At 40.2% G+C, this 144179-nt stretch overlaps 1 protein-coding gene across 1 annotated transcript; it reads left to right on the plus strand.

Annotated features, from left to right (window-relative positions):
- The first annotated feature begins 50999 nt into the window (after nt 1-50999).
- Nucleotides 51000-92750, plus strand: NEIL3 (nei like DNA glycosylase 3). The gene is made up of 10 exons (XM_065899982.1): nt 51000-51155; nt 60398-60525; nt 67834-67968; nt 68280-68493; nt 71263-71337; nt 72918-73084; nt 82868-83037; nt 84478-84895; nt 91005-91179; nt 92568-92750. The coding sequence occupies exons 1-10, from the start codon at nt 51000-51002 to the stop codon at nt 92748-92750; spliced, it is 1821 nt and encodes a 606-aa protein (XP_065756054.1).
- Nucleotides 92751-144179: the final 51429 nt, after the last annotated feature.

Raw genomic sequence — 144179 nt, forward strand, 5'->3', positions numbered from 1 at the left:
CCAGGGAAGCCCGAGAACTTCCTTACTTTTTGACATCAATGCTCCAGGCTCATCTCTTATTTTCCCTACTTCAGCCCTGGAATATACCACTTCTCCAAGGAACCTTGAAAATGGTTAAAGGCTTGTTCTCAAAATCATTTTTTAAAATTTCATAATGCAGGAAATATTATTCCTCCAAAATTTCAGCTGTTGAGTTGTTTGTGCAGCCACTACACAGAACAGCTGCACCATTAAATGGGCATTCGTTTTCAATTATAGTTTCTTAAGGAGGAAAATGCCTTAAAGTTAGTTAAATAGCTAAAAATTAGAGTTCTTCGTTTCCTTCATTTAAATTTTTGAGTACTGTACACTGAACAATTGCACGAAGATTAGATTTATTATGTAATCGCCAACATTCTGCCTCGTATTGCTTAAATTGTGTAAACATTTGTTGGTTCAAAAAGTATTGAATATTCTATCTTAAGTAGCTGACATACTCTGTTAATATGCTAATTTCATTCTCAAAGTCTAACTTAGTCCTCAAATTTATTGTCCTACATATTTAACCGTTTGCAAGTTTATAGTAGTTTTCTTCATGGTATTAATATTTATAGTCATTATTAGTTACTACAGCATTGTGCTTTTGCAATAATAAATAGACACTTTTGTTTCAAAATAGCTTCTCATCACGAAAACAACATAAAGAGAATTTTCTTTCTGAGTACCATCTAGATTATTTACATATATTTGTAAATGCATATTCAGATACAGAAAATCCAAATAACATGTTTTATTTGTATTGCTGATGTTGTAACCATATTTAAATATGAAAGAAACCTTTGAGATCACAGAATTATTGATCATACTCAAGTTCAGGGATGCCAGAAATTATACTGAAGTTGGCTTGCAGCTCTTTAGTCTATTAAGAACCAAGGTTGAAGTTCCACTAAATAGCTGGTTTTGGCCAAGTATCAAAGGCAAACAGAATCTCCATGCAACTCTAATAACTAGGAATAAATCTAACATAAATTATAATAACATGTTGAATAATATTAATAAGGACTCGCATAAATGGAAATAAATCATGCTCATGGTTGAAAAGCCATGATATTATAAAAATATAATTCTCTCCAAATGAATTATTAATTTCAACTCAATTCCAAGCAAAATTCCAGTGGTTTTTTTTTATAGAACTTGACAATCTTACCCCAAATTCACATAGGAGAACAATGAAACAAAAATAAGTTTAAAAAAAAAAATAGGGGGTCTCCAAGGGGTCTCCAAGGACATCTTGAGGAAGAGGAGAGATTTTCTAATTTGAACAATGGTGCCACATGAGTTTGCATGGCTCAGTGGGTCTTGTCCTAACAAATGACAAGCCTTGGTATAAAGGTATAAATTAGACATATGCAATAGAATTCAGAAGACAAAAACAGACGTGTGAATATTTAGAAAATTGATACATGATAGAAAGGGCATTAGAAATAAATGAAAAGTTTGTTTTTCAATAAATGTTACAGTGAGAACAGATTTTATTATACATAATAAAAATAAAATAAGGGCTTCCCTGGTGGCGCAGTGGTTGAGAGTCCGCTTGCAGATGCAGCGGACATAGGTTCGTGCCCCGGTCCGGGAAGATCCCACATGCCGCGGAGCGGCTGGGCCTGTGAGCCATGGCCGCTGAGCCTGCGTGTCTGGAGCCTGTGCTCTGGCAACGGGAGATGCCACAACAGTGAGAGGCCCAAGTACTTGAAAATTAAAAAAAAAATAAGTAAAATAAAATAAAATAAAATAAAATAAGAGATATACTTTACAATCCATTCTAAGTGAATGAAAGATCTACTCTGTAAAATTTTTGAAAGAAAACATAGTAGATATCTTTATATCTACAAGGTAGAGAAAGGCTTCTTAAACATAATTCAAAAGCCTCAAAACATAAAAGAGAAAGTTGATCAATTGGAATACATAAAAATTTTAACTCTTCAACTAGAAACCATAAACAAGTGAAAAGATCGGTTGCCAATTGGGAGAGGCTATTTGCAATTCATGTAATTGACTAAGAATTAGGTATAAGAACATACAAAGAGCTCTTACTAGTTAATAAGAAAATAGGCCAACAACCAAAAAAGTGAGAAAGAAAATGAATAGTTAATCCAATGACAAGCGAATGTCCGATAAAGGTATGGAAATATATTCAAGCTCATTTCTAAGTAGGAAAATGGAAAAAAATAGCAAAATATTATTTCATATCCATCAGATTGACAACATTGAAAGTGCTTGATGGTATTAACCATTGGTAAGGTTGTGGAAAAATAGGGAACTTGTATACACTGCCAAAAGTGTAAAGTGTATACACATTCCCTGGAGGGCAATACGGCACCATCCTGGTAAAGTTGTAGATACACACATTTGAACATTTAAGTAGGTACCCTTCTAGAGAAATCCTAGCATGTGTGGCAAGCAGACATATGGTGTGACATGCATGTTTATAACAGTGAAAGATAGGGCACAGGCCTAACTGCTCATTGAATAAATTGTGATGCACTCCATCAAGAGCAGAATGTACAGGACCTAAAAATGAATCATTCAGGGATATATGTATTAACACGGTGAAAACTCAAAAACCGAATACTGAAGAATAATGGCAAGTTAAATAATGATATTCACAGTCTCAGACTATTTGTATAAAGACTGAAAATATACAAAACATGACATAGTGTGGATGTATAGATCCTTGTGCAGTAATAGTATAAATGCATACACGAAACTGACAGACATTCTAGTGAACAAGATATGAATGGAGGGCAGAGAGACAGTCTGGGAAAGGTAGCCTGCAATCCTTTCTGTGATCTTTCATTTCTTTAAAAAATCTGTATCAAATTGTTAAAGATTTGATAAAGCTTCGTGTTGTTCCTTTGGTGCGATGATTGTAGTGTTTTCATACTTTTCTGTAGGCTTAAAAAAATTTGCTGATAAAAATGGAGGTTTTACCATGTACATTGAATAAAGAATGATAATAGAGCCAAAAGTAACATAATTATCATAGTAAACACAGATACAGGACAAAACACGTAAGTCAAAAAAATAAAATAAAAGAGTAAAATAAAATAAAATTTAAAAGTTACAGCAAGCACTGCACAACTTTCCTCCTGTGTATCTGTAAAGTGCCCCCTTTGAGTAATAAGGAAGTTTGCATGGGAGTGAACGCAGCTGCCTTATAAATCAATCAGCAGAAGAGCAGTTAAAGACAGTCATTTGCACTGTGCGCTCAGGAGATACATTTCCTGTCAAAAATAAAAGCTTCTTGTCCAAAACAAAATAACACGGCCATAATGTGACTACGGGCTGAATGAATCAAACAGCAAGGATCAGAAAGAGATTCCTCTGAACTTTATGAATTACCAGAATTACGTATGAAGATGTAAAGTTATGTTTAGGTAGGAGACATAGACTTTATCTTTTAAGAGTGAAAATTTAAAGTTCAAATTGAGTTACCCTATGAAGAGCACGATACTTTAAATAAATCATCTTTTGACACTTAAATAACTGATCACCATGATTTTAATTTAACAAAGTCATTTATTTCACGGGGAACTGATGATTTTCCCTAGATTTCCAATTGCACTTTCAACCACGTAAGTTCTGACATTAGCTAGCGCCAACATCCCACCTATTTATAAAATTCCCTGTACCCTGTTGCCGTTTAGCACAGTGAATACCCATTTTTAAACAAAATGGTGATACATTATGACAGCCAAAGGGCAGAGCTTTTTACCTGGACAGAGATTCATCATTTTTTAATGTAGCACAGCTTCGTGTTTGCACTGTCATCAAGCACTCTGAAAGGTGCTTGGAGAGATTGATGACCTAAACGATTACTGAAACTTAATAATACCGTCAGCAACTGCAGGTTGATATCGCACACAACGGAAATAGTACATTCTTTCCCGTCCATGCTCATTGTTGGCCAAGTTATATTAATATTTTGACCAGATAAAGTGTTAGAGAAAACTGAAATCTTTTTCTATAATAGTAATTATATGATATTTTGATATGGTTTTAGCAAGTGCCGTACAAAAATAATTCCGTTGCATATATACCCAGAAGTGGGGTTGCTGGATCATATGGTACTCCTATTTTTAATTTTTTGAGGAACCGCAATACTGTTTTCCATAGCAGCTGCACTACTTAACATTCCCACCAAAAGTGTCAAATTGAAATCAGGATCTCATCGCGATATCTGCCTCTCCATGTTTTTTTGTTTTGTGTGTGTGTGTGTTTGCGGTACACGGGCCTCTCACTGTTGCGGCCTCTCCCGTTGCGGAGCACAGGCTCCGGACGCGCAGGCTCAGCGGCCATGGCTCACGGGCCCACCCGCTCCGCGGTATGTGGGACCTTCCCGGACCGGGGCACGAACCCGTGTCCCCTGCATCGGTAGGCGGACTCTCAACCACTGCGCCACCAGGGAAGCCCTGCATCTCCATGTTTATTGCAGCATTATTCACGATAGCCAAGATATGGAAACAACCTAAATATCTATCAACAGATGAATGGATGAAGAAAATATGTATATACATAGAATGGAATATTATTTAGTCTTCAGAAAGCAGGAAAGCCTGCCGCGTGCAACATGTATGAGCCCAGCACGCATGATGCTAAGTGAAATAAGCCAGTCGCAGAAGGACAAAGACTGCATGACTCCAGTTGTATAAAAGGATCTAAAGTAGTCGAGCTCCAGGGAAGCAGAGAGTAGAACGGTGGTTACCAGGAGCCGGGGGAGAGGGGAAACGGGGGGTTACTGTTCTGCAGGTACAAAGTTTCATTTATACAAAATAAATCCTAGAGATCTGCTGTACAACATAGTGCCTATAGGTGACAACACCATACTGTGCTCTTAAAATTTTCTTAAGAGGGTATATTTCATATTAAGTGTTCTTAACAGAATTTCAAAAATTAATCACTTGCAAATCAACTGTAAACATTACGCAACAAAATATAAATGGGTTTATCAAGACAGCCTTTTACTGACTACATAACACATGGGAAGCACCGAATGGAGACTAGAAAGAAAATAACATCATCCTGTTCACAAATGTATTTAATGTCAAAACATATCCCCAAAGAGCCCATCCTACCTTTTATGTACGCCACCTGCAATATATATCTATGAGGTAAATATATCAAAGAAGATGATTTTTTTGGCTACTTTTTTTCCAGAAAATGCTTTACTTCCTATTATTGATTTGAGAGTTTGATGAAAGTGTATTTTGCCTGAAAGTGACTCTACTTGGACCAAAGAAGATTTTTCTATGTATATAATTTACCCAACTTCAATAATTTCACTGAGAAGTATCAGAAATTATGGCATGATCTCTGTGAACAAAGGGTTACAAGGTAAAGATACAGCTTCTGTAATATTACAAAAGTAGCTAAGTTGTCGATTTTAACACCACGGTTGATTCACACTCATTTCATAGCTTACTATTTATATCCTTTTTAGAGCTCTTTGCATGTATATAAAATTCAAGAATACAATTCAATAAAATACAAATCAGGGAGTGAATTTATAATTTAACTTTTGTTGCGAGCATTATCAACAAAGGCAGGCCATTAGAAAGGCTGTTTCTTCGCCAGTGAATTAATGCTAGAAGGACAAGTAGTGTAAACTATTCTGCCGACAGGCCAGTAATGAAAACATAGTTAATGCAGTAAAGCTTGCCAACTACTGATGAGACTCAGGAGAAATTCCTTAACAGATGTTTCCCTGAGCAAATATATACTCGCCTACTCTGATTATGATGGTCTTGAGAATTTGTGCTTTGATTCAACGTTCAGCTACTCTTCAGCAGGCTCATGAAAATATGATTCTTACAAAGAGGATATTCTACATTTTCCTTCCCCAAGAACCAACATATGACATATTTATTGTACTCAGTCCCATGTGGTGAAGTCCAACAGCACTTTTCATAGCACTAGAATTAAAGTGTGTCAGCATTTTATTATGAACTAGAGGAGGCAAAGCCTTTTGGGGGGTCTTGGGGTTTTTTTTTTCCTTTTATAAGCTTCCTTCACACTGGCACCTCTGTGGTTTTACTAATATCTATTTGTGTGTATTGAAGCCCTAATTATTTTAATTATTTCTTGCTAAAAATCTTCCACTTCCTAGGTTTTCAATTGGGTGAGAAATACTAAAATATATACTTAGTAGTTGTGTGACATTGGGCAATTGATTTAATTGGAGCTAAACCTCAAACTCCCTGAGCATTGGGAGGGTAGTAAGAGCACCTACTTCATCAGACAATGTGAGGATCAAATTGGATAATCCACTCCAGAGGCTGAACACCGGTGCACGGCAATGATCCACGTCATCTCCGTCCTTACCTAGAGTGGCTCCGTCCTAGTCGTTACTACAGGTTCCTCACTCTGCACTTGCCTGAAATAAACATCAGGTATCTCACTTTCTACCCAAAGCCAATCTTTTTAAACATTCTAAACTTTCTTTAAAATGCAAATGCAAGCAACAAATTAACCAAGTCAATGGCTGCTGTAAGATTAATAATTATCCTCTAGGTTCCGTGAAGGAGAAAGTCCATGTCTGTTTTATTACCATAGTCCCTATGTGCAGAGGTATGTGCTTCGTAAAATATTAGTCTTTAGAGCTTTTTAAAGTTGTGATCTTATGTCTAGTTACATAAGTACTTAAGTGAAAATAATTCATTTTTGAGGCTGTGGATTCAATTCCTGCTGTGGTTGGAAAGTGAAATAGACAGCCTTGCTCTGGCATTATTTTATTATCACGTGAATGTCGTATTAGAACCAATATTAACTCACACTTTCAACAAGAGGCTTTAAGCTAAAACCAGAAGACATGCCATGGTGTTATCAAAGTGCACTAAGCAAGCTGCCCCGACACAGTGATTGGCAGGGAACCAAAAACCCACAGAAATCCTCGGCAAAGAAGGGTCCAATACACCTCTTTACACCCCCTTGCCATGGCCTGAAAATGTTAATTGCTATTTTATGTCTCTTGTTGATAAACCACAGTTGTCCCCTGCACCCCTAATTTACATTTGCAGAATTTCCAGTACTTCAGGAGCAACTCTTCTCCAACCCCATTTAAAAGAGTAATTGCGGGCTTCCCTGGTGGCGCAGTGGTTGAGAGTCCGCCTGCCGGTGCAGGGGACACGGGTTCGTGCCCCAGTCCGGGAAGATCCCGCATGCCACGGAGCGGCTGGGCGCGTGAGCCATGGCCGCTGAGCCTGCGCGTCCGGAGCCTGTGCTCCGCAACGGGAGAGGCCACAACAGTGAGAGGCCCGCGTACCGCAAAAAAAAAAACACAAAAATACTAGTTACTACATTGTTGGACTTCCCTGGTGGCGCAGTGGTTGAGAATCTGCCTGCTAATGCAGGAGACACGGGTTCGAGCCCTGGTCTGGGAAGATCCCACATGCCACGGAGCAACTAGGCCCATGAGCCACAACTACTGAGCCTGCGCGTCTGGAGCCTGTGCTACACAACAAGAGAGGCCGCGATAGTGAGAAGCCCGCGCACCGCGATGAAGAGTGGCCGCCGCTCGCCGCAACTAGAGAAAGCCCTCGCACAGAAACGAAGACCCAACACAGCCAAAAATAAATAAATAAATAAATGTTAAAAAAAAAAAAGAATAATTGCATCTGTGCATAATTAAAAAGAATAGGCATCTGGCTCATAATATTTCCCACTTATCTTTTGATATTCTGTATTTTTAGGTCATCTGAAAATATGAAGGAACACTCCCCTGTACAATGGTGAGAGCCCAGTGATAATGTGGCTGTATCGAAAATTTCTCAGCAGTAAATTAACCACCAGGACAGCCTCTGACCGTAACAACAGAATCGTGAGTGCACATTCTGGGCTGTATTCATAGGCTTCTTTTCGTTTGCATTCTCAAAGTTGACAGATGGCAGATTCAATAATATATCCTTTTTAAAAAACTGGCCTTAATGCTTTATTATCACAAGCAAAATATTTCCACATGTCCTGATAGGCAAGAACCTTCAAATCTTGTGAAGGATTTCCCTGTTATCAAGAGGTAATTCACCTGCGCCACCTTCCCTTACCAGCTGTGACGTTCTCAGCGGTTAGAATCATTAACCGGCTGCGTTACGCCGTTTCTCTTGCTGTCTGTCCCGTCCCCTTCCAGCTCTCCGCGGTCTTTCCTTGCCTGTAGAGCCTCCTCAGTAATGCCCATCAGCATCACAGGTTCTTTGCTTTCCTCCTTCGGCCTGACGGGCTGCGACTTTGCCGTCTTCCTCCAGGGGGCGCTGCGGGACCGTGAGCCCGCTCTGCTTATTAAGAGCGGAGTTTCTGCCAATCTCCTACCAGCTCAGGTAGAGAACTACTCTTTGTTAGAGCAATAAATAGCACCTGCTTTTAACCAGTGCTATAGGCCACGGTTTTTGCTTCTGATTCCAAAAGACAACTTGTGTATATGAATGAGATACAAACACCCAGCACCCTAAAGGTAGCTATGGTATTTTTCTAAGTGGTGGTTTTGCAAAAAAACATGCACTGTCTGTACAAACTTGTTAGTCTTACCAGTTCCTTATACAGGCCAGAATAGGCATTCTTTTTACTGAATTCTACTAAAATGCTGGCATATTTTTGCCTTTAACTTATTATATTTAAACTCTGAGTTAACTAGTAAACCTGAGTCTGTTTATTATATATTATAGAATTATGTATTGATAATAGTTTATTATATCATTATAATTACATTATAATTGTATACTGCTACATTAGTATTCTTTATAGCAAATATTGTCCAAATATTTTAATACACTAATGTTAACATGCACCTAACCTACAACAAGAACTGTTTAGCCACATTGTAACTTTTATCAACAACACAGTGAAGCACTTAATAATATTTGTCACATATCTTCTATTTCACAGTAACATGTACAGATCTTCTAAATTAGCTTTTTATACATATCACATTTATTTATGTTAAAACCCATCTTCATTCAGAAACAGTTTTAAAGATAGTTCCTGTGTTTAAAAGCATCTTTCACATGGTGTCTGTGCTACAAGTGAACTAGCTGAAATCATGAAGAAAACATCTGTTAAAAGGGATAAATACTCTGTCCAAAATGTGCTATTAATCATTACGACAGGGCTTCCCTGGTGGCGCAGTGGTTAAGAATCTGCCTGCCAGTGCAGGGGACATGGGTTCGAGCCCCGGTCCAGGAAGATCCCACATGCTGCAGACCAACTAAGCCCGTGCACCACAACTACAGAGCCTGTGCTCTGGAGCCCGCGAGCCACAACTACTGAGCCCACGAGCCACAACTACTGTGCCCGCACGCCACAACTACTGAAGCCCGCACGCCTAGAGCCCGTGCTCCGCAACAAGAGAAGCCACTGCAGTGAGAAGCCCACGCACCGCAACGAAGAGTAGCCCCCGCTTGCTGCAACTAGAGAAAGCCCGCGTGCAGCAACAAGGAACCAACACAGCCAAAAATTTTTTTATATAATTAATTAGTTTAAAAAATCATCACGACATTTATTGCTATAAAAGTATAAAAAGCAGACTGATATTTGTAAAACATAAATAGGATCATGTCACATCCCTGCTAAAATCTTAGAGTGACTTCCAATTGGAATAAAAATCGTTAAACAGTCGCCAAAGCCCGACATGATCTCCTTCCCCCTCCCTGCCCTGCTCGCAGCTCCTAAGGTCACATCACCCTTCTCTCAGCTACCTCTTCTGTTTCCTTATAGTGACATTTTTATATGTGTCATCTTCCACATCTGTAGTTGGGGTCAGAATATTGATTTTTGTGATATAATTGAAAATACTTATTTTCAGTAAATTAAAAAATACCATATGAAATAACGTTTAAAACTTTGCACCATATATCTATTAACCCTATCTCTTCCAAAGATCAATCTACATCGTTCAGAGAGATTTGGAGAATGGAGTGAATCTTCTAGACACTCAATCAGAAGTGAAGATGTGGTTTTTCCCTGTGACACCATTGGTATTTGATTGCTGCAAAGCAGTCAGAGGGCTTTGCCTTGGAAAGGTATTCTTAAGGGTCAACTACTCCTACACAAAAGGCCAGATAATAACTGAAACTTGACTCTAATGTATACCCACCTTACTTTATTATATAAAGGAGATTCTTCTCACAACAGAGCTTGGGGAATAAATATTCTTAGGCAAGAATTACAAAGGTTAATGTGTTACCTAGTAAACGTTTGCAAGCATAAGTTAAAATGTAAAATGCAACAAAATAATTTACCACAAAATGAAAACCTTCAAATAAGATATTAGAAAGACACTTTTTAAAGTTTCTTCTCTTAGTCTTTTTTCCCTTTCAATGAATTCTTTTTCAAATAATAAATCCTTGCTTTGAAGAAATAAACAAGTATAAATAAAACAAACACAATAAAAGTTAGCTTATGTCTGTGCACCTCTGCATCAGATAGCTTCACAAGCCAACTGAGCTTTCTCCTGTGGTTTCCGTGTGGTCGATACTTTTCATGCTGTGTATGTGCATTTATCTTTCAGTTGAATCTTCCATAATAAAATGAATCCCCCAGAGCTTCAAAGCCAATTAGCCTACAGTTGTGTTTTTCCTTTTTTCCCCATGAATTTCTACTTCAGTTAAAAATGCAGTTACTGATAAAAGCAACAATATAAAAGATATGTTTACATCCGACCTATATCAACAGATATATTAAGTTAGCCAATCTGTCGTATGGTCAGCACACTCAGATTAGCCCAGCTACCTCTATGAGGAGATAAGACTTCCTTACTGAGGGCTGGACTGGATCTTCCATACCATGTTGTTGAAAGATCGGCTGGGTCTTGCTGTGCCTGAAGTGCAAATATATTCATTGTAATTTGTATTAATTAATTAATTGCAAATATATTAATTGCAATTTATATTAATTGCAATATATTAATTGCAATGAATGTAATTATTGGTTGATTAACTTTAACATACCAAGGCTTTGTTAGAAAAGAAAAATGCATTACCATTAAGTATAAAACGAAACATCAAAATCCCTTTAGCCATGAGCTGGGTGCCATTTACTTTTATGATTTAAGAATATCCAACAAAAGAGGAAAAGAGGTGTCATGCACTTAAGTCCGGGGGAGTTGGAATCATCTGCTCTATGAATTTCACGAGTATGGTTTATACGGACACACTGTGAGCATTGAATCAAGTATCTGCTGCTCACAAGTTTCATTAAAAATAGGTAAATGGCTTTTGACTGTGAGTCCAAGTGTGACGCTTCTCGATGGTGGGCCGTGCTAAGTACTGTGGTTGGCTTGTTCAGCCTAGATCTCCACCCTGTCTCTGACTGAGATTTGGGAAAACTGAAAACGACATTTATCCATGGCAACTAGGCTTCCGGATGCAAATTAGTTTCCTCAGATTGAATGCACTCGAGTGAGATTTGTGAAGTGAAAATGAGTTCGAAAGCATTTCTTGTCCCTTTTGACATTTTCCTAACAAACAAGGTCATGGAAATCTGAAGATTTTCTGCCTTCTTAACTGTCCTTTTTCCTGCTGCTTTTGTTTCGATAGGAGTCACGTCAGAGGCAGTATGGCGTTAGCTTTCTGACCGGATCCTTGGTCCCTGCACCGCGGCCACTCTCGGTTCCAGTGGTTGTCCCAGTGGAATTGGTCCCTTGGGGATCTCTGCCCTTGATTGTGGAAGTCATTTCTGGTGCCTCAACTACAATCTGTCCTTCCAGTCTTCCTTAACGTAAGCCTATCATTCTCTGCGTTTCATCTTTTCCTCCTTAAGATGTTTGGAGCAGATCCTGTTTTTACACTGTGCTAGAAGCAGGAGGAGGGACACGCTCTCTGCGTTTTCAATTCTCAGCCCAAGACCTGGTTAGAAACTTAAGGAACATTTACCATCATCTCTTGCAGCCTCGAAACTGACATAGCCAGAAATCAGACAGTCAGTTCCTCTAATCTGCTAAATCACGACATAAATTGAATGCAAAGCCTTGCCATGGTTTGTATGTCAAAGCTTGAGCGTTTATTAAAAGAAAGTGGAGTCCTGACTGAGGACATTTTGGTGGATTCAAATGGACTTGACCCCTCTGTATCCCCAAAGACCAGTGAAAATACCTCGGCCAACAGTTCTTCCCTCTCTGATGAAACAAGCCTTGACTCATGTGGAGACCCTGTGATACCTTCACCTCTCAAATGGATGACAGTTCCTTTCCCTCAACTCTGCCTCTACTGCACCCTGTAGCTATGACCGAGAGTGAGGTCCCAGCTTGTCCCAACAAGACAAATACAGTCTGACATAGAAAAAGGTACATCACGTATCAAGATGGATCCATGACTCTGCTAATATATATTGGCAGAAAGCTGAGGACTATGTGTAAGAATGGCTCCAAGAGGGCTAGACAAAGGAAAAAGAAATATAACTATTGATCAGGCCAAATATAGCAATATGGGTGTACCTACCAGGGATTATATGCTCACTGTGCCAACATAAACTTCCCAATATGGTATTAAATGTTGGCTTGGTTGGTCAACTGGGATATGGACTCAGTGGGTGGCCTGCACTAAATGAAAGTGAGATGCCTAAAATTTTTAGGATAGGGGCTTCCCTGGTGGCACAGTGGTTGAGAGTCCGCCTGCCGATGCAGGGGACACGGGTTCGTGCCCCGGTCTGGGAAGATCCCACATGCCGCGGAGCGGCTGGGCCCGTGAGCCGTGGCCGCTGAGCCTGCGCGTCCGGAGCCTGTGCTCCACAGCGGGAGAGGCCACAACAGTGAGAGGCCCCTGTACCACAGGAAAAAAAAAAAAATTTAGGATAATATGGAAGAAGGAATTTTAAAACTTAGAAAGATAAGAATGGAATGGATTTATTTGATGTGCTCCTAAATCATTCAATCTATTATGCAAGAATTTCTCTTGAGGGGACTTCAGCATTAGATATCTAGCATTTAGAAATAAATTGGTTATAAACCACTGGGGTAAAAAAATGGGAAACTATGAGTCCACACTAAAATATATTAAATATATATATATATTCACCTTCATATATATGTTTACTTGTATATTTTGGTATAGACTTATATAGAAAATATATACGGTTATATATATGTATATAAGATATGTACTTATACAGAGAAGAAAGAAAGAAAGAAAGAGAGAGAGAGAGAAAGAAAGAAAGGAAAGAGGAGAGGGGCTCTTGCTTTAGAAGAATGCCAAATGTTGATGGGTAAGTGTGAAGGGAATTGTGGAATTACAGTAATATAGTAAATATTGGTACAGGCAAGAATCATCAACTGATGCTAAAATCAGGGGGACAAATTTTGATAAGGAGCAAAATATTTGTATGATCTTAAATTGTCCCTCTAGATTGTTTAGTCACTGCAAGGCAAGGTGAAGAAATCAGACACGTTCACAGGGTGATAAAGATGTAGATTGACATTGTATGCCTCTTGATTTGATACCCTGAGAAGGACATCAAATCACAGTGTCTTTTATGTAGTGTTCTGCCTAGGAATACATAATCTAAATTTAATCATGAGGAAACATCAAACAAACTCAGAACGAGGAACATTCTCTTCTGTTTTTTGAAAGGTAGGGGAGGATTGTATTCTGCACAAATGTTAATAATAGTAATAAATAGGGGCTTCCCTGGTGGCGCAGTGGTTGAGAGCCCGCCTGCCGATGCAGGGGACATGGGTTCGTGCCCCGGTCCGGGAAGATCCCACACGCCGCGGAGCGGCTAGGCCCACGAGCCATGGCCGCTGAGCCTGTGCGTCCGGAGCCTGTGCTCCGCAACGGGAGAGGCCCCAACAGTGAGAGGCCCGCATACCGCAAAAAAAAAAAAAAAAAAAAAAAAAATAGTAATAAATAGTAAAAATAGTGATAAAAGGAAAAGAACGGCTTTAGAAGTGTTCCAAATTAAATGAGTCTCAAAAAAACATGACAACTGAGTGCAATACCTAACCCTAGACTACACTTTTTTTTTGGTTTTTTTGCGGTATGCGGGCCTCTCAGTGTTGCGGCCTCTCCCATTGCGGAGCACAGGCTCCGGACGCGCAGGCTCAGAGGCCATGGCTCACGGGCTTAGCCGCTCCGCGGCATGTGGGATCTTCCCGGACCTGGGCACGAACCCGCGTCCCCTGCATCGGCAGGCGGACTCTCAACCGCTGCGCCACCAGGGAAGCCCTAGACTACACTTTATTACTGGAGGCCAAGCAAATTCAACAGAACATTATTGGGTCAATGGACCAAATTGGAAAATGGATGATAGATAAACAAAAGTATGAAATTTATGTTAAATTTACTGAAGATGATAACTGCACGGTTGTTACCTGAGAATATATCTTTTTGCTTAGGAAATAAGTTTTTAGTGGCAAAAGACCCAGAGGTATGCAACTTACTCCCAAATGTTGAGCAGGAGAGTCCATTGATAAAGCAAATGGAGCAAACTATTAAAAATAAGTGAACCAGGGTCAAGGGCATTTGTTGTTCTTCATATAGGCTTATTTTTGCACCTTTGCTGTAAGTTTGAAATTATTTCCAAATAAAAAATTTTAATATATATTTTTATTAAAAAAAAAAACATACAGCACCTTGGAAGACGTCCCCAGTAGGCCTTATGTAAGGTGGAAAGGCAGCTGTTGATATAGGCTCACTGATTTCCATGAGAAGGATCGGATCCCAGAGAGGAAAAGACTAAGCGGCAGCAATGAACTTCTGGAAACAGGTGCTCATGATTACAAAGAGAGGCAGCAGGGACAGAAAGATACCAGAATCATCTGCCCCATAAGGGTCTTTAGTAGCTTCTGACTTACCGTGGTATCTCTTGGACTAAAATGGCTGGGCAGGTGACTTAGAGTCCAGCTTGGTCTGAGTCAGCTTACAAATCTCAGGTGTCGTAAGCAAAAGCCTGTCTTTGACACCTGAAAAGAGTAGAAGGCCACCTCATCTAATTCCTAGGTGTAAATCACTTCTCAAGACAAACAGCGAGATTAAATAAAGAGTACAACAGATTCCCTTAAGGAAGGACCTGTGCATAGGGCCACTTACCAAGGGACTGGCATGGGAAATTCCCAGGCCTTTCAGGTCTCAGCTTGGACTAATTACTGAACTTGGATAAATACATGGGTTTTTAAGGATCCCAGTATGCTGTACCTCTATCTCCCCTGCCTGAGTTCAGAATCATTTGAGATTTAGACAAAGGAAATTTAACTATATTTTTAATATTAATGAATATATTGGAAAATCTTGTCAGATGTGGTCAAGTAGCTTAAGTAATACACCAGTCCCCCCAGTTCCCCAACCATGGACCTACCCAGACCCTTATGGTGGAACACAATGCAACCTCCACTCTCACACATATGTTATGACACAAGTTGCCTAATTAACAACCTCATTGGAGGCTATTACTTCAGTTGTCAAAGCTTGAGACTAAACCGAATTGACTATTTTGTGACCTGCTTGGCCATTTGACCCTTTATCTACAAGCCACTGAGTGGATAAATTGTAAGGACGTGGCATCTTAATCATTTGAATGGTTCACGAGTTAAAAAAAAAAAAACAAACAAGGTATAGAATTGCTATTAAGGCAAGAAATAAGCCACACTTACCTATGGAAGGTTTCAAATTCTCTTTCATTTTCAGACTAGGGAATACATAAGGAGCTATGAAACATGTCAAAGATATAAAGGGATTACTGATAATGCAAAATTTTTCAACCTAACAGCTGTGCAGAAAATTTTTCTTAATAATGATTGCATTTAATTACATAAAGAGCGGTAAAGTCTCTTTCATTTTATCTCAATAATGAAGCTTTGATTCTGAAGATAATCCTGGCTTTTCTCTGTCAAGGCTAGCATGTGAGCAACAGTGAATTCAATTCCATCTTAACTATCCTGAGAGGATAAAACAAGAATAATTTTTCACATACGTTATAAAGATGAAAACTATTACCATAGGGCATATTTTCTTTAATATGCTTTAAAATGTACATATAGATAAATAGACAGATGTCCAGAAAGAAAAAGAATTAGCCCCTGAGTCATTTCTAGAGTTAACTCGAACACCATTCAGCAAAAATTAAATAATATGAGCATCTTTTAAAAAATAAAAAAACAGTAGTTTGTTACATTTTCTAGTACCCTTGCCTATTTGTGTGAGATTTAGCAGTGACTATGATGGCTTGCATCTTCTCTTACTCTTTGTTTCTGGGAAGATCACTAGTTTTATGAAAATAATTAGGGAACCCAGCTCTGCCACATAAACTAGAATCTTGAGGTTAATTAAAATGGAACGACATTGACCATATGTGGACCACCAGGAAAACCTGATGGGCAGGTATGCAGAATTCTGTCATCTACTGAGAATACAAGTGAAAAAAGATAGCATGGAAAATTAACTGGGGACCTTCATGTTTACACTTTTTATTACAATCTCCCATTGACATTGACAATCTGACACATTACACCGATAGACTTTATAGTTGTATACTACACTGATTTTACATACTGTGTTCACACATTTCCAAAATATTTCTACATATTCCTAATGAGGGATGAACATTTTTCCTACGTGTTTTTAAAAGAGAAATGGATGGAGAAATTTTTAAATAGGCTCCCTGATTTCAGTGAAAATGTCAGATGTCGGTCAGCCTAATTAATTGGCCACCTCTGACAAAAATTCTGTTTCAAGAATTAATCATTTCCAAAAGTCATTCAAAAAGATGGTGGCAATAGCATCATCAAAAAATCAGTTCAGGGTTTCCCTGGTGGTGCAGTGGTTAAGAATCCGCCTGCCAATGCAGGGGACACGTGTTCGATCCCTGGTCCAGGAAGATCCCACATGCCGCAGAGCAACTGGACCCGTGAGCCACAACTACTGAGCCCATGTAGAATTACTGAAGCCCATGTGCCTAGAGCCCATGCTCCGCAATGAGAGAAGCCACTGCAATGAGAAGCCCGCGCACTACAATGAAGAGTAGCCCCTGCTCACAGCAACTAGAGAAAGCCGGCACACAGCAATGAAGACCCAATGCAGCCAAAAATAAATTAATTAAATAAATAAATTAAAAAATAAACCAAAACAGTTCAAATGCCCTACTTCTGTTAGAGGTTAGAATTAGGAGACATGGATTCAGAGCTAGAATCTGTTTCTTCAAAGGAGAGTGACTTGAGCACGTCTCAAACTTTCTGAGCATTGGCTTTTTCAATACGAAACATACAGAAAGCCACACCTGTTGATTTTACGGAGTTTTTATGAGGATAAAATAAGAAATATGAATGCACTTTATACTGTAAAGCACTATGTACATGTTAGAATTTCATTATAGAAATGTACCCCTTTTTTCTTGAGATACAGAAATTTTCTCTCTTTAATTTGTTATGTGAGAGCAGTTTGGTGGGGGGCAAGGAGTTGTCTCTTCACAAACTCAGGAAGTATGGACCCCTGCCAGGTAGTTAAAAGTTCACAAGAATGAACAGGAATAAAATAATGCATAAAATTTCATAGATTAACCAATAATAAAAAGTAATACAAGTCAGAGATGGATGAGAATGTGGAATGTTCATCCAAACTGTTATTTGCGCCAATCATAAAATGACTTGAAAGCTTTCAGAAAATATGCAATCCAACTAAAATGAATGTTAGTATGTAGCAGGCTTTGCAATCGTTAACAAAGCTAATGAAGAGTTAATAGAAGTCTGAAGAGTGTTACCCTCGTGAGCCCTGGGAAGTTGCCTATGTGGCAGCGAAAATGCAACTTACGAAGTTGGAATGTCAAAATAAAGAAACAGGGTAAAATAGCATCAAGATAGCATTGCATTTTTTTTTTAACATCTTTATTGGAGTATGATTGCTTAACAGTGTTGTGTTAGTTTCTGCTGTATAATAAAGTGAACCAGCTATATGCATACGTATATACCCATATCCCCTCCCTCTTGCGTCTCCCTCACACCTCCTCATCCCACCCCTCTAGGTGGTCTCAAAGCACCGAGCTGATCTCCCTGTGCCATGCAGCTGCTTCCCACTAGCTATCTATTTTACGTTTGGTAGTGTATATATGTCCATGCCACTCTCTCACTTCATCCCAGCTTACCCTTCCCCCTCCCCGTGTCCTCATGTCCATTCTCTACGTCTGCGTCTTTATTCCTGTCCTGCCCCTAGGTTCTTCGGAACTATATATTTTTTTAGATTCCATATATATGTGTTAGTATACGGTATTTGTTTTTCTCTTTCTGACTACTTCACTCTGTATGACAGTCTCTAGGTCCACCCACCTCACTACAAATAACTCAGTTTCGTTTCTTTTTATGGCTGAGCAATATTCCATTGTATATATGTGCTGCATCTTCTTTATCCATTCATCTCTCAATGGACACTTAGGTGGCTTCCATGTCCTGGCTAATGTAAATAGGGCTGCAATGAACATTGTGATACATGACTCTTTTTGAATGATGGTTTTCTCAGGATATATGCCCAGTAGTAGGATTGCTGGGTCGTATGGTAGTTCTACTTTTAGTTTTTTAAGGAACCTCCATACTGTTCTCCCTAGTGGCTGTATCCATTTACATTCCCACCAACAGTGCAAGATGGTTCCCTTTTCTCCACACCCTCTCCAGCATTTGTTTGTAGATTTTTTGATGATGGCCATTCTGACTGGTGTGAAGTGATAGTTTTGATTTGCATTTCTCTAATGATTAGTGATGTTGAGCGTTGTTTCATGTGTTTGTTGGCAATCTGAATATCTTCCTTGGAGAAATGTCTATTTAGGTCTTCTGCCCATTTTTGAATTGGGTTTTTCGTTCTTTTGATATGGAGCTGCATGAGCTGCTTGTATATTTTGGAGATTAATCCTTTGTCAGTTGCTTCATTTGCAAATCTTTTCTCCCATTCTGAGGGTTGTCTTTTCGTCTGGTTTAAGGTTTCCTTTGCTGTGCAAAAGCTTTTAAGTTTCATTAGGTCCCATTTGTTTATTTTTGTTTTCATTTCCATTTCTCTAGGAGGTGGGTCAAAAAGGATCTTGCTGTGATATATGTCATAGACTGTTCTGCCTATGTTTTCCTCTAAGAGTTTTAGAGTGTCTGGCCTTACATTTAGGTCTTTAATCCATTTTGATTTTATTTTTGTGTACGGTGTTAGGAAGTGTTCTCATTTCATTCTTTTACATGTAGCTGTCCAGTTTTCCCAGCACCACTTATTGAAGAGGCCTTCTTTTCTCCTTTGTATACTGTTGCCTCCTTTATCAAAGATAAGGTGACCATATGTGCATGGGTTTATCTCTGGGCTTTCTATCCTGTTCCATCGATCTACATTTATGTTTTTGTGTCACTACCATACTCTCTTGATTACTGTAGCTTTGTAGTATAGTCTGAAGTCAGGGAGCTTGATTCCTCCAGCTCCGATTTTCTTTCTCAAGATTGCTTTGGCTATTCGGGGTCTTTTGTGTTTCCATACAAATTGTGAATTTTTTTGTTCTAGTTCTGTGAAAAATGCCATTGGTAGTTTGATAGGGATTTCATTGAATCTGTAGATTGCTTTGGGTAGTATAGTCATTTTCACAATGTTGATTCTTCCAATCCAAGAACGTAATATATCTCTCCATCTGTTTGTATCATCTTTAATTTCTTTCATCACTGTCTTATAGTTTTCTGCATACAGGTCTTTTGTCTCCTTAGGTAGGTTTATTCCTAGGTATTTTATTCTTTTTGTTGCAGTGGTAAATGGGAGTGTTGCCTTAATTTTTCTTTCAGACTTTTCATCATTAATGTATAGGAATGCAAGAGGTTTCTGTGCATTAATTTTGCATCCTGCTACTTTACCAAATTCATTGATTAGCTCTAATAGTTTTCTGGTAGCATCTTTAGGATTTCCTATGTATAGTATCATGTCATCTGCAACAGTGACAGCTTTACTTCTTCTTTTCTGATTTGGATTCCTTTTATTTTTCTTTCTTCTCAGATTGCTGTGGCTAAAACTTCCAAAACGATGTTGAATAATAGTTGTGAAGGTGGGCAACCTTGTCTTGTTCCTGATCTTAGAGGAAATGCTTTCAGTTTTTCACCATTGAGAACGATGTTGGCTGTGGGTTTGTCATATATGGCCTTTATTATGTTGAGCTAGGTTCCCTCTGTGCCCACTTTCTGGAGAGTTTTCATCATAAATGGGTGTTGAATTTTGTCGAAAGCTTTCTCTGCATCTATTGAGATGATCATATGGTTTTTCTCCTTCAATTTGTTAATATGGTGTATCACATTGATTGATTTGTGTATATTGAAGAATCCTTGCATTCCTGGGATAAACCCCCTCTTGACCATGGTGTATGATCCTTTTATTTTAATGTGCTGTTGGATTCTGTTTACTAGTATTTGATGGGGATTTTTGCATCTATGTTCATCAGTGATATTGGCCTATAGTTTTCTTTTTTTGTGACATATTTGTCTGGTTTGGGTATTAGGGTTATGGTGGCCTCACAGAATGAGTTTGGGAGTGTTCCTCCCTCTGCTATATATTGGAGGAGTTTGAGAAGGATGGGTGTTAGCTCTTCTCTAAATGTTTGATAGAATTCACCTGTGAAGCCATCTGGTCCTGGGCTTTTGTTTGTTGGAAGATTTTTAATCACAATTTCAATTTCAGTGCTTGGGATTGGTCTGTTTATGTTTTCTATTTCTTCCTGGTTCAGTGCTTTTCTAAGAAATTGTCCATTTCTTCCAGGTCGTCCATTTTATTGGCATACAGTTGCTTGTAGTAATCTCTCATGATCCTTTGTACTTCTGCAGTGTCAATTGTTACTTGCCCTTTTTCATTTCTAATTCTGTTGATTTGAGTGTTCTCCCTTTTTTTCTTGATGAGTCTGGCTAATGGTTTATCAATTTGGTTTATCTTCTCAAAGAACCAGCTTTTAGCTTTATTGATCATTTCCTTTATTTGTTTTTCATTTATTTCTGATCTGATCTTTCTGATTTCTTTCCTTCTGCTAACTGTGGGGTTTCTTGTTCTTCTTTCTCTAACTGCTTTAGGTGTAAGGTTAGATTGTTTATTTGAGATTTTTGTTGTTTCTTGAGGTAGGATTGTATTTCTATAAACTTTCGTCTTAGAACTCTTTTTGCTGAATCCCATAGGTTTTGGGCCACTGTGTTTTCATTGTCATTTGTTTCTAGGTAATTTTTGATTTCCTTTTTGATTTCTTCAGTGATCTCTTGGTTATTTAGTAGCATATTGTTTAGCCTCCATGTGTTTGTATTTTTTACAGTTTTTTTCCTGTAATTAATATCTAGTCTCATAGTGTTGTGGTTGGAAGAGATACTTGATACGATTTCAATTTTCTTACATTTACCAAGGCTTGATTTGTAACACAAAATATGGTCTATCCTGGAGAATGTTCCATGAGCACTTGAGAAGAACGTGTATTCTGTTGTTTTTGGATGGAATGTCCTATAAATATCAATTAAGTCCATCTTGTTTAACATGTCTTTTAAAGCTTGTGTCTCCTTATTTATTTTCATTTCTGATGATCTGTCCATTGGTGAAAGTGGGGTGTTAACGTCCCCTACTATGATTGTGTTACTGTCAATTTCCCCTTTTATGGCTGTTAACATTTGCCTTATGTATTGAGGTGCTCTATGTTGGGTGCATAAATATTTACAATTGTTATATCTTCTTCTTGGATTGATCCCTTGATCATTATGTAGTGTCCCTCTTTGTCTCTTGTAATAGTCTTTATTTTAAAGTCTATTTTGTCCGATATGAGAATTGCTACTCCAGCTTTCTTTTGATTTCCATTTGCACGGAATATCTCTTTCCATCCCCTCACTTTCAGTCTGTATGCATCCCTAGGTCTGAAATGGGTCTCTTGTAGACAGCATATGTATGGGTGTTGTTTTTGTATCCATTCAGCCAGTCTTTGTGTTTTGGTTGGAGCATTTAATCCATTCACGTTTAAGGTAATTATCGATATGTATGTTCCTATTACCATTTTCTTAATTGTTTTGGGTTTGTTTTTGTAGGTCTTTTCCTTCTCTTGTGTTTCCTACCTAGAGAAGTTCCTTTAGCATTTCTTGTAAAGCTGGTTTGGTGGTGCTGAACTCTCTTAACTTTTGCTTATCTGTAAAGGCTTTAATTTCTCCTTCAAATCTGAATCAGATCCTTGCTGGGTAGAGTAATCTTGGTTGTAGGTTTTTCCCTTTCATCACTTTAAATATGTCCTGCCAGTCCCTTCTGGCTTGCAGTTTCTGCTGAAAGATCAGCTGTTAACCTTATGGGGATTTCCTTGTATGTTATTTGTTGCTTTTCCCTTGCTACTTTCAATATTTTTTCTTTGTATTTAATTTTTAATAGTTTGATTAATATGTGTCTCAGTGTGTTTCTCTTTGAGGTTATTCTTTATGGTACTCTCTGTGCTTCCTGGACTTGATTATTTCCTTTCCCATGTTAAGGAATTTTTTGACTATAATCTCTTCAAATATTTTCTCAGACCCTTTCTTTTTCTCTGGTTCTTCTGGGACCCCTATAATTCGAATGTTGGTGCATTTAATGTTGTCCCAGAGGCCCTGAGACTGTCCTCAGTTCTTTTCATTCTTTTTTTTTAATTCTGCTCCCTGGCAGTTATTTCCACCATTTTATCTTGCAGCTCACTTATCCGTTCTTCTGCCTCAGTTATTCTGTTATTGATTCCTTCTAGAGTATTTTTAATTTCAGTAATTGTGTTGTTCATCACTGTTTGCTTTCTCTTTAGTTCTTCTAGATCCTTGTTACATGTTTCTTGTATTTTCTCCATTCTATTTCTGAGGTATTGGATCATCTTTACTATCATTACTCTGAATTCTTTTTCAGGTAGGTTGACTATTTCGTCTTCATTTATTTGGTCCTGTAAGTTTTTACCTTGCTCCTTCGTCTGTAGAAAATTTTTTTGTCATTTCATTTCTTTTTTTTTTTTGATGGGTTGTGCTGTATTCCTGTCTTACTGGTTGTTTGGCTTGAGGCGCCCAGCACTGGAGTTTGCAGGCAGTTGGATAGAGCTGGGTCTTGGTGCTGAGATGAGGACCTCCTAGAGGCCTCACTCTCTGATTGATATTCCCTGGGATCTGAGGTTCTCTGTTAGTCCAGTGGTTTGGACTCGGAGCTCCCACCACAGGAGCTTGGGCCCGACCTCTGGCCTGGGAACCAACATCCCTCAAGCTTCGTGGCACTGTAGAAAAAAAAAAGGAAGAAAGAAAGAAAAAAAAGGAGCAGTGTAATATCAATAAAAAACAAAATAAAATTAGAAAATTAAAAAATATATTAGGAAAAATAAAACTGTAATTGAAACAACTGCAACAAGGTAAAATAAAACCACAAGAGAAAAAAGAAAAAAAAAGGGTGGGGGTAACAAGCCAAAAGGAGCGATCACTAACAGAGTATAAAGAGTAAAATAAAATTAGAAAAATAAACGATTTATTAGGAAAAATAAAAATATAAAAGAATCAACAACAATGAATCAACAAGGTAAAATAGAACCCCAATCTAAAAGAGGAAAAAAGAAATAAAAAAACCAAAACGTCTTGGCTATGGGGGTGGAGTTTAGGCAGGGGTGGAGTTTAAGCAGGGGTGGGGTTTAGGGTGGGGTGGGACCTAGGTGGGGGGGGTGACGTTTGAACGAGGGGCGGGGCCTAGGCGGGGCAATGTTCAAGCATGGGGAGGGGCCACTGCTTAGGACCTGCTCGAAGGGGAGTGGCAGCATGTGGAAGGAGGGCCTCTGGAGTGTGGAGTTCCGGAGTTTGGAGGTAGGGCCCTGGGTGACGGTGTGTGGGTGGGGTTTAGGCCCAGCGCATTGTAGGGGGTCTCCGAGGGGGTCTCTGAGTGTAGAGGCGGGACCCTGGGTGGGGTGTAGGGGCGGGGCTTGGGCTCTGCAGGGCAGGAGGGAGGCTCCGAGGGCAGAGGATTAGGTCGGAGAGCCCAACAGGCTTCCCCGTGCCTAAGTGGACAGGGAAAGCACTGGCCCGGTTCCCTTCCGTTCCTCTGCGGCCCCACCCCCACCCCCAGGGTCTCCCCTGTCGCCGCTGCACCCCTAACTGTGGGTGGGTCCCGCTGGGTGTAGGAACTCCTCCCCTCCCCCAGCCAACCCCCAGGGGTGCCGGTCCCAGAGGTCAGGCCTTTACTTGTGCTCCCCCTTCCCTCCCTCCCGCTCCTTCAGGACCCGCGCAGCTGGAAGGGGCCTGGTGGGCAGAGGATCAGGCCCGGGATCTCAATAGGCTCCTGGGGGCCCAAGTGGGCAGGGGAAACGTCGCCACGTTCCCTTTTGATCATCCGCCCTCCCAATGGTCCCCCAATTTCCCCCTTCGAGCGTGGGATCCCTTCCCCTCCCCCAGCCGCCCCTCAAGGCGCCAGTCCCTTCCCGCCTCCACTTCTCCTCCCCCCTCACTCCCCCCACGCCCCACGTCCTACCCGGTCGCTGGGGGTTCCTCCCGTCCCCTTAGGTGTCTGCGCTCCCCGAGCGGGGCCTGGTAGGTGCCCTAGTTGTGCGGAGCCGCAAATTCCGCGTCCTCCTGGTCCGCCATCTTGACTCCTAGCATTGCATTTTTATTCATTCTGGAAACGAGCTTTGAGGGAGGAACTTGGGGTTCTTAATGAAATTCAGAAGGCTGAACTTTAGAGCATGGATTTGTAACGTCTTTATTGAGAGGTCAAAGGTGTTTTCCTCCTTAATTCCTAGTTCTGGTATGTTCTAGTTAGGTGTAATCCATGCACTCCATGTTCCTACAGAACATGCACACACATACACCACACACACACTTACTTCTTAATCAGATAGGAAAATTCAATTGATTTCATGGTCGAATTCACTCTGCTCTCCAAGTGGCTACTTCTTATACAAATTTAAGCCCAAATGGTTATGTCCAAGATAAAGCAGTACCAGGTTATATTAATCCCTGTCTATAATCCCTGGTATACTATCGTTTCACTCACGATTCTAAATCATTTGAGAGAGCTCCTCATTCCAAGCAAACTTTTAATAATTCACTCTAGCTCATTAATAGAACAGACTTACAACCTGAATGAATCCGGATATTTTCGCAGCAAATATGAGAACACACAATTAATGGCCTAAATCGAAAAGCCGTGCTGTTTTACCAAATAACAAGGAAACTGGAGGTGGGTGGTGCTGAGGTCAAGGAGCCCAACAGTGACACAGTGTGAGGCCAGCATCACTGTGAATCATTTGATCTTTCATTCATGGTTAGAAGATGACAGCTAAGGATCCGAAACACATCGGCACATAACTATGTCCCAAGAAAGACAGAACAAAGTGGGAGCAAACATGTATAATTCTTTCTCTCTGTTTGCTTCCAAAACAAGAGTAAGATCCTTCCCAGATGTCTCCCTGAACATTTCCCCTTCTGTTTCATCTTCCAGGACTGAGTCACACGTCTACCCCAGACAAATCCCTGGTAGAGACGACTGGGATTGGCCAGACTGGCTTTGACCTACTGCATTTCATCCCGAGAGGTGAGTACACAACAGGAGTTCTGTTAATAAGAGAGGAGGATGACTTTGAATAGGCAATACTAGGGTGTCCCACCCTGGATAACCTTACTCCGCAAATAGGTCTGAGTTCTGGCTAAAGTATGTCTAAAAAATAGGTGTATATTTAAGAATAAAGATTTTAAGCGCGGCAAATGTTCTTCTGTAAAGGGCCAGGTGGTAAATATTTTAGACTTTGTGCGCCGTGTAGTCTGTGTCACATATTCTTCCTTGTTATTTTAAAAACCCTTTAAAAATATAAAAACCTTCTTAGCTTGCAGGACATGTCAAAACAGGCCATGGGCCAGATTGGACCCTAGTGTGCTGACCCCTGGGGCAACACATGGTGTGTATAGTTTAATGATCTTCCAGTCAACAAAGCTTTATTGAATGTGTAACATAATCAGTCATCCGACTAAGTGTTGAGGATACAGCCATGATGTTATAGAAAAGCTCATAATCTGGTAGGATGCTCACAATAAACAAACCCCAAATTTAAGCCCATCCTTCATTTTCCCAAAATGATTATCCTGAAAAGATTTTTTTGCAACTTTAGAGTATAATTTTACAGATAAAAGTAGTCACAACGTTACTTATAAACTTTTAATTAAACTGGGAAAACCATATCGTTTCTAAGGGATTACACATATTTGAACCACGTATGTCTTACATACGAGGAATATAGGAGAGGTGTAGAGCCGATGCAGAGTCACAGAACAGGACACCCCAAAGTCCCCACTTTGGTGTATTGATTACTGGGAGCTGTAGGCACTTGGAAAACAGCAATGCAGGGAGAGGCTTTCCCTGAACCCCCTTATCTGCCTGTAGACAGATCCCCCAAAAGGAACCAGTTGTCATAAACCCCCTGCCTGGAAGTTTCATCAACCAGGGAAGATGGACTCTTGTCACAGGAGAGGAAACTAGAAGTGGACACCACACCTAGACACACTTTGTCACAAACTAGCACACTTCCCATCTGCTCTTCTAAGGGCCCATTCATCTTCCTAAAAATGATTTCCTGTCCCCTAAGAGGGCACAGTTCCCCTCCCTTTTCCCTGTTAAGATGGTATTTAAGCCTGAGTTCTAAGCCCCCCAGGGAGTCACTCATTTTTCCCTGGGCATCTCCCATGTATACACTGAGGTCTGCATGTTAATCAAACACTTGTGTGTTTTATTCTGGTTAATCTGTCTTTTATTACAGGGGTTTCAGCTAAGAACTCAGAATGGTAAAGGAAAATTATTTTCCTTCCCTACATAGCCAAAACTGTATATAAATGTCCTAAAATATTGACGCCATTGCTGGTCCTGGTGCCAAATTCTTATTAATTTCTTGTCTAAAAATAAAGAAATAGACATGCATATACTAAGGCCTAATAGCACAGATTTAGAAAGCAGAGAGTCAGTAATTTTAATCATAGTGTCATCAAAAGAAAAAAATTCGTATGCCAAACATAATAAAACCCAAGAATGGCCACTGCAAGGAAATTTAATCCAATTCTTAATGTAAGAGATTAACATCTTATTACTGAGGTCTCAGTATTTTTAAGGGGATTTCTTAAAAACACTGTGGAAAATAGACATTCTCAAGGAAAAAAGAAAACATTTAATCTGAATCAATCTGACTGGGTCAGACTTGGAAGAGTATTTTAGCCTGATTTGAAAAGTCTTTACCAGCAGCCCTGGGAGTACCTGTTTGTATTTAACCCAGTGTGTCCTCAATCCCTTGAGGCCCTCAGGGGATACTTGGGTCGCTTGTTCTTTTCCTTTGTCATGTTGACTAAGGAAGCACACCAAGCAGCCCTTTTAAGCAAAACAAAACCAAACAGCAAAAAATAATCACCCAGGCATTTCCGAAACAGAGTAAAACTGTTCTTTGGAAAAGTGAAATTGCGTGCGGGAACCGCACTTCTGTCTTTAACTGTAGTCAACAGAATTGTTGCTGTCTTAGAAGTGGTTTATTTGCGATCAGTGAGCTTGCTTTCTACAGAGGCCCCTGGAGAAAGTTTCCATCACCAGCATTTTCTTTCCTCGGACCTGGGAAATTAGAGCCTGCAGATGCCATACTTGCCTAAGTGACACAAAAATGTTCCTAACCTCACGGAACTTCTGGACAGCTTTGGGAAGCAGTATCCCACAGAGCTCCTGGGGAGCGCCCCGGAATGTTTATGGGGACCCTAGTGCTCCGCAGACGCCCATTAAAAGTTTGTGGCAAAGTTTCGCAACCGGCCTTCCTGGTGTTCTCGTGCTGAGGAAGTTTAAGGCTGTTTTATGATTCCAAACACCATAAAAGTGCTAGAGACAAAAGTTTGAAGTGTTCGTAACACAATCTGCTGAAATGTAACGTGACTTGATAGGTCTGGTGTAAAAAGTTGTACAGCTTTAATGATTTGCCAAGAAAAGCAGCCTGGAGTCACTGAAAAGATAATGGCTCCCAAGTCAGAAGGTCAGGTTTAAGGCTCAGTGCTATCACTTATCATCTCTGTGACCCTGATCTAGTCCTCAATCACCCTGCCTTTTCCATTCTTCCCTCATCTGTCTAATGGGGATAATGTCATGAGTGTCAAACGTGACGATTTGGAGAATATTTATTTGAGTCGGGGATTATGTGTCAGGCTCTAAGCTAGTGGCTGGGAACACACAGGACGACAGCCGCAGTCCTGCCTTATGGCGGGAGAAGATCTTGGAACGTGGTAAAGCGATCTGCACAAGTTGGTGACTCTCCTAAGAAGAAAGTTGCAATGTGTTGGAGGAGGATAGCAATGACCAATCCCTTTCCTGGTAATCAATAACGAAAAGCATTACTCAACACTGGGCTGATTAAAAGAAAAACACGTATACACACCAGATTAGAGTTTTCTTTCATCGTACGAGGTCCCTCAGATAAAGCACATTTCTGGGAGGTGAGAGAGCAATTACCTTGGTTCCTCCTGCCAGAGTCAGATGGGTCCTTTCAGTTTGGGCTGCTGACCACATCGGTGTAAAGCCCCAGGTAAGACACTGGTCTTGTGGGCAGTGATTTTTGAATGCGGTTTAAAGAGCCCAATGCTGAATTTCAAGGATGCATCAAGTTAGGCTGCTGATGGGATAGATTAAAAAAAAGAAAAACTCAAGGAAACAGTTTAACAAAACGTAGTATTCCTATACCAAATATGTTTTTTTACATATTTCTATCAAACAATAAAAGGACACTGTTTATCTCCTAAAGCCATGTAGAGCTGAGATATTTTTAAGTCCTGATTTAAATCTTTTTTATTGAAGTATAGTTGATTTATAATGTTGTGTTAATTTCTGCTGTACAGCAAAGTGAGTCAGTTATACACATATATACATTCTTTTTTATATTCTTTTCCATTATGGTTTATTCCAGGATATTGAATATATATAGTTCCCTGTGCTCTACAGTAGGACTTTGTTGTTTATCCATTCTATATGTGATAATTTGCATCTACTAACCCCAAACTCCCACTCCATCCCTCCCCCACCCACCCTTGGCAACCACAAGTCTGTTCTCTATGTCAGTCTGTTTCTGTTTCGTAGGTAGGTTCGTCTGTGCCATATTTTAGATTCCACATGTAAGTGATGTCATATGGGATTTTGTCTTTCTCTTTCTGACTGACTTCACTTAGCATGATAATCTCTAGTTGCATCCGTGTTGCTGCAAATGGCATCATTTCATTCCTTTTTATGGCTGAGTAGTATTCCATTGTATACAAGTACCACATCTTCTTTATCCGTTCATCTGTTGATGGACACCTAGGTTGTTTCCATGTCTTGGCTATTGTGAATAGTGCTGCTGTGACCATAGGGGTGCATGTGTCTTTTTGAATTATAGTTTTGTCCAGCTATGTGCCCAGGAGTAGGATTGCTGGATCTTACGGTAGCTCTATTTTTAGTTTTCTGAGGAACCTCCGTACTGTTCTCCATATTGGCTGCACCAACTTACATTCCCACCAACAGTGCAAGAGGGTTCCCTTTTCTCCACACCCTCTCCAGTGTTTGTTGTTTGTAGACTTTTTGATGATGGCCATTCTGATTGGTGTGGGGTGGCACCTCATAGCTTTGATTTGCATTTCTCTACCTAATTTAAATCTTATAGGTTATTTTTCAAAATATAAATAATACAGAATCTATTATCAAAAGTAAACCTTATGCTTTGAAAAGTATCATAAATTTCAGAATTGAGTTTGATCTTAAATATAACTTTCAGATGGGGAAATAAAAGAAAGAACAGAGAAGTGAGCTTTTTTGCTTAAGTCCCCATAGCTTTTTAATGGCAAACTTGGGACCTGAACATGAATGCATGTTAATCTATGTGTTCTTTCTGTAAAAGGTTACTTTTAGTTTATAAATAAATAATATAATATAAAAAAAGAATATGAAAATAGTGAATGCATGAGATAAATTCCTGAAGAGAACTCACTGTCTTTAGTCCTCGAGGAATAATAATAAAATACTATTTCATTTATGTAATGGTCTTCATTCATCCATTACTTAATTCAATACTTTCTTCTGAATGACTACTCAGTAGTCATCTCTGTTCACACAAAAATAAATAAGACCTGCCGTTTCAGGATCACCCACTGTGGAAGGAGGGTAGGCACATAGTCAGGTCACATAAAAGGTCATATATAAGGACTTTAACACCTTTAAAGGCAGTTTCAAGGTCTGAGGAAGGGCAATACCCATGAAGCTCTCTGCCGGCAGGTACTCTGGAGGAGGAAGAAGTGGGATTAGCTGGGGTGCGACTGCCAGGAACTGGTGAGGGTGGATGAACTGAGCGAGGATGCTGGGAGAAGCTGAACTGGGTAGACTCCAGGATGGCAGCCTTGACTCCCGGGCCTGTACAGTGGGATCAGTGCCTAGCTTGTAAGGTGGTTATAAAGAACAAAACAGAGAGTGTCATGATGGCAGTATTAATAGAGTACTTACTGTAATTCTAACAGTGAAGTCCCTCAACAAGAACGCAGATAGCAGGCGACTGGTGATGGGCAGGTGTCCTCCGCAGCAGGCTCCCCAAGTTTGTTGCATTAGCTTCACTTCCAGAAGAGCAACTCCCGTCCTTGTCCCCGCGCCCCTGCCACCCCTCCCAGTCTTATTTTACATGGTTGAATTATTTGATCCATTTATAGCATTATGGTGGTTTTCCTATTTTACTACTAAAGACTATTTACTAATTGTTTACAGTATTTCAGGCACTCCCTTCATTTAATCCTTACAAATCTAGGAAGGGGGCAAACTCTTATCCTGTCTTAGAGGGTTTGGAGAGGTTAAATAATTTGCCCAAAGTCACAAGGCTCAGTATGTATTGGGAGTCCAACTCCAGAGGCCCTACAGTCTAAGTCAGAGGTTGGCAAACAAAGGCCCACAGGCCAGATCCTGCCCGCTGCCTGTATTTGTTCAGCCCACAAGCTGAGAATGGCTTTTCTACTTTTAAGTGGTTGGAAGTACCACCCTCAACTACTATTATGAAACACTGGATGGTTGGAAATTAGCTTTTAGTGCCGACTGGATAACATTTCTTAATGAATTTGACGTAAAATTACAAGGTAAAAGAGTGCTTATATGCAAAACTTATTCTGCAGTAAAGTCATTTCTATGATGACTAATGCTGTTTGAAACAAAATAAAGCTTCCTTATATACGTCATGTTCTATTAAAAGTTAAAACAAAAAAACAAAATCTCTATTTCCACACAAATTTGCAGAAGTAGATATAGCTTCCAAGTTCAAATTATATAGTTCTAGCAGCATTTTTCAGACCTTAATCCAAATACAAGAAAAAAAGTCCATATTTAAAAATCCGATTAATGGTGCAATGGAGGAGCTTTCATGTAGTCTTCCTTTGGAAATTACTAATATGTAATATAATGGCATGCTAAAATCAAACATCAAGAGAAAAATATAATAGAATTCTATATGCCTTCCAGTCGATTAATATGCTCAATTAAAATCATATGTTCCGGGACTTCCCTGGTGGCGCAGTGGTTAAGAATCCTCCTGCCAGTGCGGGGGACACGGGTTCGAGCCCTGGTCGGGGAAGATCCCACATGCCGCATAGTAACTAAGCCCGTGCGCCACAACTACTGAGCCTGCGCTCTAGAGCCCGCAAGCCACAACTACTGAGCCCACGTGCCGCAACAACTGAAGCCCGCGTGCCTAGAGCCCGTGCTCCGCAACGAGAGGCCACCGCAGTGAGAAGCCCGCGCACCGCAACGAAGAGCAGCCCCTGCTCGCCGTAACTTGAGAAAGCCCGTGTGCGGCAACGAAGACCCAGCGCAGCCAAAGATTTTTTAAAAATTAAAAAATCATACATTCCTCTACTGACATGTGTTTGGTGACACCTGTAAGTGTGAAAAGAGATTTTTGAAGATGGAATACTTAAGATCTCATTTCGGATCAGCATTAACAGATAAATCTGCAGTTGATTCTGACTGTGGTGAAAACTAAGTGTGAACCTCAATTAAGCAAAATGCCATGCCCTCTGAAGAGAATTCCGTTCTTCTCATTAGTAGGCCTGTATTTTTAAAAGCGAACTTGTGTCATTGTATTTTGAAGGTCATCCGTAAAATCTTTGTGCGAATTTGTCTTCTCTTCTGCCGTATAAATTCCTGCACAGTGTCTTCAGTGTTGCCTCATAGCGGGCAAAGCCTAAAGTATTTACCCTCTGACCCTTTGTAGCTAATCTTACTGACCCCTATTCTAATTCCAGCAAACGCTGGCTTCACATCGTTCCCCTTTCAGAGCTGTCGGCTAGCTACCTGTCCCTAGACGGGAATTCCCACTCCTAGCTCACTTGCTTCCGGAAGCTTCAGATCAGAATTGCAGGGGGTACAGAGCTGTTTATGAACTTTCTGTCTCTACTTAAAAACGCTTCACCCTGCTGAGCAACCCCCTCCAGCCCCGCCCCCGACTCGGCCTTACAGATGCCGGCAGGTTGACACGGCCACTCACTGCTGGGTGTCCCCCTGCCAAGGCCTTTCCTTGGACTCCAGAGTTCCCATTCTCCTTCCCTGGCTCTGTCACAAATCTTGTTTTTGAGTGCTTAGTGGTCCTCCAGTCTTCACCAGTCTGTGGAGGCCGGGTTTGAGGTCCCCGGGGAGTGAGGGTCTTGGCCCCCCTAACTATTCTGCTCTCCAAAGGAAGCCCTCCGGCTGGGTGAGTGAACGAATATCGGACTATATTTTATTCAAAGCCTAAGAAACAACTATTCATGAGCAAGGGAGCCGTGAACAACCAGCTCCCAAGGTTTGAGGCGGGGAGGCCTTGGATGGAGGCGTTGTGTAAGGCAAAGAGTATGAAAAGGGTCCACAAAGCTCACTGCAACACCTGTGGGTGAGGCGAGCCGCTGGGAGGCAGCGATGGGCCCCCAGGAGAGTGGAGGGCCCTGAGGCTGTCTCTCGGAGCCACTCCTGCCATGTGTCCGCTCAGGCTAGCTTCAGAGAGTCCTTACCCCTCTGGTCACCTGGTGTCATGACTGGGGGCGCAGCAGGAAGAAAACTGTGGGAGAGGGGAGGGCCAGTAATATGCTGATGAAAGAAACTTACCCTGAGTGCCAAAATAAACGAATCTTCCTACACTTATTTTTTAAGGGAAATATTTATGCACAGATGGTTGTCTAATTGGTAGCCCTTCACAAGGCCACTATTTGACATGTAAAATCCTCGTCTCTAGAGAGACTTTTTTTTTACAAGTTACTAAAAGGGGGCTTAAAGAATCAAAATGTGAGAGGAGTAGGAAATGTAATTGTCACTGAGTGCTTATGTAGTACAATGAAAAGAAGTGACTAGAGCTTCTTATTAATGGAGAAATAGTACAAAAATAGATAAGCTTAAATCATGCAAGAAAATGACAGAAGATAAAAAACTCAACTTTTCTATTGTCAAGGCAAGGATTTCCAAACTTTTAAAAGTAATATAGATTGATTGTCTCCACTTAACTATTTTGACTCCTGAACCATTTTCTCTGCAGCCTTCCGTTAGTGTATGCATCGCATCCATGCTAGCTGATAAATAACAGCATGTGATATAATGCAGTTTCCGACTACATGCGCTATGCATTTTCCATGATCAGAATCAGCTGTAAATGGAGCAGGTCTGCCTTACCCCAGAATATCTTAAGTGCTCAGATTTACACACTTGTAGCCAACCAAAGCCCCTCCTGTGTCCTCTCTTGACTCAAAAGTTTTGCTCACCAGGCTGGGTCCCCAGTGCTACTGTCTTCTGAGCCCAGCTAAGGCTGGCACACCTGGACCCTTGTCTGCCCCAGTGTTTTGATGTGGGCAGGTCGAATGTCAGGCTGCCTTGTTCAGTATCTACTCGGCCGTTTACTGTGGGTAATTCTAATGCTTGCTGGTTTTCTTTCAAATGGGTTAAAAACTGTATCGTGATTCTGTGAGGTAAAATATGCCAAGAACTTGATGTTTAATTTTCATGTATTTTATAGACAGCTGTTGCCGTTTTACTGTTCCTTTACATTTAGTCCCAGGGTTCTTTGTGTTCTTTTCTTGGTTCTTATGCAAGCCTTCTTTCCTTCAATTAGTCTGTTTATTTCAAAACTATATTTAAATCTGCTATTATATTTTATTTTAGTCTTTATCAGAATATATTATATAACTAATCATTTTTTTTTCTAACATGTAATCGTAGGGAAGTACATGGGCCAGAATATTACATTATTAAATAATCGTGCTTGTCAGAGGCAATGCTTGAATATCAAGACAGTATGAGGCTAATGAAAAATGCTTTGAAAAGCTACAAACATGGTGTATCTCAGGTTATCAGATGGGAGATGGGGGTTAAAGGCCAGAGAGCGTGGCATAAGAAACAGGAGAGATTCATGCTACAACTCTGGGCTTTAGTCTCTATTATAAACACTTTTCATTACTGAGAACGATTACAGGAAAGAGCAGCCTCTTTAGAGCAAAATCTGTAGAGAAGGAAATGTGCAAAAAAAGATCTTCAAGATTCCTTTTTAAAGTTATAATACAGTTTAAAATCATTACAGGTGGAATTATTAGAAATAAGGAAAATCATGAAACAGAAGGCACAATCAGGTTCAATAGCAATCATACTCGCAGACGTGCAGGTTCTTACTGAATCGTTAAGTGGGCGGAGCCTCAAGCTCTAACAAGTTGAGACTCTGAGAAAATACGAATGCTGCAGAAAAGCCATCTGCAATTGTAAAATACAGAGGGTAGAGGGAGGATTCTAAAACATACTCAGGAAATAAATGTGCAGTTAGTACCCCTCAGAAATAATGCAAGAGGGGATTGAGGCTGACGTGAATGAGGATGAAAATTACGAAAGCACTCGAACAAAAGCAAGAAAGCACGAATCAAATATAGCATCGCTAAGAACTGCTACTCAATGAAAGAAGGGTTAAGAGCAAGGATAAACTATTAGGAAAACTCTATTAGGAAAACTATCACTACGATGGAGGACTCATAAAGTCAGTAAGCAGAACAAAAATGTAAATATGTACGGAGGAAATAAAGCAAAATAAACAAGGATAGAGTGTAATTTTAGTTCTGCTATGTTAAATGTACATAGTACATAATATACCTTGAAGAAAATAATATGCCTTATTCCTGAATTCCGTTAGACTTCTTAAGTCCCTTCACTTACTTTGTGAAAGCACCTATTCTTCCTCATATGGGGTAACCACTGATGTCAATAAGAGGTGAGGGTCCTTCAGTTTAGGTTAAACCCAATTCACTAATGAGGGTTGGGTTTTGTGACCTCTTGGTGAAATATTATGACACTTCTTAAAGGACAGTGTACTGTAGCTGAAAGATAATTAAATTAGGACCCAGGTTCAAGTTCAGCTTTGATCTTTTACCAGCTAATGTGACTTTGGACAACTCATCTAAACTCTTCTAACAGCTGCTTTGTCTACAAAATGTGTGTACTGATTACACCTTCAGAGAGATAATTCGAGAATGAAATATAAAGCATTTATTTTTAAAAAATTTTTATTGGTGTATAGTTGATTTACAGTGTTGTGTTAGTTTCAGGTGTACAGCAAAGTGATTCAGTTATACGTATACATATATCCGCTCTTTTTTAGATTCTTTTCCCATATAGGCCATTACACAGTATTGAGTAGAGTTCCCTGTGCTCTACAGCAGGTCCTTATTAGTTATCTATTTTATACCTAGTAGTGTGTAAGACTGTCCCCAGGACTGATAAATATTAGCTCTTTTTCCTCCAAATCCCTAAGGTTCTGGCCAACCTTGAAGTCAGCGATGCCATTGCTGAGCTCCGTAAATCAAGAAAATAGTACCTGCTAATAGGCTTGTTGAGAAAATCCATTAATGATGAAGAAACTTAGCTAAAAAGTGGTAGTGTCACTGTCTCATCACATTCCTTCCGGGAATGTCCACAGTATGAAAAGCTTTAACTTTTAGGTAGCTGACAGCAGCGGACAGTATTGCTTGCAGTCTGAGCTGAGCTCAGTGTGAGCACAACATCTAAGGATTCGGAAGCAGAAACAGGACAGTAAACACTTTGCACCCGTGCAGTGCCATGCCCCCCATGGGCACTCAAAAATATAACCCACGGCGATTATGACAATGGTGAGCAATCAGCGTCTAGAGCCATTAGTAAACAGCCGCTGGGCACTCAGGCGGGGAAGGCTGCTGCCTCTGCGGCCTCCGCCAAGTCTGGCTCCACACGCCCGCCGGTTACAGGGCAGGGATTTAAGAAGTGTAGGGCTTCGCAAAGACAGGAAATGGCCTGTTTTGTGACCCAAATAAAATGCTGACAGTCCGTCATGAAACCATTTTTTGCCCCAAACCCTTATCTATATTTTTTCCCCCTTAAAGTTTCTATCTTTGGGCTACTAAATTCTCCCGGGGTGGGGGGGGGTGTGTGGAAATGTTATTTGTATCAGAAAGCTATCACTTAAGGATATAGCCTCAACGTTGCTTTAACTCTCTGAGGTAAGACCACGAAAATCTCTATTTTTCAAATAAGGTGTGGATCAGGAGACAGAAGGAGAAAGGCTAAACAAAGGAATAAATAAATGGAACGAAAAGAATGGAGAAATGCCTCTTCGTTTTTTTCTAACTTTTCTACAGTAGGCATATGGCAGAAACTGCTTGTCACTTACTATGATCTAGTCTCCCCTTCCTCCTTGCTAACAGAACTCCAGTTTTGTTGGAGATGATCATCAAGGTTTCCAGCTTACTATGTAAATAACTTCACTTCTCCCAAATAACTTTGCAGATAGGGAAAGCTATGTTATCTAGTTATAGCCAGTAAGGTATAGGCAGACATGTTTGGGGAAAGGATCCCTTCTCAAGACAAGACAAAGCCTTATGGGAAAGGCTTCTGGATCTTTCCCTTTCTTCCTGCCTGAGATCAGAATGTGATGGCTGGAGGGGCAGCAGCCATTATGCAAACATGAGTGCAAAGGCCACATTACTGAGGAAGGCAGAATAGGAAACAGGAGTTTGAAGCCTTGATGATCTTGCAGGGCTTCAGCTACAGCAGCCTTGGGCCCCTATCTACACAGTGTCTTGTATGTGAGAAAAAGAAGCCCTTTCTGTGTTTAAGCCACTGTTTTTCAGATTTTTTTCTAGCTCAAAGCCAAACATGATGTTATGTAGAGCATGTGTTATTGGTGGAACTGTTTTTAAATACATAACTTTTATGTGGACTGGGAAACCAAAATATTGGTGTGGCTCTTTTTCCCATGGTCTAGAATCAAACAGGCAGTGTCTCTGAGGTATGTGCATGTTTATCAATGTGTACACATGCACACACGTTTGTCTATTTCATATATATACCCACGTACATATGTAAATATAGTTATGTACCCATATATCTGGATGTTTGCTAGGTACTTGCATACATATAGAAACACCTAGGTATATTTACTTGATTTGTTCTCACCATCAAGAGATATTTTTTAATGGATAAGAAAAGAATACAATACTATGAGAAGTACAAATCTGAAATCTTAAATATGAGTGTCAGGAAGTTATAGATCCCCAGGTAATGTATGAGTCATAGGGTTAGGGGGGTTGATACTTTCAGGCCAAAAGTTGACCAAAGGAGTTAGTTCCTCATGTCTTTAACTTCATGCTCTTAATTCCATTATATAAAATAAGTTAAGCCTGTTTTTCAAACCTCTTCAGTTCATGGACATGGACACTTAAAATCGTAGAGTTGGAAGGGACTTGAGAGATCACCTTGTCCAAATCCTCTGATTTTATGGATAATGAAGCTGAGATCCCAAAACACAGGTGATTTGTCTTGTGCTGGGAATATATCAGTAGCTGAGCTAACACCCAAACCCTTTTTCCTGCCTTTCATTCAGGCTCCATGTCAGCAGACACACAAGTCAGTGTGTTTTCCAGACTCAGGACCCCTCTCCTGTAATGCAGGTCCCTGCATGTGTCAGCATCTATTTGGGTCCTTTGTGTCACTTCCATGGGACTTGAGAACAAGGGGAACAGCTACAAGCGCAATGGCACTCATGTTGCTTTGGTGCCTGGGAGTAACAAAGTCCTTTGTCTCCCACCCAAGAGTCTCAAGTCTTCTGAATCTATGAAACAGGAATAGGCTAATTTATTAACCTGTAGGTCAGATAAGATCAGTTGCCGGGCTGGATATAAGCCTCATAGAAAAAGTTGGGGATTAACTCCTTTTCTGTTTTATGTGAAATTATCTGCAGGATTTGCGTTATTTCCTTTTTTTAAGTTTGATAGAATTCACCAATAAAGCCATTTGAGACTCACGTTCTACGTGTGGTTAAGATTCTTTTTTTTTTTTTTTTTAATTTTTACTGGAGTATAGCTGCTTTACAATGTTGTGTTAGTTTCTACTGTACAGCAAAGTGAATCAGCTATATGTATACATATATCCCCTCTTTTTTGGATTTCCTTCCCATTTAGGTCACCCCAGAGCACTGAGTAGAGTTCCCTTTGATTCAACTCCATTATTATGGGGCTACTCAGATTTTCTGTTTTGTTAGCTTTGGTAACTTGCTTTTAAAGGAATTTGTCCACCTCATCTAAATTGTCATATATGTTGGTATATGGTTGTTCAAAATATTCCCTTATTATTCCTTTAATATCTATAATATATGGAAAAAACCAAACTCTCATTTATTTCTGAAAGAAATAGTTTTGGTTTTCTTTTTAACTTTCTTGTCTTTATCAAAAGAAATATTTTATTAACCTTTTCAGAGGACTTACTTTTGGTTTTGTGAATTTCCTCCATTGTTTGTTTTATATTACTTGATCTCCACTCTTATGTTTATTATTTTTGTCCTTTTATATATTTGGGTTCAAATTGCTTGTCTTTTTCTAGATTCTTAAGGTGGAAATTTAGAGTGATCTTAAGTCTTTTTTCTTTCCTAATTTAAGAATTTCCCTTTACTGCTTTAGCAACATCCCACAGCATCCCGTAACATTTCATAGGCTATATTTTCATTATAGTTTTTCTCAAATCAAGTTTTCATTTTCTTTGTGATTTTTTCCCCTTGACTTCTTTGATATTTAGAAGGGAGTTCTTTAATTTCCAAACGTCTAGGCTTATCTAGATGTGTTATTGATTTCTAATTTGAGTCTGTTACTATCAGTTAACATGCTTTAAAAATCAAGCCTTTTAAGTTTATTGAATGTGTTTCTTTCCCAGCATAGAGTTTCTCTTGGAGATTTTACTGTATGCACTTGACAAGGGATGTTAAAAATCTCCATTAGGTTTATCCTATTAGTTCTACCTGTGTTTGCTTTGGGCTTTTTGTTATCCACACGGTTTATCCCTGAAGTTTCAGCCTTCAGCGCCCCCCCACGTGAAGAATGACGCCAGACTTGCTTTTCTTTCTTTTTTTTTTTTACATCTTTATTGGAGTATAATTGCTTTACAATGGTGTGTTAGTTTCTGCTTTATAACAAAGTGAATCAGTTATACATATACATATGTTCCCATATCTCTTCCCTCTTGCGTCTCCCGCCCTCCCACCCTCCCTATCCCACCCCTCCAGGTGGTCCCAAAGCACCGAGCTGATATCCCTGTGCTATGTGGCTGCTTCCCACTAGCTATCTACCTTACGTTTGTTAGTGTATATATGTCCATGCCTCTCTCTCGCTTTGTCACAGCTCACCCTTCCCCCTCCCCATATCCTCAAGTCCGTTCTCCTGTAGGCCTGTGTCTTTATTCCTGTCTTACCCCTAGGTTCTTCATGACATTTTTTTTTTCTTAAATTCCATATATATGTGTTAGCATACGGTATTTGTCTTTCTCTTTCTGACTTACTTCACTCTGTATGACTCTGGCTTTTGACTTCGCATCCGGGCTGGCAGCCTGACGCACCTGGGCAGCCTCTCCACGTGGACGGGTCGTGGGCGGTCATCATAGCTGTCGTTTGCGAGCCTGTGGAGCCATGGGCTCTGGAGCAGCAAGCTCTCGGAGTGTCGTTTTTCCCCGAGAACTTCAGCTCTGTGCACCAGGGCTGTGTTGAACAAAATCGACTTCCACTCAAGCAAAATAAGGACAGGAGGGCACAGTGTACAAAACAGCAGTGGGAACGTCACGGCAGTGCCAGCTCAGAACGGGCACCTGGTCAATGAGCCGCACAGGGGCTCAGCATGCTGTTGCCTACCCGGGAGCCACGCTCCCCTTTGTTTTTACTAAAAGAACCCTTGTTTTCAGCTTTTATTGGCAATGCAGCCAAAAAACACACAAACAAAGAAACCAAAACAAACCGACCCTACCGTTTCTCAGACTCTGTTACAGCAAAGGCTGACGGTATGGCATGGCTTCGTCGGTGAGATTAGCTGGAACCTAACCAGGAATTCCTGTGTAGTTTTGCTCTCCTGACACAGGTGCCAGCCTTCCTCTTCATAGCTTTCTTATTCTTCCTGCTTGGAGTACAGAAGGGGGTCAGAGGTATCTCGCAACCGTGAAGTAATTGTGCGAGTGAAGGAACGGAAAGACAAAATAAATCCAGGATGTTGATGATATTACAAGGCTGCTACACCACCTGGCCTGCCTATGTCCAGGCCTACTGTGTAAGAACAAGAAACCCCTATTTGGTTAAGCTGCCATAATTGTGTTTGTGTTATATGCAGCTGAACTTTAAAAAGATAAAGTATTAAGAGACTGATTACTCTATCAGAAGCCAAATTCAAACTTCTGCCTGAGTTGTACTTTCACAACTTTCTACTCTTCTAGAACAATTTCTTTAAAAAATAAACTTCAAAAATTTCTACGTTATCATGCAAAGAACTCAGTGCAGACTTACACCCATTTGGCATCATTTTGGTAATCAGAAGTCCTCCAAGCAGTGGTTTTCTCTTTGAAATGTCACTCCTTTTTCTAAAATGAAACACTAAGTCCAGGCTATACAGAGGAAGATTGTCGACTGCCCTTCTGTAAAACAATTTGACTTCCTGCACAGTTTGAAAGACATTACAAGGTGAAGTTTGTACAAAATTATTTTCTTATCTGGTATCTCTGCAAATGTGTTTCTGTAACTGCCTTGGCCTTTTCACTCTGAGTTGACGTCAGGCTTAACCCTTTTCTCTTGGGGAGTTTTGAATTCCCAAAGTGCAGTGCGAATCCCTTCCGCATTAGCACTGAACCTCAGAAGCAAATTCCCACATGCGTGTGCTGGGGAATTAATCAACCCGTCCACAATCAAGCTTTCACATGAATATCTACTGATACAAACTTCCACATCTGAGACAGAGAGCAGTTCCAGTCAGCATTTAGGATATGGCTCTGGACGCCCTGCTTGAGAGTTAGCGGAGGAAGAGAATGCATTGTTTCTCAGCTCTGCTAACTTAAATCTGAATATTTTGTGAAGGTGAGTGTGCTTATCCCTGAAAGATTATGAAACTTCTACTTGTGTGTGGACAGGGACACACACACACACACACACACACACACTCGCATTTTCCAGTTGCTTCACGAATGAAAATAGTGGAACAGAAAAAAAACTAGGAGTCAATATATAGCAAGTAAGCAAAAAGTACAGAATTTGAAATATCTAATAGCTTTGGGGCTGATAAACTTTTCAAGTCTTGAGAGATTAATAATGGAAAATAGAGCCTGTTGCGAATTAATCACTAGTCCAAGTGGGGTCCAAGCCAATAATAATTAGATCAGAAATGCCAAAGAATCCTTCTTGAGGTTTAACAGATAAACTTTGAGCCCTGTCTGCATAATATGAACAATGTCAAAATATTGTTCATGTTTTATTAATGGGTTTCAAGACATCTACAAATTACTTAAGACTAAGTTTTTCTGTTGACTTGGGTAACTGATTAAAATTATATATGCTAAATTATATATGCTATCACTTTGGCAAGAAGTGATCTTATATTTGTCTGCTGAACTGGGCCCTTCTGTTCTGCTAGGAATATAAATCTATTTTACTATATTATGCCCATTGTGTTCTCAATAAGACATCAAATACAATAGATTGGACTCAACCATCTCTCGAGATTTTTGTTTGTTCTGTTACAAAGGTAGAGATGGATACACATATAGCTGACAGGTTATCTCCCAGGTAGATAAATGTGACTGAGAAGGCTAGAGCATGCCCAGCTGTCTCAAACAAGCTCACTGTATTTATATCTGACCTTTAGTTAATGATGTAACCTGCTTCTATATGGTCTGTCAAGCTCAGGATTGAGGATTGTTCCTTAAACTGTGCACACCTTTGGTTGCTTCATGCTAGCGAGGTCCATCTGTTGCTGTCATTTCACAGCTATCACAGCTACCTAACTTCACATCAGGCCCCAGTGCAATCCAGCCAAACTTGGAATGTCCACAAAGTATAGATAGCGTGGCATAATGACAGAATGCAAGCATTTCTGTTTTAAACTCCAGGTCTTTTCTCAGAGTCAAGACAATTTCCTGTGCTCTTCTTCTTTGTAGTGGCTCAGTCTCTGCTTGTCTTGTTTGCTGTCACCTCCCTCTCTGTTTTGCTTCCGCTTCTCCAAATGCCTTGCCGTTCCTAAAAGAGCACACAGCCTGCTAAGGTCTTAAGAGTTTTCCAATAACTTATTACATGAAACTGGCAGTCATTTGAAATAACAACAATGAATCTGCAATTAGGAAGATTGCAAACCTCTTACAGTCTTCATCCTTGGTCTAAAATGACCAAGTCCCTGCCTAAGTTGCGACCTGAAAACTGTTAAGATTTCTGTGTTCAGCTTTTACTCCTTTAAGGAGGGCACCTCACTAAACCCTTCCCCACATTCTGACCCAATCAAGGCAAATAATAGTTGCCTTTTTTTTGCCTCAAGTGGCAATGCTGCCTCTTAAAATTATCTTTCAAGTGTACAACGCGATGATTTTTTCTTTCTTTTTTTTAGTTGGAGTATAATTGATTTACAATGTTGTGTTAGTTTCAGGTGTACAGCAAAGTGACTCAGTTATATATATATATATATTCTTTTTCAGATTCTTTTCTCTCATAGTTATTACAAAATATTGAATATAATTTCCTGTGCAATGCCACATTTTTGAAGAAGGATATCCTTGATGTAACTTCTCACTAGAACAAATGTGGTTCCCGCACCAGAAGTCTAATGTTTATAGTAATTACCTTCTGAGACCTGATTCCTTTCTGTCTTTCAGTTTGCTCAATAAAACTTAGTTTATGTTGATGGAGGTATTTTAATTCTTTTCATTAGTAATCTGATAGGAAACACCCTGCAAAAATGGTTGGCAACCAAATGACAGTGCCACGAAGCAAATATACAAAAGTGCTAATGTTCTTAATCTTTTCCAAAATTGCCAAATACTACATATTTCAAAATTCTACTATGAAGCTTTAAAGTTCACTTATCTTATGATGAATTGCATAACATATTTAACTGACTAAATAAGATATCTCTAGAAAATGCCATAGTACATTTTTGGTATCCTTCTTTTCTTAGGTAACTAAATACCTCGGAGTTAGTTGAACTAAGGTCCTTTAGAGGTTAAGTGAAACTTTAAAAGGCAGATAATTTTATCATATAAAAGCTTTTCCAGAGGGAAAAACTGCACAAGTCATTTTATGAACTTAATATCTTGATATTAAATCTATATAAGGACAATACAAACGAAAAAGGAAAATAGTCCACTTCTACACACAGATAAGAAAATACTAAATAAAATATTAGCCAAGTAAACATTGTCTGTTAAGAACAATACAGTGAATTTGTAGGAATTATCTCAGGAATGGTACAATGGCTTACCGATCAAAGCTTTATCAATGTAATTCATCATGACAGTGGACTAAAAAAAAAATTTACCACCTCAGTAGATACAGAAAAAGCATTTCATAAATTTTACACTTATTTAATGAGAAAACAAAAGAAACTAAGAAAACGGGGAGCAAATATGATGTCTTTAACTTAATAAAAGTCTTCATTGAAAAGACTCAGCTAGACAGTGTTTATCGAAGAAATTTTGAACTCAACAAAGCAAGGATATATTTTATCACCACTGCTATTCAGTATAGTACTGAAGGCTCTAACCAACACAATGGGATGAGGAAAATAATTAGCAATGATAAGACTTGGAAAGGAAGACATAAAACTGTCATTATTTGTAAATGATAAGATTATGTAGAAACCCCAACAGAATGAACAAATTAGTGCATCTAATGAAAGAGTTAAGTGAAATTGCCAGATACAAGGTAAACTTTAAAGATTAACAGCGTTTTTCGACACCACTGGTCTCAAAATATTGGTTCCTCTAAAATTTGATAAATGAACTTTAAAAAACGTATCATTCTTATCTTCAAAAAGCAAACCAACTCATTTTATGAGCCCAGTATGATCCCAGTGTTTATTTATAACCTGCAATTATGTACTTTACAAACAACGTAGTGTAGAGATTGACAGCAAGATTGCCTTGGGTTCAAATCTTGGTTCAGTCATTTACACCTGTGTGAACTTAGACAAGTTACATAACCACTCTCTGCCTCATTTTTCTTGCCTATAAAATGAGAAGAAAAAAAATTACCACTTAGGATATTGTGAGGATTAAGTGAATTAATACTTGGAAAGCATTTGAATAGCACAAAGTTGGTGTCTCATAAAAATTAGCTATTATTATTATTATAATTATTATTATAGAACTAATGTATTAATACATTAGGTACTATTTGCCTAAAAATTAAAATGTTAAAATAAAAAATAAGTATTTATGGAAGCGCTAATATTTTCTTCTCTTCCTCAATCGGGTATACTTTACACTGGGGTCCAGCACCTTACATAGTAAAAACCAACTAAAAATATAAGAGAAGATAATATGCCACTCAAAACATCAACCCAAACTATGAAATCCTAGGAATTAGACCAACGAAGAAAACACAACATCTTCACAGAGACATTTATAAGATTTCTAAAGTTAATCAAATGAGACCTTAATAAAAGAAGGCATGTTAACATTGTAAAGCTATTAACGGTTTCCCATTTATCTATAAACTAAATGTATATATATAATCAGTATCTCAGAATTTGCAAGAGAACATGAAACTGATTTTAAATATAATGAAGTTTACACATTCATACAAAAGCTAATATAATTTTGAGAAGGAAGACTAAAAGTGGAAACTCATGAAATATTCAGACACATCATAATATCACAGGACTAAAAATAGTGTTGAATTGGTACCCGAACAGATAGATCAATGAAACAGAATAGGAAGGCCAAACAGACTTATGTACAAAGGATAACTGCATGTAACAATGATGGCATCATAGATAAAGGGCCTAAATGTAAACGTAAATGTTTTGGTCAAATTTCCCGAGGGTAAGTTGCACAAGGAACCGTCCCGAGGTCTCAGTGGCTTCCAACCAGAGTCATTTTATTTCTCCCTCACAAGTTTATGATCAAAGAACTTGCATTCAGTCAGCCAAAGGTAGTCCAGTGGCCTGTCCTGCCAATGCTGTGGTGAAGTCTATTCCTTTATAGGGACACGTGGTAGGAACGGGTTAATAATAGTGATATGAAGAAGTGAGTGGTAATTAGGAATAATAATCTATCATAATAAAACTATAAACAAAGTTAATAGAAAAATGTAGGAAGGTATTTTTATGACATTAAAATACCTTGGACTAGAGAGGGGAAGCATAAATTGTAACGTAAAATACTGATAAATTCGAATAAGTCAAAAGTAAAACTCTCAAGTTTTAGAGAAAGTTAGCTGATGTATGATGGACTGGGAAAGGAAGTTAGCATTATACAGACATTATTTCCTGGACTATAATAAGAACTCGCACATACCAAAAAAAAACTATAGGTTTCAGGAGAGTAGAATTTTTTTCCCTGCCTCAATCACTGTTGTGTCTCCAGTGCTCAGATAAGTGCCTGGCAATGTTGACACCTGCTTACTGTTTATTCTGCATCAAGATTCACTTCCCATCTGTCCTGTTCTCCGAGACAGATACATTAATTTCCTACTGCTGCTCTAAGTAGTTCATGTTTAGCAGCTTACAATAACACAAATTTATTCTCTAACTTTTCTGAAGGGCAAAAGTCCCACAGCAGTCTTACGGGCCTGGAGTCAAGGTGTCAACAGGGCTGCTCCTTTTGGAGGTTGCCTGCGTTCCTTGTTCCCTCCTCCGTCTTCAAAAGCATCATTCATCTCCTTCACTGACTGGGTCTGTCCTCACATTACCTTTTCTGTCTTTGACCCTCGTGCCCCCTCTTATCAGACCCTTGTGATTACACTGGGTGCACTCAGAGAACTCAGGATCATCTCCTCATTTCACAATCCTTAATTTGATCACATCTGTCCAATCCCTTTTGCCATTTAAGGAAACGTGTTCACAAATTCCACGGATTAGGTCATGAACATGTTAGGGTTGGGGGGAGCCTTATTCAGCCTGCCGCACCAGGCTTTCTCAACCTTGGTACTGGTAGCACTTTCTCGACTGGGTAATTAACGATCTGCTGTGGTGGCTTGTCCTGCGCGTTGTTAGATATTTAGTAGCATCCCTGCCCTCGACCCATGAGATGCCAGTAGTACCTCTCCCCCTAGTTGTGACCAAATGTCACCGGTTGAGACCCACTGCTTCACACCATTCTGGGGATCATTTAGTAAAGCTAAGCATGTCCATCTCCTGCATAGAATTCTCTATTTGTTCCCTTATTACTTTCAACAGAATACCCATACTTCTTAGCATACCATTCAGGTTTTCCATCATCTGGCTTTGCTGACTTCTCTCGGCCCCATCTGCCCTCACTCCCTATCCTCTTGTCCTCCAGATATTCTTGTGGTCCCCCCAAATATGAGGTTCTCTCACACCTCCTGGCGTTGTAAAATATGTTTCCCCTTATTTGCCTAAAAATCCCCTTCTCCTATCCTTTATGCAACAAACTTTTATTTATGTCTCCTCAAAATTTAGCGGAGGTGTCGGAAAACCGAGGTCTCCTCCCTGTGTCTGCCGGGGGCACCCTGAGGTTACCTGTCAGCACGCTGGTGTTTATTTCCTCTTCTCGCTGCACTAGTTGGTGAGCTGTTTAGATCTCTGACTTATATCTGTATCCATGGATCTAGCACTCTTCCTGCAACAAATTAGGTGCCCAACAATTGCACTGCTTTTTGAATGAATGAATAAATGGCGGATTTCATGCCTCAACTTGAATACGCTCTCCAGTGCCTGAGACCGATGAAGAATATTGCTCCAAGATATTGACAAAAAAATAACCTGCTTTTCTATTTCAAAATAGAAAATGAATTAATTCTCCTGTCCTCTCTTATGGAGAGAACCCCTCACAAAGAGATTATCTGGGTTTTTTTAATGAGTGTTTAATAACTATTTAGTTATTATTTTCCCCCAAATTAAGTTCATGCGCAGAAACTACCTTTGCTTACTAAATATGCTTAAATTAAGAGATAAATCAGAAAAAAATCCCTTCCATGGAGAATCTGGCAAAACCAAAGCACCCAGTCCTAGGTTTCACATCACTGTGAAAAGGCTAGGTATGTCAGGGTGGTTTCGTGAGTTACCCAGAAGCCCATGGTTGATTCTGCAATATTAGATTTTGACTCTGCAAGCAGAAAACTGTCACCTGGCACTTCCAGCCTTCGTAATGGAACAAAATCCACTGCTTTGCAAAGTCCCAGCGTTTGGTGTATGCTTCAGACAATGAAAGCGTCAAAAATGGGTTCTGCTGCTGTGCATATTCTTCTTGTAATCTAACGTTAAGAGTTTCTCTTGGGCTTCCCTGGTGGCGCAGTGGTTGGGAGTCCGCCTGCCGATGCAGGGGACGCGGGTTCGTGTCCCGGTCCGGGAGGATCCCACATGCCGCAGAGCGGCAAAAAAAAAGAGTTTCTCTTAATGGGTATAAACTGGAGACTCTAGTAAATACCACTGAAAACACCTGCACGTAATGTTCACTAATGACCTCTATTCAGAGCTAAAAGTAAGAGGGTGTTCAGAGAGGATGGATGTTATCTCTCTACCTGTTAAATATATTCAAGTTATTTATGTAAAACACAGAAATTAACGAAATTTCCCCCGTGCTACATTTTTATCATTCCAACTAAAAATCTGCACACAGACCTTGTAAGGAGAAGGGTAAAAACAAAGTTTCATTATCCAGAATATGTTAAAACTAAATATGCTAAAGGAAGGTTTTGAGATTGCCTTTAATCCCCATATAAGACTGACTAAAAGGTGCTTTTCCTCTAAACCACCACTTCATAAGTTGTTCCTAAAAATATTTGATCGAGGGCTAGTGTCATGGAAGTGATGTGGGTGAAAGCATTTGGCTAAGACCTTGGCTTGCCTGGTTGAATCCCAACTCTGTGACCTTGAGCATGTTACCTAACCTCTCCATGCCCCTCTCCGTTCCTTCATTTGTAAAGTGTACCTGGAAGGTTTCTTAGAGGGTATGCATTCAATTAGGACTTAAAAATTGGGAGAATTTCAGTAAACTGGGATGAAGACAAGGATACAAAAAGGTGAGAGTAACAGCATGAGCAAAGAAACAGAAAGTGCAGAGCATGTTCTGGGCAGAGCAAATCGAATTTATCTTAATTCCTTGAATGTGTAGTGTGTGTTTTCAAAGTGCTTTCATATATGTTATGCTATTTGGGAATTAAAACAAAAAAATCATGTGGAGGTTTATAAGAAACGTATATTTTATTTTACATAAGAAAAAAGTGTGTTTTAGAGAAAATGAATGACTTTTATAAAGTCATCAAGTAATAAATAATGCTTAAGAAGAAATAGAGTCTATACCAGGGAAGGTTTGCTTGCAATGGTGAGATGACTGTTTATAAACACTGCAGATGCAGAGTGCATGCGATTTCACTCTTAATTGCATGTAAGGAAGGATAAAAAAGAGAAGTATCCAAAGACTCAGAGTCTCGTCACAGATCAACAAAATCTGGCTTGGCCTTGCAGGGGCACATCAATGACGTCTCTCAGTGTCTTCAGCGTCACTCCCCAGCTCTTACTCAGCTCTCTGGAGAATGGTAAACCTAATTCAAGTTAAAGATTTTACTTGATCCAAATGTGCCCCAGTACACAGCAGCTAAAGAGAGTAAGTTCATGATGAATCAGTCAGATGAATGAAGATTGTGATGGCGTTAAAATATGTTCACAAGGTATTTGGTACTCCTCCCTTCCAGGCATAAAGCTTAATTCCCCTCCTTTACCCGTTGTGGGCTTTACCGAATGACTGGATTCTAATGAACTGAAGGAGTGAAGGTGTGGGTGTGCCACTTCAGAGACTAGGTAGTAAAGGCCATTACAGTACAGCTTCCTCCTTGCCTTCCGGCTTGGATCACACACGGTGGGGATGTCACCTGCCATGTCAGGAAAACAGCCAAGCAAGCCTATGGAGAGACCCATAAAATGAGAAACCAAAGCCTTCTGCCAACAGCTATGCAAGAGAGCCATCTCAGAAGTGGATCTCCCAGCTACAATCAAACCTTTAGATGACTGCAGCCCTGGCCAATGTCTTGGCTGTAATTGCTTGACAAGCACTGAGCCAGCACCACTGAGCCAGACCCCTGCCAACTTTTTGACCTGCAGAAACTTTGAAATAACAAATGGGACAATTTGTTAGATAGCAAAAAATAATGAATAAAAAGGTAAACGTGAATAAGGTGTATGAGAATTGTTTTCCATCAAAGGGCAGAGATTACGACTGAGTCTGGGTTGTAGGGAATAGGATTCTTGATTATTTAGTAACTTGACCTAAAGAGTAAACAACAATTAAACAAGAAGGGCTTCCCTGGTGGTGCAGTGGTTAAGAATCCGTCTGCCCATGCAGAGGAAACGGGTTCGAGCCCTGGTCTGGGAAGATCCCACATGCCTTGGAGCAACTAAGCCCATGGGCCACAACTACTGAGGCTGCGCTCTAGAGCCCGCGAGCCACAACTGCTGAAGCCCATGTGCCTAGAGTCCTTGCTCTGCAACAAGAAAGCCACTGCAGCGAGAAACCTGAACACCTCACTGCAACTAGAGAAAGCCCACATGCAGCAATGAAGACCCAACACAGCCAAAAATAAATAAATTTATTTAAAAAAAAAAATTAAGCAAGGAAGTACAAAGAATTCTGAACCTGATCCAGCGAACTTTTGACCACTAATCTCTCCCTACAGAAAGACTTACTACTTTTCAAATTTTTGAATTCAAGTCTTTAGTAATATATTCTAATTCAAGTCTCTACTACATATATTTTTCTGGTTTAACAACAGCAGTGGTATGCTTATTAAATCACTTATAAATTGACACTGTGTTCTAATGTGCTGTGTTTTAATTTTCAAAAATGATTCGATTTTTTCATTTTTTAAAAAAATTGTATGCAGTCCTTATCTTTATGTATTTACATGCACACATCCTTGTGTAAATTTGAAAAGCTATGCATTGCCCTCTGATTTATATAGAGCCCTGACTTTTACAAAGCAATTTCAAACAGCATTCATCCCAAAATAGAATTGTTGCATGAATTTGGGTAGGGTCTCGCTATATTTTAATATACACACTAAAATATATTTGGCATATAAGGCCACGTTTTCTAAGACATGCTAAACCTATAAGAGAAAAAGCAAAAGCTGCTTGCTCTAAAACCCTCCCCTGACTCCCTCTGCGCCCACCCACGTCCAAAGAGGGCAAGCAAAGGCCTGCCAGGCAACCTCGGATTTTAGGACAGAATAAGAGGATAAGGTACAAAATGTGGGTGTACAGAGCAGCTCAGAGACAAAGGCAAAACCTCACAGCAAAGAACAAGTTGGAGCTTCTGAGGTTCCAACTGCCTCCGCTTTTACGACTCAGCCCCGGTGGGTGGCAGATGGGCTCAGCCAGCGCTCACGTTTCGTTCCCTGAAACCCCGCGTCCGGGCCCGGGGCGCTGAGCCACTGCGCCTGCGCCCGGGAGCCCTGCCCGCGGACGGGGGCGGGGCTTCCGGGGCGGGGCCGGGCGCGCGGGAGATTTGAATCTCCTCGGGGCCGAGGTACGTGCTCGCGCAGACGTGAGGTTGCGCGGCAGTTTTCTCAGCGGGGCCTGCAGCATAGTGGGACACAGGGCGGCCCGGGAAATGGTGGAAGGACCGGGCTGTACTCTCAATGGAGAGAAGATTCGGGTGCGAGTGCGCCCGGGCCAGGCGGTGACGGACATGCGGGGCCGAGCGCTGCAGAGCCCAGGGGGGCCCGGCTCGCCGCCCTCGGCCTCTGGGGCTGCGGGCTCCTCACAGGTAAGCCGCTCCTATGTCTTGCGAGGGGACAAGCAAGGCGACGTGGAATAAAAACCCCATCGGGTTTCCAGGGTCCAAAGAGTCATCTCTTTGTTCTGGCTCAGGCTCCCTGGGGCCCGGCGTTTCCGAAAGCTGACCTTGACGTCACCGGAGGGAGAAGGCCGTGCTATTGCGCCTGCGCAGTTGAGAGCAGCTGGGCCGGGGGCTGCTGGGCTAAGGCTGCCGTGGAGGGGCCCGGGCGGGGAGTGATGGAAGATGTTTTATTCCAGGTCGCTTAACCTCTTTACAGCCCAGCGAAAGGTGGTTCCTTCTGTGTAGAGCTGCATTTTCTGCTGTTAATGTTATCAGATCTCCGCAACCCCTGACGCGTTTTTTTCTTCACATTTTTAAGACAATAAGCTTTGTAGGATAAAATTCTAGCTTCTCGCTTGCCTAATATTCTGCAATTGAAAATGTATCACAACTAATATATAATTCTGAAATTTCACATAAAAGATTTAGCACCAACCTTCCCACTCAACTTAATATTGCCGTCTAATGAAGGGGCAGTGAAACCCATTTTGGTTCCCTTAAGTGGATTTATTGCTTTTTAAAGGAAATTGTAGCACAGCTTCTTGCCACTCAGGCATGCATTCCAGATGGTGTGGTATTCATTTGGTAAGAATTTAGAACTTAGAACTAAATTAGAATTTAGAATTTAGAACTAAAAATATTCTGATTAAGGCATCATGCCTTAAAAAGCCTTTTAGATGTACGGATGATTGTATTTCATGGATGCATGCAGTATTGCGCTGTACTTCAATTTCTCCTGCAAAGCTTCATCATAGCCTTTGGTCCTGGAAGAAAAAGTTGCCTGCTATGAAATTAGCATCTGCTTACAACTTGAAAGAAATGAGGTTCTAAGTCTGAGAGAATAAATTTTCAAACTTGGAAAAAGAGTTAGTTTTGCATCTCCTTCCAGTTGCCAGTGTATTTTATTTATTTTTGACTTTATATGTCACTTAGTACTCTGCACCTATTCTTTTATTGTAGCGTTTCTCTCAAAATCATTTCAGGGTACCACAGAGATGGATCTTGAGCGGTCTCTTAAGAATATTAATGTTTAGAAAAATCATTCAACAAAATTTTGAATACTCAAGGAACCAGGGGGGAACAAAAACTAACAGCATCTTGTGGAGTCTATTCTTTAGTTGGGAAGATACACAGACATTCATTAAGTAAGAACAGAAAGAAACATAAATTGATAACTTCTCTAAAGAAGAGATACACGGTTCCATAAGAACTTACAGGAAGTTCAGGGAAAGCTTTGCTGAGAAAGTAACAGTTAAGCTGAGGTATGAAGGGTGAGGCAACCTGAACTGAAGGTTGGCAGGCAGAATGCTTCAGGCAGAAGAACAGCAAAGGAAGAGAGCTGTGCATACACGAGGGATCGAAAGAAACCTGGTGTGGCTGGAAAAGAGAGGATGAGATAGAAGGAAGGTGGTTTGAAATAAGACAGGATTGGGATTGGTGAGTCGGAGTCAGATGCTGGGGATCTTTGTAGACCTGGGTAGGGACTCTTCATTTTAGGAATAATGGGGCTCTTTGAAAGGTGATAAGATCCATTGACACTTTGAAAAGATCACTCTGCCTTGCAAAGGTGAGAAGAGTGGAGGAAAGGCAGGGTAGATGCAGCTTCCTCAGTTACACGAGGACTGTAGGAATCCCGGGAGGCCTGCCTGGACCTTGGAGGAGGGTGCTGGGGGCAGAGATGAAGAGAAGGGAACAGAGTCGCTATTTCGGAAGTAAAGGCAGTAGGGCTTGGTAACTATGGCATGACACGTTACAGATATCGTCATTGACGTCATTCAACAATAATATATTTTGTATTAGGTCTTAAACTTGCTCCCGAGGATACAAAGATGAGTTAGATAAACTTCCTTCTGTGAGAATCCCACTTAATGTTTTAACTAGACATCACCTCGTTGGTATTTAGGCCCAAACAGCACGAACATTCCCTTTAGTTTGTGATTCTCTTTAGTAGCAAGGCATAAAGTGCTTTTGAAGAACGGTTGCATTTCATTTCTTTACAAGAAATAATAACCCAGTGATAAAGGATTAACCTGATACTACAGAGGAGGAACGTGAAGCTCAGAGTGAGTTTAAATGTTTAAGTTGCCCCAGATCACGTGACTAGGAAGGGGTGAACCAGGGTTTGACCTCCCTGCTTTCAGACTCCAAAGCCTACACTCCTAAGCGTAGATCCCCTCAGTTATAAACAGTTCAGTAGGAAAATGGCTGCTTCATTGTCAGGAGCACCATGTTGCTCAGCATATAGTGGTGATCACTTGTTAACCCGCGAAGTGAGACCTTAGGTTTTTGTCTGTGTCTGCCACCATTTCTAGTCTTGTTCTGTTTGGCTGATTCTCTTACCTAATCTGATCATCCTAATGGCGACCATTCCCATGTTCACAGTGCAGCCTGATAATGTAACGCACATGCTTAGTCAACGTTTGGGCAATTAATATCACTTGGCAGCATTGCTAAATGAGCTATATACCCCTTAAGTAAAAAGCCTTGAACATAAAGCTGTTATGCTTAATATCTTGACATAAAGAGGTATTAAAAGTTAGAAAAGGTCTTTATGATTGGGATCTCAGGAACCTGGCTCTGTGGGAACTGGCTTTGAAAATCAATATGGAATGAATAACCCCTTTGTGGTTATTGGGAACATTCTAAATATTTTGCCATGGCTTCACTTTCTGGGCCTTTGATCTAAAAAGATAATAATCTTTATCAACATGAAGGGTTCTTTGCATTTTAGAGGGTTGTTCGATCCATAGTAAACTGCGTCAGAACATGGTAGGTTGTCACAGATCTCTGGCGTGATCATTACTGTAACAGGAAATGATCCCGTGTTTTCTGGGCCTTTATGCCAGAGTTAAAGCTATTTAAAGGCGTCTGCTACTGGCTTGAAGTCATTAGTCTTCACAAGGCAGCAGTTGAAAAATAACTGCATACAATCTTCTTTATATTGCAGTAAACAGGAAAAATACAAAGGAGAGTTAAAGAAATACTAATTATCTATTTAAAATAAATGATTTAAACTCCAGATAATCACTTTACCAAAAAAAAAACACCTCCGTAGCTACCGCCATAATGAACCAGTTACTGTGGCATATAGCCTTCCTCTTTGCTGCAGTTTGACAAGTCCACAGAGAACACGTTTTAAGGCATGTCTTCCGGTGACAAGCGATCCTCATTGAGGAGAAGAAAGGCTACAGCCATAGAAGGTCCCGGCATTCGCTAGTCCTGCACGCGCTGTATCATTTCTCTGAGTTTTGATCCACTGTCTTGTCAGCATAAAATTATGCAACTCTGTAAGCACATTGCATAAAACTCTGTTGGAGCTTTGGAACCTTATGGTACAAAGCAACAGTGGAATGTAAATGAACATGTCTGGTTAATGAGCTATGAAGAGTTAATCCTCCGATTTTAATTGTTGGGTGGATACAGTATTGTAGTGAAATTGGTATGTAATCTGCGCAAGTTTTCGATCTCCTTTCACAAAACAGGACAGGAAACAGTTTACTTGTGTTCATTTCATTTGAAACATGATCCTCTGGCTACTCCTTCACTCCTTAAGGTTCGATACATGTAGCTAGCTCTTCCTACCCTTCTTTTTTTTTTTTTTGTGGTACGCGGGCCTCTCCCTGTTGTGGCCTCTCCCGTTGCGGAGCAGGCTCCGGACGCGCAGGCTCAGCGCCTATGGCTCACGGGCCCAGCCGTCCGCGGCATGTGGGATCTTCCCAGACCGGGGCACGAACCCGTGTCCCCTGCATCGGCAGGCGGACTCTCAACCACTGCACCACCAGGGAAGCCCTCTTCCTACCCTTCTTGATCTGCCCTTCACTGTGCCTGGAGCAGAGTAGGCGTCTCATAAACATTTGAATGGATGGAGAAGAGCAAAGTTCTGAATAGTGCAAAAGTAGTTTTGATGAAGGATTTAAAAATAAATGCAGTTCAGAATCTTTCTTTATGAGTATGTGTTTTGTTATGTATGTTAAATGGAAATTCCTATTACAAGAAAATCTTGAAGCCACATAGTAAACGTTTTCCTCCCTCCTTTCCCTTCTTCATAGTGGGGGGAAAGAATCATAGCTCATTTTTATTGCCAGTGTGTAAAGGAAGGAGCTAATCCACAGAGATTCGTTTTCCAGCCAAATGAAGCTTATTTGTTTACATCCAAAAAGGGGTTTTAAAATTGCATTATAGTACTTACTTACCTTCTTCAGTGGATACTGATAATGGTTTCACCTTAATGACTCAGGATCATTATCAGCATTCAGCATTATATAGAGTCATGGAACAAGGGTCAACAGAGAACAGGTAACATACGGATGAGGAAACTCAGGGAGATGACTTTCCATGGCCACTGGAGCTTTCACCAAACAACGAAGTATTGGGGGTGATGTAGAGAAAAGGACATATGATTATCTTGATTTTGAATTCCAGCTCCTTTGTTACTTCCTCAGCTGGAGGTGCTTATAACTTACATCTTTGCTTATTTGGTCAGGATTAGATTAGAGGACATATAAAACTCTTAGCTTAGTGCCTAGCGATGTAAAGTAAACGTCCTGGTAATTGTTTGTTCCTTTTTCTCCCACATCAGGGCTTTCTCACCAGACCTATTTATCAGAGGCATGATCTATTGCCTTATGAAGGTGTGTAATCTTTTGGTGCCCTCATATTGTGTATAAAGCATTTAGCCTCTGAGTAAGCGCTTACAGCCTCTCCTCTTACAAAATTGTAGAATATATTTTGATGAAAGGACCTAAAGATCTCTATTTGGGGGCTTAGAGACCATTTTAAAACTAGGTTCTTTGATGGTCTAAATTGGTAGAGAAGTGACTTCTGATTACTGGAAGTTTCGTTGTATTAGGAAAGTAAAGCATGTGGGAGACAAAAAGGAGGACAGACTATGAATTTTAATATGGTATTATTTTCTTCCTCTCTGGGGAAAATATGTAACCGCACTAGAGCTGAAACATTTATCTATGGAAAAGTCTTATTCTGTTCTGAAAAGTTCATCTTCCTTGTTCACCCATGGATAGGCAGGATAAATGGTAATCAGCACAATAAATCATGTGCTGTCTCTGAAGATATGTGTTGTTTTGACGATTTCATATTAAGCTACTTGAAAATGGGAACGTGAACCCTTCTCAATCATACTTAAAATTGTGGCAAAGGAGATTTTCCTCTCTATTTCAGGGAAAAAAAAAGAAGGATGAAATGTTCAAATAATACTGTAATAGGATTATAAGGGCCCAAATGAGAAAGCCACGTATATATTGGGCCATTGTGTATGGTTACAGCAAAAATAATAGGCTTGTGGAAATTAATTTTTGAATTTGTCTGGACAGCTGAAGCTTATACAAAGAGGTGATAACCCCAGATTCCACAGTAGGGCAAGTGAATATCTTGTAAATCTTTGGTTTATTGCAGAAGCCTTTCCCAGTTTGTACACAGGCGCTCTCAAAATAAATGGGACAAACCATCACAGGTACACCAGAATTTCCCCTAAATGGAGTTTTTAAAAAACAGTTAAAAATATATGCAGGTGCTTGAGATGGGCGATTATAAGTTGAATTTTTTATTTTGCCCTGAGTATATTATCTAAAGCTGATTATTTTAGAAATGACAGTGTACTGGGAATCAGGGGATTTGGTCAGGTGCTCACGTGATAGACCACTGGATAAAAAGATCTTTTTGTATCACCTCAAAACCCAAATAAGGTATTGGAATAGATGTTTTCAAAGCAGCCATTTAAATGCTAAGTAAGCATCTTAAATAAAAACCGGGACAGGCTGGGACTGGCTGCTGAAAATACATTAATCTCTTCCTAAACCTTCCCATAAAGTTCTTTTTACTTTATGGGAAACTCTGGTAAATATAGTATTTTACATCCATCTAGCTTTTGGTAGTCATGAGAATTTGGTCCTCCTATATTTAAGCCTCACTCCATTGAAGATAATTAGAAAATAAGAGACTAGGGTGTTAATAATTTTCAAAGGAGATAAAACAGGTGGTAGAGTAGAAGTTTTTGCCAAGAAACCTTGGGAAAGGTAAAGCAAGATGGGGATGATGGGTGGGGAAGACAGCAAGCCTGTGTTTTAAAGCCACACTCAGTTTTAAGAGGGGAAGAAGGAGGGATCTGATTAATCCCACAGATGTTTCCTGAATTCCAGGCATTGTGTGAGGCTCCCAGGGATATTAAACACCAGAGTTACTTTTCCCCAGGAGCTTATGGACAAATAAGGGAGAAACACAAGTCACAGACAGATCTTCATTTAGTTTGTTAAGTCCCATCATAGTGGTTGGTGAAAACACTGTGCTGGGTTTGGCACTTTGAAAACCTCAAGATGATTCCTCTTTCCAGTGGGGAAATTCCAGTATCAGAGAGAGGGACACACAATACATGTGAGCAAGGAAGAGGTTATACTAACATGTCATTTTAAACCCAAGCACCTCATCAAGTATTAAATAACGAATTCTGGGACTTCCCTGGTGGTCCAGTGAATTGGCACTAGAGTTCATCCAAGAAAGAGAAGAGGAATTAGAGGCAGATGTTCTGAGGACATGGTGACATGTGTCCATAGTTCCTGATGCTAGAATCTCCCATGGGTTTTTTGGGGGTTTTTTTGTTTGTTTGTTTTTTGGTTCGTGCAGAACTGCAAGGCTGTCACTATTAATTACTCCCGTGCATTCGTTCATTGGTCGCTCTAAGTCTGTGATTGATTCCGCAGTTCTTATTTTGCAAAGGAGAGATGTAAAGCCAGTTCTCTGAACTTCAGGCAGTTTGGGAAAGTTTGGCATTGGCTGTAGCCATTACAACTGTGAATGGATTTCGTGGAAGAATAGTGTCTGTTCATGCCTTCATCTGCTTGGGCTGCTATAACAAAATACCACAGACTGGGTGGCTTAGACAACAGAAATTAATTTCCTTACAGTTCTGGAGGCTAGAAGTTTAAGACCAGGGTTCCAGCCAGTTGTTTCTGGTGAAGCTCTTCCTGGTTTGCTGATACCACTTTCTTTTCACATGGCCTTTCCTCTGAGTATACAGGAGGAAGAGAGTGTGTCCTCTGGTGTCTCTTCTTATAAAGATACTAATCCTATTGGATCAGGGTCCCACCCTTATGACCCGATTAAACCTTAATTACCTCTTAAAGGCCCTATTTTCAAATACCGTCACAATGGGGGTAAGAATTTCAACGTAAAGAGTGTTGGAGGGGACACAATTTAGTCCCTAGCAATTTGCAATCTTTTTTTCTTCTTTTTAACATCTCTTATCCCTTTATCCCTTTGAGCTAAATACTACAATTGTGTCTTTTTTTTTTTTAACAAGGACCAATTTAGTCAAATAAAGAATAGAATGAACATATCATCTTAAATATATAGGATGACATGTCTGTAAACCAAAAGTCTGAGAGTCACTGAATGGTAACATCCTAACATAAGTGGAGGGAAAGTTGTGATTTGCTCACAGACAGTATCTAAAACTGTTTTATCGTTTTATGATACCCGTATACATACTGCCCAGCTTAAGAAAAAGAGCATTATCTATGTCATCATTTTCTATGTCATTATGTCATTGTTACTTGGAAGGCTAGTCAATTGATTTCTTTTAAAAAAAAATGATAGGTTGGCAGGGCTTCTCAAGGGATATCTAAACTCAGCCCATTCCTTTCCTTCACCCACAGAAGAACTGAGATTTTATGTTTATAATTTCCTTGATCTTCTTGATAATGTTCAGTTCATATGTTGTAATTCTGACACTATGTTGTTTGGTTTTGCTTGCTGATGGGGGAAGGAGTAGTGGGTTTCTTTTTCCTTTATTCTGAACATTGCAGTTGGGGAGGGAGAGAGGAGCAGACCTCAAATCAGATCCCCCTCCTCGGGGGACCCCAGGCTTTATCTCTGATCCCCCCCGTATCCCACAAGACCATGAAATTGAAGCGCTCATTCCTTATGTCTGGTAAAATGCCTTTCTGATAGAAGCTGGCTTCTTACTTTTGGGGTTCTCTCTCACTTTTACTTGGTTTTTTTTTTTGTTTGTTTTTTGTTTTTAATTTTTAAAATTTTTTTGCGGTGTTGTGGCCTCTCCCGTTGCAGAGCGCAGGCTCAGCGGCCGTGGCTCACGGGCCCAGCCGCTCCGCGGCATGTGGGATCCCCCCGGACCGGGGCACGAACCCGTGTTCCCCGCATTGACAGGTGGACTCTCAACCACTGCGCCACCAGGGAAGCCCTTTACTTGGTTTTTGACCTCTTATTATTCCTTACTGGCTTACAAGTCAAAATGCCTTGTTTCCATATTTTATCCGCCATTTTTAGCTGTTTGTATCTGAATGCTCTTCTGAGGACGTTGACCGCACGTTGGAAATGAAAGACTCTGTGCCCTAGTTTTCAGCTTTAAAACATTCACATCATTTTTCTGTGCTTTTCATGTGCACAGAGCGATATGGTCCTGGAAGAAGTTCATTTTGATTGTGTGCCAATGACTTTTTTTCCACTTAATTTTTATTTGGCCTCTCTCTTTTTATTATTTATTTATTTTTGCGGTACGTGGGCCTCTCACTGTTGTGGCCTCTCCCATTGCGGAGCACAGGCTCCGGACGCGCAGGCTCAGTGGTCATGGCTCACGGGCCCAGCCGCTCCGCGGCATGTAGGATTTTCTCGGACCGGGGCACGAACCCGCGTCCCCTGCATCGGCAGGCGGACTCTCAACCACTGCGCCACCAGGGAAGCTCTGGCCTCTCTCTTTTTTTTTTTTATGATTTTTTTTTTTTTTTTTTTTTTTTTTGTGTGTGTGTGTGGTACGCGGGCCTCTCACTGCTGCGGCCTCTCCCGCCACGGAGCACAGGCTCCGGACGCGCAGGCCCAGCGGCCATGGGTCACGGGCCCAGCCGCTCCGCGGCATGTGGGATCCTCCCGGACCAGGGCACGAACCCGCGTCCCCTGCATCGGCAGGCGGACTCTCAACCACTGCGCCACCAGGGAAGCCCTGGCCTCTCTCTTTTTAAATGACTGCCTAGTAATTTGACAAAATGTATGTAAACAGCTGATTACGTTACTCGACTTGTTGGAGATTATTCTTCTCATTGGATGTACCTGGGCGTGAAGTAATATAAAAACCTTAAGAATTAAATTATGACTTTTGTTTCGAGTTTGTGTGTGTTTACGTATGTGTATGTATTTTCTCCTAGGCTGCTGCACTGAATAATAACAAAGATTCCAGCCAGAATTTCTTGAGACTGTTTAATGGGCGCCTTTACAGTGGCGTGGAAACTTTGGGGAAGGAGCTCTTTATGTACTTTGGGCCAAAAGCTTTACGGTAAGGTAAATCTGTACAGTACGTCTTATCTCTCTATGTTTAGAGATGTGTAGAAGGCTTTTCTTGCAGTTTGCTGCATGTCACATTTAAATACATAGAAAGTACTCCATTTTTAAGAGAGCTCTAATACAAGAGGTTGAGATTCTATCATGGAAAGCAATAAGCAGAAGAAGAATAAATTGTGATGTCATCGTTCCTTGGAGGGTTAGTCAATTTCTTTCTTTTAAAAAAAGATGACAGTCTGGCAGGGCTTCCCAAGGGATATTAGAGCATTACAGCTCTGTTTTGCCCCTCCTCAAACTCCCCGGGGTGCTCTTTTCCCTCTAATTTCCACCAAATATTTATTGCATTTAGCAACATTATTCTCTTTATATTTATGACAGCTCCTCATTTGGTTTGAATGTCTCTCTAGATTTTTACATTTTTCTCTCTTCCTTCTTTTTCTGAAGCCTTGTACGGAAAGGGAAACTTCTTTATAGATTTCAGAACTTTCCACAGAAGTAACCGGTTCTCTGCTGTCTCACAGTGCTTATGGAAATTCATTGCTAACACATTGGTTGACTTAATGATAAAAATGTCGAAATGTATGTAATCACCTATCTAATTTTTGCAAAACATACAAAAAGCCAGTGGATTAATATGTCTGTCAAATCTGTCTTCTCGGAGTTTAGCCTAATCTGTTGCAAACTGTAAATTTGAATCTTTATTAATGTTTCCTTAAGGTATTACACAGTGTTCACCTGCTTAAGAGTTCTGTTACCGGACCCCATGCTTCTAAGTGAAGGTGAATAATGGTTGCAAAGAGATAATATGACTCTATGATTGTTATTTATTGCATCTCTGCATCTATTGCATGTTTAGAGTACTTCAGACTTTACGTGATTGCTTTTCCTTTGACGTGGTCTCTTCATTGTCAGCAGCTGCTGTCCCTGGACAGCGTTGTCCCTTCATGGTTTTTCTCAGCCTGGAATTGATAACATCAGCACACGCCTCCTGGTTCAGGCAGCAGTGATCTACTGCAGGCTACATTATTGTGGTAAAGATTGATTGATGTGATTGAAAATTCTTTGCTCCAAACAGAGTAGGACACAATGGGATCCATGTAAGATAGTTGAAAACATTGGTATGTTATTGATTCTCTGTTGTGAGGTGCAGATTTATTTCTATAGCACGAGAGGGAGGTTTTTATCAAGTGTTCTCCACCAGACTGATAAGGGGGGAATCATTTCTCAGTGCAGCTGTCAGCAAGTGTTCCATGAAGTTCTAAACAAGGGCAGCTGTTTCCTCAAACTAAGTAACTAGTACCGTCCCTGGCGAGTACGTGTCTCAGTACATGGATGGGGACCAGTGCGATTCCTACGGCCTTGACTGCTGTGTGATGTAACAGTTCAAGGTCGTTGGCAGATCAGCTGTTTGAATATGAAGTGAACAACCTAAAATCACCTGTATTCCCTATCACAGTTTAACATCAGTTAGGAAAATGCTCTCCTAACCTGTGCTTCTTGGGAGGATGGATGACAGTGTCAGAGAAATGGGGTCCTGTGTAAGGCTGCAGGTCTGTGAGCGTGAGATAGAAATGTAGTCTTCATTTCTGACCTCTGTTTCCTCCCCACCAGGCTGGTCTGCTCTTTAGAAGGCCGATAGTAGGAAACATGCTTAATGATCACAGTTTTCCCTCAATAGGCAGCTTTTCACAACTAAAATTGCCCATGGATTTAGTACATCTTATAGGCCAGGCCATGAATCTTCCTGGGATTCATTTGTTAATGAAAGTAGAATATAGGCCTAGCCCTCTGGAAGAGAATCTGCCATGTAAAATCCACACTTCAGAAAGATACAAATTAGACAGTGACTATTTCTGTTGCTAAAAGATGTATCAAAGTGCTCAGAATAGTGCCAGAAAACAATAAAAATGATTTGGTGTATGTTTATTTTAGGAGCGTAGATGTGGTGTTAGGTGTGATTAATACCTATACTCTTTCTGAACACTTTACAGAAGCTCTTCATCTGTAACAAAAAAGAAAGAGGCATGTTTAATTTTTTGTTAAACATGTATCAAATACTTACTAGAGCAAACTGAGAAACAGTGAACAAACAAGAATAAATTTATACCTTCACAATCCCACTACTGAATAGAATCTCTATTAACCATGAGTGCATGTATTGCCGGTACTATGTGTGCATGTATTTGTAACTCTGTTCACCCAGACATGCCCATCCTACAAGCTGCTATTTTCAGTCAAAATGAATGCAGCTTATATCGTGAACTTATATATACACATATTTTTTAAAATGAATATCTTTTCTAAAACACTTTGGTGTTTCCAACTTATGGTTTATATGACTCCAATTGTTTGCAATTACATGCATACTCAGAGACCAGAAACTGTATCTGAAATATCTTGGAGGCTTTGCCATTTTATTGAAGCATTATACATAATCAGTTTTGTAATTTATTGGAGCTTGAGTGATATGATCCTCTAAAGAGAAATGCAAGAGATAATGTGACAGTTCTTTCTGGTTTGCTGAAAGGTCTTTAAGGAATCCATGATACGCTACTTATAAGAGGGTTTTAGAGCTTAAACATAGTTTTGTAATCTGTCACATAACATGTTAGGAAAAGTTGGAGTGTGATAAGGACTCCAAATGAAATTTTATACTTTAGAGTAGTGAATACCTACTGTTTGTCCAACATGCCCACTTGTCTTTTGGGGACAGCATTTCCTCTGGAAACTGATCATCTGGTCACAAGAACCAAAGAATTCAAGTTGAATTTAGCATAATCTTACTTAACTTTCTCTCCCACGTAGTCGGTTGGGTCAGCCCAAGTTCTTTTGTGAACTTTCTCAGCTGGAGCTGCGGCGGATTAGGCTCTCTGTGATGGAGGAAAGCTGGGGCTGTGAGGCCTTAAGACTTGTAAGTGGGCGTTGGCTTGTCCAGAAAGACAAGGTGATGGAAAATACAGCCAGCCTCCATAAAGCAGAGAGAATCCCAGAGGCATTTTAGCTCCTAATTCCCTCTGTTGCTAAGATCCAGCCACATTCTTGTCTTTCCTGCAGTGTGATTCTTCAGCCTTCCTAAGACTCCATAAGCTACCAAATATCCCTTAATGCCTAAACTTTTTGAGTTGGGTCTCTGTCACTTGCAATTTAAGAAAACTGACCATTAACGTAATCTACAGGTAGAAAAATACATATTTTTAATTTTTTAAATAGTAGCTTTTATCTTGTATTTCAATTACCATAATGCTTTCATGCGTAACTGGAGAAAATATGGAAATCTTTACCGCTGTCATTTACGTTCCCTTCTGCACCTGACAGCCTACAGGGTCACTAGTTCTGCCGCTTTCCTTTTCTTGCTTCTTTTCACAGTACACATCATTTTATTGCAGTTTTTCCCATATTTTAAAGTAATATATAAGCCAATTGTAAAACCTTAAGATAGTTCCAAAATATCTAAAGGAAAAAGTAAATACCACCCATAATTACTACTGTTAAAAAGAAAACACTCAACAGTTTTTGTAAATATCATAGATAAAATATAAATTGTATATATACCATATATAGTTTATGTTACATATGCATGAATTATAATATGATATTGCATGTTATGATTTTTATATAAACAAGAATTTTAATTTATATTTTTCCCTTTTACATAACATGCGTATTGCATTGGTCAGCGTCAAAATGTACATTATTATTTTTAATGTGCACAAAGTGTTCTACTCTATGGATGTATCATCATTTTTTTAGTCAGCTACCTACTGACTACCTACCCTGCATATTCCTGTCCCTAGGGAGTCTCTCCACACTCAGGTCCCCCAGCTCTCCGGTGGCAGACTGCTGTTGCCTGTTACTCAGTGAGAGAGGTTCGTGATGGGGAAACAGAGGTTCTTGTTTCTTCCAGACCAGCTTTAATTTTGGGCAGGCCCTGAGCATGTGGGCCTCAGGGCTGCAGTTTTCTCAGAGCTGCTGCCCCTCTCCTCCCTAAGGCAGCCGTGCTTCCTTCGCTGTGTGGGTGGCCTTAGGTCAGAGAGTTTCCTCGCTCTCTCCCATGGGACTGGTGCCTGGAGTATCACTGCAGGAGTCTGCACCAACGTTGATTCCCTGCCTCATGCCTAGAGGCAGATGGCTTTTGCTTGGGCTCGTTCTGAACAGCAGTGCACTTGGCCTGGGCCTGGAGGCAGAAGGGTTTCCTTCCCTCCCCAGTGGCAGACTGCTTGCTTATCCTTGTTACCTGGCACAAGACTTCCTCTGCCTGCAGGTAGTTTCCTGTTACTCCTTCAGGAACGGACAGCTTTTTGTTTGTACCTCTCTATTGGCTAGAGCATCTTAAAACTTTCTAAGACCTCTGCTTCATGTAAGAGGCATGATCAAGAAGCAAGGAGACAGGGTTTCATGCAGGCAGGTCCCATGTCACCAAGGGTGGCTCTTTCAGGTCCCCTGCCATGACTCACATCTTACTTGTGGGCAGCTAACTTGTGGATGCCCGTGGGAAAGAGCTTACAAGTGAGGGCACACTCTCCTTGTGTCTGGGGCTCCAGAGATTCTAAACCGTCATACTAGCCACACTATTTAAAAGTTTGTTGAAAATATTGGCTGTTTTCTTCTTATCCATTTCTGCAGTAGCTGTCTCTTTCTCCCGTACTCTTCACCAGATGGAATAACTTGTGTGTCTGTCTTTCCACAGAGGGGCTTGTCACTCTTTGGAATTTATTTCACCTGGCTGCCTGCAATGTCTTGTCTCTGATGGGCTCAAGAAAATTTAGGATTTTGTAAATACTGTGATTTTTCTCTCCTTATTAGGGTAGGATCCATATTCACTTTTAGCTTCTATATCCTAAGTAGAAGCAGAACTCCCTTTTTCCTTTTCAGCATGGTTAAGACCATTTCTTTCTTTTTATAACCTCTTTCTCTGAGTTCCCAGCATAAGTTTTACAATCTTTATATTCAACTGTTTTACACGCTAGTATCCGTATGACACTTTTGACCACGTGATAATCTTCATAAGCAGTTGCCTCGTCTGCATGTGTGGTTGTCATTAATCTGAACCTGTGACAATACTGTCCTTGATGCTATTTATGTTTGGTTAAGGAGGTTCAGATGATTCTGCTAGTGATAACAGGAAGAATGTGGCTGGTGGTTAAAATAGTATTGGGTCTTATTTATTGATTTGTTTTAGGCAGTTATTTCTAACTAGAGGAATTTTCTTACTATCACTTCAGTTTTTAGTTTGAACATAATTTTTATATTAGAATTTTGGTTGCAAGCGACAGAAGCCCAACTTAAACAAGCTTAGTAATTATTTATTATAAGAATATGGGTGTCTTTTGATACCGGAAGGTAATGCAGTCAGGCTTCAGGTAGAACTGGAAGCGAAGGCTAAACACTATGAGGACTCTCTGCATTTCCTGATTCTGTTCCCCGCTGAAATCTCCTGTCGTCTGTGTCTCTGCAGACAGGCCTCTCTTGGCTTTTCTGGTGCCCGTGTCAGGACACATTACCCTAGACAGCTCCCATGATAGATCTCCCAATCCTAACGAGAAACTGATCTCTCTGTGTCCCGGATAAATTCCTCAGGAAAATGCTGATGAATCCAGCTTGATCCAGGTTTCCATTCCTGAATCAGCTGTGTAAAAGGCAAGGGATCAGAGGAAAGGACAGAGGCCACCCCCGGCTGGGCCTAAAGCCCGCGGTGGGCAGGCCGTCGTGTTATGCAGAGTGAATGGTCTCAGGTAGCCAGTTGGATTGGGAGTGGATGGAGCTTGAGAGGATCAAGAGATAGAAATATAACAGTACAGGTGTTTACTGTGCCTTGAAATTTTTCATGGTACTGATATGTTTTTCTTAGTTTAAGATAAAGGGTACTTAATAATAAACACAAAATTCATTGGTTTATTGGGGCTCAGTCATCATAACATTTTTCTATTTCATAAAAATTCATAAAAATAAAATTTATTATAAAAATAGTTATTTTTATGCACATTTCCCCCTGAATAGATTTATAAGACCCAAAAAAGGCATACTTCTTTGATTTGGGGTTCTTACTGGGGCTACTCCTGCATTTGAACTGGGTCTTAACCTTTGAGATTTTATATGTAGATGCAGTTTCATTATAGAAAGTGAGTTAGAATCCACTTTAGGATCCATGCAGCTGAAAAGATTTTAGGTATGATGGCTTCTGGGCATGACAGTTGTACACCTTTCACTGGCGTTGAACCTTCGTAGGCTAAGTTATGGAGTACTTACGGGCACACATGTTTCCTGTCAAGAACTGTGGGGCGTGTAAAATGCATTTATGATTGACAGTAGGGCGCACAGCGTTTAAAACCCACATCTTTAAAGTTAGACTGGTTAACCTTGTACAATGCTGTAACATGGTGCTTTGGAATTAGAAGCACAGAGCAGTAACGTTTGCTGCCAAAAGAGCCGTATTTATTAACTCAACAAAGCTATAAGGAGAAGGGTTTGAAAGGCAGAAAACTATTTCATCTTGAGAGTCATTTCTGATCTTCATCGTCAGAAGTCTCGTAAAACCACTTTCTTTTTTTCTTTTTTTAAAACTGGACATACTAATCAATCCTATAAAAACTGAAAGGCTATGAATTTTTCATCACTGCACTGTGGCTTTCAAGTTAACCGTAAATATTTACAAATCCCCTCTTCCCAATACCTACAAAGGCAGAAGGAAACTAAAAGAATGGAAGACAATAGCATTTTGACTTGTTCTCTTTTCTTTTAATATGAAAGATTTTGCAAAAATTTGTTTCACTGTGTTATCCCGAAGCAGGGGGGTAGAAAAGAGTAAGTGTCTTAAACTATAGATCTCATTTTGGAACAGGTAAACATTTCCAATCTACTGTAGCTAGAAGTAAGGAATGTGAATGTTGGTGGCTTTGTAGAATTCATAAAAACACCAACTACAGGCAATTTAAATTTAGCCTTATCTCACCCCAAGCTTTTGAATCAGAGAAAAAGCTGAGAGCCAGTAGACTGTGGTGTGAATAAAAGGTACCTCATCTGACAAGAAAAGAGAACAGGGGTGTGTTTTCTTGGGCTTACTGTCAGGGCCTTATTATTTCTCTAGGAACTTATTTTCTTTGTGAGTTGAAAAAATGATTGCCATATCTAGTTTTATAAGGATACAAAGCCATTAACAAAAATATGATATTAGCTATCACTTTGTGCCCTTGAAGTGTCTATTGTGACTAACATTTGTTTGCTTATATTCCAAAAAGTGAAGGAACAAAAATTTCATGCATGATATACTTACTGCCGCTCAAAGATGGGTTTGCTTTTGTTCTAGGATTCATTTTGGAATGAAAGGCTTCCTCGTGATTAATCCAGTTAAGTCTAAAAATAAAAATGGACTTTCTCCTGTTTTTGAAGTACAGCTCACCAAAGATCTGATTTGTTTCTTTGACTCATCAGTAGAAATCAGGTAAAAGATTGAATTAAAAATTGCTTCAGCTGCAAAACTGCAAAGTTGGCTCTGCAGTTGGGTTTGGGAATGTCACATGTGAAAATAAATAAATAAACAAAAATTTTCAAAGTAGTTTATAACTGATAAAACGTCATTTTAAAAGATTCTTCAAATAACATGTTTTGTTAGGGTCGTCATTGTTTGGCTATGTAACTCTTATAAGCTGGTTAACATAAAGTGTTTATGTTTATATCAAAGATCATTTTAAATGACACTTTGTGAATTGTAACCAGGCACATGATTAACGTGTTTTCTATTCCTTTCTATAGAAACTCAGCAGAAAGCCAACAGAGAATAAGAATGATGGAAGAATTAGATGTATGTTCACCTAACTTCAGTTTCTCAAGAGCAGAAAGTGAAGTGAAAAAGCAGAGAGGACGGATGCTGTGTGATGTGTTAATGGATCAGAAAGTGTTACCCGGCGTGGGAAACATCATCAAAAATGAAGCTCTCTTTGACAGTGGTCTCCATCCCGCTGTTAAAGTAGGTGTTAAGTAGTTTTTAAATGATTTCTATATTTTGAAATACTGTGAAGGGACCAACGTGGAACACTTAAATCGGCATGGCAGTAACACATTCTCCCCAGACAGACTTCCGGGGTCTTAGCTCACGCCAGCTTCTCTGTGAGGCCAACCCTGGCCTCTCTTTTAAAAATTGCTGTGTGCATCCCTGCCACCCACTTCTTCCTCCCAGGCTTCCATAACTTGCTTGCTTTTTATTTTTCTCCACACCACTGATCACCTGATACTTACATGTTATATACATTGTTTAGGATCTGACTTCTGCTAGAACACAGTCCCTTAGGAGGAAGGTGTCTGTTTGGTTCGTTGATGTATCCAAGTATCTAGAATACAGTGTCTGGCATTTGGAAGGCATTAAATATTTGTTGAATGTATGAAAGAGCGAAGCTCACAACTTTCTTTTACTATCTGGCATATTAAATTCACACTCGACACACACTCATATATTCCTATTTGTACTTGTTCATGACATTAGAAAATGCTGTTTTGGTGGAATGGTAAGAATGGAAGTCAGGTAGCAGAGAATAAGGAATAAGTGATTGGTGAGGAAATGCAAACAAAACTTAGAGTGATTGTTAAAATAGCTTAGATTGGAGTGAAGGGAAAATATTAGACGGCTGGATGGAGAAGTTGGGACAAGAACTGGATTTTTAGGGTTTTTTTTTTCTTGTTCTTCAACTGGAGTGACATGAACTTATTTATATGTTGGGGAAAAAAACCAAACTGGCCGAGAGGGAGGGGTTAAAATTGTAAAAAAAAAAAAAAAAAAAAAAAAAAAGGAACGGTGATTAATAGGACCAAGTTGTAAGAAGGTCAGAGCGGTTAGAACTCAAAACCAGGTGGAAGGATACATATATTTTCGTTTCCAGGGAAGAAAGCTACATTAGGGCTTTTATCCAGACCCAAATAGTCTCTATTAACTAAACCATCTTTCACGTGATTCCAAAGGTACCTATTTATTTTGTGTAATTGCTTCCCAGAGAGTTTTTATAAAATTCAGATCAGTAGGAAATAAGTTTTCAAAGAAACCAGTTAATAATTGTTGTAGATTTGGTTCTGTTTTTTGACACTTGGAACCTGCTTGTCAAATTTCTGTAACATGGGAATAATGAAACAGAATTTTAACACTAATGAGCTTATGAGCTTTCTAAAATCATCTAGAACTCTATGGAAAATATTTTGAAAAAAGTACCCAGAGTGTTGTTAACCAGAACATTGTTGTTATCTTTGATAAACTGACAATTTACTTTTTATCAGTACGTCCTCCCGGCCGGCCGTAATGCGTGAGGGGGTTAAAAATTAATCTTTCTGAAGCTTAGCTATTAGCCCCCTAAAAGCACACGCACAATGATTGAAAAAGTATAATCTAGCCTTTTAAGATGTGACTGAACGTAGTACGTAAGATGTGGTAAGAAATAAATGAATTTGAGAAGTACATATGTTTTAAACTTTAAATAAATGAAAAAATAATACTTTTAGAAGGATTATGTTGATTAGATGGTTTTAGATTTTATAGGCACTGATAAATTTGTTTCTGTTGTATAAAGGTATACATATGTATTCATATACACACAACAAAGGTGAGTCTTTAGAATTTCTTCTGGAATTACTATTGAAACTACATGTGCCAAATGATAATGAATTCTGCAAAGGGTGACCCTGAGGTTTATGCTAGGCTGTGTCACAAAACAATTCTTCAGCAAGGTCTGTTTCTGAGTTCTTCCATGTGTTAACATATACTTTAATATTAAAGCATGTCTATAAATTCATATCTTTTTAAAGCTTGATAGTGACCTTGGTGAACTTCTACTCCTGTACCTGTTTGTCCCTTCTTTCTGGTCTTTTTTATTTTTTTCCTTCCCTTTTTCTCCTGCAAGACTTTTCAAGGTGGCTGATAGGCAATGCTGGGACTCTGAAGATGTCCAGTACAGAATAGGTATTCAATAAATATTTGAATTTAGAATTAAAGTTTATAAGATGGTATTTTTCTTTTTTGAATTTTTCTAAAATTGAGGTATAGTTAATTGGCAATGTTGTGTTAGTTTCAACTGTACAGCAGAGTGATTCAGTTATATACATATATGTATTCTTTTTCCGAATCTTTTCCATTATAGGTTATTAAAAGATACTGAGGGGACTTCCCTGGCGGTCCAGTGGTTAAGACTTTGCCTTCCAATGCAGGGGATGCGGGTTCGATCCCTGGTCAGGGAGCTAAGATCCCACATGTCTCGTTGCCAAAAAACCAAAACATCAAACAGAAGCAATATTGTAAAAAATTCAATGAAGACTATAAAAATGGTCCACAACAAAAAAATATAAATCTTAAAAAAAAATAAAGATACTGAGTATAGTTCCCCATGCTATACAGTTAGGTCCTTGTTGTTTATCTATTTTCTATGTAGTCGTGTGTATCCATTAATCCCAAAGTCCTAATTTATCTCCCACCCCACCCCCGGCTAGCCCCTTTGGTAACCATAAGTTGTTTTCTATGTCTATGGGTCTATTTCTGCTTTGTAAATAAGTTTGAGAGTGGATGGTATTTTTTATCTGTAGTACCATCACTTAAAAATATACACTGTTAATAACACTGAATAGATACATGAGTTTTAGAAGAGATGCATATATTTCAAATCTATTTCAAGTTCTCTTAGGTAGAACTGGCAAGTGGTATTGTTTTTCTACAATAATGAACAAATTATGAAGCTCTCCTGAGTTGTTTTTCTATTTTAAGGTTTGTCAGTTAACAGATGAACAGACACATCACCTTGTGAAAATGATACGTGATTTCAGCCTTCTTTTTTACAGGGTAAGAGCAAAAATTTTTCAACTATGTAAAATGTCAGTTATTTCCCTTTGCACCAGAAATGTCAAGGCTGTATGTAGCCATCTAGTGGTAAGAGCATAGAGGCGCAGTAGGGGAGAGTGACACGTTATGGGCATAATTAACACCTTGAAATTAGGTCACAGGTCGGTCCAAACTTGTCTAACTCTAATTATATTAAATTATCTTTACACTAAGTTGGGGGACAGCTATGTTAGCATTTTACTTACTTAGACTCTTGTTCTAATTTTGGATATATAAAAGTAACATATAGGTAGCCTAGAGAGAGATTCAGTACTTTGGGATAAATATAGACTTCATTTCAATCAGATTTTGCCACTTACCTATCAGTGTGGTTAATGTTATTTAGGTAACTTAATTTAGATTTAGTTTCTTTATCTGTAAAACGGGATAATAATACTTCTCTATCTACCACAGAGACTGTTTTGAGAATAAGTCCTCACTAAACTGTAAATTTTGAAAGTTGTATTTATACATATATATGCATATATAGAGTTAAGTAAACACATTTTGTCTTTAAACGAAGTATCATAAATATGTCTTTTTTTCTCTACAGTCCATTTCCTGTATTCAAAATGTTTGTTTTTACTACTGTTAGAAAGTCAGGTATTGTAGGCTTCTTCATTAATTGGCCTAAAGTGTTAATGAGCCTCTTGCTTTACATACCTGTCCTGAGTATCGATGGCTATTTTAATATTACATATGCTCACTTATTCTTCTAGGGAAAGATGATTACAGATACCTACCCATTTTCTGCTCAGATTAAGATGGGCATTTCAATACTTTGCTTAAATTAATATGAGTTGTTCCTGTAATTTTCAGCTTCTAATATGATCCACCATATTTCTGGGCTTTTAAATTTTCACACTGCTGATGTAAATCCCTAACATTCTCTTTGTAGGAGCTTTAACTGTATGTGAGTAGAATAAAACTGTGACAGAGAGTATCAGTGTCTTTTGAAATAGAACTTATGCCAAAACAGAACATGTTCGCTGCTAAGACGGCATTTAAATTTTTCTTTTTCAGTGAGTCTGTAAGATTAAAAACAAAAAAACTGTCCCTTTTCAGGTCAACAAAGAAGATAACCTTGTTAAGTGTTTCTCCCTAGGAATAAATTTTTTGACTGTTGAAACAAAGTGAGCAGCTTCGGTGTTCTAAAAATAATCAGATTTAAAGCTAATCTAGTCTTTTTCTTATAACCACATAATTATGTTTAATTATAAAAACCTTAAAGGCATGAAAGACATTTTAAATTATAGAACTTTTATATCCCATTTAGATAGGAGGGTAAAGCCATGCAAAGAACAATTTTGAATACTAATAAGTTATACAATAATGACTTAATTATTTCACACAAATCTTATTTGACAAATGTTGCTGAATCTTGTCAATACCTTTTTCTCAAATGAAAGAAAAGATTATGAGGACATATGTATAAACATATGTACATTTTTAACAAATTATTTTTAGAAATGACTTTCAAGAATATATCTTTCAATCCTATTTTGTAGATAACATTGTAATGTTTGTTTGTTTGTTTTTAGTGCCGCAAAGCAGGATCTGCTGTCTCTAACCACTATAAGGTTTACAAGCGTCCTAATTGTGGTCAGTGCTGCTGCAAAATAACTGTGTGTCGCTTAGGGGAGAATAAGAGAATGACATATTTCTGTCCTCACTGTCAGAAGGAAAATGCTCAACATGTCGACATATGGTGAGAAATCTAATTTAAACTTTACTGTTTGCCCTAATTCTCTAATAAAAACGCTATTAATAAGAGAACATAGTTGAATAGCTATCAGGCTATTAAGAACAGAACATAACTCACAAGTATTTGAAACTTGGAAGGAAATAGTAAATAATATCATCCAAAAACCAGAATGAGCTGAAGATGACTTACGAGCCTCTTCTGAATTCAGTAGAAAATCTCTGACTTTGATGTTAATATCCAGGCTTTGACTTTCATCTCATTTGTAAAGTGATTACCAGGAGGTGTAGTTTTGTCAATAATTGAAAAAATGCAAGTATTTGCTAAAGTCCTTGCTTTTGAAATAATATTATAGAACATTAGCAAGCTCTCTTTACAAAATTGCTGTCTTCTTGGTGAAATAACCAACTACTTACTAAGCGCATGTGTGGTGATTCAGCCAGTGGCCGAGTAAGTCTGTTCCCATTCTGCATTCCAGAGCTGGGGAAGTAACCACAGGATGGGCTCAGGGACCCACTGTGGGATGAACTTGAACTAAAATCCCATTGATCACCTGACCTCCACAAGCCCCTACTCTGACTGGCAGAGCACAGTGGCGCTTTTGGGTCTCCTGGAATTGGTGTCAGTTCAGAACTAGTGTCCAGTAGTCCTCAAAGCTTTGACAGTTTCCTTTTCCACAGTGTACTTACCCCGGTAAGAGGCCATAGGTCCCTTTGGTGAAGGCTGGCTGAAATATTAACAGTATAAAGGAGCTGAACTATATGTGATTACAAGCCAAAATAATCAGTACAGACATGAAGCACATAAAGTGCTACAAAAGTTTGGGGGATGTTAGAAGTTTATAGGTATACAAAAGGTTGGGAAAATCTCATGGAAAAAGTGTAATTTGAAGTTTATTTTAAAGAGATAGGGGGACGGGGTCAAGATGGCCTACTACGAGGATGTGGAATTTCCATCTCCTCACAACTAGGGCACCTACCAGGCACCGGTGGGAGATCACAGACATGTAAGGGGGACGGGAGGAACCCCCAGCGACCGGTTGTTTCAATTATACTTTTATTTCCCTTAATGTATTTTTTATCATTCTAATTTTATTTTGGTTTTTATTCTTTGATATTGTACTGCTCCTTTTTTTCTTTCTTTCTTTCTTTTTTTTTTTTTTTAACCACACCATGAAGCTTGCAAGATGTTGGTTCTCAGGCCAGAGGTCAGGACCAAGCTGCTGTGGTGGAAGCTCTGAGTCCAAACCACTGGACTAACAGAGAACCTCAGACCTCAGGGAATATTAATCGGAGTAAGGCCTCCCAGAGGTCCTCATCTCAGCACCAAGACCTGGATCTGTCCAACTGCCTGCAAACTCCAATGCTGGACGTCTCAGGCCAAACAACCAGTAAGACAGGAATACAGCACCACCTATCAAAAAGAGGAAACAAACCAAAAAAAAAGATGAAACCACGGAAAAACATGTTACAGATGAAGGAGCAAGGTAAAAACCTACAAGACGAAATAAGTGAAGACGAAATAGGCAACCTATCTGAAAAAGAGTTCAGAGTAATGCTAGTAAAGATGATCCTAAATCTGGGAAACAAATTGGAGAAATTACAAAAAACAATTACCGAGGATCTAGAAGAAATAAAGAGCAAACAAACAGTGATGAACAACACGCTTACTGAAATGAAGAATACTCTAGAAGGAACCAATAGCAGAATAACTGAGGCAGAAGAACAGATAAATGAGCTGGAAGATAAAACGGTGGAAATAACTGCCAGAAAGCAGAAAAGAAAACATAATGAAAAGAATTCAGGACAGTCTCAGAGACCTCTGGGACAACATTAAACGCACCAACGTTCAAATTATAGCGGTCCCAGAAGAAGAAGAGAAAAAAAGGGGGTTGAGAAAATATTTGAAGAGATTACAGTTGAAAACTTCCCTAACATGGGAAAGGAAATAGTCAATCAGGTCCAGGAAACACAGAGAGTACCATACAGGATAAACGCAAAGAGAAACACACCAAGACACATATTAATGAAACTATCAAAAATTACGAAGAAAAAATATTGAAAGCAGCAAGGGAAAAGCAGCAAATAACATACAAACTATTAGAGCTAATCAATGAATTTGGTAGAGTAACAGGATACAAAATTAATGTACAGAAATCTCTTGCATTCCTATACACTAATGATGAAAAATCTGAAAGAGAAATTAAGGAAACACTCTCATTTACCACTGCAACAAAAAGAATAAAATACCTAGGAATAAACCTACCTAAGGAGACAAAAGACCTGGATGCAGAAATCTATAAGACACTGACAAAAGAAATTAAAGATGATACAAATAGATGGAGAGATACACCATGTTCTTGGACTGGAAGAATCAGCATTGTGAAAATGACTATACTACCCAAAGCAATCTATTGATTCAGTGCACCCCCTGTCAAACTACCAGTGGCATTTTTCACAGAACTAGAACAAAAAATTTCATAATTTGCATGGAAACACAAAAGACCCCGAATAGCCAAAGCAATCTTGAGAAAGAAAAACAGAGATGGAGGAATCAGGCTCCCTGACTTCAGACTATACTACAAAGTTACAGTAATCAAGACAGTATGGTACTGGCACAAAAACAGAAATATAGATCAATGGAACAGGATAGAAAGCCCAGAGGTAAACCCACGCACATATCGTCACCTTATGTTTGATAAAGGAGGCAAGAATATACAAAGGAGAAAAGACAGCCTCTTCAATAAGTGGTGCTGGGAAAGCTGGACAGCTACATGTAAAAGAATGAAATTAGAACACTCCCTAACACCATACACAAAAATAAACTCAAAATGGATTAAAGACCTAAATGTAAGGCCAGACACTTTAAAACTCTTAGAGGAAAACATAGGTAGAACAGACTGTGACATCACAGCAAGATCCTTTTTGACCCACCTCCTAGAGAAATGGAAATAAAAACAAAAATAAACATATGGGACCCAATGAAACTTAAAAGCTTTTGCACATCAAAGGAAATCATAAACAAGATGAAAAGGCAACCCTCAGAATGAGAGAAAATATGTGCAAACAAAGTAGCAGACAAAGGATTAATCTCCAAAATATACAAGCAGCTCCATATCAAAAAAACAAAGAACCGAATCCAATAATGGGCAGAAGACCTACATAGACATTTCTCCAAAGAAGGCATACAGATTGCCAACAAATACATGAAAAGATGCTCAGCATCGCTAATCATTAGAGAGATGCAAATCAAAACTACAATGAGGTATCACCTCACACCAATCAGAATGGCCATCATCAAAACATCTACAAACCATAAATGCTGGAGACGGTGTGGAGAAAAGGAAGCCCTCTTGCACTGTTGGTGGGAATGTAAATTCATACAGCCACTATGGAGAACGGTATGGAGGTTCCTTAACTAAAAGTAGAACTACCATGTGACCCAGCAATCCCACTACTGGGCATATACCCTGAGAAAATCATAATCAAAAAGAGTCATGGGCTTCCCTGGTGGCGCAGTGGTTGAGAGTCTGCCTGCCGATGCAGGGGACACGGGTTCGTGCCCCAGTCCGGGAAGATCCGACATGCCGCGGCGCGGCTGGGCCCGTGAGCCATGGCTGCTGAGCCTGCGCGTCCGGAGCCTGTGCTTTGCAACAGGAGACGCCACAACAGTGAGAGGCCTGCATACCCCCCCAAAAAAAAAAAAAAAAAAAAAGAGTCATGTACCACAAAGTTCATTGCAGCTCTATTTACAATAGCCAGGACATGGAAGTAACCTAGATGTCCATCAACAGATGAATGGATAAAGAAAATGTGGCACATATATACAATGGAATATTACTTGGCCATAAAAAGAAACGAAATGGAGTTCTTTGTAGTGAGGTGGATGGACCTAGAGTCTGTCATACAGGGTGAAGTAAGTCAGAAAGAGAAAAACAAATACTATATGCTAACACATATATATGGAATCTAAAAAAAAAAAAAAAGCTTCTGATGAACCTAGGGTCAGGACAGGAATAAAGATGTAGATGTAGAGAATGGACTTGACATGGGGATGGGGAAGGGTAAGCTGGGACTAAGTGAGAGAGTAACATTGACATATATACAGCACCAAATGTAAAATGGATGGCTAGTCGGAAGCAGCCGCATAGCACGGGGAGATCAGCTCGTGTGACCACCTAGAAGGGTGGGATAGGGAGGGTGGGAGGGAGATGCCAGAGGGAGGGGATATGGGGATATATGTATGCGTATAGCTGATTCACTTTGTTATACAGCAGAAACTAACACAAGTTTGTAAAGCAATTATACTCCAATAAAGATGTTTAAAAAAAAAAGAATTTTGGCTAAATAAATGAGCAAATAGACATTATTTACTTGGAAAGAAGGAGCATTGCCACAAACCTTGAATCATTGATGATAACAGTGGCGGAGCCAAACGAAGTCTCCAAGTTTGTTAAATAGCAAAAGTTAGTTTTACAGGTAGGATGGGATCAACTAGTAGGAATCAGTAGTAGTTTTGGAGATGGCTAATGTCTTACCTGAATCAGTAGATTAAGGACTTTTTAATTGATTATAGCATAATTAGGATGGGAACTGAAGAAACAGACGTGAAACTTGTATAGTGTAATGGGTGAGAGATGGTTTCCAGTCCTGAGGTCAAGACACTGGAAATGGAGAGAAAAATAGGTACTTTAAAAAAATTTTAATGCCAGCAAGTATTGTGAGAGGTTTGCTATGGAGGATAAAGCAAAGAGTTCCAGGCCCCAAACCAGAAATTTTCACTTTATAGACGTGGGAAAGACGGGTAGAATGGAAGAGATAAATTAAGTTTTGGATATGTGGACTAGATAGTCCACATAGGGTGGGAAGTGGGTGGGAGATGATGGCATGAGTGTTACTGCCCGTGTTCTTAGTTGAAGTATTAAAGCAAGATCAGTTCACTGAAAAAGTATATAGAAAAGAACAAAGGAGGAGGGAGGCGCCATCTTGTCTGTGGAGAGCTCAGGGCCCTGGGATGGAGATGACATGGTCCAGATCCCCATTATGTCTTCATAAATATATTTGCAGCTATCTTTTTTTTTTCTCCTTGTTCCTGTGTTTCATTTTTTTTATCACCTTTCGTTATTGATTACTTTACTCTAAACCACACCATATCCCCTTTTTCTCAGCTTCCTCATCCCATTTTACTATCATAGAGATCCGAAATATGTTTAAATAATGTTATATTACACAGATTTATGGGTTTCTTATTTTTAATGTTATAGGTGTACATTTATTTGATCAAAAGTGTATAACACTGGATCTGGAAGATAGAGTACATTCAATATATACTTGTCTACTGAATAAGTGATTAATGTTCCATATGTATTTGTTTTCTGTGAATTGATAGCTTTTGAATTTTTAAAAAATTCTTCCAGATTATCAAGTAAACGTTATTTATCATAAAAATAAGATCCTTGTCAATTCCAAAGGGTTTTTGAAACTAGGATTCAAAGCCTCAAGGGTTCCCTGAAAGAGACTTGGGAGTTACTACGAGTTAGGGAGGCCATGCTGTACTGGAAATGTCCTGGGCCCTGCATTCCCTCCTCCCTCCTGACCTAGTTCTGTTCTGTCTAGGCATCCAGCTCAAGACTCATTGCAAAATAAGTGTATACAAAATAAGACATTTGAAAACCAGTAATATTGGCCCCAGGCTTAGAGATTTCTGTAATTGAGTATATTCAATTCATTTTCTGGATGAGCATTTGAGCACTTTTTATATTGACTAAATTTTTTCACTTTAAAGTCATTTCAAATGAAATTGAAATATGAGAAGCCCAGTAGTAATGATCTAAATTCTTGTGTTCCTTCAGTTACTAAAAGTTTACTTCACCCCTTCCCGAAGTCCTCCCCAGATTTTCCAGTTTTCATTGATCACACCACACTTTGAATACCTATACCAGTTATTGTTGGCTCTCCTTTATATTACTAGCTAGCATAATTTACATGTGTGAGTATTGTTTCCTTAAGGGGAAACTGCATTTTTCTTTGTTTTTTAGTAGAGTCTTTATAATTTCTGTTTCACTTTTTCATTTCTGTACTGTTTACTTTCTTAGGGTCTGCTATATGCCAGGTACTGGGAAAACAAAGAGAACAGAGAATACAGTCACTCGAAGTGCTCAGGGTCTAACGTGGGGGGGTCAATAGATCATTAGAAGCCCGTGATGGAAATGCTGCAACAGGGCACATTTGTGCTAACGGCAGTGGAGCTATAGTATGGATGAGGAAACCTTGAAATCCACCTGGGAAGAACAAATCTCTCTGAGGAGGTGAAGTTTGAGCTTAGCGTGGGAAGAAATAGGAACTCATCACAGACAAGAGGCCGGAAAGGGATTTCCTGAGAGAGAAAACAGCCCCTGACAAGGTGCATGGGGAAACGCCCTGTGCACTCAGGAAGCTGCAGGAGAGGAGGGTGTTTTGTTCCTATACGAAGACGTATTTACGTCTCTAGAAGCCATCTAGTTTGGAAATGTGTTGAGGGTTGGTTGCTAGTTAATGAGAATTTAGTGTTGTTTGCAAACCAGTTCTTAAGGCCGAGCTGACCTGGCAGAAATTTTTCAGGGGGCTGGAGCAATTACAGGGCATTTGGGAGATGTGAAGAAGATCTGTGGTGGGTTAATCTTGACAGGATAGCCCTGTTTGGGGAAGAGAGTTTGACTACATAGTTGTCATGTTTAAAAACATAATTTACAAAGGACTCAAATTTTGACTACAATGAAAGATACCCAATGCAAATTATCTTAAATTAAAATGGGAATTTATGGGTCATGGAGCCAAAATAAATGTTGGGGTAATTTCATAGCATCAGTGGAAAAACTATAAAAACCCACGTCTCAGGGACTGGAACTCCCAAAGGTGACCTTGCCTGGGCTGCCCACAGGTGGAACAAGTGGAAAGAATACAGGCAGGTCTAAGCTGCTTCCTGCTTCACCCTCTCATTTCAAGTCTCATGGTAGCAGATTCTCTCTGGTTTCAGCAGGAGAAACACATTCTGGGGGGCTTCCAGGAAGTACTGTGGCTCCCTGACTAAGGGATCAGAGTAGACTGTGGCAATTGGCTCAGCTGAAGTAGAATTTGGACAGATTGCTGGGCTTTACCCCGAGGTCTGGGGAGAGGCCTGGACTCTATATGACTACCGAGTTCCCACGTGGTGCTGGCGCTGTGAGCCCAAGGACCTTTCTCTGAGAACCACCAGCCTTTGGGTCTCTCTCCCTCAGCTGTCCCTGCCCTGCGCCTCTACCAGGCTGTCTGTGGGTCAGTGGTGGGTGGCGCCTGTGTTGAGTGCACTCGCAGCCCAGGCCATAACGTCCCCTAAGAGGAATGGAGCAGAATCGCTTGTCCTGTAAGTTTAGACAGTGCATCTGCTCCCTGTGCCAGGCCGGCACACCGTCCCTGAGCACCGAGCAGGTATGAGCGGGTGCTGGCAGCACGTGGGCCTTGCCCAGAGAGAGCCCCAGGACTGACACCAGCGACAGTGTCCTCAGCGTCCGTGTAGCTGGAGTGACTGCCCCCACTCTGCACCCTGCCGCTCCGATCCACAGAGGATAGCACAGCAAGCCGTGGAGGCTTCGTGAGCTTCTAGTAGATTTGCCTCTGCAGCAGAGCCTGCAGGACTTGCTGGTGGACCAGTTATGAGGGTAAGAAGGGTTCAGGATGGCTCACAGGTTTCTGGCCTGATAACTGAGTGATGGTGATGCCATGTACTGAGGTGTGACAAACTAGCAGAGTTGCGGGTGGGGCAGGGGGTCCTGACTTACTTGTACTAGTTTCCCATGGCTGCCATAACAAGTTACCACTAACCTGACAGCTTAAAGCAGCAGAAATTTCTTCTCTCACGGTTCTGGATGCCAGAAGCCCGGCATTGGTTTCATCGGGCCAAAGTCAAGCTGTGGGCCAGTCTATGCTCCCGGAGGCTCTAGGGGAGAATCCATTCCGTGCCTTTTCAAGCTTCCGGTGGCTGCCAGTGTTCTTCATTTGTGGCTACACGACTCCTCACGTCTCTGCCTGTGTTGTCACGTTACCTTCTCCCCTTCTGTGTGTATCATATCTCCCTCTGCCTCTCTCTCATAAGGATACTTGTGTTTGCATTAAGAGATTACCCTGATAATCCAGAATCATCTCCCCATGTCAAGATCCTTAATTACATCTGCAGAGATCCTCTTTATAAAGTAACATTTACAGGTTCCTGGTTTTGTGACCTGCTGTCTTTAGGAGGCCATCATTCAGCCCACTACAGACAGGTTAAGGTTGGAATTCCTGTTACACGTCCAACTGGAGATTGGAAAGAATTCATTAGTAGACGATTAAGAAATGGAGCAGTAAGGAGAGAATGCTTCCAGAGCTTCTTTATGTAACAATAAATATCCCCTCATGGTTAATGAAATTTATAGGATAGAAGATGAAAATGGTTAAAAGTTGGAGCACATTGAAAATCTGAAGGTTATTTAAATTGTGTTTACTTAATTATGAATAAATGTATGACGCTGCCTCAGAGTAAGTTAGTAGAGGGCAGGGATTAGGTGAAGTAAATGCTATAGAAGGCCTGGTTGTTCCACAGGAATAAGAAATATTTTTAAAAATTTATTTTATTGAAGTATAGTTGATCTACAGGGATAAGAAATGTTGAATGGCATTAAAAGTCAAGGTAAGTAAAGATTAAAAAAATCATAATGAGATGTGTCTTACTTTCAGATTTTCTTATGCTATTTATGATTTTACCAGACAAGTCTGAATTTTAAACCTGTTACAATTATGCGTAGGAGCAAAATGTTATAGAAGACAAGGCTACCTTTGAAAGTCAAAGAACTCATGTTCTGAAATGTAAGGTACAAAGCCTTTACTGAAAGAACTTTTTTTCAATATTAATGTTTGGAATCATGAAAGGAATCCATGACACTGCATTGGCTGCTAAACCACGTGATGTGCTCTGTAGCCCCAGAGCCATGTGCTAAAGAGCAGGACTGTATCAGAGCTTTAGAAAGGCATTTCCTGTAACAGTACGGAGTCATTTAGGAATTCCAGCGTTACAGATTATAGATCAGTTGATTTAGTGCCCAGCAGATACTGAGAAATTCCAGAGGCACACGAAGTAAATGTAAAACTTTTCTCATCTTACATTCAGTGCTCTAATTTCTACATGACTCATTTCCTCCCTAATTTGAATAAAGATATTTTAGTTTTGCTTTGGGAAGAGTTCCACTTACTTAAAAAACTAGTTGAGGGCTTCCCTGGTGGTGCAGTGGTTGAGAGTCCGCCTGCCGATGCAGGGGACACGGGTTCGTGCCCCGGTCCAGGAAGATCCCACATGCCACAGAGCGGCTGGGCCCGTGAGCCATGGCCACTGAGCCTGCGCGTCCGGAGCCTGTGCTCCGCAAGGGGAGAGGCCACAACAGTGAGAGGCCCGCGTACTGCAAAAAAAACCAAAAAAAACTAGTTGAGAAATGCTCCCTAGTGGTTATGTCAAATATTTTTAGTTAGTTTAAAAAACACACACACACACAACTCTTTGACTCTAAAACTTTTGTTATTTCTGTCTTTAAAAGCAATCAGCAGGGCCCAAGTAAAAACATTTTATTCCGAGAGAGAGAGAGAGAGAGAGAGAGAGAGAGAGAGAGAGAGAACTTCTAAGCAATAGTAAACATGTAGCGTTTGGGTATTAATGGTTCTGTAATTGTTTCTAAGATATCCAGAATGTATAAGAACAAGACAATAACGAAAGTGTTAATGATTAACTTTAGAAGTTCTCTTATAGCAGGCTGCCAGCTAGAAATACTACAGTCAGTTGGCCATCCAGCAGAGGGGGTCATCTTATGGACTCTGTGGCCCGGAAGTCTGAAGAGCAGTGGACATGTGAGGTCTGTACGCTAATAAATAAGCCGTCTTCTGAAGCATGTGATGCTTGCCTGACTTCAAGGCCTACGGGTAAGAGTGAATTTTGATTCCGAGTGCCTTCCATTTCAAAGAGGGTTAATTATACAAAGTCAGGTACATGTCTTGTTCCGTCTTGATATTTCATAACAAAGTAAAATGCTCTCTTTCTGAAAGGTTTAAAGGAATTGCCAGCCTTTGCATGTAAACGATGCTGACATTCTGTTGAGCCCTTTTTTTTTTAACGGGGGGGAAACACGCTTGTGCTAAAAGAGTATGTGCCGTTGTATCTCAAAAAACTGAGATGATCACATCTGTTCTCTACTGTTTCTAATGAATTATTCAATAAAGCTTTGTTTTATGCAGATTTCAGCAACTTTTGAGTTTGTTATTCAGTCCAAGTGTTTCATAAATTGAAAGGGAGGATTTCTGTAAGAATATCATTGCAGGTGGAATAGGAAAATGCTGAGTTTTTTCTCTTCTTTAGCCTCCTACCCCTTGTTATTAAAATCTTTACCCAGACAATTGTACTGATTTCATTGAAATCCTTCAGAATAACTCTTCGTAGCTCACAATTTCGTGCGTGCAGAGGATGTAGAACCTCAGAGGAAACCTGTGATTAAGAGCCATCTCACTGATGCAGCTTCTCCTGTGTTCTAATAGTGTTCTTTCTTTCTTCAATTAGGGGAGAAAGTTCATTCTTCTGGACCCCCCATTGTGTGAGCTGTCATGTTGTGTTGTGTTCGCTGGGCCAGAAATGCAGGCATCACCCCATATACAGCTTTGCTAGTAGCAGAAGGGACTGTGTCTCCTATTTCTGTCCCTCCCTCTGCAGTATCGTTCAACAGAGAGCCCTCAGAAAACCCCAGTCTTAGGTTCCCACATTTATTCTGACATTCTGAAATGCCTTTACACATCTCAATTATTTTCTTGTTATTTTTTTTCTGAGTATGAAAGGCAGATAACTGCACTTTAGAATAAATTACAGATTGCAAAATCCTAGGACGCTTTTTTGAAACATATTTAATAAATGTAAATCTTTGTAATTCATCTTTACTTAATTTTAATAGGCCTTCCACTTGGTCTTGTCATTCACAGAAGCATTCCTGATAATCTAGATACAGGCTCTAACTGCTGATCGAAAGCTTTGTGGGGTGTCACCTCTTATTTACACTGCTTTAATATTTGGCCTAATAGCAACAAAATTGATAGCTCAGTAACCTTTAAATGCTTAAACGTAACATAAAGCATAACAAGTAGAAATCTTTATTAAACCCATCTCTGAGTCCCTGGAAATGTTGCACTTCATACGGTACTTTATTTCCTAGTCTGAGGGTGGTTAACTCTGAATTGCTCAAGCTCACTTTGTATTATTAGTTCTATACATGAGGTCACTGTGATAAATGAACTAAATGTTTTAATCGAATGAAAAGATGTTTCACACAGTCAGTGTATTTATAGGAATAATGCAGAATTACTGGTCTCTCCTTCCAGATTCGGTACCCAAGAATGAAGAGAAACCCATCGCCTTTAACAGTTTAGTGAAATACCCTTGTAATAGCTTTGGAAAACCAAGGACGGAAGTGAAGATCAACAGGAAAACTGCATTTGGAACTACAACCCTTGTTTTGACGGATTTCAGCAATAAATCCAGTGCTTTGGAAAGAGGAGAAAGCCAAAACCAGATACTAGACGGGGAATTTCCAAACCCTCCTACTAACGTTTGTTTTAGTGATGCAGCGCACCCCTCCAAGGAGAGAACAAACTACAGAACTCAACTATCTAACAAAGTAAACACATCATCTGTGGTCTGCTCTCCCTCTGAATTATTGAGTCCAGCATATAAAAGATTAAAAACAAGCCACTGCTCATCACGGGATCTCAAAAGTGGCAAACCTGGATTTTCTAACAGGTATGATGCTTCTAACCTTGCTCTTTAAGGTATTTGCGTAAGTTTTAAGAATGCAGAAAGATCATCCATTGCTGAGGAAGCTGAACTGATCTTGGAAATGTCAGTCAAACCCTGAAAGACTATTACAGTAATTTGCCTCCCTTGCCTCCTCTAGCTTATAATATTAGAGAAGGGAAGGGAATGAAAAACAGAATTTCCTCTATCTGTAGAAAGTTGTGTTTTGCTTTTTTCTGGCTGTAACCATATACATGCTTAATACAGAGTGTTTGGAAAATATTGGAAAGTATAAAGAATAATGATTACATCCCCCATAATCTTACCGGTTAGCAGTCTCCACTGTTAGCAGTTTTGTTTAAGCTTTCCTTCCGATGAAAGAGTTCTTCTAGAAGGGAAACTATCATTCATAACATTTAGTAAATGTCTTCTGTTCTAAAGAGAGGGATCTGAGATATTTTTAGTGACATTTCTGCCAAAGAAACTGACTGTATTTCAAACAGCCAGGGGGCAGGGAGTGTGGTATTTGTTTCAACCAAAAAGGCTCAAAGAGCGTGAGTACTACTTTTGGACCTGAAATTAAAAAGTTGTAATTCCAGTTAATGAACCCTACCAGATCAGATACGTTTTACGAGACTACCAGCTACATGTTCAGGAGAAGACCCCCCAGTAGCTGTCACCAGAGACAGAGACATTTTAATAAACAATGTCATCCTTGTTCCTTAATGATTATTGGCAGATCCTGGAAATGGTCTTCCCCGACCTGTTTAATTTCTTTATCTGGGGCTCCTCTCACACCTGATATTATGCCTCCTCAGGGAGAGAGATCTCTCCACAATTTTCTTTTCCTTCAGAAAGCAGACACTGTATATCCAGCACCTTTAAATGAAGGGAAGAGGTTTTTTTGTTTTTTTTTTTTTCTTGCGGTACGCGGGCCTCACACTGCTGTGGCCTCTCCCGTTGCGGAGCACAGGCTCCAGACGCGCAGGCTCAGCGGCCATGGCTCACGGGCCCAGCCGTTCCGCGGCATGTGGGATCTTCCCAGACCGGGGCACGAACTCGTGTCCCCTGTATCGGCAGGCGGACTCTCAACCACTGCGCCATCAGGGAAGCCCAGGGAAGAGTACTTTAAACGGAGTGAAGGTGAGTTTTCTTCCCCTATGCCTTTTCTTGCCAGTGGGGGATGAGGAGAGGAAGAGTTGCTGTGGACGGGATCTAAAATAATCTTAGGAGTGTTCTGATCTCCAGCTTTTCATCTGATGAGCTATGTCTTTGCTGATGGAAAGATTCTTTGGGCAGTGAGATGAAGGACCACCATTGCACAAACCTAGACCAACCTCTGGGAATCCTTTAATAACAGAATTCTGAGATGTTTTTTGGTCAATAGATGCTTTAATCTCGAGTTTCTTGTACTGACTCTAATTTTACCATCAGTTAATCTTGATCGTTTATCCTTGGCTGATTTTTTGTTGTTGTTGTTCATAATCATGTATAATAACTGGTTTGACTTTTGTCCATAATACTCAAAAAATATAGACATTTGAGTTAAGCTATGGCGGGCAAACTTTTAACTGACTTGATCAGTACGCCACCTTTTCACTGAACACTAATTAATGTGTCATGACGGAAGTTCATGAAGGAGCTAGTTAAGAGTGTCTGAGTTGGGAGGCTATGCTGTAGGAAAATCATTTTTGAACAGCCTTTTCTGTTGTGTAGCTTAAGTGGAAAGAAGCAGATGTGATCATTTAAAAATATTGTGGCTTTTGTTGTACTCAAATGAAGTATCTTGGCGTATTTTTATTTCCTTAGTGCTTTGTAGAAAGTCTCAGACAATTTAACTAATGAATTATGGATTTAAAAAAACATTAATGTAACCTTAAGTTTTAAAGATTTCTTCATAAGCCATTAGTAATAGGGTCATATGATTAATCACAGCACACAGCTTTACTTAGAAACACTGCAGCGTGCGTATGTGTTGCATGTAAGAACCCCAGGAATGAGACTCCAAAATCAATCAACATCAACTAGCAGAATAAATGTCAAGTGATGAAATACATTCACCCAGCAGCAGCTCTTCTGCACCCAGCTACTTTACAAGGAATAAATTGCAAATTACTGTCATTTATTTCATTTTTCTCCTTGTCTGGCAGCTACAGTGTTCATCTTGTGGACAAGATGCCGAGCAGAAGCTCACAACATAATAGGATTAAAGCAGGTGGTCCACTCAGAGAATTTATAGCCAGTTCATTGTTTCTTAAATAATTGTATGGTAATTAATTTGCCTTTTGTTCTCTTAATTACTGCTCTCATCACCACATGATACATGCCATGTTGATGGGGCATATTTTCAGATTGGTCTTTAGATAGACTTGAATTTTATCCAGCTACTGGATTATAAATTAGATCGTTGAACCAATTTTTAAGCAGTTAAGAATGACTGTTAGACAGTTTTAAGTCTTTGATCCATCTATTGTAAACGCAGAGCAAAACACAGTGATAACCACTTCAAAGAAGCATAACGTGTTTTGGGTTGAAGCTTTTCCTGAGCTGACGCAAAGGCTCACGTAGATGAGTGAAATGAAAATCAGTAACGTTTTCTCAGGTGTGCCGCCATCAGGGTTGCCAGATTCTACCTCTAGTCACCAGTGAAGCACTCACCTCTCGTTCGTGCTTCTGGTTCACCTTTTGGTGTTTTCAGTCCCCAAGGATGTCAGAACCACCTGGGACCATCCAGGATGAGTCATTTAACCTCTGTTTGTTTGTTACGATCCTTGAAATACTGCTGAGCTACAAAATCTACATTCAGTGAGTCTGATCAGTTCAGTGTTTTTATTATAATGAATCACCCTATCTGTGAAATAAGTTAAACCATGATAAATTGATCACTGAAAAAATACCCGTTTTAAAACTTACAAACCTGTGCTTGGTAATGTCTTCCTTCTTGATAATAGTTTTTATCTGATCTCTGTTCAGTGTTACTTGAACAATGCTTATTGAACATGTTCAGTGTTTATTTATTAATAAGTATTTATTAAGAACCTATTATACATTAAGCACTACTCTTGGTTCTAATGACGACCTCTACCTCAGCAAACTACAGCCAGAAGGGCCAAAGTCAGCCCACCCCCTGTTTTTATAAATAAAGTTTTATTGGGACACATCCCATTCCCATTGGTTTACATATTCCCTCTGGCTGCTTTTCATGCTAAAACAGCAGATTTGAGTATTTTGCAACAGAGACCATAAGACCCACAAGCCTAAACGTATGTCCCTTCTGAAAAAGATTTTCCAACCCTGATCTATTATACTGACCATTTATAATCCAGTATTAGTATTCAAAATGATGGTCCTAGTTATCAAAATAAGTTAAACTATCCCATATGCTAAGTTTACCCAAGAAAATGCTCTGCTACATTTTCGAAAGTTTTTAAAGTAATGATTGAAACAAAGAGGAACCAAGATGTCCTCAATTAATCAGAACATTTAATTACCCTGGATAATGTTTGCTATCATAAAATTAAGATTCCCTGTACATCTTTAGAGCTGACGTGTTCACAGATGGCATCAGTGTCTTGGTTACATTAACTCAGTGCTTCAGTACGTAATTGTATATGGATCACCTGGGAGCCCTGTTAACATGCAGATTCCGATTCTGCCAGGGATCTGGAGTAGGGGAGGATGATTCTGTACTTGTAAGGAGCTGCCAGGTGATGCTGATGCTTCTGGTCAGATGGACCACACTCTAAGGGCCGGGATAAGATAGCATGTGGCTATTTTCTCCTTTAACTTTATACCAAGGAAGAAACAGAATTGAAGACAGAAATGAGGAACCTATAGGAAACACTGGGATCTTTCCTTTCTACCTGAATCCTGACTTCCACCATGCTCCTCTCCAGGAAAGCTTTGCTAGTAGGAAAATCTAAACATCTCCCTGGATTTGCAAAACTCTGGAGATTTCTAGGCTGAAGCAAGTGGGTTTGAAAATGTTTAACTAATTGTTACCTCAGACAGCCTTCTAAATAATATATAAAACTGTTTGCATGTGTGTACTTTTTTTTTTTTAACGAAAGCACCAGTTTCTTTCCTTTAAGATTCTTAACCTTCTGTGTTCCTCCTCTAAGTTTTTTTTAAGCACTGTTTATGACCCACTTGCTTCAATTTTGAAATCACTCAACTTCTCTACAACCACCCAGATGTTCAGCTTCTCTTGAAGTTAACGTTTTAATATTGCCTCTTTTGGGGAGAGGGGCTGTTGAAGTGAAGGGGGTTTGGAAAAGAGAAGTCTGTTGCCTGTCACCCTGCCTATTTCTGGTTAGCATCCCCCGTGACGCTAAAATATAAGCCACTATCCCCTACCCTGAAAACGCTACCAGCAAAATAGCTGCTGGAGAAATATTTAATGATAACAGTGTCCTTAGCAGTGCCCACAGCTGCTTTCATCTTGCACACGCCTGCTGCCCAAGCAGCTTCAGGAACTTCAGGATGTTTGAGTCCATCCCTTTAAAGAAATATATTTAAGCATCTATTTTATAAACGAGTGTAAACCAATTTCACCACAAATAAAAGATCCCTTGTATGTCAATTCTATCTCAATAAAACTGGAAAAAATATCTCACACTCTGAACATTTTGATTAGATATGACGCCTCAAGGCATCATTATAGGAACAAGTATGGGAAGAATGTGGTTTAGGAAGCAAGGAAAAGGGAACCAACCCTGATTTATAAGTATTTTTAAAAAAATCATTTAAGAATGGTATTTTGTTCTTTAGAAGTTAACGAAAAAAGAAAGGAAGAACTTTATCATTAAAAAGTTAAAAATGGGGCTATTAAGGGGAAGGACTTCTGATTTTAATAAGAGCTCTTTTTCTCTTCAGTTGGTTTATTAAGAAGACTTTTATAAAGGCATTATTAAAATATGCAAAATATAAAAAAATTAAAAATAATCATGAAGCTCCTTTTCAAAGAAAAAATTCTACCTAGACAGCTACAGTGGAAGCCCGGCTTCTGGCCTGTAGACACTGTATTCAGGGGTAACCTCCAGACACTCTTGATCTAATCATGGGAGGAGACTAAAGCTTCCTCGCTAGCTTTACAAAATACACTTTTCTGCTCTGCCAGGCAGCCTGTTACTTGCTGAAATACGATTGCAACTATTAAGGTAGACTTGGTCAAAGAAGAGCATAGAAAATTGTCTTTAAATTGGACAGCAGATCTCTTTGGCCTTGTCAGAACCATTGATGAGAGTTTGCTACTGATGAGAAAATAATTGGAGAAGATTGTGACTCTAGTTCCTTTGGACGTCAGGGGACAGCTGGACTTGAGAATATTTTAAGAGAAATAAAAGTAGCCACCCTGTCATGTTGGGTAAGAAAAGAACCAGATGTCACAAATGAAAACTAAGAAGATTGGCTGTGCAATTCAGCTGTTTCTGTTCTTGAGAATGTAAATGATACGCCTAATTTAATTTACATAAACAGGTAGCTTTGGAAGGAAATTACCTGGGAAAGCCAAGAATTAAAAAGATGTAGGGGCTCCCCTGGTGGCGCAGTGGTTGAGAATCTGCCTGCCCATGCAGGGGACACGGGTGCGAGCCCTGGTCTGGGAAGATCCCACATGCCGCGGAGCAACGGGGCCCCTGAGCCACAATTACCGAGCCTGCGCGTCTGGAGCCTGTGCTCCGCAACAAGAGAGGCCGCGATAGTGAGAGGCCCGCGCACCGCCATGAAGAGTGGCCCCCGCTCGCCGCAACTGGAGAAAGCCCTCGTGCAGAAACGAGGACCCAACACAGCCAAAAAATAAATAAATTAATTAATTTAAAAAAAAACTATTAAAAAAAAAAGATGTAGGAGTGTATGTATTGGGTTGGCCAAAAAGATCGTTCAGTTAGTGAATACATTGTTCAATAAAATTCTTGGTGAAAATGAAAGATGTCTTTTATTTTTACTTAAAAGCGAACGAACTTTTTGGCCAACCCAGCAACTGCGGGAAGTTGATGGTGGTCGCTTTCTGGTACCGTCTCTTTGTACAGGCAGGATTCCGATGCGGGGTCAGGTGGTGTGAATGACCCCTTTTAGCACGATCATGGTGCAGTTATTGTGTAACTTGTCATTACAGGGAGCGTCAGAGTAACACTCCAGGTGGTCCTCGTTCATTAAATGCCTGCAGTCCCCGCTGCAGTAAACATGACCGCCCCTGCATTCTACAAGTGGTGAGGAAGGATGGAGAAAACAAGGGCAGGCACTTTTATGCTTGTCCTCTACCGAGAGAAGCACAATGTGGATTTTTCGAAGTACGTGTACGACCTATCAAGCTTAATGATAGTGTCCTTGAATACTTCAGTTATTAAAATGTAACAAATAGCAGTCCGTTTCTGGTTTTACCTTTAAATTTAAAAGCCATGCTGACTGACATTTAGTCTAAAACCTGAATGCTGAATAACTGAAAATTCTAAGAGGTTCATCCCCAAAAGAAAAATTAATCAAATGACAGCTATTCCATTATTAGAGTGTATCATATTTGTAACCCCCCTGGCTTACAAAGAGAGAGGTATTGAGTCACCCAGGTGACTGATAATCCAAGATAGATATTTGCTCTTCCTGACTTCAGTGTGACATCCAAACCTTTGTTTTATGCACTGGATAGAAGAACCCAGGGAAATAATTTACATGCCCTGGATTTACAGTAAACGTAGCAAATCCTACCACACAGGCTTAACCAAAACAAGTGATGGCACAATAACAGTTTAGATGTAGGTGATTCCCCAACCTTTCAATCTATGAGTTTGTCCCTGCAAATGAGTGTGAGATACAAGACAGGAATCTGGGCGCTTTTGGTCAGTCTTTCTGCCTTCCACAGAACGAGAGCCTCTCACTTCTGACTGTGATCCTAAGGTTTAAAGATACATATTTTTCCCAGCTGCTTCATCTGGTGCCTAAGTAGAAAAAGAAAATATGGATCTGTCTCGGCACTGGAGCAAAGTTTTCTGGTTGGGCTTGCTGAGAGAGAAATGATCTGTCTTCAGTGTGATACCTTCCTAAGGAATTCCCCAGGGAAAATGTGGTCATGATCTTAGAGCATAACCCCTGCCCGAGATGTGGCTCCATCCTACTCAACTTCCTGATCTCCTCCCCTCAAAGCTTGTATAGATGTAATGGAGAAAATATTATTAGCAATATTAACAATATCACAGCCTTCTGGGTAGCTCTCTTGAGGCCAAAATTAATAAGGATAAGAATAATACAATGGAATTTGCGTGAATTAGTCCTGGTAGTTCTGTATTGGATGCTTTCTTTTCCTAGGAGACTAAGGAAGGTTAATATTAAAATCATAACAAATCTTTGACCTTAATAGCTTAAACAGAGCTATATCAGGAACACTGGTGATTTGCTTTACAGAGAGATTTTCAATAAAGTGAAGGAACTTCTGTAAATATGCCTTTGGACAGAGGGAAACTCAGAATTATGACAATTTTCTGTGTGATTCAAGCGAATCTGTTAGAGATGCTTCTTATGGGATATAAGGTTTTTTAGGGGCAACGACTAATGACTTACGTGTATCTTACAATGTCAAATTAATAGGAACAGCAGTGAAGACAGTACAGTACTAATCAAATGCGTCAAGGCTCAGCCTGTCATTCTACCTTCCATCTAAACTTTACAATCTGTTTTTCCTCCCCAGTGGGCAGATTTGTCCTTCCCATTCTGCAGCCATGGCAAACGCTCCATCATGAGAACAGTGTTGAAGATTGGACCTAATAATGGAAAGAATTTTTTTGTGTGCCCTCTTGGGAAGGAAAAACAGTGTGGTTTTTTCCAATGGGCAGAAAATGGGCCAGGAATAAACATTATTCCAGGATGCTAAAGTTATTGCAGTATTTGAGAACTCTTCCTTTTATTTGTGTGCCATCTTTTCATTCAGTGTTTTTTTTTTGCCTTGATGAATGATGCTCTATGTGTTTTATCAAATATACAATATATTCCATTTAGAATGTATATTTAATGCATTTAGTTATGACAATAAAGTATTTTTAGTATGCTCTTAGTCTCTTGTATCTTCTTTGGGGAAGCAGTGATTTTTTTTTTTAGGAGTAGAGTATGCAGTACAATAAAATAATAAGGTATTCTGTCTGAACTGAATAATTTCTCAGGTATCACCACTATTCATAACATATGATTAAAGGAACTTCTTGTTTTCTTAAATGAAATGTAAGAAATGGGATCTTCGTTATAGAAAATCATATTTTCTTCTTTTTTTCTATTCAACAAACATCAAGTTCCTCTAGGGCTTCCCTGGTGGCACAGTGGTTAAGAATCTGCCTGCCAATGCAGGGGACACAGGTTCGAGCCCTGGTCCAGGAAGATCTCACATGCTGCAGAGCAACCACTACTACTGAGCCCGCTCTCTAGCGCCCACGAGCCACAACTACCGAGCTCACGCACCACAACTACTGAAGCCCGCACACCTAGAGCCTGTGCTCCGCAACAAGAGAAGCCACCGCAATGAGAAGCCCGCACACCGCAATGAAGAATAGCCCCCGCTCGCCGCAACTAGAGAAAGCCCGCGCACAGCAACGAAGACCCAACGCAGCCAAAACTAATAAATAAACAAACAAATAAATAAAAACATCAAGTTCCGGGCTTCCCTGGTGGAGCAGTTGTTGAGAGTCCGCCTGCCGATGCAGGGGACACGGGTTCGTGCCCCGGTCTGGGAAGATCCCACGAGCCGCGGAGCGGCTGGGCCCGTGAGCCATGGCCGCTGGGCTTGCGCGTCCGGAGCCTGTGCTCCGCAACGGGAGAGGCCACAACAGTGAGAGGCCCGCGTACGGCAAAAAAAAAAAAGTTCCTCTAGATGCTAGAGATATGCCAAACACTTGCATAACTTCAAATGCATTTTTGTGAAAAGCTGTGGGGATTCAGAATATAAAAGTAACATTTAAGAAAAGAAGTCATCTCTATATCTTTAAAAGAGAAGTTGGTTTAAACTTTTTTGATCTTGATTTTAATACCTATTAATTAATTTTTAAAAGTTCATTTCAGAAGCTTAATGTGATATTATTTTTTTATTTCTAGTTTTAACTCCTCTCCTTTTTTTAAAAATTTAGTTCAGGTATTATTATTTCCCCAAAGAAAAGAAAAACATTAATCAATGCATTTCTGCATGTTGGTGGAAAATTCCATTCAGAGCTGGTTCAATCTATTTTAAAAAAAAAAAAAAAGGACAGCATGGAAGATGGCTGGAACCCTTCCCCCTTCTAAAACTAAATGACCCATGCAGAGCTCTAGAAGTTAACAGCATACAAAATTACCAGCAGGGACAGAGCATATTTCACCATCCTGTGTTTGAATTCTATGTTGAAGAGCCACAATTAGAACCAACCTAAGATCAGTGATCTTCACCTAAACTGCTCAACAGGGTAATAACTACAGAGAAACCAGGAATGAGACTGGACCATTGATGGTCTTAGTGACATGATGTGAAGTACACAGAGTGTGTATTCAGAAGACAACTACAAATTAATTGTACAACAAGGGAAAAGGCCTACTGCAAATCAAGCTTCCATAAATTCTAGTCTCCAAAAATTAGCAAATTAATTACAAAGAAATATAGGCAAGTGAAACACAATAGATTTCAATGTAAGTTTAGAGACTTATCTACTGAGAAACAAAGAACATTTTACTGACAAACATCAAAGAATCAGATGGATAGGCAAAGCAGGATCTTGATTGGAGAGAATGAAAGTTTTAAAAATGTCATTCTTCCAAACATAATTTTGAGTTTTAAGGAAACTTCCCATCAAAATCTCAAGGAGGTTTCTGCTTGCATCGTGGGGTAAGCTCCAACTGAACCCAGCTTCAGATTCTGGACAAAAAAACAATACTGGAGAGTGAACAAAAGCAGGCAGATTCTGGAGGTGTGTAAAATGTGGAAGAATTACCTGGAGGTAATTTCCCAGGTTTTTTATCCTGAGGGCAGCACAAAGTCGGTTTCAACCCAGAGTCTTTCTGGGCTGAAGAGCCAGCAGACAGTCTGGCCAACCACAGCCACCAGGAAGAGGGAAATCTCAGAAGAGATTCCAAGATGGGGGCCCAAGTTCTGCGTCTAAACTACCCATGACCTTGAATGACCCCTGGACCACACACACACTGGCGTGGGGCAGACAACACAGAGCAGCTAAAAGAACTGGATAGATAAAAGAACTGAACCAAGAGAATTTGCACTTTGAACCCACTTGCCCTAGACAAAAGGATCAACATTCCTCTAGACAGGATCATATTCCTGTCCAGAGGAATATGCCAAATCCAGAGTCTCCACCATATCATACTCACATGTTCAGGGTTCCGTCGGGAATTATGCAACATAAGAAGATCCCGAGTAATGTGACCCAGATTCAGAGAAAAGACTAATACCCAAGACCAGCTCCAAGATGACCACGATGTTGGAATCTACCAAGGATCTTAAAGCAGCCATTATAACTATGCTCATGGAAGTAAATGCTAAATGGAGATGATACCAAATGGAAATTCAAATCTTCAAGAAGCAATACAGAAACTCTTAAGTGGCAAATATCTAAATAAATATAACATTATTTTTGCCTCTTAGTTTCATTAGAATACATGGGACTGTTCAAAGCAAAAAAAAGTTATAACATAGTCTTGTGAGATTTATAATGCATGTAGATGTGAGAACTGTAGCATAAAGAGGTCAAAGGAGCTATACAATTGCAAGTTTTCTACATTTCGTGTGAAGTGGTTCTATATTAACTCTAATTGTAAAAAGTTAAGTGTCTATATGTGATATCTATTACCAGACTTGGGAAGTTTTCAACCACTATTTCTTTGAGTACTTTTTTAGTTCCACACGCTTCCTCCTCTCTGAGATTCCAGTGATACAAATATTAGATCATTAGATCGTTATTATTCCACAGATTTCTGGGCTCTATTTATTTTTCCCACTCTCATTCAAACTGATCTGTCTTCAAGTTCACTGACTCTGTTGTTTGTCATCGTCACTCTACGACTGAGATCATCCAGCTAATTTTTTGTTTCAATAATTGTATTTTTCATACCTATAACTTCCACCTGGTCCTTTTTTAATAATTTCTATTTCTTTAGTGAGATTTTCCATGGGTTTCAAGATAATTTATGATTGGTTCCAGAAGCACTTTTTTTGATGTCGGCTTTAAAATTCTTATCGGATAATTCTCATATCTGATTTATCTCAGTATCTTCATCAGTTGAGTGTCTTTTCTCCTTCAGATGTGTTTTTTTCAGTTGGGGGCAGGACAGGTGATTTTTTGATTGTATCCTGGATGTTTGTTATTATGTTAGGAGGCTCTAGGTCCTATGTAAATATTATATTTTAGCATGCAGTCATCCAGATTAGCTAAGTGTGTAGGCTCTGACTTACACTGTGGGCTTTATTTCCAGTGACAGCTTAGTTTTCAGAGCCTTTGCAATCCAGTTCGGGTCTGCTTTTTTCTGGTTTTGCTGTGGGTCCTCATCAAGCCCTCTGGTGCTGTCTGCAGACACAGAAGGTGATTCCCTGGGCTGCCTGGTGCTTCTAGGACATCTTCTGCAGAGGGCTGTGGGCAGAAGCCACTGTGCCTGTGTCTCCTTATGCCACCGGGCGGAGACAACTGGTATTGTTATCTTCCGCATCAACCACATTGGTTCCCACAGAAGCAGAACCAGGACCAGGCTGGCAGCCTTCAGAGCTGCATCTGTTCATCATTGTCTGAACCTTTGGAAGCTGCTGTGTGGTCTGCTGGTATTCATCTCTTTGGAGTTTGTCTGCCTATTTCTTGGTACTTCAAACCATATCATATGAATATAAAGGCTTTTCATGATTGGGGGAAAACAATGAGAGAGGGGGTAAAAATGAGGAAGGTGATTTTAAGAGCCACTGTTTCTGAGCCCTTATTTGGTGACAGCTGCTGTCACTTTCCATAGATTCTTTCATTTAATCCTCTTGACTGCCCTGTGACATCTATTACTGTTATTTCTCATTTTACACTTTAAGAAAGCTGGCTTGCTGTACATTAAGTCAGAGATATGTGTCACGCAGGCTGTGGTTTGAATGAAGTTTGCATGCTTTGAATAAGCTTCTCCCCTCTCCATGTATTAAAGAAAATTGTCTGTACCCAGAATTGTGTGTTGTTGATATGTAAAGATATCTAACATACACAAACGAAAATAATTGTCAGATGACAATAAGATCGTGGTCATTTTTTTTTCTCTAAAATTTGTCATGTTAAAATTTCTATAAATTTATTTGAAATCTCCATTACTTTCCATTGCTTTTATTTATTTAATTTCTATTAAAATTCTTTTTAAAAATCCGTTATTTTCATGTACTTTCTAAAGGTACCTGCCATCGCATATTCTAGACCACCATTATTAGCAAGTTGGGGTGTGGGATGAAGGAACAAATGTTCCAGTGAGTTTCCAAAAAATTGAACCTCCTTTTTCTTGGTATATCTTTCCAGCACTTACATCTCTTCTGGAGCTTATGCTAATGTTTGCCTTGTGTTGTATTACTTGTCCTGTCTGCGTTTCCTGATGTTCACCTAAGGGATTGTATGTAACCCTTCTTTGTTCTTCACAGACTCTTACCCAAGATTGTGCCTTGTACACAGTAGAAACTTGGTAAACACTTGATGAATCTAATAGATGAAGGTTAATATCATGTCAGTCTTTTGAGCACTGTTAACCTTGTTACCACTATTCAAACATGAAGTCACTTAAATGTCATTGAAAAGAGTGTCACTGGTTTATTATAAAAGAGAAAGAAATTCCTCGGTGTCTAAAAGCTGTTAAATCTTTCTGGTAATTTAAATGAAAGTCTTCACGGACAGGCCCAAACTACTCAGATCAAAGGGTATGCATTCACTGGAAAGGAAAGAAAGCATAAGGCTGCCTTAGTGCTACCCTGTGTTTCATAACATATAGAGATGAAAAAAAATGTGAGTACCCCGTGCAATGTCCATGAGTTTGAACCTCTTCGTTTTGTAGGAAACCAAGTCAACTGGTTTAAATCACTTCTTAGTGTTTAATTCAAGTAATCTCTATTGAGCACCTACTATGTGAAAAATTCAATGATACGGTTTTTTTGGTTTGTTTGTTTTTGTTTTTGTTTTTTTGCGTATGCGGGCCTCTCACTGTTGTGGCCTCTCCCGTTGCGGAGCACAGGCTCTGGACGCGCAGGCCAAGTGGCCATGGCTCACGGGCCCAGCCGCTCCGCGGCATGTGGGATCTTCCCGGACCGGGGCACGAACCCGTGTCCCCTGCATCGGCAGGCGGACTCTCAACCACCGTGCCACCAGCGAAGCCCAATGATACGTATTTTTAAAGTAGATCTTGCCAATGCCTAAATGAGAGAGAGATAATAAGGGATAGCAGCTCTATACGCAGAGTGTGGAAGGAGAGCCCCACACCTGATTCAGGAGCTGGAGGGACCTCAGGAGAGACAGCAGCTGGAATTTCACCTTGGTGAAGATTTGCATATGTGCAAGGGCATTTCAGGCTGTAGGTGCGGCATCAGCAAAGCAGCTCAGAGCACAGGGACTGTGTGGCGAATAGCAAAGAGTCCTCTTCGGCTAGATCATAGGGAATATGAAGGAAAATACAGGGGGAGAATCTGTAAAGGAAGAATTCATTCCATTTCGCTGCTACCAATGGAGTTCCTAGGATGGGCCAGTTCTTTGTTCCCAGGATATAAAAGTAAAAAGTCACTCTTTCCCCTTAGGGAGCCCATGGCAGAGAAGCAAGCCAGTGCACACCACCGGGACCTGTGCTGGGTTAATGATGCAACCCGTGGGCCTTCTGAACAAATGAAAAAAGGAATTATTCTGCCAATGCTGTGCAAGATGGTATGTATAGTGTTTAATTACTTAGATTCTAGAAAACCATTGAGTTCTGGAGTCAGACCGCTAGTTCAAAGCCTGCCCCACCCCTGACCCTGACCTTGACCCTGTGACCTTGAACATGATATTTTATTAGGTTTGGGGTACTGTGTGCTGAGTCTTAGGTACCTCACCTGTTACGTGGCGATGATACCATCTCCAACGCTGTTTTGAGGATAAAGTGCTGTATCTGTTTAAAGGGCTGAGCACAATCCCTGGCCGTCAAAACACAAGAGTTCATTTTTTTATCTTCATTGTTCCTACTCCTCCTTGTACCCTTACAGCGGTTATCATGGGAGGTTTCAGGGAGGAAGTAGCACTGGTAGTGGCCTTAAAAAAGGGTGTGGATTTCACCAGACAGAGAAGGACTCGGGATGGAAGGGAGCAATGTGAGGAAAGCGTGGGGACAGGAGGGAGTGCGGTCGTGTTTGGGGAACGGAGAGCCTGGAACTTCATAAGGAAGGTATTAGGAAGAAGATGGTAGACTCAGTTTTAAGTTTCCAGTGACACATCGGAGACTTAGGAACACAAAACATGAAGGAACTATGAAAAGCCTTCCTTCATGAAGAACTGAGAGAGACAGGCATCCATTCTTCTAGATAGAAATCATATATCCCAACAGCGAGTATAAATCTTTATCAACTACAGTCACTCGCACCCCCTTCTCTCCCTATTTCTTTGACTGCAGAAGAGATTCTGGCTTTGAGCACATGGAAGCACTGCTTATAGTGTTTCTGGGAAAGCAGGTCATGGGGTCGCACAGTTTCAACCAGAGTGATGGGCCCCAGCAGTGCATAGAGTCCCATTCACTGAAATCTATTTTTAAAGGGGTGAATCCAGTGCTTGACAAGGCAGAGCAAGGCCCCCAAACACATGGAGAGTGGATGAACTCTACTGTTCTTGGAAGTTGCAGAATAAAGGCCAGGGGTTTTGGGCTTGAAATACTTTCTATTTATTATTCAAATCCTATTTGCTTCTCTAAGAAAAGAATAGTGAAGGAGTGGAAAACACAGGAAATTAAAAGAGATGAAGAAATGAAAAAGTGGTGGTAGGAAAAAATAGATCATATGAACAGAAGGGGAAAGACAGAAATGCCTAAAGCATCTATACGGACACTATGCCTCCATTTTTAGCCATCAGAAACACAAATATATGGATAGTCAACAAAAGAACAGCCTTGTAAAGTTTTAAAACTAAGCACTAGATTTGGGACTAAATGCTATCATAAAATGCAAAACTGCAAAGCAAATGAGCAGTCTCATGACAATTCCCCACCTACTGGCCGTGTGCACATCTCTGTATCACTCCCAATCGCTCACCTTGGCGTCTTGGTTTACATATTAATAAATATTCATCTGCTTTTAATATGCATATATCTTTCTCATTATATTATTATACTCAGAGTGTTTAGCTCCATTTAAAAAGAATTTATTTTGCTGTCAATGGCAGAAAACAATTTAGGAAACTGAACAGAGCAGGAAAAATGTTAAATCTAACTATCTGAGTTGGTTATGGACTCATTAGTTTAATAACTCGTTTTCTCCAAACTTGAATAATTTGAATGCATTAGGAATGACCGGCACTAAAAAAAAAGAAAAGTGTGTTCTTAAAATGGTAAACACTAGATCTAGGATCTGAGTTTGTAGTTATTACTTATTAAAATAACCAAGCAAATTCCATTGAGATATGGTCTTGCTTTCAGGAATGGTCTATTAGCAGGCAGCAGTGAGCACAACAATTAACCATATCAGCGCATTAAAACCTAATGTGTAAACTCCGCACAGCAGCCAACACACATCCTACCACGGCCTATTAAGTAATCAGAAGTGATTGCAGATAATTAGCTCGTGAACAGCTGCATAAACTCAAGTATCTCATTTTTTAACAGACATGGAGACCTCAAGTGGAAGGGAGGTCTATCAGCTATGTCTTGAACTGGGCGGGAGTGTCACCATGAAATAAAATCAAGGACGATTCTAAGGCTGGATGGCAGATGGCCACTTTCAGTTTTCTTCTGATAATACTCCTAGTATTCATGTGGATATAATTCTATACATGAGAAATGTGGAAGCAAGGACACTACCGATGACCAGAAAGCTCCTGTCAAATTGGAAACTGAGATAGGATAAGACAGAAATCAATTTGTAAAGTTCTCTTCATGAGTGCTTATTATTCCCGTATATCCCTTCTGAATGAGATTATATTCAGACATGTATCTGAATGATGATACATACAGTAAATATATAGTTGCGTTTGAATTAATAAATGTACTTGATAAGTATTTTCTTAAATTAAAAAATGCAAAAAACACAGTTTCATTTTTTTCTATCCCTTTTTAACTAAAGGCAATATGCTGGATAGACCGTGATAACAATCTAGAAATCTGAGGGGCTGATAGGAAAAAGAATTATGTGTGTTCCATACAAGTCCAGAGAAATATGAGATTATACATTTAATAACAAGACAAAATTCCAAAAATTTTCAGAGTTCTTAAAATGGAAATGAGTATACTGTAAGGTGCTTGGGTCCTGCCGGGAACGTCATCAACTAAATTCAATGCCTGACTTCCTGCAAGGCTGGATGTGCTTAGAAGGACCTCAGGTTCTATCAAAGGTTTTTTTCCCCATTGTAATCTCAGACACTAGAGGAGAAGGTACTTTGTAAAATCCCATCTCTAGGGGAGATAGTACAGCAATAAATGAATGTATTATCATCAATGGTGCTAAACTTTGGGGTGGCACTTTCTGAATACTTGCATTAAAGGTTTGATATCCCGTGAAATTACCTTTACACATGTTCACGTGCTTATTGTGTTTTGACAGAAGTTTTCATTTTATTTATAGGCCTACTAAGGATAAAATGGATGGGTAGATGGATAGACGGATACATAGGTAAATAAAAGATAATAAACATACAACTAAGAACCATGAATTTCACTCACAGCGAATTCGTTCTATCGTATGTATTTTATATTTGTTTTCTCTCGAGTTATCCTCGTTTATAAAAGCACGCATTCAACAGATGTTATTTCTGTGCCTGTTGCTGGGCGAGGCTGAAAGCGTAGATGAAGAATAGTGCCTCAAGGAGTTTAAAGTCTTCAGAGGGAAGTGAGCATTCAAAGCTGCAGTCACAGTTCAGTGTGACAGAGATACGAGAGAAGAGAAAATAGGGGCGAGAACTCCCATGACAACCTGAAAGACACCAGGAGGCAAGCCTGGGGATGAGGAGTGTGCCAGGTGGCATGCAGGAGGCGGCTGTAGGCAGAGAGAAAGGTTTGTAAAAGCCGCTTTGGCCTGGAAAGATGCTCTCGATGACGCCTCTGATCCATGCCTAGAGCTAACCAAGTAACTCTGGCGCTGGTCATTTTTCCCTGTGTTGTTCACTCATTGCAAGTTGTTGATTGTTCTCATCCAGATTTCCAAAAATGGTTACTGTAACTACTGTCTGTCCCCTAGGGCCAGTGCTAGGAAACGTGCTGATAAAAATGTGAACCGGCAACATCAGCATCGCCTTAGGGCTTGGTGAATGCTCCAGGCTGGAGGCCCAGGCAGGCCCACCTTGACAAGCTCTCCAGGCAACCTCTCTACAGGCTCGAATTTGTGAACCACTGTTCTGGAGCAGAGTATCTGCGTGTGTTTTAGAAAACATTTAATCTAATATACTAGAATAAACATGTGACAATTTTTTTAAGTGTGCTCTAACAGGTAAATTAATCTGAAGTGAAATGGGGATGTGAGGTTGGAAAAAAAAAGTGAATGCACTGGGAGTCAGGCTGCCTAGTTTCTAACTCCAGCCCTGCCTCTAAATGGTAAGAATAATTGCCGCTAAATAATGTCTCACTCCGCCAAGATACTGAACTTCTCTTGGACCACGGGGTCTTCAGCCATTAAACAAAGAGGTTATACTGGAAGATTTCTAAAATCCCTTTCCACGTCTAAAATACTGTGCTTCTGAAGGGGTTTCAACATTAAGTATTTGCATAATTAAATAATTTATGCATGCCAGTCTCTTTGCAGGTGATCTTCAGTTGTTTTCTCCTCTTGTGTCTTTTGAAAGCAGTCCAGCCCTCACTCTCTGCGTGTTTCCCGTCCATCATTTTCAAACCTCCTTTTCTTTCTACCTTCCCACTATGGGGTCAGTGATTGGTTCCCTAATAGTTATTTAAAATGGGATCCCCTCACTTTGATACATATTAAAACTCCCGTGAAGTCTCCTTGATTAAAACTCCCCAATAGACTTTTAGAAGAAAACAAAACAAATAGTCTTTATCTTGGAGTGTGAACTATTCTGTCTTGAATGTCAAGTGAACAGTTCACAGGGGATGGGAACTAAGAAGAAAACAATGTTTCACTAAAGTTAAGATTTCAGAAGCTAGAGACCTAGAGAAAAAACTGAACCCTTCCCTTTGTACACAGTCCGTTAGAATTTCCCTTCCTTCCTTCCTTCCTTCCTTCCTTCCTTCCTTCCTTCCTTCCTTCCTCCCTCCCTCCCTCCCTCCCTCCCTTCCATCCTTCCTTCCTTCCTCCCTCCCTCCCTCCCTCCCTTCCTTCCTCCCTCCTTTCCTTCCTTCCTTCCTCCCTCCCTTCCTTCCTTCCTCCCTTCCTCCCTCCCTTCCTTCCTCCCTCCTTTCCTTCCTTCCTTCCTCCCTTCCTCCCTTCCTTCCTTCCTTCCGTCCTTCCTCCCTTCCTCCCTTCCTTCCTTCCGTCCTTCCTCCCTTCCTTCCTCCCTCCCTCCCTCCCTCCCTTCCTCCCTCCCTCCCTCCCTCCCTTCCTTCCTTCCTTCCTCCCTCCCTCCCTCCCTTCCTCCCTCCCTTCCTTCCTTCCTCCCTTCCTTCCTCCCTTCCTCCCTTCCTCCCTTCCTCCCTCCCTCCCTCCCTCCCTCCCTCCCTCCCTTCCTCCCTCCCTTCCTCCCTTCCTCCCTTCCTCCCTTCCTCCCTCCCTCCCTTACTCCCTCCCTCCCTCTCTCCCTCCCTCCCTCCCTTCCTCCCTTCCTTCCTCCCTCCCTCACTCCCTTCCTTCCTTCCTTCCTTCCTTCCTTCCTTCCATCTTCTCTTGTACTGATTTCCTTTCTGTTGAGCTGCCTTGGCACCAAATCTTGCATATGGGAAACTGTAAACTTCTAAAAGGCGGGATTTGGTAAACCCCCCATAACGTTTTGCATCACTCTAAACAAATAATTTCTCAATACAAGTTTAAGGGATACAGACTTAAAGAATCAGTGCTGAATGCCTTATAATCTTAGCCCCGGTAAGACTGGTTCTCTTGACAATCCTCGGAGCATCTCTCCAAGATATTTTCTCTGTGTTTTTGCAACGAGGGACAGTTTTTCGAGTCACCTATTTGCTGCTTCATCTGCTGCGGCTCCCTTTCTGTTGTGATCTCTGGCTGCGGAGCTGACACATGGGGGCTCTCTCCTCTCTCTTACACAGCGCAGCATGTCGGTGCTCCATGTTTTATGTGCCGGCACCCCACTCCTAACACGTTCCTGGGTAACGCAGCTTCTGCTCGAGTGCCCTTGAGACCCACTTAGAGCATGTGCTTGGTTGATCTAAAACTTTTCAGTAACCCTTCTCTGGCTCGAGTAGGAAATTACAGGAGAATGCTCTATTTCAGCATCACTTTGCAGTCATTCCACCTTTATGTCTTCCAGTCTTGCATCCCCAAATTGACCTTGTCCGCTGTAGCCGATTGTCCAGTGCTCTACAAAGGGGCTGCGTGCGTCCAGAACACGTCTCCAGAACTCTTCATTTTGTTTCGGGAGCGAGCATAGGTAATTCTGATTCCTGGTCAACTCCAGGGGTGTAAAATCTTCAAAGCTGTTGTCTGGTCTAAATATATTGGAAGGCGTTCGCTTCTGAAGAGTACATCATCTCCGGAATGTGGATCACTCTGTAAGCCTCTCTTGGAGCCACTCTTAAAGGAATATTAGCAGTAGTCTTCTAAATAGTCTCTCTGTGGATAATTGTTTTGTCACAGGTCATTTTTGAGCTACTTACTGTCACCACTATATGCACAGTATTAATCTAGTTTTATTCCCTCAACTTGTGTGTGTTCTCATCTTGCTCCGTCCCTTTCCCCTTTGTAATACAGACAAGCGTAAATCAACCAAAGGGATCCTCATAAAAGCTTTCTCTAAACCTCAGATCAGTTCAGGGGCCTCTGTGGGTTTTTTGTTTTTTGTTTTTTTCTGTTCAAGTAAATCCTGTGTATTTTCTTCCTAGAAATAATCACAATTGTAACAAAATAATGTACTGGATAACTGTTTAATGTCTGCCTTCCTCCATGTAACCCTCCACGCAGGCACGGGTCTTTTCTTATTCAACACGGGATTCCCATCTCCTAGGCCATCGGCTTCAATATGGTAGGCGTTCCATAGTGGCTGTTGAATTAACATTATCCTCTTACTTTACTAGTTTTACTGACTGCTCTTTGGCTGTTATTTTAATTCTAAGAATGCAGTCCTTTGGCCTCCAAACTGATAGGGAAATCTGCTTTGCTGATAAGCTCGCTCTCCCCATAGGCAAATCTACATGTGAATTAAGCCTTTGAAATACAAATTGCTATGGAAACAGCCCCGGTTCAGTTTTGGAAGTGGAGGCTGAGGCTGCCCTTCTCATGGTGGAGGGAGCTGGTTACAGACAAATCCTGGCTTCCTGGGCTCTCCAGCCCCCAGTATCCGCTAGTACCTTCGTTCTTCAGGTGGGTTACGGTACAATTGATTGTGATTAGAGCACTTAATCTATTCACTATAACAGACTAGCTTCCTGCTTGATTGTGTTAACAGCTTCATCCATTTACTTTGTTTCGATTGTTGCTGGAAATACACAGATACAATCAAGTTTCTGCCATTGTCAAATTCCTCAGGGTGTTTCTCAATTTCTCCACATAATCTTTCTGACTATTCCTTAAGGTATGTCATTTCCACAGATAACTAATCTCATCCATTACCTTTTTGAATCTTCCTGATTTTATTCTTGGAGGACAACTTTATCTCAAACTCCCCGGGGGGACTCTCCTGTCCTCCCCTGGACTAACCACAGCTGACAAATAACCGGGTTGGGGGGGCAGAGGGGGGCTCGTGGAGACCACCAACCACTCTCCTTGCTTCCTTGCCTACTGTCTGTCCCTAAGTTATTATTCTCTTCACCTAAAGGAGTGGCTATGGCACATGCATTTTGGAGGTGAATAAATTTTTAGCATACCCTTAGCTACCTCACTAACAGATTTAATGACATCTGCATTTTGAACCTGTGTATCCAACAGTCGTACAGAAGTAGAGCACCATGGAATAAGCAAAACATGCTTTTGAGGAGATAGAGTGCAGCTCCCCAAGTCTAGGCACTAAATTTCCACAACTTATTTTCGGGGTGAACTCCTACCATCTTAAAAATGAGGATCAGATTCTCAGCCTATTTACTCTTTGTGCATTATTTTCATTATAAATGTCTATTATTCCAGACTTTGGGAGACCAAAGCAGAAATAAGAGTTAGGGAGAGAGGTTGCTTCTTGGTATCCACACTGATAAAAGCAAGAAGACACAGAGAAATGCAGGAAACCACAAAAAGCAGAGATCAAGAATTCAAAATGTTAAGGGGCCTTACTGTCTCATTCAGTTGTAAAGTCAACCCTTTATTACAGCCTCGCATAGGAATCTAGGTTCATAATGATGACACTGAGGAATCAATTCGGTAAACACGTGATGGCAGATGCCCTATATGCAGTGTAGCGTTTTATATTCGGTGCCCATCCATTTTCTAGCACAGACTATAGGAATTCGACTGCTATATGTTGAATAATACTGTGAGAGTAAACTTCACAGAAACACAATGGAGATTACGTACATTGTATCGCGATTTTTTTTTTATGGGACCATTTCAAGAGTAGAGTATAAGAAAGTTTAAAAGATATCAAGAATAAACCAAGTGAGCTGGTAACAGAGTTTTTTTAAAAAAAAAAAGGATGAAAAAGCCTTGAGGTATAATCTTTAATGATTATAGGAAAAGGTCGAGAATATAGAGCTTTGAAAAATGCAGAGCTAACGGTGTAGCAGCAGAATCCTAGATCTTCTGAAACTCACAGATTAAAGATTTAAGAGGGCTGTAAATGAGGTAGAGGTAGTATTTGATATAGAAAATGATTAAGATATAAATAAGAATCTCAGCATAGGCAAGGCTCTGGTAAGGGCATGTATTAGAAATGTTCAAGGGTGCATGACAGGTGAAAATGCAGAGGGGGAAATGGTAGGTTCAGGTCAAGGATAACTACCTGGGGCCTTGGGAGCAACATAAAAGGAGAAATTTTGGAGGAAAAAGAGCACAGCCAAACTGCTGTCTAGTATAACAAGAAAGTAGACTGCATTCTTTAAAGAATGAAGAATGAATAGACATAAAAGTTCAGGAAGATAACAGAGTCAAACTAAAGAATAAAAGATGTAGATAGGTTAGGTCTGAGACAAGTATAATTGTGTGTTTTATTTTTTTAAGATTTCCCCTGAGCTTTATTGAGGTATAATTGACAAATAAAAAGTTTACGTATTTGAGGTATACAATGTGGTATTTGATGTAATATACATATACAAATAGATTTTATTATGATCACTCCACAGATGAGAAAACAAGTTCAAGAATAATGTGTATATAAAGAATGTGAAAATGGGGCATTTCCAGAGTGAGTTATTTGAACACCATGGCTGAGAACTACTTGGATGACTCTCTTACATCTAAGGTTATGATATGAGTACTGGGTAGCTGGAGATTAGGAGAGATTTGGGGAGACAAGTATAATTGTTAAATACTGTCATCAGAATTATACTGGGAGACCCAAATTCAGGCTTAATTGCCCTCATGAAGGAAGTATTTAATGAGTAAAGACTGAGGAAGTGTTTCGAAAATTGTAGGAAAATGCACCAAAAAAGAGAGTTGTGCGTTGAAAAGAAGGGCATTCGTAAGATGGCCAAGCAGCATCTTGTTACTGGTGGCTCATCACAACATTAAAGTGTCGGTGACTCCGCCTCTGGTAAGTACACTCCCTTTGCTCTTCTAATTAAAGTGTTCCCGACAGGGCATGCTACTTAAGAACTTTGACAACATTTTGAGAATACGCTGCATTCACTCTTGCCTTACCAACCAGAATTATTCTTCCAGATGTTTTTGTTAATTATAAAAATGGAAATTATTGCACTTGGTGCTTTACAATAAATATTCAAGCAACCGGAGCTGTAAAATATAACCTGGCAATTTAAGTGATTTATGACAACAGCGCAATGCTTGAGACATTTCTATTAACTGAAACCTTGAACAATCTCAAGTAAAATATTTAAAGAAATGAAGATGTTTTAGACTAAAGGAAACCAAAGCACTTATCGTTGAGAAGGATAGATTCTTCTCCTTCCCTTCTCCACACAAATATCATCAAAATGTTACCAAACTCAGTTTTGGCTGCTGACCACTCAAAAGCCAATAATTCGAGAAGCAAGTGTCAGTAGAAAGGAAAGGTGCTTTAATCAGAGAAGCCAGCAATCTGAGGAGAAGGTGGTGGATTCATGTCCCGAGACCACCTCCAAAGTCTTAATTGATGATCAGAAAATCTCTTGTAAGCATAAGTTGGAAAAGAAACCTTTATTTTGATCAGATCGTTTCATACAATTTTATTATGTCACAATAATGCTATTAATTCAGGTATTCAAGACCACTGGTAATAAATTCATTAAACGTCCTGCTGTGTTACAAAGTTAAAGTGTTGGTAGCTTTTTGGGTCCATGATAGTGCCTTCAGCGTCGCCTTTCTCAGAAAAATATTTGATGGACGATATTGACCTCTTGGAACTCGATATATTTCCAATATCTGAGGCCAGTTTGAAATTATTTTCCCCCAAATGGGGTTACAGAATGAAGAAGTCCATGTCAGTTAGCAAATTCCTTGAAAGCTGACTTTGTATATCTGTCCCTCAGGAACTGGAGTGAATGTCCTTTTCCTAGAGGCCATAAAGGCAGCCTCCACACATCCAATGCCAGGTGACGATGATGCATGAATATGACTAGCACAGAAGGGTCGGAAGCAAAGCTATAAATGAGAAGTCAGGAGATGTTGCCTTCGTTCTGAGAGATTATAGGAGAACTCTTCAGCTGTGCCCGAGAATGTGAGTACTCCCACTGAATGAAGACGTGTTTAGTCAAGGAGAGAGGGCTGTGTGTGTGTGTGTGTGTGTGTGTGTGTTTCCTACTCAGCTCTTTTATTTTTCAAGAGTAGTCTCTGATAACTTACTTTGGCATTCTCTCCGGGAAAGCACAGTTTCAGTGTCAATATCAAGCTGGTTGCTGTTTGCTCTGCTGTGAATAGCAGCCCTGACCAATCTGTTTCAAAGGACAACACTCCAGGCATAACACACAATGCAAGTGTAACAAGGCAATTTGATTTTCAAGGAGTGCTTCATAGGAAGCAGGGTTAACCAAGCAGCAAGCCAGTCAGCTCTTGAAAATGTATTGTATCAAACCCAGTGAAGAATCCCAGAGTAAAGGAACACTCTCAGCTTTCTGCAAAACTGATCGTATCCCAAAGGTCGAAACTTGTCTTATTCTCGGTAATCTTTAGCTCACCTCCCGAAGTCTTTGCCCTTCCTGGAGCATGATTTGGTGCTCTGAGACCCCAGGCTGAGGGGCCTCAAACTCCACTCAAGAGCTCCATGGCCAGTTTCTCTTTCCCGCTCCCAGAGATGTCTAACCCGTGAACATACATCCTATAACACATTCAAGACCGACACAATAAATAGAACTGAATGGATGTATTCAGAGAGCCTCATACAGAGAGTAAAATCCTAAAAATGAGACAGGCTATTTTAAATTATCACAAAGAATTTGGGGGCAGGAAGAACCTCACCAGAGCAAAGCAGGACTTAATTTCTAATGCTCTTCCTCCAGGCCTCCCAACCCCTTAAACAACCATGGGGTGTATGTATCAGTAGCAGTCACCCCAAGACAAACTCTTAGAGTGAATTCTGACTCCTTGCCTTAAAAATCAGAATAATTTCTTCTAGAGCAGTCAGAATGTTTGCATCTTCCTTTCCACAGATCCGAATCGAAGCTCGGGTTCAGGTGTCAGTCTTCTCGTGCCTGAATTGCTGTCATTTTCTCTACCATGAAAGCCATCTCTCTGGTCTGTCACTTTCCCTTGACAGTGTCACATGGTTCCTCAACACTCTCCTGGCTTCTCTGGGATTTTAGTATCGGTCAGAGCAGTCGTCTGACCAGGCTTTGTTACCTGCCTCTGGTTTAGGGCAGCAGTTCTCAAATATTTTGTTCTCAGGACCACTTACACACGGTTAAAAATTTCTGAGAACCACAATGTAGGTGCGTGTTACATCTATCAATATTCACCGTATTAAAACTTAAAATGGAGACATTATAAACATCTATTAAGTAAAAAATAATAAACCCATTACATGTTAACATAAAATATTTTGTGAAAAATAACTAGATTTTTCAAAACAAACACACATTTAGTGAGAAGAGTGATGTATCACTTTACATTTTGGCAAAGCTCTTTAATGGCTGGCTTAGAGAAGGAGTGCTGGATTCTTGTTTCTCTTTCTGAATCCCATGTTGCAATGTGTTCTTTTAATTGAAGTTCCAGAAAAAACTGTGGCCTCACACAGCTGTGTCCTTGGAAAAGGGAAGAGTGTTTTAATTGTCTCATCAGCTAATTTGGGATTTTCTTCTTTGACACAACACCAAATCTTGACAAGTGATAATTTCTTAGATGCTATATGCAACATAGAAATTGATACCCTATCAGTGAACATCTTTTACTCTGTTACATTGAGATCCATTGGCTTATCTTGTACTTGAAAGCATCTTTTACCCACGCGTGCTATTGTAACATCCTGCATTGGTCATCTGGAAAATACTGAGTAACTGATTTATGCAGCTCTTACAAATATGTATGATTTCATTGTACAATACCAAAAAGTAATATTTATTATTATAACTACCGATCTCGTAAGAAAAGTCAGGTACTTGTGAGATGCTGTTAAATCTCATTGTTGTGAAGGTAAGTATTCCAAAATGTAATTTTCACGTAAAAATTCAAATTTTATCACTGATGACACCTACTGATGGTTGTTTTCCTTTGATGTACCAGGCTTGCTTTATTCATTTTCAGTATAATGTCTGCCAAATACCCAAATCTGTATACCTATAGCTTACCTATTAATCATTTGTTCAGATAAAACATCTTTTACAAAAACGCTGGCTGACTTTAGCTTACAGTTCAAACAATCACAGTGTTTTCCTCATGACAACATCAAACTTGGCTACAGAGCTGACATACTTCATGTGTAATCCCCATTTTGTCACACAGAGCGTTAAAAAAACATATTCAAGGGTTGACATTTAATATAAATTAATACTATTTTCTGCCTCATCAAGGACATTCTTAAGAGAAACTGGCTTTTTTTTTTTAACCTCAAGCTTGTGATTGTGCAAAATAGGTTGACAGCTAGCATAGTTTGGTGCCACTGTCTTGATTCATGCTAGTATGGCAGCCGTTTTATCCATCATTGCTGTTACACCATCATTGGCGGTGTCGACACAGTGGAAAAGGCAAATGATGCCTGAATATTATTATGAAAAGTGTTATGACTTCATGGACCACGTGGGAATGTCTCAGGAACCCTCAGGGCCCATGCACCACACGTGAAGTGCTGGCCTAATACAGGACATGCCCAACGCTGGTTGCATATTAAAAGAAGGGAACGCTTTTAAAAAATACCTATGCCCAGGTCCAAAGTCAGACCAATTAAGTCAGAACCACTGAGAGTGGGGCTCAGGCATCAGTATGTTTTAAAAGCTTCCCAGGTGTTTCTACTGTCAGCAGAGTTGAGAAACTTCAGTCTGGTCTCAGTGGTATTTGAACCTGTTTTCAAGTCTATGTTTCTTCTTTTCTCCTTTATTATTCTGACTTTTCCCACATTCTCTGATGTGCCAAGAATACTTACCAGTCACTCTTCCAACTCATTCAAATCTTATATTCTTTAAAAAAACCTTTTCAGACTTTAAGTAAAGAAGGTGATAAAAATAAAACATGAATGAACTATCACCTAGCTTGTGCAATTAATTGGTGATTTTTTTTTTACTGTATTTCACTGCTTTTTATTAAAAGACAAATATCAAAATAAAAAGCTTACCTCCACTTTTTTCTTTAAAAAAAAGTCAGGGGACTAGTTTAGAGTAAGTATCGATTTAACTCATTCTCTTGTAATTACTCCCATGACAGGGAATGATGGTCAAAAGGCTGTTCTCTCAGAATAAAAGTTTCTGAATCACAAAGAAGGGTGCATTCGCCTCTCTGTACTGTACCCAGAGGAGCACAAGGACGATTGTAAATCACGGCTAACAATGGACACATTTTTAAATGTTTTCTTCTTCTTCGTTCATCACACAGCACTTTATCTTGAAACCATTTGGTTTAGTGAGAATGTATTCTATTCTTTCCTTTGGGTTTTCAGATGATTATTGATTACTACATGAACTTGTTCTTGGGAAAGAATCCACAGTTTTGTTTTGTATTTTCTAATAAGCAAATAAAGAAAATCATGTTGCAATTTATTAAACTGCTTCATATACATAACACTTTACTCGATTTTGAATTTCACTGGATAGACTACTCTGGCATCGGTGGCTGAAGAGTTGAGCTTGTTGATATAAATTACATGATAGCTCTCTATAAGTGACAGGATTTCCTGATAAATATTAGGTCATAAATCAAAGGTTAACAGTATTATAAAAATAAATTTTCTGCTTATGACATCTTCTCCTGTGCAAAAATATAAAACCCTTCTAAAGATAACTTATCGTTTTTTATGCTAACCCTCTCACATCTGAGCACACTATTTTCTCCTTCCTTAAAAAAATAAAAAAGGCCAAGAGCGTCTCAGATGACCAGTGACACCAAGGGAGCTAATGGCAAAAATCCATGAATCCAGCTTGTGGGCCACAGGACACTAGCCCTCTAGCATGGTTGATAAAATTATTTACAAAATGTCATTTGAACACTTTATTAGATGGGAATTGGAGGGAAAAAATTATTTTTCTCCCTTCATATGGACTGTAGCTCTGAACGGTTATCAAATTGTCTGATACAACACCAAAGAGTGACTGATACTCAGAGTCTGAAAGAGAAGGAGAGAATTCCTCCAGGTCAGAAGAAGAAGATAATGCTTTTTTTAAGAGTCTATCAAGAGATCGATGAAGAGGAATTTCAGGCAGGCACAGGAGATGGCTAGAAATAAACGTCTCAAGCTTTGCTGGTCCTCCACCATTGCATTTCAGAGCTGCCACAGGGAACAGCTTCACAGCCTGATTGACCGTGAAGCAGTTAACGTTCCCATTAAAACTTGCTAAATTAACTCTCTGTATGCTTGTGGACAAATAGCAAAAGGTCAGGCCTGAGGTTTCACTGGCTTAACAATACTCAATTTTCTTTTATTATCATTATTTTCACTCTCTTTTAAATTATCATTGTTTCAAATAAATTATTTATTTAAACTATCAGTACATCAAATTTCTATGAAATAGGGAAGTAACATTAAACAAATCCAATCATGGTGCTCCCTTCATGGGCCACATTTACCTTGAACTGAGGTCCTCTCTTTTCCTACTGGACCACTGAGATGGGACTTCAAAAGCAGTGTGCATGTGAGCTCCCTTCGCTTTTATCTGTGACAGCGCCTAGTACCATTTAGGGACTATCTTGGGGGAAAAAAAAGTTACATCTGCATACAATTTTGTATCTTGTGTTTTCTTCCTTGCAGAGGGTTACCTAATGGATTCATTAACTTGTCAGATTATTTGGTTACTGTCTGTTCCAATCATTTCTACTAATTTTTCATTTCCACTTTTCCTGTTAACTGAGAAATTTTGATGTTTAGTTTGTTTGGCTTTCCTTACACTACATATTTATTTGAAATATCCCGGCTTATTTCCATTTTTACAATCCCTTTTTCCCCTCCCTTCCCCTTCCTTTCCTGCTCCCTGGTTCTCATCATTATTTCAAAATTATTGGGAAGGTTCATAGATTTCTAACTATTTTTCAGTATTTACCATGTCCTAGGCATGGAGATATATAGATATAGACATAGATATCTTTTTCATTTTCACAAGCATACTCTGAGGTAGGAATTATCATTTCCCCCAGTTTGCAGATATCAACCTCAAGCTTAGAAAGAACAGGTGAATTGACCAAGATAGTAGGTGGCAGAGTCATAGGTGGAATCAAGCTACATTGCCTTTCCCTATAGAATGAGATTCTTAACTGCTCTGCCTATGATTCTGTCTCTAACCATAGCCACAGAGTGTCCTTTAAAAAAGGAAGTTATTAACTAATATAGATGATGTTAACCTCGAAAGAATTAAAATGTATTCCAAATTACAGAAGCTTCCCTTAATGATTCTTTACAGGGCTATTATCTGTAGATTTATCCAAAGCCATCTTGAAGGCATTCATGTTTTTTATACTTAGCATCTCACAGAGTAGAATTTTCAGAAGTTTATTATTCATCCAATTAAGCTGCTTTTCCTTTTAGACCTTTAAAAGTTCTCCATTCATCACTCCTTTGAGCTTCATGGCATTTTTCTGAATTGCTGCCTTACCTGTGTTCACTCCCTTCCTTTCTTCTTATGTTATTGGCATCTGTCATATCTCGTCTGAGCTTTGACTTTTCAGAGTCGTAATTCAGTCAGTCTGTTACTACACTGTTGTCTCTACTTCTTCTTGATGTCTCTAATTGCCCTCCTTTGGATCCTTTTCCCATTGACTGTATTCTTCTGAAAGTACAGATCAAACAGATGTCACAACTTATTTCTGATATGAAAGCTTTGCTTGGGAACTACTGTGGAGGATGGGTTGAAAAAGGGAGACGCATCTAAAAGTCACAAAGCTCTTGCAATAATTAAGAGGTGATGAGGCCTTGCTGGGGGGGACGGGGATGGGTTATAAGAAAAGGAACTCAAGTTAATGAAAGGAATTTTGGTTAAGACACAGCTCTTGGCATTTGCCCACTAAACAGCCTTGGGCAAACACTGTAGGTCTTTGGGCCTTAATTCTTTTACTTCCAGGAAGAGAGCTGTAATGTCTACCTTACCCATTGTTTTGAGCATTAGAGGAAATATATTCATACAGATGTATAGGAAGTACTCCAGAAGTTGTACTTATTACAATCTTGATTTGGGACAATTAGGTTAAAAAGGGAGATATAGGGAATGAAGGAGAAAAAAGAATGAAAAAGAACTCCAAGATGTTCATCCTGAGAGACTGGGATAATATTAGTACACCTTGAGTTATTTCTGGCCTTTGAGATTTCTAGTTTGTCCCTAATCTGCCACAATGTATGGGATTTTGGTCATTTGGAAAAATAACCATCTTTGAAAAGATATTTTTGATAATCCTGGCTTATTATTTGCCTGGTAACTGTGCTATCTGTGAGTTTCTATGTGTAAGAAGTTGGGAAAGAGGGGCAGTAACTGGTGGGAGAAAAAGAGTCAGAGTTAGGCAAAGGGGTAGGAGGAAGAAAGATGGGAGGTGGTTCTTTCTGATGCATAGCTTACACTTTTCCTGGGTTTGCTCCAGAGTGTTTTTAAACAGTGTACAGATTTCCTGCTCATTATTGATTCTGCCTTACAGTACCTGTATTTTATCATGGTTTGTTTCCTAAAGCTGAGTAACCAAGTGATAGATTTTTTTCAAGTGTTTGCTCTCCAAGAAGACATTGATTCCTATTACATCTGTGGCTTAATTCACAAATACTTCCAGCGAGGACTTCTGTTTACTGCTCAGATTCAAGGCTGTAGCCATTTATCCTTCCCTAAATTATTCTTGCCCAATGGAGAAATTTCACCAACAGAGTAGTAGGGTAGTCTTACATTACAGACAATCATTGTGTTTTAAAATTTGCATTTCTCCCTGTTAGTACTCATACTCCTAGCTTAGAATGATTTATCCTTGTCAACTTTCTGTCATATGTTCCATTGCCATTTAAAAAAAATAGTAGATGGCCTAACACCAAGTACATACTTTCCACAGTAAGATTTCAATACCGTGATGCTTTCTGCTTTTTCCCCTGCAATGCTATTCCTCCTCTCGTCTTTTGGTAGCCTTCCTAGTGATTTTGTAATCTGCATGCTCTCTACCCTCTTTCATCTTCCAAGCATCTGACATTCAAATTTTAGGCAGGCTTTCCTTTCACTTGCTAATGTGTTTTCATTAGGGCTTTTAACACAGGTGTTGAAGAATTTACACAGCCCAGTAGGGCTTTTCTATTTCCTCCCACAGTTCAATTGGCCAATGTAATAAACAATTTAGTCCTTCCTATTTTCCTTAAGTACTCAATAAAATACTCTATAAAATTCCTTCATTACTCTCAACTGAGCCTTGGAAGCTAAAAATCTTACATCTCACATTTTTTTAAAAGTTGGCTTTCTGAAATTTTCTTTTTTAATTAATTAATTTATTTTTGGCTGTGTTGTCTCTTTGTTGCTGTGCGCGGGCTTTCTCTAGTTGCTGTGAGCCGGGCTACTCTTCGTTGCGGTGCTCGGGCTTTTCATTGCAGTGGCTTCCCTTGTTGCGGAGCACGGGCTCTAGGCTCTAGGCGCACGGGCTTCAGTAGTTGTGGCACACAGGCTTAGTTGCTCTGCGGCATGTGGGATCTTCCCGGACCAGGGCTCAAACCCGTGTCCCCTGCATTGGCAGGTGTATTCTTAACCACTGCGCCACCAGGGAAGCCCTGGAATTTTTAATTCAAGAATTATTTCCCCGTATTTAATTGATTTTATCGGAAGCTAATTTGAACCTTGTTTCAGGCAAGGTTCATCTTTCCTTAATTAGTACAGCAAGCACATATTTTTCCTGAATACACTTGCCATTCATGCATTAAAACTTTTGGTTGCATTTATTTGGGTTGCATTTATTAAATGTTGTCTTAAGAAATACCATTCAGGGCTTCCCTGGTGGCGCAGTGGTTGAGAGTCCGCCTGCCAATGCAGGGGATACCGGTTCGTGCCCCGGTCCGGGAGGATCCCGCATGCCACGGAGCGGCTGGGCCCGTGAGCCATGGCCGCTGGGCCTGCGCGTCCGGAGCCTGTGCTCCGCAATGGGAGAGGCCACAACAGTGAGAGGCCCGCATACCACAAAAAAAAAAAAAAAAAAAAATTGTAAAAAAAAAAAGAAATACCATTCAGAAGTCTTGGATTTGATTCTTCAATCTATTAACCAGAATGGACCATCAGCCTCTCCAGTGGCAGGGCACCTTCTCTGTGCCACTGAAATTCCTTCATTCAAATGGCTACTGTTCCCTGTGTCTCCTCTATGGTTGTCTGATACATTTGTATCTGGTAGGGAAATCACATCCTTCAGACTTTACAATTATTGTAATTTTAATCATTTGTGATTCCACAGTTCCTTCTACTACATAACTTTATTTCAAAGTTCCCTTCCTTAACTAACACTGAAGCAATAACTAGAATGTAAGCTACGTCAAAAATACCTGTTCTTCCTTGTCATCTGGAGGTCACCCTCACTATCCTATTTCCCCTGCAACCCTGAGAGATGATTGCATGCGCTTCCGATTCTCTCAATCAATCTCAGATTAAAAAAAAAAAAGCCTATCATGTCATTCTGAGATAAATATGTAAAATTCTGTAATGAAAAACTATTCAGGTATTCCTAAGTTTAAGACCATAGACCATAACCAACATAAAGCTTGATTTTTATAACTGAACTATTTTTGCTGCTCTCAGAGCAAAAGTACCTTTGATGAGCATTCATGATTGTTGAGAATGGGGAAAGAAGAGACGGAAGCAGCAGCAGAAGACCTCTGAGAGACAAAGGTGCACCAAAACTACACCCACAGGAGCTGCCTGCAGAGATTTGCTTAAGTACAGATAGGTGGACTTGAGGATGTGCTTTTCAGTTTGTTTCTCCTTTCCTCTCCAGCCACTCCTCTGATCTACTTGGACAATTTGTTCTGAAAGGTCTGAATTGGATGTAGAGAAATATTAAAGTTCATCAGATATCTGAAGTAATCATCTTTTCATTTTCACTGTATAGATACATCCTAGGAGTAATTACTCATCTCTCACAATATACAGAATATTTTATTTTAATGAAACAATTAGAAATCAATGTAAAGAATTATTTAATATGAACACAGACCATTACCAGAAATGCTGTAGGAATTCAGAAAAAGAAGACATTGCTCTGAGTTGGAATTTTGCAAATAATTTTCATACACCAGTTAGGATGCTAGTGAGACAAAAGAAATGTGACTTTAGTAAGGTAGTTGTTCTAGGCATGGGAAAACCACTCAAGCGAAGGCACAGAGATGGGGTCTCCACGGCACATATTCAGAGGGCTGGAAGGAAGCCCACTTGATTGGATGGAGGCCATAATTGGAGGACAGTAAGAAATTATATAGTGGAAGGCAGATTGACGTAAGATCTGGAATATGAAACGACGTGAGATGAGACCCAGTCATTCAAGGAACTAGATCTAACCCTACAGAAAAGTACTGAAGAGTTTTAGTAGAGATGAGTTTGATAAAGTATAGTCTATGAGCAATATACTGTACAGAGTGAGATGGGAAAAGAATGAGAGCATTTGCAATAATTTGGTCATGAGGTTGATGGTAAAGGTCTAGGCTAGAGTGGCTATTCTGGTAATAAAAATAAAGAGACGTGAAGCACAGTGCAAGAGAAAATGTCAACTGTACTTGGTGTCTGCAGGGGAGCCAAGAAGTTTGGGAAAAGAGGATGCTAAGGAAATAAGAGTTCCCAATATATTGTTTAATACATTTTTTTCTTCATTCTCATTATAAATTCTATAGTTGGGGTAAAAATGAAATGAAAAAAAAATACACTAGATCCTCCTGGAGAACTGAATGTGATTAAAGAAAGGGTCAACAGTTTTTAGACATGGATCTGTTTTGATACTGTAACTCAAGATCTAACTGGTAAAACTTGATCAATGATCCTGTTTACTTATATACTGAGTAGAATTTTTTGTGATTTGTATGTTAAAGACAAAACACAATGAACTTTAACAAGCGGGATTTCAAAATGTCATTAGTGTTAGTTCATTAGTTCTATTAAATGTTTTTTTACTTCAAAGAAAAACAAAAGCAGTATTCTATCTTGCCTTTGCTTCATTAGTTTAGGACAGAGTCCTAGTTTTCTAATTCTTTTCCTCTAATGTTAAAACACAGGATCTGTTTCCTTTTTGCACAGCATTTGCTGTGATTGACTTTCTAACAAGGACCTCTGTGACTCTACTGCTCCTGGGATGAGGAGGTGTTTTAGATAGAGCCTTGGCTTGAGGAGGAATTATCTTGTCGTACAAAAGATTGGATTTGCTCAGAAAAAAAAATTTTTTCTCTAAAATACTTTCCTGTTACTCACTATCAGATACTTACCTCACTGGGCAAGAGGGGTTAATAGCCACCTGCTTGCTGTCTTATTATTTCCTGTCAATTTAAATATAGGCTGGAAACATATCCCTAGATCCACTGCTACCATCTTAACCAGCAGTAAGGAGGACGTTACAAATAATACTTCTATTCTGATTCTCCCCAAATCATGCATGAGTGCAGAGCTGCTTTTAAAACTGCTGTTTCTTTCTATTTATTCTTCTAAGCTTAATTGAACAAAGTATACATTTAGGTATTGAAAATATTATGTATAAACACATTCTACATAGAGAGATTTCAAAACTTACGGATCTGCTTCACTATGTTTGAACTCCAGGAACTATCTTATTTGGATGATGATAATATCAATAGTTAGCACTTACCATGTACCGGGGACCATTCTAAATATTTTTAACATGTTAACTCCTTTAATCCTCACAATAACCCAATTTTATTATCCCCATTTTCCAGATGAGGAAACTGAAGCTTGTAGAAGTTAAATAACTTTTCCAAGCAAAGTGGCAGAAGCAAGATTTTAAAGGCTGACCTTTGTTTCCAAGAATCCTGAGCCCCTGGAGAAATTTATACCAGGGCAGGAGACCAGCGCATCTGAGCACGAAGGAAAGAGCTGCAGAGATATCTGGCTGTAATCGCAGAGTCCGCAACCTTGTCAAAGGCGCTGAGTGGCTCCAAAGCATGGAAGCTGACCCTCAGGGACCATGTGGGGCTGGAACGTGAACGTGTTTGAGGCATCCCGAATCGGTGGAGCATCCCCATGTGGTCAGCTCTGGGTGAGTCTCCACACACCCAAGGAACTTTGAGGACCTTGGAACAGAAGGACACCAATAGTTATTGAAATGGAATTCGCCACCAGACTGTCAGAGTGGGGCCCAGAGACTAATTTTGTCTTCAAGTAAACAACACTACTTAGCACACAGGGGTTTGTGGATTCAGACATATCCTCATTTGAGTAGAAACAACTTTAGAGCCACATATAATCCGCTTTTCCACCACCTGCTCGTAAAAGATCACCAAAATTATCAAGTAGAGCCAAAATCACATAGTTATTTAGGAAGCAGTGCATGTCTTATACCTTCCCAGCTTTTCCACATCATCATTTTCCTCAAAAGCTAGACTTTGAGGAATCAATCAGATTTATTTTTAAGTTGAAAGTACCATATATTAACAACATTAAAAAGCAACAGTGTCTCCCAAGGGTACTAACTACCACAACGATAACTATATTTTCATATTATCTTTCACTTGCATGATTTCACATATTTGCAGTCATATCTTGTTGACTGTTCCATTTCTTTCTCAAAGCCCATGAATGTTAATGCACTAAATTATCTTCTAAACTTGAGAATAACAGAAAATATATGATTTGCATGTTCTTCAATTCTTAGACTGATGCTCCCCTCCCCCCCTTTTTTTTTTAGCCACTACATGTTTTCTTTCCTGAAATAACCTTGGGTTTTCCAAATAACCTGGGCTTTTGAAATAGCTCAGACCTATTCTGGCCAAATAACAAACCCAGCAGACTCCCCTTCCCCATTGTCATGGTGGCTCCTCCTCTGTTAGTAATTTGATGGAAAGAGTACTGGGGGAATCAGGCCCCAGTTCTAGTCCTCTCTTCATCTACCTTTAGGAGTTTGTGTGCAAATTAACCAACCTTATATAGTTAGCATTAAAATGTGACTGCAAATGGTGATTCTGTCTACCTTCCAAGGTTGTTGTGAGGATCATATTATCAAAATCTGATCAAAAACATTTCAAAACTTTGATACAGAACATAGATGTAAACTGTTGCATAGGATAAAATTATTATCTTAAATGTAATTGCAATGGCTTTTCCCACCTATCATTTCTAAGTATTCAACTGAGTTGAAGAAATAATTGATACATGGAGTGGCCTGTCTTGTGTGGGTACCATTGTCTGAAAGATGTTGAACCAGCTACAGAGCATCCTGAGATAGGCAATATTATCATTCACTGCATAGCACCATTAGTTAGAGAGAATGCTTTAAATCCAACTAGGTGAGCTACTTTCTTTCTACTCGGTTTTAGATAAAGGTACTGAACTGTCGTTAAGAAAAAACTGATAACGATTATATAAACTTCACAGGTGTTTACTCCATTATCCTTTTTGTCATTTATGCAGAGGTCATGTTTCCCTCACAAAAAAGCCCTGAGCTGACCACGGAGCAATAGGAGTTACTAAGAGCAAAAGTTTTGTGATCTGTTTTCTTCTTCTTTTTGAAATTATCACTTTCTTCTGTAGTTAGTCTTTGTAGACCTGACTGATTTTAGAATGTCCTCCTCTTAATCAAAATTAAGAACATAAAACATTGAACGTAAAAGCAAATTAAGCAGGTCTCTTATCTTAAAATTACTTGATAAAAATCACCTAGAATTTATCTTACCTCTAAAGGAATGAATTGGATTAGTGGGTTTTTTTGTTTTTTGTTTTTATTAGAAAATTTATCTAAACTTATTTGAGAGATATTTAGCTCAAATTAAATCAGAGGGTTGTACGTCAACTATATTTCAATAAAAATTAAAAAAAAAATTTCTCTTTAATGAAATCAGAGGGGAAAAGTGACCTTAGAGACAGTAGTGGTTAAAAATAAAAGGCCACAAATTATTTAACACTCCTGACATTGGAAAGAGCTTGGGACTGCTTTAACGAATAGAGTATAGTAGAGGAGGTGCCATGATTTCCTGAGCTACATCATAAAAGGTTATGCCTTCTGCCTCATTCTTTATCCAGGTGCTCTTTTTGAGGGAAGTCGGACATCATGGAAGAGGTCCTGCTACACTGAGACAACACACATTGGAGGGGCATCTTTGGGAGGATACAGAGAGAGAGCCCCAGCTCAATTCTCAGCCAACAGCCAGTCTCCAGTGCAGCTACGTGAGTTACCCTCTGGGACATCTCAGCCAGCTGAGCCCCCAGAAGACTGCCGCCCTGGCTGACCTCCAGACGATGACTGCATCAGAGTTCCAGGTGAGATAAGCCTAGCCCAGCCCTGCCCAGACCCCCGACACACAAAGTCATGACAAAATAAAATGAAACGCCTCTAAGTTCAGGGATCATTTTTTACACAATGAGATTTACTAGAATGGTAGCCTTAAAATTAATTTATGTGACTCTTAGGTAGTTGGTAAGGCTAATGTACAATTTTCAGACAACCAAAGTTCCTACTCCTGGTTTTATCATTCACTAACCCTGTGAGCTAGCCAAAGTGTCATTTTAATGCCTTGGTCCCTTTGTCTATAAAATGGGAATATTTCCTTAGAGTTATTTTAAAGTTTAAGTGAGAATACATGTAAAAATCTTTTCAGAAGGGAGCATGTGTAAAGCATGGTCTTCATACTAAACTTAGCTAATAAGTAAAAATTATAATGCAAATGTCTTATAATAGAAATGCGATATTAGTTTTTCTTACAGAGCAAATTTTCAGAGATATTTAAGATATTTTTCTTATTTTCCATAATAATGTTTATTGTTGGATTGAGGGAGTGAAAGAATACAAATTCAATCAAAGTACATAAAAGCATATGCCTATTTAGAGTTTCATTTTCTTCTCTCTTCTTGCTGTGATATTACTCTCCATGATGTATTATAGGTTTTAGGGGTCATTTGTATTCATCATAAAAATCTCCTTTGGTATTATTAGAGCTCACTGTGGGATGCTCAGGACCGTCTGAAAGTCATTCATCATTCAGAATTTATGATAAAACCACTATTAGGCAGCTCCTAGACTCTGTCATATTTACACTTCTGGAAAACAACATAGTGAAAGAACATTTAGGAAGTGACCTTGATGCTTTCATATTGTGCTATTGGGATAAATATCATCAATGCTAGGACTTTTTAACATCAATTCTATCAAGAATCAGCTGCTAAGATATCTGAAAAGCTACATTCCCACATTTTATTTCTATTTCCCTCTGAGTGTAAATGAGCTGTTTCTAGCAAGCATGGTCCTTGATGTGACATTGGAGTGTACCTTCAAATCATTGACATTTACTAAGGTCTTTCAAGAGATGAAGGCTGCAATCTTCAGACTGTATTTCTGGGAATTATATATATATATATATATATATATATATTTAGCCAGACTACCTTTTCTGTAGGCTGTACAAAGAAACTGAGCTGTCCCCTTGAATAAGCCTCATGGGTCTGAAAATCTGCTTCGAAAGGGTGCCCAACTCATGGTGAGGCCAAAAATCCCTAAATATCAGAGAGTTTGGAGCAAAGAAAGGTTTATAGCAGGGCCAAGCAAGGAGAATGGGTGGCTCGTGGACCCCCCAGAAAAGCTCAAACTCCCCGAAGTGTTTCAGCCAAGCATTTTTAAAGGCCAGGTGGAGGAAGGGCATCCCAGGGTGTGTGATCACCTCGTGTGCAGTTCTCTGATTGGTTGATGTCGAGGTCATAAGGTGGTTAACATTATCAATCTAAGGCACCAGAAGGTCTAGCAGCTATGCGCTCATGACCATCAGGTAGTTAATTTCTTCCATTTGGTTGTGGTTTCTAGCATCTGAAAAACTCAAGAAATATGCATGAGATACTATTATCTGGGTACTTCTGGGTACTTCAGAGAGGAGTGACAGCAGATAGCGGGGAGGGTTCTGTCCCAGAAAGGCCCCATAGGGCCATAGAGTCCTGCTGGTTACAAGGGAAGTTGTGCTTCTCTGTCTCAATAGGTATCTACCATTTCCTGGAGTCATAGATTACACAGGAAACAGAGGAGACGCCCTGATTTCTCATCACCCCGGTGATACTACCTATCTTACCTATGCGCGGGTGGTGAACTGTGAAGTTTATCTACAGTGTTATGTGCATTCCTTCTCTTTCCAAAAGCAGTAAAGAAAAAAAAAATCATCCTTTGTTTAGAATATTTAAGACAATGCCAACCCTCATTTTGGAAGACTAGAAATTATCTTATTAAGTGTTGTTTTCCAGTACCAAAGCCAGTTCTTCAATGCAAAGTACAAAGTGTGAAACTTTGTCTTGTAAAAAAAAAAATCCTCCATGATTCTAATGAAGAAGAAAAGCAAAAATTACACAGAATTCAGAGTCCCCCCAAATTTGGATGCTTATGTTTTTTCCAGGCTTATTTCTCCTTATTCTCTCCCGATGGCCCTACTCCCACTGTAACCAGTCTCTCATTGGCAAACATGCTCTTAGACTTTACACAAACTATTCCCACTGCTAGGAATGCACTTCCCTGTTATTCCAACGGTTGAAAAAGCCCTGCCCTTCCCCAAGCGCTCCACTGAATTCTAATTCCTAAAACTTCCCATATGTTCTCCAGCCAGAATTATCTGTCCCTCAGACGTACCTTCAGGGGAATCTGTTTATACTTCTGTCAGCGGTCTATTGTCAACTGTATTTTATCATTCATTGTATACCATGTTTGAAATTAAAGATGCTTAACACGTTGGTTGTCACGATGTGAAGCGTCTAAGACTTTATCTGAATACAAGTCAACGAGTGTGCCTAACAGATTTATGAATGCTGGAAGAAGACATGAAACTCCCAGGTCAGGAACAAAGGACTTCACTACCCACAGAGGCAGCAGTGGCCAGAGAATCTGTATTTGCACCATTTCTCTGAATCCTGAATCCCGCCAGGTGCCATGAAGAAGGCAGGTGTTGCCTGCATAGGTAGTCAATAGCATAATGGAAAGGAACCCAAATCCTTTATAATGAGCAGTAAGCCTGCTTGACCTTTGCCCAGAGGAAGACGTTACCTTTATGACGCTGGACAGGACTCAGACCTGCCTTTGCTGCAGAGAGAGCTCTCTGCCGTCTTCCAAGTCTGTTCACTACTCACACATCCTTGGAAAGACAGCCTGAAGCCAAGCCAGGCAGCACCCCTGCTCTTAAGACATGAAGGGATGTCATTACAGGGAAAATTGCCAATATGTAAATAGTCACGAGCATAAATATAGCATTTTGGTTATCATGTAAGATGTAGCTCGGCTACTTGAAAGCAGGTACGAAATAGCACAGATAATTTTGAATCACAGGCAAAAAAAATACTTGTTCCTGCCAAGACAAACATTTAGTATAATCTTTTTCTAAAGAAAACTTTCTACATAGCCCAAACATGTTTTTGTTGTTTTCAAATTAACCTTGAGAGTGCCAACATTGAAAGGAGCCGTAATTAATACTGGAAGATTAGAAGGGAAGATGATTATCTTAACAGGAGACATATGCCTGAGTATGCGAGGGAACTGGATGGATTTTATTTTTAAAAAGTCAAAGAATGACTAGGGCATATACTGCATTATATTTAATGCAACATTTACATGGAAGTTGCCAGAACTGTCAGAAATGCTTTTAGTAGGATGTCATTTTGCAACTCTGTATGTATTAGAGATGACCAGGATAATTATGGACCAATTTTGGTAACTAATATTCACTGCAAAATATCCAACCCCATATCTTCCATGCCTGGCTCCACCCAACATTCAGACCTTGCTTCAAAGTTACCACCTCAGGGAAGACCTGTGATCAACCAACCTAAATCTGCACCCAGACCCTACCAGTCAGTCTGAGAGGATCTCATTGTTGGGTTTGTTAATTGGTAACTCCTCCCTCCCCAATCCTCCCCTACACCCTTGCCTACATGAGATTCACTGGGGAGGATCCTTGTCTGGTTCTTCATAGCTCTATCTCCTGGACATAGAATAGTGTCTGAGATAGAAAAATCAAGAAATAACCAAAGGATGAGTGGATCTATTGTTTTACTCTCTCAGGGCTCCAACTGGGTGCTGTGCTGTTCAGATCTCTCTCCATCCATAGGTTTCTTGGTAGTTGTCAACTCTTCCAGCAGCGTGCTGGCAAAGTTCATTTTCTCGAAACTCATAGATCACAGGTAAAATTATGGCTTGGCTAAAGAGGAAGAAGGCCCTCTCATCCTTCCACTCAAAGTTACTCTGGTTTCCTCTTTCTCATTAAATTGCTTCTCTTCATTTGTTCCTTGGTTTTCATTTTTTTTCCTGAGTATAGCGTCATTCCTGGCCACTCTTGGATACCTTAGCAGTTCACCCAGTTCATAAACCATCTTCCTTTCAGCCTCCTCTCCTGCTAATCACTCAGCTTCCAGCAACCTCTGTGTGATGTTTGCATGCAGCCATGTACCACAAATGTACACACATATGTTGTGTGTATTTTGGTCTGATAAATCCACAGAAAGAATGGTAAGGGCATAGAGTGAATGCAGGAATATGGAGTCTCACTTTTTCAAAGCAAATATTAATTTTATAAGGGCAATTTCAGAAAATAAATCAAATTTTTCTATTTCATGTTTGGGTTGGGTCCCATAAAACGTGAGTTGTATCAAATTTCAGATTATTTGAGCCACATCAAGTTTTGGATTAGTCAATCTTTCTGAACCAGGGCGGGATTCTAGTAAATGTTCCCAGGAAATATATCAACTCATCAACTCCAAAAGAATACACGTATCTTTTTGTTTCTGGTATTATTTCTAATACAAATCATATTCCCGTTCATCCACCTGCCTCCACCCTTCCTAAATTCTTGCTCTTTTCACATATTCTGCAGAAGTAGATTTCCCGGAGGATAAATCAGGTAGCAAGCAAATGCTATTAGCACAGGAGTTGACCTAGGATGGAGCCAGGCATTTTCAAGTTGGACGGGTGATTCATCTCCCTGTAGATTACCGTCTGTTTCCCTCTGTGTCCCTAGGGTTTTCCTAATTCATCTTGCAGATCAAACCTGGTTACTCAGAGCCTGAGGTGTGCTGTGAAGGACAGAAAAGGGTGTATTTAAGGGGAGGTGTCAGCTACCACATACAGAAAAAGTTACTTAGCATTGGCAAGTCTTCATTGCTGGGCAAGCTTTCCTTCTTCTCCCTATTTATCTGTGTTATTTTTCTTTCAGGTATGTTTCTAATGCTAACAGAAATACCATTGGTTTTCTTCTCATCCAGTTTCATATCCCAGTTTCTGTTCATTAAATCTAAGGCAGTAAAATTACATCCAGTCTCTTCTTGGCTCCAGTAAAGGCCCTGCTGATTGCTCATTAGTTTGCAGAGACTGGTCTGCAAATAGGGAGACTTCTTGAGAATGATTAGGGGACTTTTCTTTACCTGGCAATGCTTAAGTGCTGAGTTGAAGGAAGTTGAGGTCCGGAGGTAATTGTTACAGATCACGTAAATACCAAGAGGAAGGCAAGACAGGAACTCTCAATTGAGAAGGTTGCATTTGTACTGAAATGCCAGTAATTGACTAAACGAGAGTTAGGACCTAAGTCTATTTATCTTTGCAGGAATTCTTCTGTCAATAAAGGGAAAAATATATTCAATACGGTGCTGAAAATGATTCAGAAGTTTGAATTTTTTTTTGGCCGTACGCGGGCCTCTCACTGTTGTGACCTCTCCCGTTGCGGAGCACAGGCTCCGGACGCACAGGCTCAGCGGCCATGGCTCACGGGCCCAGCCGCTCCGCGGCATGTGGGATCTTCCCGGACCGGGGCACGAACCCGTGTCCCCTGCATCGGCAGGCAGACTCTCAACCACTGCGCCACCAGGGAAGCCCAGAAGTTTTAATTTTTGATGGAAAAAAGTTGAACAAATCTAGCAATCAGCAGTCCTAACTAGTAGAAGTCATGAGCCACTGTAGCAGTTCAGAAACATTTATTGTCTTTAGTCTCTGTTCTGTGAAGAGTTAGAAGAGTCCAGCTTAAACCACAACACCTTGTTTCAGGGTTTTATATCATACTGATTTCCTGATATCATACCAAGACACAGTGATATAATTCATAAGGCGAAGAACTCAAATTTAAAGGCAAAGAACTCAAATTTAACACCCGGCCATCACTTTCTGCCTAGTCCTTAGGCATAATCACCGAGTTTCCTTTTTAATCTTACCTCTGTAAGCAGTTCCTTCATCCTTACAAAGTTTTGAGGGATGTATCCTTGCCTCAAAAATATGGATAGCATAAAGGAAGAAACTGAATGTTGATTTAAAAAAGTAATAATGTTTGACCATGAAAAAAATATGGATAGCATTTTACATTTTTAAAAATTTTTATTTTTTTATTGAAGTATAGTTGAGCATAATATATATATATATATATATTATATATATATTTTTTTTTTTTGCGGTACGCGGGCCTCTCACTGTTGTGGCCTCTCCCGTTGCGGAGCACAGGCTCAGGACGCGCAGGCTCAGCGGCCATGGCTCATGGGCCCAGCCGCTCCGCGGCATGTGGGATCTTCCCGGTCCGGGGCACGAACCCGTGTCCCCTGCATCGGCAGGCAGACTCTCAACCACTGCGCCACCAGGGAAGCCCGAACATTTTATATTTTAACTGTGATTCAAATTCTGTCAATGTGGTAAAAAGATAAAGGTGATTTATCAGGAAACCTTGTACACTTAAAAAATAATAATAAGCTATTATGAAACAAATACTGAATTAAAAGAAAACTAAACTCAGCTTCACCAGATGGCCAGAAACTGCAGGCAGTTCTCTGTAATCAAAAGGCTTTGAAAGTGTCACAGGTACTTAAGCCTTCGTTCACCAATTCACAACACAAAACCTGTAAACATGAAGACGTACATTGTCACCAGATATTATCCCGTCATTGTCTCAAATCTCTCTCCATGTGGCAGTGAGAACCTGGTCTTTCTGAGATGTGATCTACTGTATGACAATAAGAAAAAACAGAGAAGGATTCCCTGAAGAACACCTTCCAATAACTCTCTGTGTGGAATGAAATCAAGTAGAATATTACACTGACTTTCTCAATTTATGTCTCTTTTAAAAACAAAAGTTGGCATTTGCATGGTAATCTTTCAGCCAATTCGGCAGAAAAAAAAATCCAATTCAAATATTTCAAAAGAATTCTACCTGTCCTTAAAAAAAACATTTCTTGGAGACCCATCAATGACAAGAAATATCTTTCAAGGCCTCCCTCAAACACTGTCATATTTACCAGGTGACATTTTCTTCTACTTCACATAACTCATCTGACACAGTAGCGTATCAGCGGTATACTACAGGGAAGATCATTGGAATCAAGAAAGCTAATCCACCTTTCTGCTTCAACTGTCAGAGGGGAGAAAAAAATGAAGTCACAGCAAATACTTTTAAAACCACAACAGTGGAATGTCAATTTCCTGACTCAGCAGCCCAAACAAAAATGGCAAACCTGTTCACAAAGCCGTAAGAACCTGCCACATCTGGTGTTCAGTGGTATAATGTGCTTTCATAGCTAAGTTGAATGGAACTTGTAGGAAAGAAAGATGTGACAGACCCCTTGCCCCAATCTGCAAGTAAGACCCTGCATGCTCGCCTACTGTCCAATAAATTCATCTGAGTTAAGGCATAAATCTAGTACTTTGGTCTAAAAGAGAAAAGTTGCAGGAAAGTGATTTCGACTGGAAGAAAAGACAGTGATTTCCAAATAAATCTAGTAGAAAGCAATGTCACTTGGCCACAAAGTTAATCAGGGAGCAAAATGGACCCAGGCAGAATCTTAGCACCGTGATATTCACACACCCCTATCTTCCTTATGCCATGAAGCAAAGATTCCTACATATTAAAATAAAACAAGCATGCTGATTACAGAAATTTCCCTGCATGGAAGACAAAAAAACATCTGACTTGATGAATATATTGTTCCTATTTATGTCATATCAAAAAAGTGAATCTTTGAAGGTATAATTATTTTTCCAAGGACAAGCCCCACAAGATATTTTGATTTCCTCTGTTTGTCTGTCTGTCTCTGGACAGTAAGTCCCTGACTTAAGAACATCTACCCACCTTACCAATATTCTGGATATGCTGTTCCAAAAGTTGAAGGGTATTCTCTCATGGGAGAGAAAATTTCTAAATATCCACGGGGCTAGCAGCCATCACATGAAGAAATGCCCTTCTTGGGACTTCCCTGGTGGTCCAGTGGTAAAGAATCCGCCTTACAATGCAGGGGGCATGAGTTCTATCCCTGGTCAGGGAACTAAGATGCCACATGCCGCCGGGCAACTAAGCTCGTGCGCCATCACTGCTGAGCTTGCGTGCCTCAACGAGAGAGCCCGCATGCTGCAAACTACAGAGCCCACGCGCTCTGGAGCCCATGTGCCACAACTAGAGAGAAAACCCGCATGCCACAACTAGAGAAGCCTGCGTGCTGCAACTGAAGATCCCGCATGCCTCAACAAAGATCCCACATGCCGCAACCAAGACCCGATGCAGCCAAAAATAAAATAAATAAATAAATAATAAAAATAAATCTTTAAAAAAAAAAAAAAAAGAAATGCCCTTCTTGAAAGGTGGCAGAAAGCAGCAGTGGGCACTTTAGCTCCATCCCACCTTTGCTGCTTCTGACCTGGCCGAGTAAGGAGGGATGTAGTTAGATCCTAAAATTGCTTCATCAAAGTCCAGAAGTTAAATTTTTTTTAATGTTCAAAATTCCCTTATTTTGTTTTCTACTTTGATACTAAAGCACTTAAAGGGAAAGAATCTAGGAAAAAGATTTTCACAGGAAAATTTGCAATTTAATATTTTGTAGACTGGGTTCAGGATCCTACCTACTGTCAAGATGACACCCTGTTATCACACTTGTGCAAAACACCCAAATATGGCTTATTGCAGACTCAGTCACAGCCTGCCACGTCTTACTACTTAATTGTCACGTACCAATATCAACAGAGACCATTTTTTTGTCACTAATAAATGTTGTTATTGTGGAAGTTTTCATGTAATTAATTCTACCTCTAACTTCAAGCTTAAGAGAACTAGATCTGTGTGCCTACAGGTACCACCACGAGTAGCTAAGAAGCCTGCCTTCCCTACCCTTCAAACTTTAAACCACCCTCATTGGCCACCTTAGCTACTGTAGCATCCTATACTTTTACAAAATTCCCTTATGACCAATTCCAACATTGTTCCATGGAAGAGTTTTATTACTTCCTTCCTTCTTTCTTTTATATGAAAATATCTATTGATTTCCTACTCAGGTTAAAGCATTACGCTTGAAACTGGGGAGAGAATACTTAACGCAGAAATAGTTCTGTCTTATCATTCAGGAAGGACAGTTATAGGCAATAACAATTTCATGTGATAAATGTTATGATGGGGGTGGTGAGCCCTTAAGAGGGACACTAAAATAGTGAGGGAAAGCACCCTGTAAGAAGTGATGACTTTACAGTAGAAGGAGGAGAGGCAGAGGAGTTATCCTGGTGAAGAAGGGGGTCTGGTTGGAGATAGCGTGTGAGGAGTGGGGACTTGTGAAAAATGGGCTTGGTGATGTCAGAAGTGACCATATCATAACACGTTTGTTTGTTTGTTTTTTTAATGAATTTATTTATTTATGGCCACGTTGGGTCTTTGTTGCTGTGTGCAGGCTTTTCTCTAGTTGTGGCGAGCGGGGGCTTCTCTTCGTTGCGGCGCGCAGGCTTCTCATCGTGGTGGCTTCTCTTGTTGCGGAGCACGGCCTCTAGGCGCATGGGCTCCAGTAGTTGCGGCATGCAGGCTCAGTAGTTGTGGCTCGCAGGCTCTAGAGCACAGGCTCAGTAGTTGTGGTGCACGGGCTTAGTTGCTTCCTGGCATGTGGGATCTTCCCTGACCAGGGCTCGAACCCATGTCCCCTGCATTGGCAGGCGGATTCTTAACCACTGAGCCACCAGGGAAGCCCCTTATAACATGTTTTTAAACCATGTTAAAGATTAGCCCTCTATGCTAGCACCAGTGTAATTACCTGAGAATTACATGTGTCATCACATTTGAGTTATCAGAAGATTGCTGTGGAGTTTAGAGAATGGATCAGAGAAGAGCCATGAACTGAGGCTAGAAGATCAGTTAGGTGCCTGGTTGGAATAGTCGCCATGAGAGAAAGTGGTGGCCAAGCTGAGGAGATGCTGGTGAGGATGGCGAGAAATATATGGATTTGAAACATTCAGGAGGTAAATGTGATTGACTCTTTGTGTGGTGACAGACAAGAGTGTTGAGGTCTTGAAGGACTGGATGAATGGTGTTGTCAACCCCTGAGATGGGAAACGTGGTAGGAGGAACACGTTTGGTGAGAAAAAGGAGTTCCATTTGTACCTGATGAGTTTGAGATGATTGTAGGGCGTCCCAGTAGAGCTTTCCAGGAGGCACGTCAAGCCATGAGTCCAAGTTAGAGGGGGGGGGGGAGGTGGACGAGTGGAGAGAGGGAGAGGGAGAGGGTCGGGGGGAGGTGAGATGCCGGGAGAAACAGATTTGGGAGTGATCACATTGTAGCCAAGACTTGGAGCCATGGGAGTGGATGAGACAGCAGGACAGCAGCCTAGGAGGAGCATGGAAGAGGGTGACAGGACCCAGAACCGAGCCTGGAGGAAGGCAGACATTCAAGGTGGAGAAACAAGAAGAGAAAGCTGAGAAGTGGAGCAGCAGCAAACCCAGACGAGTGTCACCCGTGGAGCATCCTGGGCTTGGCAGCTTCTCTCTCCTGCGTTTGAACGGTGCCTCCTCTGCGGGTGTGTCAAGAGGAGACAGATACAAAATTCAAGACAATTCAAGGTTAAAGATGGAATGAGAATTCAGATCCCCAACTTTCCGCCTCCCCTTCCTGTTCTCTACTCAGCTCTGAGGCCTTGGAGGCTGACCCCTCCCTTGATCTCCGCTGCGTCCTGCCCACAGGAAACCGAGGCGGGACCTGGGAGGGCAGCAGGAGAGACTTAGGTGTTCCTCAGCTTCCCGCCCCACCTCGGTGCCCGTGTGTCCTGCTGTGGCTGTCTGGGCAGGTTTAAAGCTCCCAGCAGGGCCCTCCTCCACTGTCAGATCTGAGCCTGGTGTCCTTGGGCTCTGGAAAGCTCCTCCTTCCCCTAGGATAGCAGCTTGCTGCCTCTGTCCCTGGCTTCACACTTCCGTAAGTACAGTTGTACCGCTGTGACCGTCTCTCCCTTGCACTCATATGGGGCTGAACGCTGTTTCCTCCAGAACTAATCTAGCCTTCAAACAAAAATATAACAAAATCTGTATCTCTTTAAAAAGTTGTTCGTCAAAATTCTGACTGCTTTCTAGAATTTAGAGCTGTCTCCGTGTACCCAAACTCTCCTCATTTGCCAAGCTTTCAATCCTTCTACCCTAGATTTGAATCCTATCCTCCCTTACTTCCCCAGGAATCTCACGCCATGAATTATTGCTGCTCTACCCTGAATTTCCCCTTTTCCCTTTCTCCTAGAGCCTCCTCGTTGGCTTTCAACCTGCTAAGGCACCTTCCACCTGAAGGGAAAGCAGCAACCTCTGACTTGCCTGACTCCCCTCCAGGTATGGCTTCCCTCCCTCTCCTCACAGGCAGCTTCATTAAATTGAAGCCTATTATTCTTACTCTTTCTATCCCCTCACCGACAGTCATCTTTAACTCGCTCCATCTGGCTTCTGCTCTAAGGACATCCTAGTAACCGTCTTCGTGAAAGTCACCAATGACTTCTGTGACCCTAAATTTAATGGAAGGTATTCATTTCTCAACACTCCATTCTTCCTGAAATACATTCTATCTTCCCTTGGACAGGTGTAAGGGGAAAAACAAATTAAGAGGCTTAATTCTCCCTGTTGAAAATAAGAGATTTTTTTTTTCCTCCTTTTTCTCAGAGCATTTACTTTAGAAAAATTCTAAGTACTTTCTCCTCTCTTTGAAATGTATATACATTTTCTTGAAGACTTGATAGAAATTTTGTCAGCTTAATGACCCAGAAATGTTTTCCCCAAGGACCTGGCAACTGTCTCTTTGAAACGTAACGTCTAGAGAGAGAGCACCTATGACGCCCAGCCTGTGTGGGAGGGTAGGAGCCTAAGTTTGTGGGCATCTTGCTTCAAGTTGCAAAACCACCTCCAGTCAAAAAAGATATGAGAAGTTTGTTTTTCCTCTGGATAAAGCCAATTTGCTAGAGTAAATGGTCACCCCACCCCAGTTACCAGGTAAAGTTGGGGTGAACATGTGTGACCAACGGTGCTGTTAAGTCGTCTTACTTGAGGACTAGTTGTTTATCTCAAGAGCATGTAGGTGATGTGTTGTATCTGCCTGGCTACTGTTGGGAAAGTTGGTCTCATGTACAGTCTTAACAAGCTTCCCTCAGCAGCATAGGAGTGGCCTTGGGCTTGGAACACTTTCTTACCAAGAGATAAGGAGCCCACACAAATCATACTGGGCTTGTCATCTTGTGTGGGAATATCTTTCTTTGCTTCAGGTTCAGTAAGTGCTCTATGGTCTTCACCTGAAGCGAGTGTGTCATGTGGCACCTGGCCAACTCTGCTGTTATGTCTGTCCTCCACGGGGAGAGGACGGCGTCCTCCACTGCATCAGGACAGGGGTACATGTAGGCGAATTGCCCTGCTTCGGCACCACCAAGAGGCAGCAGGCAGAGCGTTTGCTCTTCTGTTCCTGGTGACCAGCATTGTGACTATCTTTGCCATCTTCCATGTAGTGGGAATCTCCCCCTGGGATTGGTTAGCTGTGCAGGGCTTCCTGTTCTCCCAGGATTGTTGGCTGGTTCACAGAACTGCTCCACAGCTGTGCACAGGGGGCGCTCTCTCTCCGTCTTTGCAACCTCTTAGAGGGTTGCCTGAGATGCGAATCATGTTCTGGTTTAATGCTTATTCAACAAGAAAAGGATTTCATTTCTCTGCCACCTTTGTGAAGATGATTTCTGGGATGCAAGAAGATTTTGTTTTTATTTCCCCAATGTTTGTTATCACCAGCCCTTTTCCTTTTTCATTCTGTATAACGCCATCCTGCTTTCCAGCAATCATTTGTTCCACGCTGCAAAATGATTTTTCAAAATGTGAATCAGATAACATTAAAGCCAAGACCCTTCTCTGTTCCAATGTCACTTGCTTATAATACTTCAGTGACTTTTCAGATAAAAATTTATAAGCAGTAAGACAGTTTACCAAGCCCTGTGATCTCAGGCTGCATCTTGCACCATCGTCTTTGTCTCCAGCTCCTCAAATGTACCGTACACACCAAGTCTGGAAAATTATGTGCTCAGCATGCCCACCCCATGTTACCTGATTAACTCTGACTCACCATTATGATATTAACTTAAGTATCATGGTTTTGGGGGACACTTAGCTGTCGTCAATGCTAGGTCAGATCTTCCTGCTATAGTTATCAGAGCACTATATGTAATTACTGTGATACACCTATTCCAAATTGTGTAGTGGAATATTTGATTGCTGTCTTTCTTCTCCATTTGACAGTAAGCTCCAAGAGGGCCGGGTCATGATCTGTTTTGACTTACCATTGCATGTCCATGGCCTAGGACAGTGCCTGGTGGAAGGTAGGAGTTCAAAAAGGTTACATTCATCCTGTTCCCTGTGGGAATAAAATATTGCCATTTGTATGCAATAAATGAGAAAAAATTTAGCAAGTTCAATGTTAATTTTTCTTCAGTTAACTTCCTTTAAATTTTTAACTTTAAAGGTATGTGGCTAAGAAATTAACTGCTGTACACCCATTTATGATAAAAACCCTCCAGAAAGTAGGCATACAGGGAACTTACCTCAACATAATAAAGGCCATATATGACAAACCCACAGCCAACATCGTTCTCAATGGTGAAAAACTGAAACCATTTCCTCTAAGATCAGGAACAAGACAAGGTTGTCCACTCTCACCACTATTATTCAACATAGTTTTGGAAGTTTTAGCCATAGTGGTGAGAGAAGAAAAAGAAATAAAAGGAATCCAAATTGGAAAAGAAGAAGTAAAGCTGTTACTGTTTGCAGATGACATTATACTATACATAGAGAATCATAAAGATGCCACCAGAAAACTACTAGAGCTAATCAATGAATTTCATAGAATAGCAGGATACAAAATTAATGCACAGAAATCTCTTGCATTCCTATACACTAATGATGAAAAATCTGAAAGAGATGTTAAGGAAACACTCCCATTTACCATTGCAACAAAAAGAATAAAATACCTAGGGATAAACCTACCCAAGGAGACAAAAGACCTGTATGCAGAAAACTATAAGACACTGTTGAAAAAAATTAAAGACGATGCAAACAGATGGAGAGATATACCATGTTCTTGGATTGGATGAATCAACATTGTGAAAATGACTATACTACCCAAAGCAATCTACAGATTCAATGCAATCCCTATCATACTACCAATGGCATTTTTCACATAACTAGAACAAAAAAATTTCACAATTTGTATGGAAACACAAAAGACCCTGAATACCCAAAGCAATCTTGAGAAAGAAAAACGGAGCTGGAGGAATCAGGCTTCCTGACTTCAGACTATACTACAAAGCTACAGTAATCAAGACAGTATGGTACTGGCACAAGAACAGAAATATAGATCAATGGAACAGGATAGAAAGCCTAGAGATAAACCCACACACATATGGTCACCTTATTTTTGATAAAGAAGGCAAGAATATACAAATGAGAAAAGAAAGCCTTTTCAATAAGTGGTGCTGGGAAAACTGGACAGCTACATGTAAAAGAAAGAAATTAGAACACTCCCTAACACCATACACAAAAATAAACTCAAAATGGATTAAAGACCTAAGTGTAAGGCCAGACACTTTAAAACTCTTAGAGGAAAACATAGGCAGACACTCTATGACATACATCACAGCAAGATCCTTTTTGACCCACCTCCTAGAGAAATGGAAATAAAACAAAAATAAACAAATGGGACCTAATGAAACTTCAAAGCTTTCGCACAGCAAAGGAAACCATAAACAAGACCAAAAGACAACCCTCAGAATGGGAGAAAATATTTGCAAATGAAGCAACTGACAAAGAATTAATCTCCAAAATTTACAAGCAATACATGCAGCTCCATATCAAAAAGACAAACAAACAATCCAAAAATGGGCAGAAGACCTAAAATAGACATTTCTCCAAAGAAGATATACAGATTGCCAACAAACACATGAAAGGATGCTCAACATCACTAATCATTAGAGAAATGCAAATCAAGACTACAATGAGGTATCACCTCACACCAGTCAGAATGGCCATCATCAAAAAATCTAGAAACAATAAATGCTGGAGAGGGTGTGGAGAAAAGGGAACCCTCTTGCACTGTTGGTGGGAATGTAAATTGATACAGCCACTATGGAGAACAGTATGGAGGTTCCTTACCAAACTATAAATAGAATTACCATGTGACCCAGCAATCCCACTACTGAGCATATACCCTGAGAAAACCATACTTCAAAAAGATACATGTACCACAATGTTCATTGCAGCACTATTTACAATAGCCAGGACATGGAAGCAACCTAAGTGTCCATGACAGATGAATGGATAAAGAAGATGTGGCACATATATACAGTGGGATATTACTCAGCCATAAAAAGAAATGAAATTGAGTTATTTGTAGTGAGGTGGATGGACCTAGAGTCTGTCATACAGAGTAAAATAAGTCAGAAAGAGAAAAACAAATATTATATCCTAACCCATATATATGGACTCAAAAAAAAAAATGGTTCTGCAGAACCTAGGGGCAGTATAGGGATAAAGACACACGTAGAGAATGGACTTGAGGACACGAGGAGGGTGAAGGGTAAGCTGGGATGGAGTGAGAGAGTGGCATGGACATATATACACTACCAAATGTAAAATAGATACCTTGTGGGAAGCAGCCGCATAGCACAGGGAGATCAGCTCAGTGCTTTGTGACCACTTAGAGGGATGGAATAGGGAGGGTGGGAGAGAGACGCAAGAGAGAGGATATATGTATACGTATAGCTGATTCACTTTGTTATACAGCAGAAACTAACACACCATTGTAAAGCAATTATACTCCAATAAAGATGTTTTTAAAAAAATATATCAACTTTGTATTAAGATGTGTTTCTTAGGTATTCCATTTACAAGATCTTGTCTTTTGACTTAGATGACAGTTGCTTATCTATTAACGTGTGAGAAATCAACACAAAACTTAGTGGTTTAAAACAGAAGTTAGGGCTTCCCTGGTGGCGCAGTGGTTGAGAGTCCGCCTGCCGATGCAGGGGACGCGGGTTCGTGCCCCGGTCTGGGAAGATCCCACATGCCGCGAAGCGGCTGGTCCCATGAGCCATGGCCGCTGAGCCTGCGCGTCCGGAGCCTGTGCTCCGGCAACGGGAGAGGCCACAACGGTGAGAGGCCCGCGTACCGCAAAAAAAGAAAAAAAAGATGACCCATATACATCCTGGCAGAGGGTAAGACATTTTCCATATGTAAAGTGAGTCAGGCCTTGAAAGGAGGGATGATGCTTATCAGTAGAAATGGAGTAACACAGCGTAGGCTTCTTAGTTTCCTCCTAAGGAAGCTCTTATGCTAATACACACGGTCAGGTTTCATACAACTGTTCACTTTTCATCTGATCGTTTGCTTTTTTTCTTCATCCTTTCAATTGCCTTTCCTTTTCAGTTCAAAACAAGCCTGCAGAGTAAATGCTGAGGCATAATCCTATATTAATTTATGGTCCGTGGTGTGGCTTAGTAGAAATGAAACGCTCTGGTCCCATGAAATCCTAATCACTTTCACAGCCAGCGGGTGCCACAGTTAAAGCATTTCCAGTGGAGTGAACAAGAACATTTAATAAAACCAGGGCTGGGGACTGGATGCATTTAAGTCAGGAAGAGGGAAGTACTGAACTACTGATCAAAGCTTAGCTGGGGGAGGCAACTCTGTTTGGCTTTAACTCAGTGGGAAAGGCAGCAACTTCAAATCCATGGTCAGTTCAATTCAATTTAGGAGACTTACCCCATTATTTCTGTATTGCATACCAAGCAGAGAGGTTCTGAGCAGGCTTATGAAAAATCTCCCAGGTGAAAGAGAGAATATAAAAATTGTCCCCTGTGCAAGTTCTTTCAACTACCCCTGACCCTTTGAGCCCTTCTCCCAAAGCAGATCAGAATCTCAAAAGAAGGGAAGGGACTCCCAGCAAGGCATCTGTGTTTGGAGTGGACAGCTCTGGTCCCGTTCCCTGCAGAAAATTTCTCTCTGGTGCAGGATGAGTGGTGGGAAAGCCCTTCCTACTGACTGCTGACCGGGAGTTGCCAAAATGAAAGCAGGTTTTGGGAAAACAGAACTCTGCATGTGCTGGGATTCATGAATTTCCTGAATATACAAATGGCTGTGAATGATTTTTCTAGAATCTAAGAAAAATGGACATAAGAACATCTTGAAATGCATTGCAAATCCAAAGTAAGGTATATTAAGGCATAAAGACTAATATAATTTAGTTTTGATTATCAATTATGCCAATCCAAAGCAACTTCTCAAAGCCTGCAAAAATTTTATGTCTCCTAAAAGCAGAGGGATGTTATACCCAACAGAATGTAAGCCAAAAGTAATAATCAAATATTTGCTGATGTAGTATTAGGTTTGGAATGCCTGCTATGAAGACCTTGGCAGGAAATGTATCTTCTTAATGATGTTTAATTAATATTAACAGTAGAATCAGCTTGTTTTCCCTGAGTTCAACTTATGGTATCAGGCAGAATATTGCACATGTTTTCATTTTTAGTTTAATCTTGGCTTTGAATGCTAATATTATTTTTTTAACATTTTTTTCATATTCTTTTCCATTAAAGTTTATCACAGGATGTTGAATATAGTTCCCTATGCTCTACGGTAGGACCCTGTTGTTTATCCATTCTCTATATAATAGTTTGCATCTGCTAATCCCAACCTCCCAGTCCCTCCCTCTCCCTCCCACCACACCCCATCCAGGCAACCACAAGTCTGTTCTCTATGTCTATGAGTCTGTTTCTCTTTCGTAGATACGTTCATTTGTGTCATATTTTAGATTCCACATGTAAGTGATATCATATGGTATTTGTTTTTCTCTTTCTGACTTACTTCACTTAGTATGATCATCTCTAGGTGCATCCGTGTTGCTGCAAGTGGCATTATTTTGTTCGTTTTTATGGCTGAGTACTCTTCCACTGTATATATGTACCACGTCTTCTTTATCCATTCATCTGTCAACGGACATTTAGGTTGTTTCCATGTTTTGGCCATTGTGACCATGGTGCTATGAACATAGGGGTGCATGTATCTTTTTAAACTATAGTTTTGTCCAGGTATATTCCCAGGAGTGGGATTGCTGGATCATATGGTAATTCTATTTTTAGTTTTCTGAGGAACCTCCAGACCATTTTCCACAGTGGCTGCACCAACTTACATGCTCCACAATCTCTCCAGCGTTTGTTATTTGTAGACCTTTTAATGATGGCCATTCTGACCGGCGTGAGGTGGTACCTCACTGAAGTTTTGATTTGCATTTCTCTAATGATTAGTGATCCAGTTTTATTTTTAAATGATTTAAAAAGTGATATAAAATAACTCAGTTAATGCAGAAGTATGATAGCATAGAAAATTTAGAATTAAACGTACTGACATTGACTGTAGTACCACTTCTAAGTTTAATACAGTATTTATTTATTTATTTATTTAATTTACTTATTAGGTTTTGTTTTCGTTTTCTGGCCATGCCTTGCGGCATGCGAGATCTTAGTTCCCTCACCCGGGCTCGAACCCTGGGCCCCCTGAAGTGGAAGCACAGAGTCTTAACCACTGGACCGCCAGGGAAGTTCCAAATACAGTATTTAGAAATACGTTTAATTACAAATGTAGTAATAGCCATCTTAGTTATTGGGGCTCTCCAAAGGTGTACACAGAAAAGCCTAGGAAACATTTGTGCATGTTGTAATATGAATAGGGAAGAGATTGGGAAGATGTTTCACAAGTTTCAGGTAAGGAAGGAAGGAAGAAGGTGAGGGAAGATTTTGAACTGGGCCAATACATAGTCAAGCATGAATTCTCTGGGGTAGACAATAACCTAACAGGGAAAAAAAAAAAGGAAATGGTGTCCATGTGGCAGGTGGATGTCTGTGTGTGTTTATGTTTATTCCTTCACACTGGATAATGAAATTGCTGTCTAGATTTGTAAGATGACAGAAGGAAACCCTTCAGAGGCTTTTGCATTTTATACCTTCTGTTGGTCTACCACGAAAGAATAGCTACAAGAATATTTTATAAGCAAAGTTCTACAATCCCCTTCCTTCTTTCCGTTTTGTCGGAATCATAGCACAAACTATTCAGTTTTAAAAAGCAAAGCTGTTCAAGAATACGACTGCTAATGGAGCACTTGAAAGCCCTCCTTGTTTTGACAAGCCAGGTTCAAATAGAATTCGTGGGCAAAGAGCGCGGTTTGTTTTTATCTGCATCCAGACACCTTATCCCAGGCAAAGTTTTGTGCATGATCTTTTTAGAAAGAAATGCTGTCTAGAGTTTTGACAGTGTTCTCGTCTGATAATCCTTAACCAATTAAAGAGGACCCACCGGAGACCTTGTTCATAAAAGATTTACAGAGAAGTCACAGTGTAGCTGAATTCAAAACGAAGAGTGTGAAGATAAGTGAGCATTTCTGAATAATAACCTATTCAGTAAAAGACAAAACATATCACCTCAAAATACAGTGGAACAGCATTTTAAAAGATATCTTGGGAGACATTTCACTCCCCTAACAACTCTTTAGAATAAACAGATTTCTTCAGGGTTACTTTGAAAGACTGAAAACTCTTAATAGGTAAACAGTCGCCCTGTTTTGAGACAACACTCCAGGGGTATGCACATCCTGCCCCCAAGCAACAGCATCACCTTGATAACCTGAAAAGCAGAAATGTTAGCTTGATTGTTTCTAGCTGAACTGACTGACACTAGGAGAGGAAGACGCCCGTGTGTTTATTTCTAAGGGATATTGCATATCAAATCCTGGATTAATTCCATTTGCTGCCACTGATAGCTACCAGTTCTTAGTATATGATCTTACTTTTGTCAGATTTGATCATTTATGTTTATTTTCTTAAGTTGGGGGCAATGGCAGTAGAAGTGAGGTCTATGACAGGAATTGAGATCCGTAGAATCACAGAATATTGGTTCTGCAGGAGAGAGCAGGCAAGGGAGGGGAATTAAAAGATACTCATTCCTATTGTATGCCAGGCACTGTGGTACGTGCTTCACAATTTATAAACAGTACATATATTAAGAGACCCAATATGACAGATGTGAAAAAGGTTCAGACAAGTCAAGGAATTTCTCCAATGGCACATAGATAATGTGGTGGCAGAAAAAAATTCCAGTTTAGGGCTACCAAATGCCAGCGTGTGTTCTTCCTGATTCACCAGGCTGGCTCCTCTGGAAGGAGACTTGGCGCCCTCTGGCTTGGTGCTGCTAAATCCCAGTCATACGTGTCAGTGAGGGTCTTGTGAAAATGCGGATTCTGCATCAGTAGGTCTGGGGTGGGGCCTGAGAACCTGCATTTTTGGTTAGCTCCGAGATCCTGCTGATGGTTTGGGGACTAAAAGTAGCCAGTTTCCCGTTTACCCTCTTGGGTTCTGTTGTGGAAACCCACGGTTCAGAGATGAAGACCCTAAGGACCCAGGGCTGGGTGTGAGCCAGGGTCAGTACCCAAGGGTGAGTTTGGGAGGAAGCCCCCTCCTGTTCTCCAGCAGCCCCCAAAGGAGACCCACATAAAAACAGAAACGCATGTGCTCGCTACACAAACTCGGTTACAAGAAGGGCCTGAGCCTCCGTTCTCCATTGGATTCCTGTCCCTCCTTCTAAGTGGGGTTCCGGAGTCACCTCTGCTAGGAACTGTTGTGTCCTGACTCCAGCTGATGCTCTTTCCAGTGTAGCTCAGGTGTAGCCTCTCCAAGTTGCCAACTAAAGAATGTGGCTCACCATCGGGCTCTACAAGGATTGAGTCATTCACCACTGCAGCTGCTGGCCTTTAACACAACTTGAAAGGAGTTCAGGGCGGAGGTCAGGAATGAGGCCCTCTGTGCTCTGGGAAAACTGGTAGATCAGGCCTTCAGAAAGTTAGATATTTTTAGGAGAAATATTTTACAAACCTGGATTCTTCCCATGCTTAGAAAAGCACTAAAACCATTAACTAAGATACCCATTCCTCGTGACCAGCAGCAACCTTCCACCAAGATGAGTTCTGGGTTGCACGCACCCCGTTTACTAAAATCACATATATACTGGCTCCCCGCTTCAGAGCTGAGAGGCTGTCTCCCGGGCTATCGGCCTCAGTAAGACAGTGAATAAACACAGCCTTCACGTAGTACATTTTTTAGGTTTGTTTTTAAGTCGACAGAGGGTAACGTACAAACAAGTCATGGAAAGAAGCCGTTACAATTCTTCTAATTCTTCTGATCCTTGACAGGGATCAGAAGCGCAAATGTCTGTGGCTGGGCCAGTAGTGGAAAGGTCTCCGCAGGCCTGGCAGGGTGCTAACCAATGTGAACATGTGTGTGCATCCCAAGATGGCAGCCCAAACACAGCTCCCAGGGAGGACGAGGAAGGAGGCGGGACTGGGGGGGATGCAGGATCTGCAAAGGCCTCAACCAACCTTACGGAGACTTCTGAAGCTGGGACTGCCCTGGCAGAGTTGGTTGGTCTCCAAGCCAAACAATTAGAGATTCGAATTAATTCAGAAAGGCTAGTTAGGCCTAAACTCTGCTACAGCCAGTTAGGATGTCACTGCACAGCCCTGTTTGCATCTTCTTTCAGTGACTGTTTTCTCTGAGAACACTGAGGACCCTCCAGGGGAGGCGTGGGCATGGGGGTGGGGGGCATCTCCATGCAATTGTAGATGATCGGATAACTATGTGTTTCTGCCCTTCCTGCTTTTTATACCCGTGATATCAGGGACTTCCTTTCCCTCCATTTTATAAGTCTGCCATAGGAACTCTAGTTGACTTGTGTAATTTGGCTTCAAAATGCTCCACTGAACAGGGGATTATCTTGTTGGCAATAGACTGCTAGAGAATCTTATTGAATGATATCAACTAATGGTTCTTTTCCAATACCAACATCTGGTTGAATGAGGCAACTGGATAAGCTACATCCACTGAAATGATTTTATGAAATGAACCAAATCTAGGGGAGGAGGT

Source organism: Phocoena phocoena, chromosome 21 (genome assembly GCF_963924675.1).
Source record: "Phocoena phocoena chromosome 21, mPhoPho1.1, whole genome shotgun sequence".
NCBI lineage: Eukaryota > Metazoa > Chordata > Mammalia > Artiodactyla > Phocoenidae > Phocoena > Phocoena phocoena.

Excerpts from the sequence above, each read along its gene's own strand:
- NEIL3 (XM_065899982.1), top strand. The coding sequence starts at position 51,000 with ATGGTGGAAGGACCGGGCTGTACTCTCAATGGAGAGAAGATTCGGGTG. Across the intron at positions 67,969-68,279 it reads GACTCATCAGTAGAAATCAG|AAACTCAGCAGAAAGCCAAC; the intron begins GTAAAAGATTGA and ends TCCTTTCTATAG. Across the intron at positions 73,085-82,867 it reads GCTCAACATGTCGACATATG|CAGGCTGCCAGCTAGAAATA; the intron begins GTGAGAAATCTA and ends GTTCTCTTATAG.